The following is a 144,179-nucleotide window of genomic DNA, read 5'->3' on the forward strand; positions in this document are numbered from 1 at the left end:
CCTCCCCCGTTTGTGGCTCATCCGATCCACGTGACATTTGCGCGGGAGGTTCAAACACCATTTGTAACAACATGCTCCGCGGCAGCGAAGCGATGCGAGAAAGCGGCAATGTAGCGCGCGCCGCCGAGCGTGCGCAGCAGCTATGCGCCGTGACCGAGAAGACTGCAGCTCGTGCTGCGCACAAATTTCGCACTAGAGAGTATAGTGATCGTCAGTGCATTTTTGCGTTTTCTAGGGGGTGGGTGTCGTCTTGCAGCTCTTTTACCTTCTTTTTCCAAAACTGACGTATACTATAGGCGAGAAACGAAACGCCGGTGCGGGGAGATTTCAACGCACGGGGAAGACCCTCAGATGGTCTAAATTGATCCGTAGCCCTCAACTACGGCGCGCCTTATTTAGCCACAAGTTGCACCTGCGCTTTTAGGCGCGTCCTAGTAGAGGGCTACGGATTAACTTATACCACCTTCCGCTTGACGCTGTAGGTATAGTGCCTAGAATATACTATACTAGGCACCAGTATATTCTAGGCACTATACTATAGAGATGTGTAACACAAAGACGAGCGTATTCCGGTAGCGACGATAGTAGATTCTGGTAGAAAAGCCACCCTGAGCGCAGCACCGCCCTGCCGGATATTCCGTGCGTTTACCACGACGCTGCGCGATATAGGTGTACGATTTGCTCATTCCTGTTATTCTTTCGTGCTGGCTGAGGCCATGTACAACCGTTTTTCGTGTCTTTCAGATCCCGTATCCCGACAAGCTTCGATGTTTCAGTGGGTTCGCCAACAACGAAGGAGGCCCCCTCTGGACCTTGGGAGAAGTGTTCATGCGCAGTGTGTACACCATCTTCGACCGGGGCAACGACCGCTTGGGATTCGCACAGGCGGCGGCCTAATTTAGACCCCCGGCCTGGACCCGACCATTGTGCGAGTAAAAATTACTTGTGGTGCCCTTATTTGTACGCTTAAAAATATAACGGTACGGAAAGAAGAAAAGGTGGTATATAAAGTGTAATCCGATGGGTGACCATGGATACGAGCAGTCTTATACGTGGGACGGCAATCAGGTGAACTGAATCAGGCAAGGAACGAATTTGCTTACATTTGTTCTACTCCTAACTTTTGTTATCCTGGTGGCATATTACGAAGCTGTCGAAGCTACGGGTCGTAGCAATCAAGCTGACGCTGACGTCATTCAACCGCTTTGGCGTCACAAATGGCAACCCCATGGTGGTCTGCTACAACGATCCTGCAGCCGTTCGCGTCGTAAGTATGCAGCGTGGAAGCAATGCCTCACCTTTTTCAGCTTAAAGGGGCACTGAAGTTATTTGTAAACATTGCGGGATTACTAGCGCAAATTGTAGTCCGTAGTCCATAGGCCATGTTTCGACCACTCTGAGCGCGTTTACGCGAATTTATTTAGTAGAAAAATCAATTCGAAAATGCTGTCCTCCTCTCTGCATCCTCGCCCATTTTCTGTGGCGTTTTCGTGTGACCTCAGGAGGAGATGACTTGGCTTGACTGCGCTACTGCACGGCTCGCCGACCTTCCGTCGTCCCAGCGTTTTGTCCGCCGGCCGCCGACGGGTCGTCGCAATTCGTTCGCTCGGTTGAAACTAAGCCACGACACGTTTGTGAATGGAAGAATGTGCCTTTCTTTAGTTTGTTAGTTTGTACACTGTATCAAGTTCCAAGTTCAGGTCGCACACAAGCGCTGCACAAGCGCACATGCGACGCTTCGCTGACTGGTACGCTAGTAGGGAAATCTAAGGCCATTTGAAGGCGGGAGACGAGTCAGCGAAGGCAATATAGGTACTAAGGAAATAAAATCAACTGAAAATTTTACGTACAGCGTAAAACTAGGGAGCAGGAAGCACTTTTTGCGCTGGGTGAAGAAGCACAGCGGTCAGCAGCACGACCACACATCTGCGAACGCTTTTCCGTCTAACAAATGCAATTGCTAGACGTGAGATATATGCTGTAATTCAATTGCACAAAAAAGTAACGAAGACTGGAGAGAGACGACACGAGACAGAGCGCACTTTCAACAAACTTTATTGAGAAGAAATCACAGATTTATACTGCCCACTCTCTCTCATACACACTCATCCAAAAAAAAAAAACAATAAACAAACACCTCCTCCCCTCTGTGCATTGCCACACTCTTAGGGCACGTACCCTAAGGGCACGATAAATCTTTGTCTCGCCCAAGGAAGTGCATCTCCTTTTTCCGTAAGTGCTAGGGAGGGAGTGCTTACACAGCAGTCCCCAGCACGTGCTATTTCATTGCCCTCAATGATCTCGCGGGTCGTTTGGTTCCTGTTCTTTGCTATAATATAACATTTATCAAACAGGGGGGTACATTTGCAATCCCGACAGTGGATAGCCAAATGACCTGAGTTAGCATTTTTCACATCGTTGGCATGTTCGCGCAGGCGATCATTGATGCACCTCCCCGTTTGCCCCACGTATATCTTTTTGCAGTCTAACGGAGATATATAAAGTGGAAATTTGGGGGACGCTTACTGCACGAGCGCTATACAACAAATAGTCACCTAAGCTGCTTGAAATGCTGAACTAAAAAGTGTAAACCGGTTATACATTATATGACTTATATTTCCAACACCGGCAGCCATAACCCGTGGTCGAGTGGTCTGGAGCGCTCGGTATGTTATTCTGCAAGTCGCAAGTTCGAATCCCCGGACGTATGTTCTTCTTCTTTTGTAAGTTGATTTTTTTCGTTTTAGACCGATGTTTTCGACCGTAACGTTCGCTGCTCTACGAGCGAGTTCGCAGAACGCGCGCAGACTGAGCCCACGTTCACACAGCCGCTTTCCAACCTCTCACGTAACCGTCACGTCACCGTCTTCCGTCATGGGCGACGGTTTCTCGGGCGATTTCTCGCCGAAAACGGTGCGACAGTGACGGGAAGCCGAGCTCTACGTTTCCGTTCTGTCAACGCGACGGGACCACGCTCCGTGGTAAACCAGCCAATCAGAAAACAAGTTTTTACGGCTAAATTTAGCGAAAAGTGAACATGCACAGCGGTCAGCAGCACGACCACACATCTGCGAACGCTTTTCCGTCTAAGAAATTTTAAAAATCTACACGTAAAAATCTAAGCCATTTTCTTTACTTTTCAGGTTAACCAACTGGTCACTTTTCAGTTTGAGCAACTGATTAAGCAACTGATTGAACTGATCACTAGGCAGACGACCCTGTACACTGACGGAGAGCCCCAGTACGAAGTACTACGAACGCTACTCCGTTTACGTCTCCGTCGCTGTTTCTTGACGTGACGGTGCCGTGACGGAGAAGGTGACGGCTGTGTGAATGAGAGCTGACACTGACGCGCTAGCCAGTTCTCGTTGGCGTGATGTTGCCATAAGCATCGACTGCTTGCGGGCAGTGGGCACAAGCCAGAATCAGCAGACCCTTGGCCTGGTGCGAACGCGCTTTTTACGATACAGGCATGAGTGAGGCAAGCTCCAAATATGTGGGAAAAGCGCATGGCATTTGAGCGTCTGCGGTGACGCGGAGGGCGTTCATGCACTGCGTAGGCCTCGGCTAGTGATTGCGATGGTTCCAAGCCTTCCTGGGAGGCTTATCTTAGGCATTTTACAGCCGACAACATCGCAGAAGCGCGGTATGGCGATTAATTGAGATATCGAGAATGGCCATCTAACGATAACGTCGGATGTCAAGTATGTCGTTTTACAAAACCGAAACCTGTTTTAATGCTAATCTTGGACATCGTCCAATCCCGGTGCACCCCCTCCCGACGTCACAGCCTTTAGTTGGTGAGGCCACCGCACACCGCGCATGGTAGTTTTTCTTCTTTCGGGCTTTATAAAATAATTACCGACTTATCGACCGGATAAACGATAAAAAGTGTGTTAATTTGAGTCAGTCTACGCAGTGCAAGCAAAAACGGGAGCTTAATAAATTCACTTCAGTGTCCCTTTAAGACGCGTACGTATTTTTTAAGTCGTTCCATCAGGTGGTCGGTCACCTCCAGCCTCAAAAGATATTCGGGCAAAGTCGCTGTGTGCGCAGATGAAATGTTGAAATGTATTATAGAGGCGGGAGTCTACATCAGGTAATGACCCCCCTCCAATGACAGTTAGGACTAGGTTTCATTGTTTGCTCTACTTCGATCGTATATTTTTTCGCCGTTTATAAGTTCAATGCCTGACAGACGTCGGCATTATGCGGGCGGGGGGGGGGGGGGGACTGCGCACTTATCAGTAAATTTTATTTATTGAAAAAAAAATATTGATATATAATGCAACTGACGTCACAAAACATTTTTTAATATATTAATATATACCGAACTACATTACACACACGCAAAAAAATCAGCCGAATAGCACACAACATCGCAGTTCCTTGAGAACTATACTCGGTTACAACTCAAGAACGGCGCCACCTCATGTAGTGTATCACTCCGCCAAAGCGCCGGACCCGTGACGTCAGTGCGCGCGCGTTTTGAAAGGGGTTTGCTATGAATGCGTGATATCGTCTGCCTTGTCTCACGCAGTTTGTTTGTCGTCACTGGAGTCGTCTATAAGCATATTAAGTCCAAAAAATCACGGGAACGGCTCACGCCATGTTCAAAATATTTCCAGTAACGCCCTACTTGCGCCGCGCAGAGAAACGTCCGGCTGCGGTGATAAGGCACAGCGGCAACTTCTGGTGCCATTCTTAAGTTGTCACCGAGTATAAGAAAGATTGACTTGCATATACGCTGTAGGCATAGCATGCACATAGTGTTTGTCTGCAATACTTTCCGGGGTACATCAGCGCCAGTGAAAGGTAAGGCAAGAGGATAAGAGGACACTTTCGGAGACGGGGAATTATTTGCTGCGAATTCGCCGGAAGCTGCCAAGACATGTGCACACTTCGGCAGCAGGAACCTCATACGGCTAAAATGTTAACACATTTCTTAGTGGATATTTTTTTCACGTGCTCAGGATTGACGAGAAGGATCCGCTGAAAAAGTTTTGCTGTTTCTCAGCCTAACGCCGCGGCACTCCAGTGCCCGCTGCTAAGGTCTTTGCACAAAAAGGCATTCAATTTTCACGAAGCAAGGGTTTTCCCCATCAGGTTGTGGGTTTTTTGGTGGTTACTGGTTCCGAGAAAATTGTCTCCGGGTTTACCTTTCGGTGATTATCAGTACCTCCTGAAGACAGAAGGCGCAAAACACTACGGTTAAATTAACATTGCCTGTAATTACAATATTACTTAAAGATATAAATGGGATGTACCAAGGTATCAAACAGAAGGTTTTGGTGAGGAAAGATATAGAACAACTAATGAACACTATGCTAATTATTCGCGATTAAGTGTGCAGTTAAGCCTAAAAATGACACCCGAAACGTACTTAAGAAGTATCACATTAGAGGCTTCAGGTACAAAAATGCGACACCGTCAATGACGAGACCAAATTATTAGTCGCAGCTGAAGTTCAAAGTAATATCACACTGGCAAATATGGTGCGCATTGAAGGGAATGGACGAAGGCATCCAGGTACAACAAATTACAACGTGTAATAGTGGTGTGCTATGGGCAGTTGAGCGCAGTCGCAGTCCGTTATATAACAGCATGTTTATTTGAAATTGCGGGCTATTCGAACTGTCCGCGGCCTCCACAGACACCCATCGTTCGTACTTTGTAACTATTCGCCTAGTATAACTCTACTTGTGGCTGACTGGAGACACACCTCATTTTTATTGAGTGAGCAATGAATGGGGCACGTCGGTAAAATTTCGGCGTTGATCCGCATCGGTGCCCCAATAGAGTGAACGACAGAGTGTGAGATGGGCAAGAGAGCCCAGCCTGCACCACAGATGTATCGCAGGAAGAGTGAACAACAGTAGGGCGCAGAGAGAGCGTGTCAAGAGAGCACGTCGAGAGAGCATCTTTCGAGAGAGGGGAAAGCTGCCTTCGCAGCGGTGCTGCCGACGTTGCCAGGGTGATGTCAAGTCGAAGCGCGGCTCGTCACACTGCTCTGCGCAGGCCGCAAGACAAGAAGCCGGAGCGTGGCGTGCGCATCAGACCGAACCTTAAGCTCGCGAGAATGAGGGTGAGATGATCCCGCATTCTTAAAGATCCAGCGATGCATTTTCGATTAATTTCGACGGAAGTGCTCTCACGTGCTCCAAACAACAAAGGGTTTTCGCTGAACCAAAAGAAATAAAATTCATAGCAACGTTATTGAAAATTTCTTTAATATTTTTCATTCTAAGTTTTAATTTACCCTTTATTCTTAATGGTCATACGCAGTCTCTTCCCTGTGCGCTTTTTTCCGACACTAACTAGCTGCACTCTGCGATGAGTTTCAACTGGTCGACTCTCTGGTCCAGAAAAACTTTTTATTATTAAAACCTGCGCTTGACGATGCAATTACCACGGATTAATTATTGGTTAAATTTTCTAAAATAAGTGTTCGTTCACTGCAGAGAAGGTGTTTCTTATCAAGTCAGAACAGCGTTTAGAGAAATCTTGCTTTAAAATTTCGTTTGTTTCTCTTGCTCGCCGGCTTGTACTGTGGTGTACGCTTATCTCAATTTGTGCAACGTAATCGATCTCCTCGTTCACGAGTCTCTATGACATGGCCAAAACAGCTTTCCTTCAATCATGCCTCGTAATTTTCCAGCAGTCGCTATGTATTTCTCCAAAACGTAAAGAAAAAGAAAGTACTGTGGATCTTGTACATATAGCTAGCATTTGTGCTACTATAACAGAACAATGGACCTCTTTCCAGTAGCGCTCTGCGCATGCGCTACTCTCGCTACAAGCGACCGATCCGCCATTCTTGGGGGGCAAAATGTAAACAAAACGACGCCATATTCGATTAGCCAGTGGTTGAACGCCGAGCCATCTAAGTGCTGCTCTGTTTTCTGAGCCCTAAAATCGGTAGGTAGGCGCTACGGCTGCCATGGAAAACTTTTTCTGCCACCAAAACCATGCGTGGCGCCTGGGACAGCTTCCTCAGCTGCGCAGTGCAGGAGGCGGAGAGAAAGGGGGCGTGTTCTTGTATAATCCCCCAAGTGTGATTTCGGCGTCCGCCGCAAGAGGGTTACGCTACTGGAAAAAGGTCCATTGGGTTATTTTGTTTTGCATGCAGGTCAGTGCATATATTATTTCTCAAATGGTTTTGACCACTAGCTATGATGAGATTACTAGAGCAACTGCACTGCACGCAAATAGCGCCGGGCTTGCCAAGCTGCTTCTATGCGGCTTGTGTCATCTGCCCTTCTCATGTAAGAAAACAGCCAAATAAAACATATTTGAATTATTCAAGAATGCATTGTGAAATTTCACTCGGTTGTTTGTTCATCACTTACTTTAGCAGCAGATCATTTGTCAGTCAGTGAGCAACGGGCTTTGACCAGGACGAAGCGTTGTGATGTACGTACGGACACAGGGCTTCATGAATGGCACATCGTCTGCTCACGATCAATAATTTCACGGACACTGCTGCCATAGGTGCAATCGAACGTTCCACGCAGCAGTAGAAAATAGCGAATGGCGCTCCATAAGCATACAGCAGCAAAATATAGACTTCCGGAATGAAACTATATTTACCAATGCGTGCCCGCGTTTGGATAGTAAAACTGCAATGACGATTCTTGAAAATTCATATCTCGTACAGAAAAGAACACAGGATTACTTCTTATAGGATTACAAAAGCGGGTACATCATACGTAGGTGTGCCATCGCTTGTCAAATAGAGAGTCACTTTTTTGCGTGACTTCAACATGCATCGGCGATGAGCGCTCATGCACGGGCCCCTCAATTGTAAAACAATGTGTAAGTCAGCGCTGTGTGGTGCCCCTTCTGTCTGCACGCGCTACTAAATTTGGGTGTCTGGTAAGCATCCCTACCCGAGCCATGCCCGTTTCACAACTCGCAGGATGTTTGGATTTTTACTCAACCCACAAAACCGCCTCCATTCACTGACTAGCAAGAGTTACCGTTTTAGTTAGTAATACCTATGTATTATTGCTAATCTAATCGGACGCAACTGTAGCAACGGCCAAGTCTGAGCGAAACCCCACCAAAGCAAGGAGTACTATTACGAGCAATATGAAAGGGAACACAGAAACGCGTGGCAAACAGCCTCGAAACAGGCTCGGAGCGATACGCGGATGGCGCTGTGGAAAACAAAGGGGGAAAGGAGGGTGCTCTTCCTCTAAGTGTTGGCACTCCCACCACGCTAGGATTTCTACAAAGCAGCAGCTTACGTCATTTCATTGATGATATGGTATCGTCCGACAGCGGATAAGACGTACGGCAGGAATGGGAACAGTTGTTAGAACAGCCTCCCCCTTTCCACTTTGTTTTCCACAGCGGCCGCTGCATATCACGCATAGCTGGGTCTGAGGGTGTTTTCTATGCGTTCCTGTGTTCCCTTTCATATTGCTCATAATAGTACATCTGGATGAAGCTCCAACCAATGCAAAAAATAGTACTTAATAATAATAGAGTGAAGTGGATTTGCCAGTTGGGTAAAAATTAGGACAGAGTCCTCCCACCACGAGTTATGGCGCAGGTGTGACACATGATGTGATAACTTCTTCGATTTGTCACTTCATGCTGTCCAGAACTGATCCAAAGCAGCTGCGTATTTTTTTGCTCATTAAGTCTGGCTAAAATGAATTGCGAGATCAGTTCTAGACGGCCTATGAACTGCTCATGACTAGAATTCCCCTATTTCTATCCATGCCCTACCGCAGTGCGCACGCAACTCTATGGCAGACACTATCCATCTTAACTCGCGCTGGTACCCCATATGCCACAGAGCGTGCAGTATTCTTTAATCTGCCATGCAGTATTTGCGCCGGCTTTAGCAAAGTCGCCCAAGCGAAAATGATAGCTGGTCCCAGCTGGTTTATGGTTATACATTCCCCAGCTGGGGCCACTGGGCGATGAAGGTACTTTATTCCATGCCATTGTGTACCGGGACTATTGTAGCACACTATCCATGCAACAGAGTTTCTCCCTAAGCTTTCTCCACGTTCACTAGCTACCAAACTCTCACCAGAAAGTTTCATACGACTGTATGAAACCCTAATCTGTCGTGGGGTACGCCCGTGCGTATATTTTTCCGCGCTCGAACCAGCACCAACCTCTTGGTAATGCCGTCCTTAATTTTCTTTTTTTAGGGGCGAAGCCGGGGCTCGGGCTGTCGGCGTCTCATGTCGCCTTGTATCATGCATACTAAAATACCGAGGCACTCGTTTTCCAATGCCTCGGGCTAGAACGTAACGCGTACTAAAAAAACACACTGGGGGCCGAATTCCGCAGGCCCAGGGTGCCGGAAGGCATCCCGAAGGGCGCCGGAACATATCCGACGGGGTTGATTTCCCGCGGGTTCTACGTGACGCCACCAAATTGTAGCCAAATCCTATTCACGTGACGCAGGCTGGGTGGCGCTTTCGCTCTGCGCCAATCGCGTGTCCCCGTGGGACATCAACCCCACCGGATATCTTCCATCGCCCTTCCGGATGCCTTCCGGCACCTAATAGAATTCGGCCCCGGGACACTCGTTTTCCAACGCCTCGTGCTATACTTCAGGAGAGAGAGAAGTGATCTGCTGGAACAGAGGAAAGGAAAGTGCACTGGGGATATTATTGAGCTCAGCAGGGAGCTCACCTGCATACAACCCAGTGCGGGGGGAGGGGGAAGAGGGATAAAAGACTTGGGAGGAGGTTAGGGGTGAAATAGAAAAGATGTGAAAGAGAAAGAGAGGAAGAAGAGAGAGAGAGAGAGAGAGAGAATAAAGAAAAAAGGGGCATTACATAGGCGACAGCGGCACGAGTGTTCGGCGCGAGTGTTTGTTCAGTAGCCTCAGCTACAGGCGCCGGGTTAGTCCGGTGGCCTCGAGGAATGCCAGGAGGTGGCTGAACACTTGACGACGGGAGCTGGCAGGACCCGTCGGGAACAGCAGGTTCTGCAGGTTGTGTCTGGGCCGCCCGAGACGCTGGAGTGCAGCCTGCAGCACTGCTCTGTGTGCTGCGTGCTGGGGGCAGGACAGGAGCAGGTGCTCCAGCGTCTCGGGTTCGGGGCAGTCGGCACAGGCGGGGGAGGCGCGTCGTCCTTGGTGGTGCAGCAGGGCCGCCACCTCGCAACAGTTGAGGCGCATCCGGAGCAGCAGGCTCCGGACGTCCCTGGTGAGGCGCCCTCGCAGAACAGGCGGGGCCTGGCCAGAAACTACTCAGGGGTCCAGGAGTGTGGCCAGGGCCATTCGGGCCAGGATTTGGCGTGGGGCGTCGAACGCCGTCATGTCCTGGGAGGCGGGGGTCCCTGGTTAGTGGGCGCCCTTGGCAAGGGCGTCGGCCGCCTCACTTCCCGGGATGCCCATGTGGGCCGGCAGCCAGTGTAGCTGCACGGTGCAACCGCAAGAGGCTAACTTACCCAAGCAACCACGGACGTCCTTGGGACGTCCGAAATACAGCCGGAAATCCAAGGCCCAATTTGGACGGCCACTGTACGTCCATGTTTGGACGTACATTTTCGGACGTACGGTGGACATCCAGAAATGGATGTACAAGTCCGAATGACATCCGCCAACGGACGTAAAAGGTTTCAAGTTTCAAGTTTATTCACTTTCCATTTCTGGAAATTGAAGCAAGAGCTAAAGGCTACAGCCTGACAGAGGCTCTTGCTTCACGGCTCTTGCTTCAAGTTACTACGAAGCGTCAAATAATGGAGTAAATTGAATATAAAAGCAAAAACGAACAAGCTACCGTGCTTTTTAATTAAAAAGATTATATTTTTCTAATATTAAGCCTCAGTTTTAAAATTTTTTGGAGCACTTCACTAACTCCAACGATGATGTCTTTGGGGAAGGCTATATAAGAATTCAGAACCTCTAACGAAACATGTGAAGCAAGTTCACTGTGTTCATGTATTGCGCGGTTGTAGGCGCATTAGCTTCTAGTTACGTGATTCTGGAAATTTTTACTGACCATCCAGAATACAGCCAATTGCGGACGTCCGACTGGACGTACGGGAGTGTTAAAACCTGACATTCCACTGCCGTACATGGTACGTCCATCGGCCCTGAAACGGATGTCATACGGGCATCCGCTAGAGCCGGAATGGACATACGGTGGACGGCCGACGGACGTCCGGTGGTTGCTTGGGTAATAAGCACGGCAACGATGAGGATGGCGATCGATAGTGGTATCCCCTTTGTAGCGAGTGATGACGTATCATCTTACCAAAAAAAAAACTGAAAAGAAACTAATATTGGCCGTGAGCGCGACCACGGGCGGCGCTGCGAAGCGCGCCTGCGTGACGTCGGCTTAGGGACTCTCGCGTTTGTCGTCGCTTCACTCGGGCTCGCTCCTCCTGCTGTTTCTTTGCTCTCGGTTGACGTCTGATGCTTGTTCGTGTCAGATTTTGCGTGTGCGTAGCTTTTTATCATAATAAAACACTTTAAATCGCATACAGCAGCTGAAGGCGTTATTTAAAGTATAGTTTTAGATACCGCTCCGGAAGAAATATTGCCGGCGCCGCCCCAGTTTTTGCGAAGCCGACCCTGTGCGGAGCGCGAATTGTCGAAGTAAGCGTCAGCTTCAGTGTTCAGCAATCTTAAGAACAAAGGGAGCCGCCAGCTGCTAATAACCGACAGCAGCGAAAATGCAATACCAAAACAAATTCCAGGCCTTCGCGGCTGTCAGATTTGGCAGAAAGCGTTACGATTCGCGGTAATCATATGTAAGGAAAAACAGTTTTTGCAACCTCGCTGAACGATCGAAAGTATTATATCACATCACTGTACGTCGTAATAGCTTGAAAGTATGCCACATGCACTATCGGCCGCAAAAACTGTAGGTTGAGTTCCAAATAACCGACTGCGTGTATAGGTGCGTGCTGCTTTTATACCAGGCTTCTAACCAGTATGGGGGTTTATTGAGCAAAACGAGTAAGGTCTACGGGAAAGACAGAGTAACACTATGTTTGTTCAGACCTGGAGGAAAATTCGGTACATTTCCCACAGCCTTATCTCCCTTATCTTCAGATATGCGTCATAGGAAAACTGCGCTGAAGAGGAGGAGGGGGAGGAGGAGAAAATTTTATTTATCAGTAAAATCGAACTGATTAATGGGCCGGGTCCTCAGTCCAGGGCAATAGAGTAAGAGTAATTTTATTCGATTCACAGAACGTGATCCCGAGTAGACTAGGATTTGTCCTTTACGCCTGCAAGGGCTGACAACCAATAACCAATACAGAGCTGTTTGGAAATATTAATCGGTTTCGATTCTTGTAATATAGGCACGTATACTTTTTATTGCGTTCGTTAGCTAGTATATCGCACATTCAATACCGTAATAATGTCATAATTGTTATGATAACGATGGTTACGGTAGAAATTCGGAGCACAAAAGCCGCCTTCGAGTACTCTGGACAACGTACGTTGCCTGGAGTGCGATCACGGCGGAGTAGCACACACCTTGTCATTGTATTTGCATGTGAATAGTTAACGCACGCTGCAGACAGTACCTTCGTGCACGCAGCCATAACGAAAACCAATTTGTAAAGCAGGGAATGTATGCCGTACAGCCCGAAGAAAATATCCACACGATCTTTTTAAACCTGCCAAACACCCCCAAACCTACTGATTAGACGTTTGTGACGGTGCGGAAAAATTGATGCGTTGGGCACAGTAAAAACAACCTGATACAAGTCAACAACGAAAGAAAAAGAAGATAGCCGCTTTATTTCCTGCTTGCAATGCGCGTGTACCGTCCCTCTGCTTGACACGTAGCATTAGACTGTTCAGTCTTCATAAGAGTATCCCAAAAATACTGTATAAAAGCCTACGCATTTTGAATACTTGTGAGGAGCTCTGAGCGCTGAACCTCGCGTATAAGCTAGAAAGGACAAGTTACACACGATCTTCTGACCAATGCTCTTACGAAAGTTGTTCTCTCGCTCTCTCCTCGTGTGTTGCAAACTTGTGGTGGATACAGCTTGAAATTATTCAGATGTGTCAGAAGCTAGTAAAAATACCTGAATTACTACAAATACGCTTAGCACCAAAGCGGGCGATTCCTAGCACAGGCGCTGCTGCCCCTCACAAGCGGAGTGTAGCAGACGACAGCGGAGCGAGTCCCTAAGCTGACGTCAGAGCCAGGGGGCGCCACTCAAACATCTCACCGCCAATACCTATGTTTCACTCTTCGTTTAATACTAGCGCTGCTCTTATAGGGGCCCGAACGTGGGACAGGTGGCGCTGCTGCTGATGATGATGATTGCTATTGGTTTCCCCTTTGTAGCGGGGTGATGACATGTCATCTTACCAAAAAGGACTAATATACCCATGTTCCACACTCTTGGTTTAATACTAGCGCTGATTAGGGGCAGGCACAAAAAGCTTATTAGGCACAAAATACTTTTTTTTTTCCTGTTACAGGTGGTAACTGTCCTAAGCAATATTGCCCTCTCTGCTTTTCGTCCACCAGCATTCTAATCTTCTTTTCGTCCCCTCGACAGCCTTGAAGTTAACTTCCTCTGTGATACCCTTAAATCCTAGGGCTTCTGGAAGCCCCATATTCCCTTCATGTAGATTTGGATGGATACCCTCACATTCTAACACTATGTGCCGCATAGTTTCTGTTTCTTTTCCGCAGACCACGCATACCCCATCGTTTTGTGAATACTTCCCCACAAAACTCTTAGTTCCCAAGCAACCTGCTCTAGCCTCAAAAAGCAAAGCACTGCCCTGGGAATTATCGCAGACATTTTCCTTTCTGATGTTTATTTTCTCAGCCCTGTACATCTCTAACGACGTAGCTTCCATTTTTTCCCTCCATTTATTCGTTTCAATCTGCCTTGCCTCTCTTTTGGTTACCTTGGCTGTTTTGGATTCTCCACTGTTCTTACCGTATTTCATCGTTAGCCTTCTAGTCTTTCTTAACCCCTGCGTGTCCACGCTTTGCAAGTATAGGTACCTAAAAACCTTAGCTGCCCACCTTCGTTGGTCCATTGCCCTCAACCTCATCTCAAAGCATATTTTACTCTGAGCTTCTCTAACTTCAAACGACGCCAAGCCCATATCTCCCTGAACTGCTTCGTTAGTTGTTTTTCCATGCGCGCCTAAGGCCAAACGTCCTACCGTTCTCTGGTTTACTTCAAGGCCTGATAGAACGGCTGATTTTAAGCAGAGTACAGCATTCGCAAACGTGAGACCCGAACCATTATTCCTTTCCGCATTCCTCTTACTACTTCATATTTGTTATACCCCCACAAAGCCCTATGCTTCATTATAGCTGCGTTTCGCTTTCCCTTAACCTTAAGTTGCTCCTCGTGAGTTCTTAAGTAGTTATCCCCTTCGTTTATCCACACTCCCAAATATTAATATTCCTTCACTCTAGGTAATTCGCCTTGCTGGATAGACACTACGTCAGTGGTAGCGTCATTGAAAACCATTATTCCTGATTTTTCTGCACTGAAATTTAACCCGAGGTCGGTTGCTTCCTGGCCGCTAATATTTATTAGCCGCTGCATATCGGTTTGGTTATCAGCTAAAAGAACAATGTCGTCTGCGTATAACATTCCCGGAATATGCTGTTGTACCACTTCACTTTGCAGCATATGGGTTAGGCTAAACCCTACTTGACTTTCTTCCAGTTTCTTTTCTAACCCTGCCATGTAAAGCATGAACAGTATTGGGCTCAAAGGGCATCCCTGTTTCCGCCCCCGATTGATGTTCACCTGCTGGGCGCATTTCTGTCCTTCCCATGTATGGTGTACTCTATTGTCTTTATAGATCGCCATAAGGAACTGTATTAACTCGTCATCTAATCCCTGGAGTTTCAGCATTCTCCACAGCCGTTCTCTGTTTACGTTGTCATATGCCCCTTTAATGTCCAAGAACGTAATCCATAGTGGTCTATTCTGTGCTTTCGCAATTTCAATGTATTGCGTTATCACGAACAAATTGTCATCCAGTCGCCTGTATTGTCTAAATCCATTCTGCAGTTCCCCAAGTATTTCATTTTCTTCCATCCATTCTTGAATTTCTGATTTTGTCGCCTGCATTACGAATCTATACACCACTGACGTTACTGTGAGTGGTCTGTATGAATCAATACTGGCTTTGTCTCCTCTGCCTTTATATGTTAAATTCATCCTACTTTCTAGCCAGTCCTCTGGTATTTGTTTGGTTTCTATCACCTTATCTATTGCCCTCATAAACGATTCCTTACTTTTAGGTCCAAGCAGGTTTATCAGTTGCATTGGTATTCCGTCCGGGCCCTCACAAGCCACTAGGGCTTGTGAGGTATCAAATAAAGGTCTCGATGAGGGGAATCATGTGGGAAAAATTAGAAATCGCTTCTTCCTCATAGTCATGATAGTCACGTGAGTCATGGATTGGGTTAAAAGTCAAATTGATGCCACTAGGGCTTCTGAGGTATCAAATGAAAGGTCTCGATGAGGGGAATCACGTGGGAGAAATTAAAAATCGCTTCTTATAGACAGAGATAGTCACATGAGTCATGGATTCGGTTAAAAGTCAAATTGATGCCACTGGGGCTTCTCAGGTATCAAATTAAAGGTCTCGATGAACGGAATCACGCGGGACAAATTAAAAATCGTCTCCTAGTTATAGTCACGGTGATAGTCACGTGAGTTATGGATTCGGTTAAGAGTCAAATTGATGCCACTAGGGCTTCTGAGGTATCAAATTAAAGGCCTCGATGAGGGGAATCACGAGGGACACATTAAAAATCGCTTCCTAGTTATAGTCATGAGATAGTCACGTGAGTCATAGATAGAGTTAAAAGTCAAAATGATGCCACTAGGGCTTGTCAGGTATCAAATTAAAGGTTTCGATGAGGGGAATCACGTGGGACATATTAAAATTGCTTCCTGGTTATAGTCATGAGATAGTCACGTTAGTTATGGATTCGGTTAGTCAAATCGATGTCACTAAGGCTTGTGAGGGATCAAATTAAAGGTCTCGATGAGGGTAATCACGGGGTACAAATTAGAAATCGCTTCCTAGTTATAGTCATGAGATGGTCACGTGAATCATAGGTTGGGTTAAAAGTCATATTGATGTCAATGGGGTTGTGAGGTATTATATTTAAGGTCTTGACGAGGGGAATCCCAAGGGACAAATTAAAAATCGTGTCCTGGTTTAAGTCATGAGATAGTCGCGTGAGTCAGATTGGTTTAAAAGTCAAGGTGATGCCGCTGGGGCTTGTGAGGTATCAAATTAAAGGTCTCAATGAGAGGAATCACGTCGGACAAATTAAAATTGCTTCCTAGTTATATTGATCAAATAGTCACGTGAGTCATTGATTCGGTTAAAAGTCAAATTGATGCCACTGGGACTTGTGAGGTACCAAATTAAAAGTCTCGATGAGGGGAATCACGTGGGCAAATTATAAATCGGTTCCTGGTTATAGTCATGGGATAGTCACGTGAGTCAGAGATTGGGTTAAAAGTCAAACTGAGGGCGGTAAGACTTGGGGGGTATCAAATAAAAGGTCTCGTTGATGGGAATCACGCAGGACAAATTAAAATTTGCTTCCTAGTTATAGTCATGAAATAGTGACGTGAGTCGTAGATTCGGTTAAATGTCAGTGTAGTGCCACTAGGGCTTGGGAGAGATCAAATTAAAGATCTCGATCTAGAACGTTTTCATACAAAATATTTTTGAAAAAATAACAAAGCAAATTTTTAAAATAAATTTAGAAAGATCACCGGTTTAGCTGACATCAGTAGACATTACAAGACGAGACAAGTCCGCGAAAAATCCGTATTAGGTTAGAGCGCACATTGTGGACGAGATTTTCTTTTTAGAAAGTACTTGTTTGTCTTTATTTATTTTAAAAACAATATGAGGGGGAATTATGGTTGCTGACAGTTTTTAGAAACCGTATTCTTTGGTGTATTAGTGAACTTTCTTCACTGTTCATGCGCCACTGCTGTCAAGGCCACTCAATTCGCCGCTGAATGAGCTCCCGAACCCCAGTTATACGCTAAATATCATTCTCCTCTAATGTCCTTCGGTGTTGTCGTGTAGCGCGGAATTATTGACGTCAAGAGCAAATTTCATTCGTTCTAAACATAATGTGATCTGCCGTCTGAGAGTTGTACTAGATATGCTACGCAGTTTCGGTCGTAATATCATATTATTGCTCATAAAATAAAATAATAATGCTAAGATGAAGCATTTCTGGGGCAGCCGCTGGTGTACCTAAGGTAATGCGGCCTTCGCAGAACACTCCGTGTCAATACATGGCTTGCACAACGTTACCGCTGGCCGCTTGCATAATGTGGTTGTCCCACGCGGGACACGATGGTAAAGTAACACAAGGGCGAGGAGGGAACACAGTGAGCCTCACATGTGTTGCTTTCAGTCCACCCTGGAAAATATTTCTATAGGGTTCTTTCTAAATACGGGCTGATTTTTCTCAGCCACTACAAAAAAAGTTAGTCGGGTTTGGATATGTATACTGTAACGGTGGAATGAAGTGAGCCTCAAAGCTAAGGTATCTGACGGGATACAAGATGTCTAGCGGAGCTACAGAAAAACGATCGTCACAATGATAATCATGACCACTTCTTTGTCGACGTCTTGAATTCATACGGTATTGGAATGAAACTGCGCAGATGAGTATTCATGTTCTGGAACCGCGCATGTGGCAATAATTGATCTATTACCTTTGCATAAATGCAAGTAGGGTACCATAAGCCCGCTCTACATGGTGCGAATTTGCGTGCGAATTCGTAGCCGCGGCGCCGCTAGTGCGGCAATATGTCGTTTTGCTGCACAAGCTAAAACAATCCAAGTGATCGATTTCCGTTGCTGCCGAAGCTACAAAATAGGTCGTTTTACTGCTCGAGCAGTGCCCCAAATACGAATTCCGAAGTAAATTCGCACCATGCAGAATGGTCTATATGCTATTAAAATATCATCGAGAAACGCTTAGTAGAGTTCCCATCCATCCGGCATATTGCTACACTCTAAACTTTTTTTCCACCCATATACTCCCTAGAGGTTCTTTTTCGCCTGTCCTCTAGTGATCCTCCTTGTAGGAGTTTTTTTACTACATGGAACAGGGAGGTTTTGTTTACCTCCTCAAAACAGGGTGTTTTTAGGTGATAGAAAGGAGGTAGTTAGGGAGTGTTAAGAAATGTTAGGGAGAATTTAAGGAGATCAAAATGGAGTATTCTTTACTTCCTCAAGGTGTTTTTAAGTGATGTTTATGGACTTTTTAGGCGGTTGGATAGGAGCTTATTATGGCTCCCTTGGGAAGTACTTATGGTATTTTAGGGGCGTTTTGAGGAGGTTCAAGGGAAGCATTCACTTCTTTTGCATGGAGTTTTACGTTTTGTAGGCCTCGCGAGGGGAGTTTTTAGGAGGTTCAAGGGAAGCATATATTTCTTTTGAATGGAGTTTTGCAAAGTTGGGGCGGTTTTGTAGGCCGGCCTTCCGAAAGGAGTTTTTTCAAGGCCACAAGTGAGAGTTTCTAGTTCACTGCGGGAGTACTGATTTCACACGGTTTTGCTCGGTTTCAGATTTATTTCAAACGAACTTTCGCATACAAGTTTACATGGTACATGGTGTACACAAGGAGGCTCCGAAATAAAAACTTAGGGCGACCTCCTATAAGAAAGCAAAAATGGTAAATTGCTAAAAACACGCCAGTTAGGAATGGAAGACAGCAATAGAATGCTTGTTGAACAAACCGTAGAATTAATATTACTACAAGAACTGGAAATACGCGAAAAACAAAGATAGGCGCAAACACAACCACATGGTAAGTGAAATCATTATATCATAATAGCGGATCAAGAACGCGTCAGTACTTATCAGAACTTATCAGAACGCATCAGCACTCAGTACACAAAGTGAAAAAAATGGTTGCAGTAGTTTACAACAACAAAAAAATTTCAGTTGGTGGTGAAATGAGCGATCTGTGTGCTAGTTGAACAAACTGTAGAAACAATATTACTACAAGAACTGGAAATACGCGAAAAACATATAGGCACAAACACAACGGCATGGTAAGTGACATCATTATATAATACTAGAGGATTGAGAACGCGTGAGTACTTATCAGTACGCATCAGTACTCAGTACACGAAGTGAAAAAAATGGTTGCAGTGGTTTACAACAACAAAATTTTTTTTCAATTGGTGGTGAAATGTGCGAGAGCTGTGTAACGATTTGACATTGAAAGGTAACGAGCATTTTGTAGATGGTAAAGGCACAAGAGATAAATGATGTAGGAGACAGACAGCAATGAGATGGCTATGGATAAAGGAGTAATATAAAGAACGAGAAATATGCTGCGGAAAATACCATTGCGTTTTGATAAAGACACAAATGCGCCAAGAAACGTGACCCAGTCTGAGGGGTTAATTGCAAGGATATAGAACAGAATGGGTGGTATCGCGACAGCTTCTTCAGAGTGAGAAGAAAAAGCCATGTAATTCGTGTTTTTCCGATAATTTTGAGTTGATTCATTTGGCACCAGTTGCCAACATTATTTAGATAATTGTTTCAAGTTATATTAGTTGGTTAATATTATTGCTTCACTAAAAGATAGCTGTATTATCAGCATACAGAAGGGCCCATCAAATATCCCCTGTTCAGTAAAAAAAAAAGAAAACGTCAGAAACATAATACGAAATTCTTTAAACTACTATCCAATGATTACAGGATTGAAAACAAATAAAATATTGGTGAGGGATATTGATGCGATAAAAGTTAATTAGTTCTAAATCCTTCACACGTGGTTTGGTGCTGGCAAGGTCCAAAAAGGCATGTTCCACAAACGTTAGATTTGATTGATTGTGGGGTTTAACGCGCCAACGCAGCGCAGGCGATGAGGCGCGCCGTAGTGGAGGGCTCCGGAATAATTTTGACCACCTGGGGATCTTTATCGTGCGCCGAAATCTCGTACACACGGGCGTTTTTGCTTTTCGCCTCCATCAGAAAAGCGCACAAACGTTAGAGCTGTGTGTGCCTTCTTGGGATATTGAATGTTGAAAACCCAGAACGATGCAAACAGACTACACAGTCCTCCCAGTAAAGATGATGCAGTCAAGACACTCTGGCCATCGATGCGGAGGCTAATTTCCCCGTTCGCGGAATGCAGGCAGGGAGTCAAAGGAACATCTACCTGAAAAAGCAAAAAAGAAAAAAAAAATGCCCCACATGTAAAATTCAAAACAGACACTATGGTTAAATGAACTTAATAATTCGGTACAGTAATAAAATTGTTATGCCAGGTTCCCTGCGAAGATTCAGTACTTAAATTAGGAATGCAAAGGCTTCATAAAACCAAGTGCCAGTACATTAACCATGGTGGCTTTTGCAGCAATAAAAAAGATATTACTTCCGCACAATATACTCGAGCACAACTTTAAATGATAGTGAAGTTAAAATGCAAGTCTCTCTAGGTTGATAGATTAGCTCACGGAGAACACTATTATACCCCTCTTACACCTGGCATTTTTTTAAAATAAGGTTGAAACTAGCAAAAACACGTTTTCACCGGAAGGGCTTAAGTGGCCTGACGCGCACAACTTCTTTCTTGGCTGCCGCTGGATGGTGCTACTCGTCCATACTTGGGGTGGCAGTACCGCTTTCCAAGGGAGCATGCGAGCTACGCATGAGAAAATCGTTCGACGCCAAAACTTCCGGGGCCTCAAAAGGCCAATGTTTTTCTTCAGTGAAGCGTAAATACTGATCACAGGTCCAATGGAGAAACATTTTGCTTAGTGGTCTCGAACGGCAAATGACAGGGGAGTTTGGGGAAGCATGAGCGATTTGACCGGAACTGACCAAACTGCTTGGTACGTGGTAATGTTGTATTCAGTTGCTTGTATACTGCTATTAATCACCGCTGCTTCACTTGCTTCCGGTTTATCCTGATGCAAACAGCGACTGCAGTCGTGTTTGCGTCACGCTTGATGAGCAGTTGAACAGCGATTTCTCAGCACTTAAGGCATCTTGTCACTAAATCAATGCTGAAATGGCTATGCGGAGGTCCGACTTCCGTTTCAAATCAACTTGCTGGTTGTCTTCAATGACCCTTTAACAACAAGTTACCCTTATGCCTCATCACTGCAACCGATTGTTCCTCCGTGTGGTGCAAAGTGTGTTAGTGTGTAACGTGAAACGAACCGTTTCTGTGATTTGTAGGACTGATTCTGCTATTAATTACTGCAGTGACAATAAGCTATGAAAGAAAATCCCGCCATCTCCGCGAAGTGAATGATGATGAGAGGGGCGAATCTAAAATGCTTATCAGCAGACAATGTGACGCATTAAGTGCAAGCTGCTTTCATAGTGTGTGCATTGACATTAGGATATGGCCCCCTGGCAGAATGATGCGCTGCGCGAGATTTTGCCGTACCTAAAAGGACAGGCAACTCATTTTTACGGAGTATAGGATCTGTAAAAGGGTTGCGAGTTGGTAATTATGCATTGCGAAAAATAAACTGCGCGCAAATTAACGAGGACAAGAACACATGAAGACGGCACAAGCGCACACTCGCAACTAGTTTATTATTGCATAATTCAAAGCTTTATATGCCCAAGCGCCCAATTGCCGCGCCCCCAATGCGTCACAGTTCTCGGCGCACTCAGCCGAAAATACTAAAAAACCGTAACAACAAAACCACAAAACGAACTTTGAGGCGCACGAAAGGCGAAAATTCAGCAAAGATAACCGCATCATACATGGATTAAGACCCCCTCCCACCCCCAACACGCATTCCCAGAAGCACCGAAATAGCGCTCAATGTGCGTCTAAATATGCGACTTCTCGATTAAGCAGGGCGATAGAGGGATGACTGACACATTCGGAACCAGCTTTTCTGATGTGGCTGGCTTCTACAATTTCTCGCGTTTGCTGGTCCTTATGTCGCAAAAGGATGGCTGTGCGCTCAAACACAGGGACACAATCAGGTCTGCATGCGCGGCAATGAGAAGATAAGTGGCTCAGGTCACGTTGAAAAATGAAAAAAAAAAAAAATATACGGTACTTTTAGACGTCGTACGCTCGAGTTTGTGACAACGTACCCGTGTGCGGCTCTGTCCTGAAGTTCGGAGAAATGCAGGCGGGTTGTGTTATATTTCTCGTCTTGCATTACGCTTTCTTTTATATATTAGCGCCCTCTTCCCCGACCTCTCTACCTTCCTTACCGCTTCCGTCTGACTGCGCTGATTTTCGCCAGCACGAAGTAACCGTCACGTTGCTTTGAAACGACGCCGCGCGCGACACACGATTTTACCTCGAATGCCCTGTTACAAACCAGCCTACAAAAGAATGCGAACGCATACCCCAAAACCCACAAACAAGTAAAATAATACGAGTGTGCGCTTTTTTCTTTGCCCGTGCGCGTACGAGCGGTGAGCGGCACGGGTACACGGGTACTTCGCTGTTAACCCTATCCAAACGTTTGACAAACGCATCGACTGATGAAAGACCACTTACCAGCGAGCTGTCCACACCTGTCGCCGTATCCAAATGCTGTTTGCGGCCGTTCCTCGTGTGACAGGGGCACATGAAAATATTTCCATTAAATGGCACTACTAGTCCTTCACAAATAAGAAAAAACGACGGCCCAAGGCGAGGCTTGAAGCTCCGGCCGCGCCGAGTCACCGGCCGCGCTGCGTTGATAGCATAGACGCACAGAGGTTGTATACATCCGGGCAGCCAGTCGTGCCGCCAGGGCAAGTTGAGTCGCTGCAGTCGGGTGCGTTGGCGCGCTGGCACGGGAATTTAAATCGTCTATGTATGCGCAAGCAAGCGAAGCAGATGAACGTTGCAATTGTTTGCAACGGCGAGAACTGCCTCTTCGTTAGCAGCAGAGTTTGACACCACCTATCACCAAAATAAACAGATTGAGACAACACGGCCGCGCTCTCTGCCTGTGATCGCGCTGGTTGAAGCATCTATACGGGTATACGTACGGTATTGGTTTTGTAGCTGCGTGCAACCGTCGCGTCCTGCTTACTCATTCTAATTAGCATTAGGCCACGGTTGAAGTGCTGGTGCACGGAGACAACGGAAGACTAACATGGCGACCGCCCGCTTGATATGATTACCTCAGATAGGGCGTTTATTGTGGACGTGGTAGTATACAAGTAACCGAACGCCATCTCACAAATGGTGTTAAGTCGTTCTAAATCCTCCCTTTTGCTACCCGGATGGGCAACGGTACTACCGTGGAGGTTCGTCCACTTCTTTAGATCATGCCTAGGGAGTACATTTTTTGCTATAGGTACTTTTCAGGGCACATTACTTGATTAAAACTCCATTTCCGGCTAGTTTGCGTTTACAGTGCACTCTAAACTTTTTTTCCACCCATATACTCCCTAGAGGTTCTTTTTCGCCTGTCCTCTAGTGATCCTCCTTGTAGGAGTTTTTTTACTACATGGAACAGGGAGGTTTTGTTTACCTCCTCAAAACAGGGTGTTTTTAGGTGATAGAAAGGAGGTAGTTAGGGAGTGTTAAGAAATGTTAGGGAGAATTTAAGGAGATCAAAATGGAGTATTCTTTGCTTCCTCAAGGCGTTTTTAAGTGATGTTTATGGAATTTTTAGGCGGTTGAATAGGAGCCTATTATGGCTCCCTTGGGAAGTACTTATGTTATTTTAGGGGCGTTTTGAGGAGGTTCAAGGGAAGCATTTACTTCTTTGGCATGGAGTTTTACGTTTTGTAGGCCTCGCGAGGGGAGTTTTTAGGAGGTTCAAGGGAAGCATATATTTCTTTTGAATGGAGTTTTGCAAAGTTGGGGCGGTTCTGTAGGCCTTCCGAGAGGAGTTTTTTCAAGGCCACAAGGGAGAGTTTCTAGTTCCCTGCGGGAGTACTGATTTCACACGGTTTTTCTCGGTTTCAGGTTTATTTCAAACGAACTTTCGCATACAAGTTTACATGGTACATGGTGTACACAAGGAGGCTCCGCAATAAAAACTTAGGGCGACCTCCTATAAGAAAGCAAAAATGGTAAATTGCTAAAAACACGCCAGTTAGGAATGGAAGACAGCAATATAATGCTAGTTGAACAAACCGTAGAATTGATATTACTACAAGAACTGGAAATACGCGAAAAACAAAGATAGGCGCAAACACAACCACATGGTAAGTGAAATCATTATATAATAATAGCGGATCGAGAACGCGTCAGTACTTATCAGAACTTATCTGAACGCATCAGCACTCAGTACCAGAGGTCGGCAAACTCACTCATGAGTCCACTCACTCAGACTCATTTGGACTCAAACTCACGCGTGAGTTTGAGTTTGAGTGAGCGCGAGGCTAGTGTGGCATGGTGAGTTTGAGCTTGAGTGAGTTTGAGCCGAGTGATCACGACTGAGTTTGAGTCCGATTGAGTTTGAGTCCATTTTGAGTTCTGAGTACATTTTGAGTTTGAGTCCATTTTGAGTTCTGAGTACATTTTGAGTTTGAGTCCATTTTGAGTTCTGAGTACATTTTGAGTTTGAGTCCATTTTGAGTTCTGAGTACAATTTGAGTTTGAGTCCATTTTGAGTTCTGAGTACATTTTGAGTTTGAGTCCATTTTGAGTTCTGAGTACACTTTGAGTTTGAGTCCATTTTGAGTTCTGAGTACATTTTGAGTTTGAGTCCATTTTGAGTTTGAGTTCATTTTGAGTTCTGAGTACAATTTGAGTTCGAGCTCATTTTGAGATCTGAGTACATTTTGAGTTTGAGTCCATTTTGAGTTTGAGTCCATTTTGAGTTCTGAGTACATTTTGAGTTTGAGTCCATTTTGAGTTCTGAGTACATTTTGAGTTTGAGCACATTTTGAGTTTGATTACATATTGAGTTTTGAGTACATTTTGAGTTCTGAGTAAATAGGAGTTTTAAGTCCATTTGGAGTTTGAGTACATATGAGTAGCCTAGCAGGCAGCTATGGTTGGCTGTTAAGTTTCATGCGTCACTGTGGGCTCGGAATTCAAGTTACCTGCGGGTATGGCACCAATCGCGATCTGCATGATCGGTTGGGAGGGAGGTGGTGTCTGATTTTTTTTAGTTTCTTGTTGAATTTTTATGGCCATAAGCCCTTGCTGTATTCCTAATTTTCGCGGCTGGGCGCGTGAGTGATAATTGACTGGTGAGGTCATAAAAAAGGGTTGTCTTAACTTTTCCTCCTGACGGATCCACTAAGAGCGTGGGAAATGGTGGTGGGAAAGCACACGGCGGCGCTGGCGTGCTGGTTGTTCGCCTGCTACTGTTAACGGCTTGATATACTAGCGGTCACAAAGGAAGAGGTGAGAGCCGGGGGGAAATGGGGGCGGGGGCTGTCCTTTCTACTGTTTCAAATGAATTAGCTGAATTGACTGGGCAGCGCCCCTTAAGACAGAATAATGACCACATTAGATTGGGTGAAAAGTGAAACTGATGAGGCTAGGGCGTGTAAGGTATCAAATGAAAGGTCCGGATTAACGGAATCACGCGGGGTAAATAAAAAAATGCTTCCTGATTGTAGTCATCAGGCAGTCATAATGAGTCATAGATTGGGTTAAAATTCAAAATGATGCTGCGAGGGCATGTGGGGAATCAAATTCAAGGTCTCGATGTGGGGAATCATTCGGGACGAACATGAGATATGGATATATCATGACGTAGTCATGGTAAATCAAAGATTCGGTTAAAATTCAGGTTCATGACGCTAGGGCGTATCAAATTAAAGGTCTCGATGAGGGTAATCACGTGCTTCCTGATTATTATCATGACATAGTCAAAATGGGTCATAAATTAGGTTAAAATTCACAATGATGCCACTGGGTGTCCGGGGTATCAAATTGAAGGTTCCGATAAGGAAAATCACGTGGGACAAAAATGTGGTAGGGCTATATCATGAGATAGTCATGGTTAGTCATTGATTGGTTTAACGTTCAAATTGATTCCGCTAGGATGTGATGGGTATCAAATCAATGGTCTTGATGAGCCGAATCACGTGGGAGAAATACAAAAATGCTTCCTGGTTATAACCATTAGATTGTCATGGCGAGTCTTATATTGGGGTAAAATTCGAAGTGACCACCCCAAAAAGGAAGGAAGTGACCCCGCTAGGAAGTGTAGGGTATCAAATTTACGGTCTTGAAGAGGGGAATCACGTGGTACAAATAAAAAAAAAGGCTTCGTAGTTCGAATCATGACATGGTCATTATGAGTCATAGATGGGGTTAAATTCAAGGTGAGGCCGCTGAAGCATGTGGGGCGTCAAATTGAAGGTTCCAGTTAGGGGAATCATGTCGGACACCTAAATAATGCGTCCTGGTTACAGTCATGAGTCATGGTTAGTTTGACTGGTATGAATTCCATATGACCCTGCTAGGGTGTGTGGGGTATCAAATTAAAGGTCTCGTCGAGGGGGTCACGTGGGACAAATATGAAAATGCTTTCTGGTTATAATTATGAGGATATCGCAAAAGGTATACAGAAAAGGTACACACTCTCACTCTCACTCACACTCTCACTCACACTCACACTCACACTCTCACTCTCACTCACACTCACACTCACACTCTCACTCTCACTCACACTCACACTCTCACTCACACTCACACTCACACTCTCACTCTCACTCTCACTCTCACTCACACTCACACTCACACTCTCACTCACTCTCACTCTCACTCACACTCACACTCTCACTCTCACTCACACTCTCACTCTCACTCTCACTCACACTCTCACTCTCACTCACACTCACACTCTCACTCTCACTCACACTCACACTCTCACTCTCACACTCACACTCACACTCACACTCTCACTCTCACTCACACTCACACTCACACTCTCACTCACACTCACACTCTCACTCGCACTCGCACTCACTCTCACTCTCACTCACTCTCACTCACTCTCACTCTCTCTCTCACTCTCTCTCACTCTCTCTCTCACTCGCACTCTCTCACTCTCACTCTCTCACTCACACTCACTCTCACTCTCACACTCACTCTCACACTCACTCTCACTCTCACACTCACTCTCACTCTCACACTCACACTCACACTCACACTCTCACTTTCACTCTCACTCTCACTCTCACTCTCATTCTCACTCTCACTCTCATTCTCATTCTCACTCTCATTCTCACTCTCACTCTCACTCTCATTCTCATTCTCACTCTCACTCACACTCTCACTCAACTCACACTCCCACTCTCACTCACACTCACACTCACTCACACTCACACTCACTCTCACACTCACTCTCACACTCACTCTCACACTCCCACTCACACTCTCACTCACACTCTCACTCACTCACACTCTCACTCTCACTCTCACTCACACTCTCACTCTCACTCTCACTCACACTCCCACTCTGACTCACACACTCACTCACACTCCCACTCACACTCCCACTCACACTCAATCTCACACTCTCAAACTCTCACTCTCACTCTCTGACTGTCTCAATCTCTGTGAGGCCATGTGAGTTCTGAATTCATTTTGAGTTCTCAGCCAATTTTGAGTTCTGAGTTCATTTTGAGTTTTGAGTACATTTTCAGTTTTGAGTCCATTTTGAGTTTTGAGTACATTTTGAGTTTGAGTACATTTTGAGGTTTGAGTACATTTTGAGTTTTGAGTCCATTTTGAGTTTTGAGTTCATTTTGAGTTTGAGTACATTTTGAGTTTTGAGTCCATTTTGAGTTTGAGTTCACTTTGAGTTTGAGTACATTTTGAGTTTTGAGTCCATTTTGAGTTTTGAGTTCATTTTGAGTTTGAGTACATTTTGAGTTTTGAGTCCATTTTGAGTTTGAGTACACTTTGAGTTTGAGTACATTTTGAGTTTTGAGTACATTTTGAGTTTTGAGTCCAAATTGAGTTTGAGTACATTTTGAGTTTGAGTACATTTCGAGTTTTGATTACATTTTGAGTTTGAGTACATTTTGAGTTCTGAGTACATTTTGAGTTTTGAGTCCGAGTGAGTTCTGAGTTTTGAGCTCAATGTGAGTTTGAGTTTGAGTGAGCGCAGATGTGCTGCTCAGCATTGAGTCTGAGTTTGAGTGAGTGGTGATTCGAAAAAAAAATTGTGAGTGAGTTTGAGTGAGCCGCGCCAACTTTGCCGAGGTATGCTCAGTACACAAAGTGAAAAAAATGGTTGCAGTGGTTTACAACAACAAAACATTTTCAGTTGGTGGTGAAATGAGCGATCTGTGTGCTAGTTGAACAAACTGTAGAAACAATATTACTACAAGAACTGGAAATACGCGAAAAACATATAGGCACAAACACAACGGCATGGTAAGTGACATCATTATATAATACTAGAGGATTGAGAACGCGTGAGTACTTATCAGTACGCATCAGTACTCAGTACACAAAGTGAAAAAAATGGTTGCAGTGGTTTAAAACAACAAAAAATGTTTTCAATTGGTGGTGAAATGAGCGAGAGCTCTGTAACGATTTGATATTGAAAGGTAACGAGCATTTTGTAGATGGTAAAGGCACAAGAGATAAATGATGTAGGAGACAGACAGCAACGAGATGGCTATGGATAAATGAAAAATATAAAGAACAAGAAATATGCTGCGGAAAATACCAGTGCGTTTTGATAAAGACACAAATGCGCCAAGAAAAGTGACCCAGTGTGAGGGGTTAATTGCAAGGATATAGAACAGAATGGGTGGTATCGCGACAGCTTCTTCAGAGTGAGAAGAAGCAGCCATGTAATTCGTGTTTTTCCGATAATTTTTAGTTGATTCATTTGGCACCAGTTGCCAACATTAGTTAGATAATTGTTTCAAGTTATATTAGTTGGTTAATATTATTGCTTCACTAAAAGATAGCTGTATTATCAGCATACAGAAGGGCCCATCAAATATCCCCTGTTCAGTAAAAAAAAAGAAAACGTCAGAAACATAATACGAAATTCTTTAAACTACTATCCAATGATTACAGGATTGAAAACAAATAAAATATTGGTGAGGGATATTGATGCGATAAAGGTTAATTAGTTCTAAATCCTTCACACGTGGTTTGGTGCTCGCAAGGTCGAAAAAGACATATTCCACAAACGTTAGAGCTCTGTGTGCCTTCTTGGGATATTGAATGTTGAAAACCCAGAACGATGCAAACAGACTACACAGTCCTCCCAGTAAAGATGATGCAGTCAAGACACTCTGGCCATCGATGCGGAGGCTAATTTCCCCGTTCGCGGAATGCAGGCAGGGAGTCAAAGGAACATCTACCTGAAAAAGCAAAAAAGAAAAAAAAATGCCCCACATGTAAAATTCAAAACAGACACTATGGTTAAATGAACTTAATAATTCGGTACAGTAATAAAATTGTTATGCCAGGTTCCCTGCGAAGATTCAGTACTTAAATTAGGAATGCAAAGGCTTCATAAAACCAAGTGCCAGTACATTAACCATGGTGGCTTTTGCAGCAATAAAAAAGATATTAATTACTTCCGCACAATATACTCGAGCACAACTTTAAATGATAGTGAAGTTAAAATGCAAGTCTCTCTAGGTTGATAGATTAGCTCACGGAGAACACTATTATACCCCTCTTACACCTGGCATTTTTTTAAAATAAGGTTGAAACTAGCAAAAACACGTTTTCACCGGAAGGGCTTAAGTGGCCTGACGCGCACAACTTCTTTCTTGGCTGCCGCTGGATGGTGCTACTCGTCCATACTTGGGGTGGCAGTACCGCTTTCCAAGGGAGCATGCGAGCTACGCATGAGAAAATCGTTCGACGCCAAAACTTCCGGGGCCTCAAAAGGCCAATGTTTTTCTTCAGTGAAGCGTAAATACTGATCACAGGTCCAATGGAGAAACATTTTGCTTAGTGGTCTCGAACGGCAAATGACAGGGGAGTTTGGGGAAGCATGAGCGATTTGACCGGAACTGACCAAACTGCTTGGTACGTGGTAATGTTGTATTCAGTTGCTTGTATACTGCTATTAATCACCGCTGCTTCACTTGCTGCCGGTTTATCCTGATGCAAACAGCGACTGCAGTCGTGTTTGCGTCACGTTTGATGAGCAGTTGAACAGCGATTTCTCAGCACTTAAGGCATCTTGGCACTAAATCAATGCTGAAATGGCTATGCGAAGGTCCGACTTCCGTTTGAAATCAACTTGCTGGTTTTATTCAATGACCCTTTAACAACAAGTTACCCTTATGCCTCATCACTGCAACCGATTGTTCCTCCGTGTGGTGCAAAGTGTGTTACTGTGATTATTTTCAACGTGAAACGAACCGTTTCTGTGATTTGTAGGACTGATTCTGCTATTAATTACTGCAGTGACAACAAGCTATGAAAGAAAATCCCGCCATCTCCACGAAGTGAATGATGATGAGAGGGGCGAATCTAAAATGCTTATCAGCAGACAATGTGACGCATTAAGTGCAAGCTGCTTTCATAGTGTGTGCATTGACATTAGGATATGGCCCCCTGGCAGAATGATGCGCTGCGCGAGATTTTGCCGTACCTAAAAGGACAGGCAACTCATTTTTACGGAGTATAGGATCTGTAAAAGGGTTGCGAGTTGGTAATTATGCATTGCGAAAAATAAACTGCGCGCAAATTAACGAGGACAAGAACACATGAAGACGGCACAAGCGCACACTCGCAACTAGTTTATTATTGCACAATTCAAAGCTTTATATGCCCAAGCGCCCAATTGCCGCGCCCCCAATGCGTCACAGTTCTCGGCGCACTCAGCCGAAAATACTAAAAAACCGTAACAACAAAACCACAAAACGAACTTTGAGGCGTACGAAAGGCGAAAAATCAGCAAAGATAACCGCGTCATACATGGATGAAGACCCCCCTCCCACCCCCAACACGCATTCCCAGAAGAAGCACCGAAATAGCGCTCAATGTGCGTCTAAATATGCGACTTCTCGATTAAGGAGGGCGATAGGGGATGACTGATACATTCGGAACCAGCTCTTCTGATGTGGCTGGCTTCTACAATTTCTCGCGTTTGCTGGTTCTTATGTCGCAAAAGGATGGCTGTGCGCTCAAACACAGGGACACAATCAGGTCTGCATACGCGGTAATAAGAAGATAAGTGGCTCAGGTCACGTTGAAAAATGAAAAAAAAAAAAAAAATATACGGTACTTTTAGACGTCGTACGCTCGAGCTTGTGACAACGTACCCGTGTGCGGCTCTGTCCTGAAGTTCGGAGAAATGCAGGCGGGTTGTGTTATATTTCTCGTCTTGCATTACGCTTTCTTTTATATATTAGCGCCCTCTTTCCCGATCTCTCTACCTTCCTTCCCGCTTCCATCTGACTGCGCTGATTTTCGCCAGCACGAAGTAACCGTCACGTTGCTTTGAAACGACGCCGCGCGCGACAAACGATTTTATCTCGAATGCCCTATTACAAACCGGCCTACAAAAGTATGCGAACGCATACCCCAAAACCCCCAAACAAGTAAAATAATACGAGTGTGCGCTTTTTTTCTTTGCCCGTGCGTGTACGAGCTGTGAGCGGCACGGGTACCCGGGTACTTCGCTGTTAACCCTATCCAAACGTTTGACAAACGCATCGACTGATGAAAGACCACTTACCAGCGAGCTGTCCACACCTGTCGCCGTATCCAAATGCTGTTTGCGGCTGTTCCTCGTGTGACAGGAGCACATGAAAATCTTTCCACCAAATGGCACTACTAGTCCTTCACAAATACGAAAAAACGACGGCCCAAGGCGAGGCTTGAAGCTCCGGCCGCGCCGAGTCACCGGCCGCGCTGCGTTGATACACAGAGGTTGTTTACATCCGGGCAGCCAGTCGTGCCGCCAGGGCAAGTTGAGTCGCTGCAGTCGGGTGCGTTGGTGCGCTGGCACGAGAATTTAAATCGTCTATGTATGCGCAAGCAAGCGAAGCAGATGAACATTGCAATTGTTTGCAACGGCGAGAACTGCCTCTTCGTTAGCAGCAGAGTTTGACAACACCTATCGCCAAAATAAACAGATTGAGACAACGCGGCCGCGCTCTCTGCCTGTGATCGCGCTGGTTGAAGCATCTATACGGGTATACGTACGGTATTGGTTTTGTAGCTGCGTGCAACCGTCGCGTCCTGCTCACTCGTTCTGATTAGCATTAGGCCACGGTTGAAGTGCTGGTGCACGGAGACAACAGAAGACTAACATGGCGACCGCCCGCTTGAGATGATTACCTCAGATAGGGCGTTTATTGTGGACGTGGTAGTATATAAGGAACGGAACGCCATCTCACAAATGGTGTTAAGAAGTTCTAAATCCTCCCTTTTGCTACCTGGATGGGCAACGGTACTATCATGGAGGTTCGTCCACTTCTTTAGATCATGCCTAGGGAGTACATTTTTTGCTATAGGTACTTTTCAGGGCACATTACTTGATTAAAACTCCATTTCCGGCTAGTTTGCGTTTACAGTGTATGCACTACTTTGAAGGAAGCACTGCTTGCTTTCTTGAGGCGCTGTGTTTTGCTTTTTTTCGGGCTGTTAATTCACGACAAAAAGCCATAGGAAAAAGAGCTCTGAACAGATGGAGCGAACGCCGGAAAATCTGATCGTATTGAGCAAGCTACGACTAGATCCATGATGGAGAGGACGAGCGGAGGGTATCAGCGGGGAGGGGGGGGGGGGAGGAAAGGTGGTGTAACAGGCACGGGTGGCAGAAGACTACTGTCTTTCGATTACATTTGCAGCAAAGGAAGCAGATACAGGGCCTTTTTTGCACTATTTCAGTTCAAAATTCAAATTATGGGGGTTTAACTCGCCGCGGCTGTGCACCTGGGCCTTGAGGGCTCTGGATTACTTTTGATCACCTGGGGATCTTTGACGCGCGACAAAATATTGACATACGATCGCCTTATTTTTCTTCTCCATATGGAAAGCAGCCACGCCGCCGGGGTCAAACCCACGTCCTTGGGCTCAGCAGCATAACTGAGCCACTGCAGCGGGTGCTATTTTCAGTTACTGAAGACTGATAGGGGATGTAAAACTGCTTCCGAAGCGCACTGGTTCGTCATGTGTATATTTGTTTACTACCATAAAAACGTAAAGCGCCATGGATATGTTTACCACCCTGGTACAGTCATGGACAATTCAAATACGAACCGCGGAGCGCACTACCGAAGGTACCGGTGCAGTCACCTGGCAGCGGCCGTTGAAAACGCACGGACATGCGCAGTTGAGATGGCGGGAACGAGGCTGCGTGTCCCACTGCGATATGTTGCCCTCTGCTCACTCGCATGCTTGTCTTGTCGCCATGCCGCAAGAGCGCTGCAAGCAGTGAAAGTACTACCGCCGCTGCAGCTGAAGGGGTTGGTCGCGTTGAGAGCAATGCGGCGCGTAACTGCCTGCAGCTGCGGCAAGTGCTTGCGCGGGAACCGCGAGCACGCTCTCGTAAGGCTTACTGCTGAGCTCATCATGCTTTCTTGAAGAAAACCAGCGCACATAAATGGAGACAAAAATAAATGCACGCCGCCTAAATTTTGATGGCCCTGCAATGTTTTGCGTTCGTGAAGAAGTGGCTTGGGAATTGAACAATGAGCTGGCCGCCAAGAATGCGCCTTTGTTTAACGGAGTCATGGCTGAGTCATTTATCGGGTTCGGGGCTTGTAGCAAACGATAGATACATTAACATTAACAATATACATTATTGTTATACATTACATATGCATTACATACATTAACATATACATTAACTGCAAGCATTGTGTGGGCTGGGAAAATTAGTGGCAGAATTCTAATATTAACAAAAATTAAGAAGGTTGGCAGGTCCAACTATTCTAAGGCCAATTGCCCTTGCACAACAATTTGGCGGCCGATTTCTTTATTTTTTTTTTGGTGGGCACCCCAGTGCTTGTAGAAATCTGCGAAGCGGGCAGCACTGAGCATGGTTTGGGCGTGACCCAGGTGTCCATAGTTTTTTTTGCGCAAGTTACTGCACCCCATATGCAAAACTATGTCGGCATTGTGACGCCGGCACACACAGGGAGCAGGCGCTCGTGTCATCTGAGCACACAGTGGCCGCAGATACTATCTCGCACCGCATCGATAACAATTGTTTTCAGCGCTCTTGCGGCATGGCGACAAGGCAAGCATGCGAGCGAGCAGATGGCAACATATCGCAGTGGGACACGCAGCCTCGTTCCCGCCATCTCGACAGCGCATGCCCGTGCGTTTTCGACGGCCGCTGCCAGTGACGGCACCGGTACCTTCGGTCGTGCGCTCCGCGGTTCCTATTTGAATTGTCCATGACTGTACGTTATTGCGTTGGTGCTTCGTTGCTCCACATGTCATATCAGCCACGAGTAAGAAAGTAGCAATAAAGAAGAAAAACAAATGAACGAATTTAATGTCTATATAAAACACAAGCGTTAATTCGAATGGCAAGGAGATGCCACCTCAGTAGAGTTGTAACTCTCCATCAACTAGTGAAGGGCGTGAAAAAAAATTTCCTGTCATGTTTCTTAGAAAAATATCGAAAACTAAAAAAACACGATTCCGAACATATCAAGAGCTCGACATGCTTTTAAATGGAGAGCTTTTCAAAAAATTTGTTGGGGGCATTCTTTTATAGTTTTCGGGACAGTGAATTCAGAAAAAGATGTTTATTTCTTGTGAAAATGTACCCAAACAGCCTTTTTTTTAGTGAAAGCAAACCACCCCTGCCCGGGGTGCGGTCAGGGCACTGAATACCTTTCGCGATCGGGCAGCGGTAGATAACGTCCTATTCGGAAGCCCCGGAGCTGCGGTGACCACCCGGCCCGCAGAGCTCATTCTGTTCCCATTCAGATACGGGCCATAAAGTCCCAAGGAAAATGGAAGACGCAATCTTTCCTTATAATAGGTGAGCTTGAAGGAAGCATAAACTGAACAAGTCTGCTCGTGGCGAGCTTTAAAAAGGAGTTTTCCCCGAGCGACTGATGGCCAACTTTGGATTTTGGGATGCAGAGATTTTGTGCAGATATAGATCGTCGCTTTCACTACCAGCGCGAACACAGCAGCGCAAACACAGATCCCCGTAAAACACAGAGTTCAAGCCAACGTCATCTGTGAGCGTATGGGCCTCAAAAAGTTAGCCAAGACGATCAAAGACTGCAAAGACGAAACTTTGGAACTTTGGAAACCCACACAGCTGACAACCCGTTCCGATCGTCGATGACAAAGGCACATATGGCAACGGACGCTCGCAACCATCCTTCAGGCAAAGCTCTCCTTGCTACCAGTCGACGACCCCTTCCTGATAAGGAACTCTGAAGAAGTGGTAGAATTCCTTAAGGCATGTCCACCTGTGACCTGTGTATCGATCGATATTAAGGATCTGTATTACAGCATACCCCAGAACGAAGCAATCAGCGCCGTCTAAGAAGCGATTGACACATACGGAGCTGTTAAGTTCCAAAATCTGTGTGGGTTTTGCGGTAAGGATTTCTTACGATTGCTCGAGTTACACTTGAATCCGTGTACATCGATTTTGAGGGGGATTTGTATGTGCAAGATGACGGCATTTCCATTGGTTCGTGTCTGGCGTCCGTGTTGTCAGATATTTTTCTGGCTGCAGGGGACCGAGGAATCTGGGCAGAGCTTAGCAACACGAATGTGGTAGCCTTCTTCATATATGTAGATGACTACTTAATATGCCTTAACACAAGGCTCGAACCCCCAGACACCCCCGAGAAATTGATAACCGTTTTCAAGGATGCCTTCGGCATGCTCGAAAAATAGGCATGAAAATAGGCATGACTCACACATGCTGGACGTACAAAACTAGGTCGTAAAAAGGGCTTTTGAGGTACGACTCGGCACATTCAAAAATAGTTAAAAGGGGCATTGAAGTCTCTTGCTTGAGACAGGCCATCAGAAAAACTTGCTACCACCTCACTGAAGACAGCTATGCCTTACAAACTTCTAGGCTCAGGAATCAGGGATACCCAGACAGCCTGCTGGCATCGGTCAGTGAAAAACTGCTCCAGTCTATCACAGGAGGAACTAGGAACAAAGAAAAGGATGTAACAGAGAAAAAGACTCCAGTAGCTATGCCATACATCCATGGAATATCACCCAGGATAAAAAAGCTGGCAGAAAAGAATGATGTCAGAGTGGTTTTCTCTGCGCCTTCAAAGCTAAAAGGCATGTGCGGAAAAGTGAACGGCAGAGGGGAAAGCAAACAAGAATGCGGAGTGAAACACAGGCAGAAATTTTTTGATTGTCAGACGCGTGTAGTATACAAAATACCGCTGGCTTGTGGGAAAGCTTATATCGGACAAAGCGGAAGGTGCGTCAGTGAACGCCTCAGAGAACACCGATTCGCAGGTCAGCAAACACAGGTAACGAGCAACCTGTCACTCCAGTGCAAAACTTGCAAACCGCGCGAGAGCACACGGCAGTTTCAGAACACGCACATTCGAGCAAGCGCTAGACAGGATTACGCGTGGGATCATAGAAGCATATCACATAATCACAGAAGAGGAAGGGTGCGTTAGTACTCCGTCAATACTGCTCACTGGTGAGGAGCGAAGATTCATTCTGAGAGAGCCATCATGATAAGAAAGATAAGATACAGCAAGCAGTCACTCCCACATTTTTCCTGACAGTGTCCTCGTGTATTGTTGTCGCCTGAGTAGATATGTTTCTGCACCTTCATGGTTTGGTTATTGGTTTTATCGGTTTTACTGCGCAAGCGCACAGTGCCGCCCATGTGTGTATATTTATTTTATTTATTTATTTATTTATTGATACTGCAATTCCACATTGAGATTTTGGCAGGAGGGTACAAATGATGAGGAGATCACAAAAAAAGGCAAACAACAAATACACAGGTACATAAGAAAGAATAAATGACATAATTTCAGCACTAAGTTAAAGATGATGTAAACAAGGAAAGTGAAGGCTGTTGTACTTGGGTGCTAGTAAGCTGGTTCCATTCAGTAATAGTCCGCGGAAAGAAGGAATATTTGAAGGTATTGTTGCGTGTACGAAAAGGAGTAATTGTCATTTGATGCCTTTTCCTTGTGGCATACCCGGAGGAGAATGTTATTATGTTGGAGATGTCGAATTTATAATGGCTTTTTACTATTTGATAGAGAAATTTTAGCCTGGCTTAACGGTTTCTTTCAGCTATTTGTGGTAAGTTGGCTCGGGATAACAGGGTTGAAACAGAAGTACGCCCGTACCTGTTATAGATAAATCGGACACCCTTTTTTTGTATCTTTTCAAGCTTGTTAATACTGGTTCGAGTGAAGGGCTGCATAATCTAATGAGGGAAGAATAAGAGCTTTATATGCGGTCATTCGGACGTCAGGAGTGCTGAATTTTAAAGCTCTTCGTAAATAGAAAAGCTTACAGTTGGCATTTCTTGCCACATAATCAATGTGTGACCCCAATTTAAAGTATTTGAAATCCAGAGGCCCAAGTATGTGTACTCAGATACTTCATGAAGGAAATTGTTCGCGGAATACGTATACGCTAAAGGACTCTTCCGGTTAGTAATTCTCATAAATACTGTTTTGTCAAAGTTAATGCACATTTGCCAGTTGTCACACCAGAGAACAATTTTGTTGAGTGTGTCATTTAAAAGAATCTGATCGGCTACACTGTTCACTTCAGGGGACACTGTATTTAGGTGTCCCCCGTTTCTGTCGTCTTTTTAAATAAACAGTTGCACGTTTTCGCCTCGTCCTTGTTCTGTTAGTGTCCTTTTGTCTGTATACTTAGCGCAATTCAACATGAAGCACCACCAACTAGCCCCTTTGAACACATTCCTAGCACGATTTTTCAACACGCCATCAGCCCCTTTCTCGCATGTGTAACTTTTTTTTCACATTCGGGCGGGCGATAATAAGCTCTGGGGCATCACTGACTTTTATCCCAATCGATGACTCACGTCACTATCTTATGACTATAACCAGGAAGCAGCTTTTGATTTGTCCCACGTGATTCCCCACATCGAGACCTTTAATTTGATATGACAGAAGCCCTGCATCACTTTGACTTTAACCGAATCTATGACTCACGCCACTATTTCATGACTGTAACCAGGAAGCAATATTTAATTTCTCTCAAGTGATTCCCCCAACGAGACATTTGATACCTCGGAAGCCCTACTGGCATCACTTTGACTTTTAACCCAATTTGTGAATCACGTGACTATCTCATGACTATAACCAGGAAGGAACTTTTAATTTGTCGTACGGGATTCTCCTCATAGAGACCTTTAATTTGATACCCCACAAGCCCTAGTGGCATCACATCAAATTTTAACCGAATCCATGACTCACCTGACTATCTCATGACTATAACCAGGAAACAATTTTTAATTTGCCTCACGTGATTCTCCCCATCGAGACCTTTAATTTGATACCTCACAAGGCGCAGTGACATCAATTTGACTTTTAACCGAATCCATGACTGATGTAACTATCTCATGACACAAACTAGGAAGCCATTTTTAATTCGTCCCACGGGATTCCCTCATCGAGACCTTCAATTCGATACCTCACAAGCTCTAGTGACATCAATTTGACTTTTCACCGAATCCATGACTAACGTGACTAAATCCTGACTATAACTAGGAAGCCATTTTTAATTTGTCCCTCGTATATCCCCTCATAGGGACCTTTAATTTGATACCTCAGAAGCCCCAGTGGCATCAATTTGACTTTAGCCGAATCCATGACTCACGTGACCATTTCATGACTGTAACCAGGAAGCAATTTTTAATTTGCCTCACGTGATTGCCCTCATCGAGACCTTTAATTTGATACCTGACAAGCCCCAGTGGCATCAATACGACTTTTAACCCAATCTATGACCCACGTGACTATCTCATGACTATAAGTAGGAAGCGATTTTTAATTCGTCCCACGATTCCCCTCATCAAAACCTTTAATTTGATACCTGGCAAGCCCTAGTGGCATCAATTTGACTTTTAACCCAATCTATGACTCGCGTAACTATCTCGTGACAAAAAACTAGGAAGCGATTTTTAATTCGTCCCACGTAATTCCCCTCGTCGAGGCCTTTAATTTGATACATCACAAGCCCTAGCGGCATCACTTTAACAATTTAACTCAATCTATGTCTCACGTGACTATCTCATGACTATAACTAGGAAGCGATTTTTAATTTGTCCCACACGATTCCCCTCATCTAGACCTTTAATTTGATACCTCACAAGCCCTAGTGGGATCAATTTGACTTTTAACCCAATTTATGACTCACGTGACTATCTCATGACTATAACGAGGAAGCGATTTTTAATTTTTTCCACATGATTCCCCTCATTGAGACCTTTAATTTGATACCTCAGAAACCCTAGTGGCATCAATTTCACTTTTAGCGCAACCTATCTCGTTTAGCGCAATCTATCTCATCACGTGACTATCTCATGACTATAACTAAGAAGCGATTTCTAATTGGTCCCACGTCACTTTCCACATCGAGACCTTTAATTTGATACCTCACAAGCTCCACTGGCATCATTTTGACTTCTAACCCCATCTATGACTAATCAATGATTAATTAACATAAATTAGGTAATTAATTTACGTTCGGGCCCTACTGCCCGCGGGAAAACCTCCTTCGCGCCAAAACAAACAAACAAAAAAAAAAGTGCCGTCAGTTGTGGGCGAGACGGCTTCCGTCCACTCGTTTTCCGCCGCTACGGCAAAAAAGTGCCGCTAGTGTCGCGTGGTTATAGGGCAGGCACAAAATACTTCTTTCTGTTACAGGCGGTAGATGTCCTAGGCAATATTCCCCTCTCTGCTTTTCGTCGACCACCATTTTAACCTGTTCGTCAACTTCCTCTGTGCTAAATCCTAAAGCCGAATATTTCTCTCGAGATTGGGATGGATACCGTCGCATTATAACACCATGTGCCGCATAGATTGTTTCTTTTCCGTAGACCAGGCGTACCCCATCATTTTGTGCATACTACTTCCCCATAAAGCTCATAGTTCGCAAGCAACCTGCTCTAGCCTCAAGCAAGGCACTGCCCTTGGAATTATCGTAGAAATTTTCCTGTCTCATGTACAATTTCTCAGCCCTGTACATCTCTAACGAAGTTTTAGCTGCCACTTTTTCTCTCCATTTATTCGTTTCTATCGGCCTTTCCTCTTTTTTGGTTACATTGGCTGTGTTGGATTCTCAAAAGGGGTAAACTTCACTAAGGAAGACGCCACACAGAGAGGTACACAAGGACTGCGCCTGTCCTTGTACCTCTCTCTGTGTGCGTCTTGGCGCAGTATACCAATTTTGAGAATATGCACCAATTCACCCAAGTCCCTCTAAACTGTCTTGGATTCTCCACCGTTCTTTCCGTATTTCATTACTATAGCTTTCTAGTCTTCCTTAGCCACCGCGTGTCCACGCTTTTCATGTATAGGTACCTAAAACTTTAGCTGTCCACCTACGTTCATGCATTGCTCGCAACCTACTCGAAAAAGATATTTTACTCTGCGCTTCTCGAACTTCAAACGACGCCCAACCCATGTGTCCCTGCACTGTTTCATTAGTTGTTTTTCCATGCGCTCCAAAGGTCAAACGGCCTACCGTTCTCTGGTTCACTTCAAGGCCTGCTAAGGCGTCTGATTTTAAGCAGAGTACTGCATTCGCAAATGTGAGATCCGGGACCACTACTCCTTTCCACATTCCTCTTACTACTTCATATTTGTTACACCCCTCAGAGCTCTATGCTTCATTATAGCTGCGTTTTGCTTTCACTTACCCTTAAACGGGCCATGAAGACAAACTACAAGTTTGTTTTATTCGAAAGATTTCGTGTTCTATAGTGCCCCCGTGCTTGTCCGGATGCAAACTATGCTTTATTCACTGCGAAATTAATCAATTTAAAACAAAATTTTGACTCTCATGCCAAAACATGTTTGAACGACGTTTGCAATGACATCATAAGAACAGGTCTTTCAGCTAAACTTAGTGTGGAGCAGAGACTTGCTTAGTGTTAGTCAACCTAGATGGCACCACCACACCGCCGCAAGCAGTTTTCTGCCTTCGGTTTGTTTGTGACCGTATTGAACCCCGGCTTGTTTTTGTTCACGGAGACAATGATCGTTTCGTGAAACATGGTGTTCGCTCAACAAATATGGTCACATAAGACACCGTCGCCTGCGTCAATCGCCCAGTATCGTCTGAGACAACCTCAAAACTCCGCAGTGCTGCACATCTAAACCAAGCATAGTGCGCGCAGTACCAGCAGCAGTACGCATCAGTACTTCTATGTTTACGTGTGCTTTCGTAACTCCCACTGTTTGTCCCACCATTCTCACTGATATAAAAAGAATGCGCCCTAAATTTAGGCGCAAATAGAAGCTTATAAGTTCTGCCTAGTTTGCATTTGCTTTTCTGGCCTCCACCAATCGCAGAGCTGGCTGGTATGACATCATAGGTTCTGTTGCGGGAAATGAGCTAGTGGGTCGATGGCCATTCTATTTTTTCCCAAATATTCAGTTTAGCCGAGTGAAGTTTACATTAAAAATGGTGTCAGCATGAACGAGGAAATCTTTTTTATTCCTCCAGCTTCTCGGCTTTCTCTTCCCCACCGGTTTCGTTGCTTGGCTTGATTCGTCTTATGCTTCATGAGTTAGCTGTTCTCCATCGCAAAAACGGTGTAGGAAGGAGAGGTGACTGATCGCCTCGGAGGCGCAGCAGAGCAGCTCCATGGAGAACTTGTTCGGGTTCGCCTTCTTTCTACCAGAGGGCGCTAGGAGTATCGGGGCCATGGGGGCCATGGGAGCCGCGGACGGTGCGTAAATCCAGTAAAGCTGCTAGGGCGGCTCCGGTCTTTTCCAACGTTTATAGATCTATAAACGTTGGTCTTTTCGGTACGGGGTGTTTCGCTACCGTCTTTTCGGTGCACGGACTTTTCGGGACACGGGCGTTTCGCGACACGGGCGTTTCAGGATACGTGTTTCGGTACAAAGACGAATTTCGGCAAGCGCTTTAGGCGGAGCGCATTGTTTACGGGGTGGTTGCAAGCACGCAATGCGTACCTATTTATTACAGATGTTCTTGTTCGCGATTTTGCGTTATTTTAGGCAAGGCGATGGTTTTATAGCCTTGCTAGAAAAAAAACATCTGTTTATGTATTAAATATTGGCTGAGATGTTTGTAGCACTTAAACAACATAATTATTCATTATTTTGTTTTTTAGCGACTTATCACCAGTATCTTAGGTAACAAATCAGTGACAGTATCATTGTGTTTTTCACTTGTTTTTGACGACTTCTTATCCCCTGTGTTTTCTTCCAAAATGAGTGAGATCAGAAATTTTTTTATCACTTTGCGGAGTCCCTGCTAAACGGCTGCGTAAATGAGTGCCACCGCACGGGGAAAGGAACCTGTGATTTTATAAAGTAATGACGAAGACGTTGCAATTTCTAGGCATTCTGCATTTGTGTGCGTTGCTTTCTTCTGATAACGCAAGTACTTAAGGCATTATTAGGAATGCATTATGGAAGGCACGTATTGCATCTTGCTGCACGCTTCCGTCCCAATTTTCGTATAGTTAGCAAAGACTGCGGTGGGTTTATTGTGTTTATGAATCAAAGGTTCGAAAAGTTGGAAGCGCCCTAAACAGAGTTTGGTGTTTGATGGGCACAAGCGTTCTAAACAGAGTTTGGTGTTTGATGGTGTGTGATTTCCTCAATATTTATTGTTGGGGAAATTTTTGTGTAAAACAGTGCAATAAACATGTATATGTTCGAACGAGCTTATTAGCCATGAGTTATTGTAAAAACATGTTGCAAAAAGTAACAACGCTAAACTAAAATAGACATGTGATTCATGCGTGCCCGAGTTCGGCGAAATTCAAATTCCCTTCGTATGCCGTAGTCACCGTGACCGTAGTGGATAGCACTGGTGCACCGCAACATTTTTTTGCCCATACTGCTGTTTAAATTACTCGCAGAGGTGACTGCGTCTTTGCAAAGAAGTGTTGAAGCTACGGTCGCTGTCGCGTGCCAAATAGCTAGCGTGCATGCGCTTCGGCCTTAAAATTCACATACTAACCCGAGACGTCCCTAAGAACCTCTGTTCTTTCGAAACGGTATTTTCGTTTGAAGCGACCATAAATTCATGCCACTGAAATCCAAGCGCGCGTTCTATACGGCGCAGTACGAGGCGCGTTTCCATGCCCGTGGCTACCGAAAACCCGCAGTACATGGCCCTCGTTCAAACAGCGCCACCTACGAGCGCATACGTCCGCGCCGAACCAAGTTTCGTCGCGCTCGCCCGCCGCGTTGAGTCACCTCCCCTTCCTACACCGTGATCGCAAAACACAACGCAAACCAAAACATTCAAAGTTTGATGGAATAAAAAGGTATTTTTTAGCTACCTTCTTAGCTTGACCATCGGCAATTCGCCGCAGCTGTGCTCCATCGCTCAAACATTCATGCTTGACATTGCTCACTCAAGGAAAACAAACCACGTGCTCACTGTCAGGGGGGCAATCACTTTTTGCTTTAAATTGTACCCTACCCACACATACCAGTTCACATGCTCGCTGCTTGGAGTAGCATTGTACTTGATTGCATGGTGGCCAAATTTTAAAAAATGCAAAGGAGATGTGTCTTATCTGTGAACAAAAAACTTGATGAAGCTTGGGCAGCTCTAGGCCAAGTTCTATTTTTAGGAATGACATTACCCGATTAAATTTTTTGCGCAGTTTATGGTGATCTTTCCCACTGCTTGTTCGCATAATTTTGTCGGGGCACATGAAAGCAGTCGATGCTTAGATCCTGTGCCACCGTTCAACCGCACCCTTAGCCTCCAGTTGCTGGAACTGTCGTGAAACAATGGCTTTATTTAATCAATGAACTCAAACACACTCGGGATGCACAGGAACTGTCCCAAACACACTCGGGATGCACAGGAACTGTCCCAAACACACTCGGGATGCACAGGAACTGTCCAAGGCGACAGAATTCAGGAATTTATACTTTCCCACAAGACAGCATGATGAAACAAAACTTGAGGCGCACTGTTAGGATGTACTATAACACAGAAAATAATTGTTCAATCGGACGCTACCTCCCGCCCAACCGTGGCCGCACACGTTACGAAGACATGACTTCGCCATTTGAGTGCGAAGCAGTGTGCCTCTTGACATGGTCTTTGCGACGAAACCTCTTCCCACACACACTGCAAGTGTACGGCTTGTAACCAACGTGGGATGCGAGGTGCCTCTTCACATGATCGCTTCTAGTGAACTGCTTGCCACACACACTGCAAGGGTACGGCTTGTCTCCTGCATGGGTCGCAAGGTGCTTCTTGACCCCGTCGACACGGCTAAAGTTTTGTTTACAAACCGGGCAGCCATGCACCTTGACATTGGCATGCACCAGTTGCTGGTGTCTCCTTGCGTGGTCCCTCCTGCTAAATCGTGCTCCGCAAACATTGCAGGAGTAAGGCTTGCTCCCTTTATGGCTCTTGACATGCCGCTTGAGGTGGTCAGTCCGGCCAAAGTGCTTGCCACACATGTGGCAGGAGTACAGCTTGTTTTTTGTGCTGTTCACTAGGCTCCGCTTCTTTGTGTTCAGTCGCTGGCCTACCCGGGATTTCTGGGGCCCATTGTGTTGAGCAGAGGGCTGCATACCATTGGTAAAGGCACGAAACAAGCCCTTACCACTACGTGCTCTTCCCAGGACATGGACCGTGCGTTGTTTGTCATTACCAGTCCGACTCGCCCGGCTACTAACACTGCTGGCGATACTACTGCTGTTAACAATCCTATTCATTGCAACGCTATATTTCGGGTCCCGCAGCCTGAGAGAACGAAAATCCACATGTTTGACCACCAGGCTTTTTCGCAGGCCATCACTCTGCACGGCTTGATTGGCACACGTTTTGACTTTACGTCGGGCATTGCCAGCCTTCTCGCATGTCTCGGCAACATCCACTCGGGGTCGTCTACAGTTATTTTCTGCTTTGAAGTCAGGCCTGCTGCCAAGCTTTGGGACTAGCTGCTGTTTTTGAACTCCATCACGTTTAGCAGAGCGCCGCAGGCCATGGTTACGGGCACGAAGCACAGTCTTAGAACTTGGTGACTCCACCGGAGCAGGCACTGCCAAGCAACTTTGCTCATGAGAATCCTCAGTCAGGCGGCACTTTACGTGAACCCTCATGTGGCCATGCAAGCCCTTCCTGGTACTAAAACTTTTGTCACAAGATTTGCAGCTGAAGGCATTCTCATTGACGTAGGCCCCCTCAGGCGTGGCAGCTGCTTCTGACCTGGGTATGCAAATGCAGGCAATGCACGTTAATTCAAACTCAGGGAAGTTGCACTTCCAGATCATTCAAACCAATGTCAAAATACTGCTTGGCTGGTCATGCTTCGGAAATTTTAATTTATTCAGCGTGCACTGAACAAATAGATGCTCCTCAACAAAAGGACACCTGTAGGTCATAACCATATTTTTATAGGCTTTTAGTGCCGATCTTGAATTGGAGTAAAAAATTCGATTTGAAAATTTTGGTTAATATGAACAAAGTTTAAGGTTCCAAGATGAAAATCAACGTGAGACGTTGAAAAACAAAATGACTCAGAATGGCGAAGGTAATGCTAATATGAGGCTAAAGCCACCAAATACACTTGTCGAGAGCATGATATAGCCGCACAATCCCAAATTAGGGGCAGTTTAAATTGATGTTAGCTGCCCCATCAGCTTCTGAGCTAGTTATCGAAGTAACCTAGGCTTAGATGAGCACAATAGCATCACAACTGCTTGATTTAAAGAAGTACTGACATGAAATTTCAAAGCTGAGGTAACTATACAAAGAGCTTAATTTGCATTTTGAGATTTAATTAGAAGAGTAAACGTTTAGTATAACATATTTTAAATGAGTTTGAATCTTTTGACACACGACAAAGCTCAGAACCCCTGCGGCATCGGCATAACGTGTTGAACGCCTCGTCCAAAATAGCCAACGCCAGGGCTTTCGTGATGTAGCCAAGGCGCTGGCTGCTGTTGGCGTGTGCTGCTCTGCCTTATTCACAGAAATCAGTCACATCAGTCAAGAGTCACGTCCCCCCTTAAGGTGCTTCATTTCCAAATGTTTTTTCCTCTGATTACCTGCACTCACTGTCATGGGCCATTGGTTATTTTTATATTTGTAGAAACACTTGTGGTGACTGAGGCACCTTAAGGGAGGACATGGAACTTTTTGGGCGACTTGGTGCACCTTGATTGCGTGCAGGAGATTCCTGCAGGAAGGACAAACACAGCATAGGACGGGAGAAGCGCAAACTCTGAATTAGCTTCCAGCACACTGGCCACACATCAGTAGAAAACGCTCAGAGTATTGAAGGGTTCTTTTCACATCCACAACTATTAATCTGATCCCGCACAGGGCAGTCACAGCAGAGTCTACTATTAAAAGAACGGTTAAGGACAAAAAGAAAAAAGTTTTGCTACTCTTCTTGCCAGCTTTAATTACCAACGGTTCTTTTGGCGCTGTGAGCACAGGGGGTGCAGCAGTTTCGTTGGCAGTCGCAAGCATTCTTGGTGAGGTTGCACAGGCAATCAATAACAATTGAACGATGAACATCTGGGCCTAGAGGCCTGTCAGCTCCATTTCATATGCATTAGTTGATGCATCACATTGACATCATGTCTTGGAAAATTAGTCCCAAGAGGGCACAGCTCCTCTACGAAGTTGAAGCAATCATGCACAACCTAGCGCACATGCTCGCAAAATGCAGGGATAAAATGTAAAAATCCTTTGTAAACATTGTTCCTACGCTGATCAATCATACGACAAATTCATGCAGGAATAAGAAATGGCAACTCCCCTTTCTTCAGCCAGGTACAGATTATGTGATGTGGCGTGTCATTGCAGATTTTGTTTTAGTGTTTTAAAAACCACTGTCTTATGGTTTCCCTGTACACCTGCATGATTACACCGATATTTTGCAGATGGGATAACCGTTATAAACAATCCAATAATCAACCTGGAACAAGCAATCCAAGTGTACGTGATCCTATGTGATGACACGCGCCAGCACTAAGCTGCATACATCGGCACGTCTCATTACCACACACATCATTTGAGATAGATATGTCGCGTTGAAAAGAAGCAAGCCGCTGAAGAAAACGACAAAGGGAGAGCCACAAACGCAGGCCCAATTACAAAAAGGGCTGTGACAGATGAGAACAAAACGAACGCTGGGCACGAGGCGACACTACCAGAGTGCGCAAATGGTTTTCAGGCCACCACTTGCAAAACCATGCTGGGGCAAATTAAAGCATCGGGGCCAGCTGTCAACTGGAGGGGAGTGTCTAAACAAACTGGACAACGTAGTGCAATGAAAAACATCACTGAAAAAGGCTTCATCCAGCAAAACCAGCAGCCTTTCTGGAAGGCATTAAACCGACTCGTGCACCTAGCAGCCAACCAGCCTGGAATATGAAAAAAAAGCACGTGGTTTGTAGGCTGTGAAGGAGCAAAATCATCTGTGTGATGTGGTGAAGTGGTGAACTGTTGGACGGAGTCGAGCTGGTTGAAAAAGGCAAACAATGCTGGTGAAGGCTGCATGCAGCCAAGAATTTGTTTTTTTTTACCTTCACCCACCTGACAGGTCAAGAGACTGTTTGGAAGGATTTTAACAGCAGAGCTGTTTAAGATTCTAGTTCCGCCGTCAAGCGTTACCAGAAAACGTAGCCCAGCCGAGCGCCTGGCATCATCCAGGCTTGCACGTGGGCTTACGCCACGTGAGGAGCTTGCAAGAATACCAGGAAAAATACCGAATGCATGCGAGTGTGCACATCATAAGGAGCGCCCAGTGTCGGCCAGCTCGACTTTCGAGAACACTCTTCCCAGAGTTCGTGGCATGATCTCTTGCATGCTGTTCTCCTCGCCAGTTCACGTGCGTTTGCACCTGAAGTGTGGAGCAGACGCCGAGTTCGTGCTACAGACGCCAAGTTCGCAAAGCCGGTTGCCGCGGGTTCCAATGCGAGCTAATGCGGTCCACTTTCGGAGAGATGGGAAAGCCTGCGAACAGAACCATCCGGCCATGCCAATCATGGAGAACTTTCAGCGGCAAGTTCAGAAATCCATGTGAGGTGCAACAACCGGGTCTCGGACGAAGGGAGAGGGGCCGCCAGCTCTGCTGTTTCGCCAGCTTTGCATCCGTAGTGCAGGCTACCCAATTTTTTTCTTTGTTTTTCATGAAAAAATACCATGCTATATCCACTGAATTTACTTACTTCACTAAAACTGGATTGAAAAGGCATTAGAAATCCAGAAAATATAAAGGGGAATCTTAAAAATGGGAAGCAGGGTCACTTTGTTATAACGAAGATTTGGCTATAAGTGAGTTCGTAAGCGGGCTACCCTGCGCCTTGGTTTTTCCTGGTGCTCCAGCATCCCCTATTTTCCATACGTACGAACCCTCAATCGTGTACTCCACAAGCTTTCTGCACCAGCCAAGTGCCATGCATCAATGTGAGTGTTGGCTATGCCACTTGCGATTATGTCGCGATACCAGTGCAGAAATTTTTCAATGTCTGTACACCAGTCTGCTTGCCCATGAGAAACAATCATGAGAAGTCCACTCTTCCGCATTATCTGATGTCTTGTGGTTTAAAATCTACCTGTTGCTATTTTTGATTGGCTCAGAATCTCCCCCTGCCAGTATAAACGCGGCACACCTAGCTAGTTATCGCACCCCAACATGCTTGTAAAGCACGATATAGATCAAGAATGAGACAATCTTGTACTTTCAGCCAAAGCTAACTAGCCCTGAGTGCAGACAGGTAAACTGAATATTGACTGAATACCACTTCTGCATTCTAATGAGTGCAGTTTTCAAAGTAAATTATTGAACAAAAAACCAATGCAAGCCCACAACTTAGCAAATTCATTTTTCACCTTTCAAGATCTGAAGAGGAGCAGCACTGGTCTCCATTCTCCCGTTCCTCCCTGCATTGGTGGCACTGCCCCTTTGAGCCCAAGCGCAGCTTTTTGCATGTTTCGCAGTGGACGACACCATCGGGGATGACATCGTCCTCTAATTGCAAAAAAAGAAAAAAAAAACACAAAAGCAAGGCACAATCCGTACGAGCAAGTGAAATTTCAAGGTCATTATAGGAAACTGCAATCATCCGTGAAGTGGAGAGATGGAAACTGCTGGGCCAAGCAGTGTGAGGGAAAGTGGCGAGGAGGCAAAGAGTCTATGAGCAGGTGTTAGGAATTTATCGTACTAGCGAACATTAACCCTTTCACTGTCGGATGTTTTTAGCCATGACCAGAGGTCGGCGAACTCACTCATGAGTCCACTCACTCAGACTCATTTGGACTCAAACTCACGCGTGAGTTTGAGTTTGAGTGAGCGCGAGGCTAGTATGGCATGGTGAGTTTAAGCTTGAGTGAGTTTGAGCCGAGTGATCCCGACTGAGTTTGAGTCCGATTGAGTTTGAGTACGCCTGAGACCTAATGAATTCTGAGTCCATTTTGAGTTCTGAGTACATTTTGAGTTTGAGTCCATTTTTGAGTTCTGAGTGCATTTTGAGTTTGAGTCCATTTTGAGTTCTGAGTACACTTTGAGTTTGAGTCCATTTTGAGTTCTGAGTACATTTTGAGTTTGAGTCCATTTTGAGTTTGAGTCCATTTTGAGTTTGAGCCCATTTTGAGTTCTGAGTACAATTTGAGTTTGAGTCCATTTTGAGTTCTGAGTCCATTTTGAGTTTGAGTCCATTTTGAGTTCTGAGTACATTTTGAGTTTGAGTCCATTTTGAGTTTGAGTCCATTTTGAGTTCTGAGTACATTTTGAGTTTGAGTCCATTTTGAGTTCTGAGTACATTTTGAGTTTGAGTACATTTTGAGTTTGATTACATATTGAGTTTTGAGTGCATTTTGAGTTCTGAGTACATAGGAGTTTTGAGTCCATTTTGAGTTTGAGTACATATGAGTAGCCTAGCAGGCAGCTATGGTTGGCTGTTAAGTTTCATACGTCACTGTGGGCTCGGAATTCAGGTTACCTGCGGGTACGGCACCAATCGCGATCTGCATAATCGGTTGGGAGGGAGGGGGTGTCTGATTTTTTTCAGTTTCTTGTTGAATTTTCATGGCCATAAGCACTTGCTGTATACCTAATTTTCGAGGCTGGGCGCGTGAGTGATAATTGACTGGTGAGGTCATAAAAAAGGGTTGTCTTAACTTTTCCTCCTGACGGATCCACTAAGAGCGTGGGAAAGGGTGGTGGGAAAGCACACGGCGGTGCTGGCGTGCTGGTTGTTCGCCTGCTACTGTTAACGGCTTGATATACTAGGGGCCACAAAGGAAGAGGTGAGAGCCGGGGGGAAATGGGGGCGGGGGCTGTCCTTTCTGCTGTTTCAAATGAATTAGCTGAATTGACTGGGCAGCGCCCCTTAAGAGAGAATAATGACCACATTAGATTGGTTGAAAAGTGAAACTGATGAGGCTAAGGCGTGTAAGGTATCAAATGAAAGGTCCGAATTAACGGAATCAAGCGGGGTAAATAAAAAAATGCTTCCTGATTGTAGTCATCAATCAGGCAGTCATAATGAGTCATAGATTTGGTTAAAATTCAAACTGACGCTTCGAGGGCATGTGGGGAATCAAATTGAAGGTCTCGATGTGGGGAATCATTCGGGACGAAAATGCGTTATGGATATATCATGACGTAGTCATGGTAAGTCATAGATTCGAGTAAAATTTAAGTTCATGACGCTAGGGCGTGTGGCATATCAAATTAAAGGTCTCGATGAGGGTAATCACGTACTTCCTGATTATTATCATGACAGCGTCAAAATGGGTCATAAATTAGGTTAAAATTCACAATGATGCTACTGGGTGTCCGGGGCATCAAATTGAAGGTTCCGATAAGGGAAATCACGTGGGACAAAAATGTGGTAGGGCTCTATAATGAGATAGTCATGGTTAGTCATTGATTGGTTTAATTTCAAATTGATTCCGCTAGGATGGGATGGGTATCAAATTAATGGTCTTGATTAGCGGAATCACGTGGGAGAAATACAAAAATGCTTCCTGGTTATAACCATTAGATTGCCATGGCGAGTCTTATATTGGGGTAAAATTCGAAGTGACCCCAATAGGGCGTGTAGGGTATCAAATTTACGGTCTTGACGAGGGGAATCACGTGGTACAAATAAAAAAAGGCTTCGTAGTTCGAATCATGAGATAGTCATTATGAGTCATAGATTGGGTTAAATTCAAACTGAGGCCGCTGAAGCATGTGGGGCGTCAAATTGAAGGTTCCAGTTAGGGGAATCACGTCGGACACCTAAATAATGCGTCCTGGTTACAGTCATGAGAGTCATGGTTATTTTGGCTGGTATGAATTCCATATGACCCTGCTAGGGTGTGTGGGGTATTAAATTAAAGGTCTCGTCGAGAGGGATCACGTGGGACAAATATAAAAATGCTTTCTGGTGATAATTATGAGGATATAGCAAAGGGTATAAGCAAAATGTACACACTCACACGCTCACTCACTCACTCACACTCACTAACTCACTCACACTCACACTCACAATCACTCTCGCTCACACTCTCGCTCTCACTCACACTCCCACTGCCACTCCCACCCTCTCACTCACACTCACAGGCACGCTCATACTCTCACTCCCCTCTCACTCACGCTCAACTCACACCCTCACTCTCACTCTAACTCTCACTCACAGGCACACTCATACTCACTCTCACTCTCACTCACAGGCACACTCATACTCACTCTCACTCACACCCACACTCATTCTCACTCACAGTCACTCTCACTCACACTCTCACTCACTCTCTCACCCACACTCACTCACAGGCACACTCATACTCTCTCTCACTCACGCTCTCACAGTCACACTCATACTCTCACTCACACTCTCACTTACACCCTCACTCTCACTCACCTCTCACTCTCACAATATCACTCACAGGCACACTCATACTCTCACTCTCACTCCACTCACGCTCACACTCTCACTCACACCCACACTCACTCACACTCTCAGTCACACACACTCTCACTCACACTCAGACTCTCGCTCTCACTCTCAGTCACACACACTCTCTCACACTCTCACTCTAACTCTCACTCACTCACACTCACTCTCTCTCACCCTCACACTCTCACTCTCAATCTCACTCTTACTCTCACACTCTCACTGTCTCAATCTCTGTGAGGCCATTTGAGTTCTGAATTCATTTTGAGTTGTCAGCCCATTTTGAGTTTTGAGTACATTTTGAGTTTTGAGTCCATTTTGAGTTTTGAGTACATTTTGAGTTTGAGTACATTTTGAGTTTTGAGTACATTTTGAGTTTTGAGTACATTTTGAGTTTTGAGTACATTTTGAGTTTTGAGTACATTTTGAGTTTTGAGTCCATTTTGAGTTTTGAGTCCATTTTGAGTTTTGAGTCCATTTTGAGTTTGAGGACATTTTGAGTTTTGAGTACATTTTGAGTTTTGAGTCCATATTGAGTTTGAGTACATTTTGAGTTTGAGTACATTTTGAGTTTTGATTACATTTTGAGTTTGAGTACATTTTGAGTTCTGAGTCCGAGTGAGTTCTGAGTTTTGCGCTCAATGTGAGTTTGAGTTTGAGTGAGCGCAGATTTGCTGCTCAGCATTGAGTCTGAGTTTGAGTGAGTGGTGATTCGAAAAAAAAAATTGTGAGTGAGTTTGAGTGAGCCGCGCCAACTTTGCCGAGGTATGGCCATGACACACCCCCAGTGTCGGCTTGGTTTTCGGAATATCAGAGAAGGAGCATAGTGATTTGTTTGACTATGATAGTGTCCGGAATATAATGTCTCGAAGGGAAAGAGTGTGGGTGACAAATCGCCTTTCTTCCAGATATTTTCAGTTTGCCGTGCGCGCTTCCAGGACAACCACCCCACCATTTCAACCTCAGAATCGGACGCTGTGGAACTCGCACCCCTTCCTCGGATGAGAAACTCTCAGAATGCAAATCCAAGCTCGACTTGTATTCGTATCAGAATCAGAAAAACCATCGCTTCTGCCAGCAGTCAAAGGCCCCGTGCGGTCAGCTACCCGAAAGTAACCGCATGCATGGAGGGAGCGCTTTTAGCAGCCGGCTCAACGCACAGAAATGACGCGTTGCAAAATAATGATGGCAGATAGAGATAGAAAGGGGATGTAACATTGATAGAACAACCTCGTTTGCTGCTGACAGCGACAAGTGAGGGCGCGGCGAGCGAGCGAAAACCGCGATGGAGTCATGTTTTCATCTATTGTGTGTAGTACGTCGCCCACCATTGGAGAGAGGGCGCGCCGCCATGAACGAGCGTGCGTGTCTTACGAGTAAATAGACACTTTGGGTCTCGACTTTGCTGCGTGAAGACATCTCTTTCCTGTGTTCGGCTGGCCGGTTGGCTGCCAGTGTATACTATACCTGAAGAACATAACATATTGGGGGGAGGCAACGCCGCGCTGTAGCAGACACGGAAACAGAAAAAAAAAAAACCCCTAGAAACCCGTTGCGGATGGCAAAACAACCCTCGCACCTGTAATCGCACGCGTTCCGCATGGTCACTCATCCCGAATGAGTACAGCGAGCGCGTGGAGCGACCAAGCCCCCCAGCAACGAAGGGTGAGCGCGGTCATTCCGCACTTTTCAATATACCGGTGTTGAGAAAGCTAGCGAGTGAAAATACGAGCTACTAGAAAGATTCAACAGATGGCGCGAACAGTCCAGGCGCGCCAGCTTTGCGCTATGGTGCAAATTTGGAGTGCACAATGGAGAACGTATTGGTACATCAGTGACACTGCGGAGGGGAAATGCGAAAATGTACCGGTACATCAGTGACAGTGAAAGGGTGAACACAGGGACAAAGCTAAATAAGAAACGAAACATCTTTCCTTAGCTTTGTTCCTGTGTTAACGTTTTCTAGTACGATGAATTCCCTAGTTAGTAACCAACTCGCCCAACTTTGCACTTTAGGTGTTGGGAGTGCACGCCTCAAAAAAAAATGTGGTAAAAATACCGGGAATCGAAAATGGGACCTTTACACTGGGAAACCGGCCACCCCAAAAACCCGAGGGGTACAGGGTTAGCAGCGGGGAGAAATAATAACATCTGAAGCAAACTGGAAAGACAAAAACACTTTGGGAAACGATAGCATCTGAAGCCAACCGGAACGACAAAAACACTTCCCGTGGGCAAAATCGAACCTGCGTCCATCGCGTTATGAAACCAGTGTCTGTGCGATTGTGCTATCATCGCTTTCAGGGGCGCACACCATTTCCTTTGGGTTTGTAGTGCGGGCATTGACTTTGGACACTGGCCGAGTTCAAGTGGATTTTGGCTCCAGACGTTGGTAGTTTGGATTTTGGACTTTAGGAGGGTGGATTGTGGTCTTTGATTTAACTCAGTTTGAATGGACACAGCTTCGATTTTTAACTATCTTTCATGGGGCGGACCTAAGAAAAGTCAAGTTAAAGCTAGTGAAGACCACCAGCTCCACTGTTTTCTCAGTCTTCGCATCTCAACTGCGAAGGCGGCCGAATTTTTCTATGACCTTCTATGCCCCGTTCAATTCCAGTGGCCTAGCTCTGCTGCTCACTACGTTCCGGACACCAGAGCTCGCACAAATTAATGTTCACATTTTATGCACTCGGTGACTTTTTTTCCAGGAAAGATAGACAATCACCTTTTTTCACTTAGGAAACACAGACTTGTGCCTTATCCGAGCCTCCAAACTGGGTCTTACCATCGGGCGGGCACTTGTCACCAAGCTGCCAGACAAAAAATCGTCCAGGCTTCCGCACCAGGAGCTCTCCACCAGCGGGAATTTCATACCGCACGCGGTAGTAGATGTGTCCGTCGAAGCCAGTAAAGACAGCAAGGTTCTGCTCGTCCTCGTTTTGTGCAGCTTTGACGTACCGCATCCAGTTTGATTGTCCCAGAGGACGGCCGTCCACGAGGTACGGAATGCCGTCACCCCACCGGCCCACGGGGGGACCTTCGTCTACACGGTAAGGCTTGCCCGTGCCTGGAAGCTGTTGGAAGCAGGTTGACACAAGCCAGGCCTCATCACAAATGGGTAATAAGTGGACTCCTGAATACTTCTCAAGTGAGGCAACTTAATCTACAGAATTTCTAAACTACAGGGCTCAAAATATTCGAGCCGAATGTAGCGGCATATTTGAGAAGCTAGCGAACTTCATTTCATTTCATTTATTATACCGTTTGGGGCCCGGAGGCATTACATAAGGGGGGATAACAGGGTTTGCAGGAGTACTACTGAACGAAACAGAATACCAAAAACAAGAAGGTGAACATGAAAGCCGGAAAATACAAAACAAATACCTTAAATAAAAATTACACAAAAAATGTACAAAGGTAACAGTGAAGTCGCTTGCTTGCTTGAAACTTGCTTGAAAGAACACTGCTTTTTCTTGTGCTTTATTCGAACTAGCGCATCACATTTTCAAACTGAAGGATCAGCTGCCCAAGGTAGTTTTTTTTTGCTGTGCTTGGTAAACAAAGAGTCACTTAAAACACTGCCATGCCTAAGATGCTATATCACCGAATTTAAATTATAGCGGCGAAATTTGCCTTCAGAATAGTAACTGTGGAAAACTTAGTAATGTTAATACATCAAGTGCTCATGGGACAAAAAAAAATGTGCCTCAAGCACTTGATGTATTAATATTACTACGTTTTCCAAAGTTACTATGCGAAGCATTGCTGCCAGGTAGACAGACTCTACTATGCCAGTTTTGTTCATTTCAGGCATCCTTATAGATGGAAGTGAAGATATATATCAGCAGCTGCTGGAGCCCGCTAGATACAACGGGGAAATTCAACCTGGAGTGAAGTCTCCCAGTCACGGAAAGCACTGCAGAGAACAGGTAGCAGTGCAAATTAAAAAACCCAAAAAAGAAAGACAGAATGTTTAGGGTATCGCAGAAAAGGCAAGAGAGTTTTGCCCCACCACCTCCTGTTCCTGCAACTGTTGTCTGCATGCACTCTTGGAATTATTGCACCTCACCCCAGCTGCTTTTCTGCACAACAGTTGTGAGGTGTGTAGCACATGAAAGAGTGAAGGGTCATCTGTACAGCAACCACTTCAAGCTGTACACGCAACATTATGCCTAGTGCAATCTCTGAAAGGAGTAATGACACCAATTTCCGGCGCTAATATTATTGCACAGTCCGCTTCCTTTGCTCAACAGAACAACACCCCGGCTGAAATATGAGCGGCCTCCGACGTGAAGAACATACTTTAATTGGATTTCATTTATCGTGCCGACGGAACAGCACGCAGAGCGGCACTCAGCAAATGGACATCAGCGTGACATCATTCCGTGGCAGCCAAAAGAAGTGACGCGGACAGCGCTCGTCAAAAACTCGTGACGTCACTTTACACGCGTGGCCCAAGGTAAATATAACTGGTAGCGTAGCTTCGGGCGAAAAGCGGTTCAGAACCTATTGCCAGTGACATCAACACGGGGAGCTATGGGAGTGGCGTTTGAAGCGCGACAAGGTGTGGCGGGAACACACACTAATAGCAAAAAACCAAGTTTTATACAATAAAATATTTACATTTTAGGAACGATATTTACTTCTGAATCACATTTATGTAGGCACAGTGTCCAAAGAATTTATGAAAATGTCATTCATTTTCAAAAACCTTTTTTTGTAGCACCCTCTGAAAAATGGCACATGCCATTGCTCTGTGATGCAGTCCTTGTAGTGTTCCGAAAGGCGCGCGTAAAGTTTGTCTGCTAGGAAACGTCCCTCACGTGTTTTGGTGCTGCGCATTTGCATTTGTTTTTCTATTAATTTGGTGTGAACTTAATTTTTGCTGTGCGTGGAGTTGCGAGGTGCATTGTATCGCGGGTGAACACATTTAGTACCACGGTAGGCGCGGAGCGCTTTCCTCGGTACCCACGGAAACGATGGGCTGTACAAGGTTGCAGCAGCAACTCCCGTACGCCTGGCGTTTCACTGCACCAGTTTCCTCTTATTTTCACAAGGTAAGGCAAAACTATAGTACTGTTAATATGTGCACGGAGGGTTGTGTAAGGGGACGTCATTGTGCTTTAAAAAAAGATTATAAAGCTTTATGTTATGTCACAGTTATCGCTTGATTTCACCTGAGGTTTGGCTCGGACCAAGTGGTGTCAGATACTCTGAGACGCCTCAGCGTATTCCAATAGCACAACTATTGTGCGCCACTCGGATTCAAACAATTCGCTTTAATTGTCTATCTCAGTGCCTTCCTTCTCTATTACATTACAATGCTTGTAGTGATCATTGCTTCCCGCGCTTGCATGCTCAAAAAATCTTTCCATCCCAGTGCTGTGTTGTGCTGCTCTGTGCTGCGCTGCTGCCACATCTTTCCTTCTGTGTGTTCTTACTTACTGCCGTCGCTTTCTTTGCATTGATCCATTTTTTCTCTTTTTATTTATCTGTTGCGACACTTGCTTAAACAATGCAACTTGGAATCGCTGGCGTGAATCCTGGGTGAAGTTCTTCGGAAACCCATACGTCTACTTGATAAGGCGCCGGGACAGCTGCGGTTCAGAGGGGTGTGCTCGCTGCACTTTTGTGAATCGGCATCGTGACTAGTAAAGTCAATTTTTTGACGCGTAAAGAAAATCATAATGCTTCTAGTCCCCATGGATATTTCGTACTTATTTTTATTAAGCGCTGATTTTGTACAGTATAATAAAGCTGTTTATGTTTATCCTGGAATAAAATTGAATTGTCATGATTATGGCATAATTAAGCATTATTTCTTTTCTCAGAACTGAAGCCCACAAACCGCGCAAGCATTATTTATACCTTGATCTATACTTAAGGCACGCACGCACACAACCTGCGTATGTGCGACGCAATTAAACAACCAAGCAGTGGCATAGGCAGAAATTTGTATCGGGGGGAGGGGGGGACGTTTTTGATATAAGGGTGGGCCGGGCAGCAGACAACTGTTTTTGTGCTCTGTATTCCATGACAGAAAAAAATTTCGGGTTTGGAGAGGGGGGGGGGGTAAGTGCGCGCGCGGTTTGCCACCCACTGCAATCAAAGTAAATGACTGCTTGCTTTTATACAGCAGTGGATGACATGAATACAGAATAAAGTTTCAGAGAAAATGCAAGATTTTTTCAGCAAAATCGAGGTGAATCATGTTTCTCTATGTCACGAGTCTGTACTAGTTAAGCTGGCGTTGACTTGAAGCACTCGCCAAGGGCTCGCCAACTTGCGTCGGATGCCAATGACATGAACCCTCAGCGATCAGAGGCCTGCTAAAGCTATTTTGAAGTCAAATTTTCCCGTTAGTGCCACCAAGATGACGTCACACTTTTTGACTGGATCTTGCGTCACATCCGGTTTATTTTTTGTTCCGCCGGAGCCACCATAGCCCCATGAGCAGCTTAAGAGCCGCCATTTTCTGAACGTATGGGCTTCTATGGGAGCTTCACTACCAGTTGTATTTACCTTACGCGGCCTCACGAGCGGCGAGTGGGCGCCGGCGTATTCACAAACGGGTGCACGTATCCAGAGCTACAGGCATAAACGCGGCCCAGAAAGGCACTGTTCAAAAATAATGTTCCATATACGGGAAAGGAAGCGATAATAAAGGCTCCATCAGGACTTTTATTGAAAGCGGTCATCGAATTTTTGCCGCAATGGTAGGCCCAGCCCCTTCAGGCAACTCAGCCGTTCAGCTCCAGCTGTGGCCGGTGGCGGCGCGGTCGAAACAACGCCCCCACCGGCCTCCGCAGTGTTTTCATGTCCGCACAAAGCGGTAAGGTCATGCCGGGATTCGGTCCTATGTGCCTTTCGGGCCGAAAGCGCGGGAAATCGAAAAGAACGATTTTCAGGCCGTTAAATGTAACGAATTATCGCGCGCTGAAGTCGTTAAAGTGCTGTGTCGGGTTCGCCAGACCATTACGCATAGATAAAAGCAATAGAAATCGATCATAAAAATTTCGTGTCAGTACCCCTTTAAGGTATTACTAACCATTTGTAGATGACAAAAGCAAAGACCAAGAACTTTAAGCAAGCAACCGTAAAAATAAACAAAAATTTCCTCTTTCAGAACTGTCATGGCTTTAAAAAAATGCAGCCGCACTTCACAAGATTCTGTGCTTATGCCTAAAAAGAAAAACATATCTACCAGAACACATTTGCCCCCACCTGTAAATCCAAACTCTCCACATTGAAACTGCTTCGACCGTGCTGGAATGGTATGCTTCGGCCATACTAATCCTGCCTCAGTGATCATTGTTATTCAATGTGAGAGCATAAGGTTACACGTCTCGCCAATGTGAGGCGCGTATTGATGAACAGTTTGCAGGTACCTCCTCACTAGTGTGACACGGCTGCCACCAACGGCTGACCAAACTACCATATTTTCACGATTCTAACGCGCACCTTTTTTTATGAAAATAGGCGTTCAGAAATACCCATGCGTTACAATCGGACGCAAAACTCAAAAACCTCGAAATTGAAACCGCCAACTCGAAACCAGAATGAAGCGGGTCAATGAAATGAAAGATGAAGGCTTCGTTTAAACGCAAAGTAATCTTCCTGGCAGAAACGGAAGGGAACCGGGCAGTGTCCCGTACATAAGGCGTCCCGGGGTCGTGTGCTCGAAACTGGTGAAAACAAAAAGACCACATTTTTAAGTGCAAAGCTTCACGCAAGGGCTTTAGCTGGCAACAGCGTGTGCTGATTTATGTTCAATTAAATGTTTTCTACACTTATTTCGTGTGCACGGTAGAATCGGTGCAAAGTTATTTTTCTGCTCTCCGGGTGTTGAATTCTGCTGCGCGTTACAATCGGGGGCGCGTTAGAATTGTGCAAAAATGGTACTGGAATGTCGATCGAGTGGGATCATTCTTTAAAACCAAGATACAACCTCTAAGCCTAGCACAAACGGGCGGTGCATTTACTTTGTCCTTGGGCTTAGCCAAAAGTTGGATTTTGTGCACTGCTTTCCTTGCCTTCTATGGTCACTATATGGACATTGCCCCCCTTGTTAAAACTTCCATTACCAAAATTTCACACCATCATCCTGCATCTGACGTCACAACGCATACCTGCCAAGTGTAGGGGCTTGTCTGTGTAGTATCGTCGACACGGACACCTTCATAAGGGCCGAAAACAGTCCTCGCTGGGATGGCCTGAGAGGTGTACACACCAAACGTAGGAGGTGCCCTAGTGGACTGTGCGATGAACAAAAAATTTGGGAGGCTCTTTATAGGGCGCTGCATGTCTCCCAACGGCGCCTGCAGGCAACAGAGGATCAGTGAGATTTTCACTGACAACAGGGTGAACAATTAAGTGCAGCACATGTTGAATGCGGAGCATGCTCACGATTGAAAGGCAGGCTAGCCTCAAGCCCTTAGCTGCTGCCAAAAAACAAACACAGAAACAGATAAGTCACCCGCCTTCGTGTTAGCCTACTTATCCTTCCAAAAGTTCACACTGGAGCTTGAAGGGACCCTGCAACGCATTTTTCAACTTTTTTTTTAGTGTCTTAAATGCTCAGAGAACGTGGTCAACCAACACCAGAGAACGTGGTCAACCAACACATCCAGTTCTTAGATTAGGGGGTCACAAAGTACCTCAGCCAAAAATTACTGCTCTGTGCCAATTAGATAACTTAGAAACATTCTCAAAAGATATTTCTCTCTTTACTTGTCTTGCCGTTCTTCGGCCGCTGGAACTATGTCATTACAGCAGTGGAGCGGTTATTGGCCCGCTTGTCTTGAGTTGCAGCAATGAACACATTTGATTGCCACTTTTAAAAGAAAGCCACAAAAGGAAAACAGAAACGGAAGGTGTATCCACTGCAACGAGCAAATCACGCAGTGCACTCTGTGCTGGCGATAACTGTAGCTTTTGCAGTGCTTTCAGATGCAAAGGAAAGAGTGAAATTGTTTATCAGAAGTGTTTAATGCAGAGTCCCTTTAATTCACTGTAGCTGCACTTGGGCTGCAAGGCGCGCCATAGTATAAGCTTACAGATAAATTTAGATTACCTCGGATATGTGCTGCCTGCATGCGACCAGAATTTTAGATTGAAAAGATGGAACACACTCGGGGGAAAGAAAGAAGTGCAGCCATTGTTTTGCCAAAATAAAACAGCTAAAAAAAGTGCGGTACAATTGTTAATCGAGTCAGACAGCATTAGTGGTGCAGTCCAGTTTTGCAGCCGGTACAGCTGCAGCGTAGTGCGGAAGAATGGTACCTCGTGTAGTGCCGCACCTAAGAGGCTTCTGATGTACAGGCTCATTCCATATGTCAAAAGCAACCCCAAAGAACTGAAAAGAAACCTCCACTTACCACTTACTAGTCACTTTCACTTACCGGTGTGTGCCTGACATGCTCATAGGGGTGTTTCGGGCAAGCACCATTGTAGACCGAATTACAGTCTTCGCACACTGGAAGTGCACCAAACAGAGAAAATAAAACTCATCAGAGGTTACGCAGCAACTCAACTTCTCTGAAGCTTCAAGGGAAACTTCTAAATAACTGACGGCGTGCACCTCATCAGTTCAACCAGATCATGCAAAAGTAGGAAGAGCACAACCAACCCTAGAAGTAAAGCAAGGCAAGCCCATCGAACTCAACCATGAAATAATTTCTTTGCTGCGGCTATCCCTGAAAATGCTTGGGCTCTCGGTAGGAGCAAAATTCAACTTAAGTACAAAGGTGATATTGGGGCACACCTATTAAAGGGACCCTGCAACATTTACCATAGACTTCCCGGAATGTATTTTGGGGTAAAGTCTATTGTTTCAGCAATCTCCTCCCGCAAGAATTATGAATATCCGGCCGCGGCCGCGGCGGTCGCTTTTCTGATGGAGGCGAAAAGCAAAAATGCCCGTGTGAACGAGATTTCGGCGCACGTTAAAGATCCCCAGGTGGTCAAAATTAATCCGGAGCCCTCCAGTACGGCGCCCCTCATCGCCTGCGTTGTGTCGGCGCGTTAAACCCTAAAATCAATCAATCAAGAATTATGAATATCCCTTCACTATCACCGAAACTACGCGCAATGAAAAATCGCGCATAAACGTTCCCTCTCAACTCAACCGCGGACAACGCGACGAAAGCTGCGCGCTCTCTCCCGGAGAGGGGGGCGGCGCGCGGCGTTCTGTTCGGCGGCCTACGATATGTCACAGGCCGGGAAGTTTCGTCCTTTTCCCCGCAACGTAGCGGGTCTATTTCCGGTCTGGTGCCACAAAAGAGCAGGCATGGCTGCTTGCTCCCAAGCAAGCGCTCAGGCTGGTAGGGCGTTTTTGGAGCAATAAAAGTTTGTTGTCGAGTGGGCTCGTTGAAAGTGGAATATTTAGTTCGTCACTCAAACTCCGCGCGCACTCAAAACAAAAGAAACAACAAAAGCATGCGGACAGGTTCAGGCATAGAAGAGAGAGAGAGAGAGAGAGAGAAACAGGCATAGAAGAGGTTCATACACAGCGCCGACGACGGCTGATCGTCACAGGAAATGCCAAAATTTAACTGCGAAGTTGACCAGCGACAGCCAATAGGGCAGCCAGGACAGCCATGGCCCGATTGACGTCACAGAGGCCATGCCAGGGGTGCATAATGAGGAGAATTGAAGAGAGCGCGGTTGGTTTTTCCGCGTCTTTCACGGCGATTTGCGCGCTTACCGCTTCACGTGCACGTGTAATGTTTGGCTCGGTTGTTCCTGGAAGTCTAATCTAAACGTCGCGCAGGTTTACTTGCACTGCACGAAGAGTGTTGCAGGGTCCCTTTAAGCCTGCAGTGCTGCAGTATGAAGGCTTGGCTATTTGTTAGTTTTTGAACAAGTATTGTAGCAGAAATTATTGCAGTGACTACCAACTCTGGTTTAGAAGGTGAGGCATGACATATCTGCAAGCAGCCAATCGCTGATAAGCTTAATTTACATGCGGGTGTAATATATGTGGCATAAGTTTCATCCTGTACTGCCTTCAGTGAAAGCTTTACAACTGCTTGCATGTTAACTGTGCCTGAAAGCATGAATGACAAAGAGTTGGGACAAGCCAGAAGTGTAATGGTGCGAGCATACCAGACCACCAGACTACCAGACTGTGATCTCACCTATCTATTGGTAATGTACTTTTGTTACAGGAGCACTACAGCGTAGCAAAAAGTTGGCCTATATTAGATTACATTGTCATTTATGCAAATATGTCAGCAGTTCCCTGTTAATGCAATAAAATGACAAAAGCATAATAACAGGTATTGCCACACCATACACTTTCAGACATACCATTCTTTTCTGAATAAACATTAGGGCATGTATGTGAAAATAGAAAATAAGTGTATGCAGAAACTTCTACTGAGCACGTCTTTCAAAAAGCGCCCAAACTTTAGCTCCTTTCCATAACTGCTGCTAAGATTTGGTCAAGTTTCCAGTTTGGTCAAATGCCTTGCATAGTCTCGCAAGTACATCAGAAGTCTATTACGAGCGAATGTGAGATTTGCCCTTTTTGACTGCCCGTGTCTATTTACCGCATTTTCTCGCATAATGATCGCCCATTTTCCAGAAAAACTGATGCAAAGTTAGTGGTGCGATCATTGTGCCGGGTAAAATTACGAGGGAACATTTTGGGGTACAGCAAAAAAGAATATAAATATGTTGCATGTCGAAATTCACCAGATGCGTACCGTAACTGGGAAATCAATTTTACGAGTTACTTTTGTAATAAACATACACAATAATTATTTACAAGAATGTCGGTGCCTGCTTATTTCTGAGCAGATGAAGCTCACTCATAGTCCGAATTTAAACTTTCATTACACACTGCCTCGTGCTCCCAACCAAGTTGTCCTCGGTTGTACCGAGCGAGTTTCATATTCCCGTCATCTTTCCAATCTACCACGAGGTCTGCCATCATCTACTCTTTTTCGTGCACGGATGTGAATGCCACGAGAAAATTTCCCTGTTAACAGCAGAGCTGCTGTAGTCTGAGCCTTTTCATCCATCTGCAGTAGGTCGTGCGTCATGCAGGGGTAGGAGCAGGTTCCAGACTTATGAATAATGGTCGCAATGGTCTTGCAGGGGCGGGTCATCTCGCCACTGACGTTAAGCTCCCGATTTCTTAGCGCAAACCGTAGAATTTGTCCGGTGATGGTGCTGCCGTCCTCCGGTGAGCGCCTGTTTGCGTTTGAGCGATACAAGAGAACCACAACTCCGGTGTTTCAGCAGATTTCACGCTAGGTGGAACAGTGTTTAATGTTTTCCTTCAAAAGAGACATCTTATTTTTTAAAAAACCCGCCCGCATCTTCCCACGGGGGGAACTCGAGTAAATGGGTCGCAGAGTGGGGGGGGATATCGCGTGAATATTGCGTAATTGGGCATGGTTTGGGAATGCTTAATTGTTATTTCGTCTTTATTATTCTTATTTATTGAATGAAGGAGAAGCGAAGGCAAGGAGTGTAAAGTTAAAGTTTGTCTTTATTGCTTGGTGCCGTCAAGCAAAGCGTCAAGTCAAGCGAAAGCCAAGCAAGGACGCCCTTGACTGAATTCCGAACCCGCGCTCCGCCGCTTATATACACACCGCCCGCGTTCGAGGGAGAGGAGTACGGGGGAGAGACGCGCATGAGCACACTTTCGTACACAAGCGCGCGAACTTTCCACGCACTCACCACGCCGTTATCACGTGTACACGCCCTGCCGCCGTTACTGTTGAGCGCGACGCAGAGCACGGGCAGCTACGACGCATGCGCGCACAGACGCGCTCCCCCCGCACCGCCGCAGCTGTTGTTGAGAGCGACGGAGCGCACGGGGTACACGCGCTCCTCCCGCACCGCCGCACCTGTTGCTGAGAGCGAGGAGGGTACGGGGGAGAGACGCGCACCGGCGTCTCGACGCGACGCGCATGCGCAGTGAGCGTGTGGACGGCGCCGACAACATCGACGAGGACATCGCGAGCCTAAGAAATGCTCCGCATTTAAAAGTAACAAAGGGTGATTTTCATCCATCCGCCGTCCCAGCCAACATTATGGTACACTGCTGCTTTTTTGCATCCGACATCTTAAAGGGGCCCTGCAACACTCTTTTAGCAGTGCCAGTAAACCTGCGCAACGTTTAGATTACACTGCCAGGAATACCTGAGCCAAATATTCCACGTGCACGTGAAGCGGTGAGCGCGCAAATCGCTGTGAAAGACGTAGAAAAACCAACCATGCTCTCTTCAATTTTCGTTATTATGCACCCCAGGCATGGCATAACGACGTCATTGCGGCCATGGCTGTCCTATTGGCTGTCGCTGGTCAACTTCACGGCTTATTCCTCGCATTTCCTGTGACGATTCGCCGTCGCTGGCACTGTGTACTAACCTCTTCTATGCCTAAACCTGTGCGCACCGTTTTGGCGTTTTTGTGTTTTGAGTATGTGCGGCGAGTGATGAACTCAATACTCCACTTTCAACGAGACCCCTCGACAACAGACGTTTATTGCTTCAAAAACGCCCCACCAGCCTGAGCGTGCGCTTGCAAACAGGCAACAATTGCAATGCCTGCTTTTTTAGGGCACCAGACCAGAAATGGACTCCTCCACATTGTGGAGAAAAGGAGAAAACTCCCTGACCTGTGATATGTCAAAGGCCACCTAAGAGAACGCCAAGAGCCGCCCCCTCTCCGGGAGAGAGTGTGCAGCTTTCGTGGCGTTGTCTGCAGTCGAGTTGGATTGAGAAATTATGTGCGATTTCTCATCGCGCGTAGTTTCAGTGATAGTGAACGGAGTTTCATAATTCTTGCGGGAGGAGATTGCTGGGACAATAGACTTTACCCCAAAATACATTCTGAGGAGTCGATGGTAAGTGCTGCAGGGTCCCTTTAAGGAGGACGCTGTCGTGCTTTGTGGCATGTCAAAGCTCATGGGGATCTGATCACCCTTCTTTACTGTGATAGGAAAGAACTTTTTGTTGGTGGATCTTAATTACAAACAGGTGAAAGTCTACAAATCTGCCCTCATAGGCAAAAGGCAGCTGCCGGCACAATATCGTCTGCCCTCTGATGACATTGGCGTAGTCCAGCCACTGGTTGCCCTGAAGTCTTGCACAGGGATACCCTGCCTCCTGGCTGTTGTGCACGCTCGGTTCTGATCAGTTCCAGATCTGATATGATCCAGAACTGATATGAAGAGCCTTCCTGCACCCAGATGAAAATAGACTGCATATTCCAGCTGGAAGTGAGGCTTTCCAGCCACATTTCCAGCGTAATTTTCCAGCACCAGCTATGAATATCAGTTTCCCACTGTAAACGTAACGATCCCAGCAGGAAATATTGAATTCCAGCCAGAACGCAATTTTTTTTTGTGACTCAGCCGGAAAGATTTCCAGCTGGAAGTGGAAATCCTAATTTTGGCTGAAAAAGATATTTCCAGCCACAGTCCGAGGTGTTCCTGGAAATGACCACTGTAGCACTTTGAGCTTTTACGCATAACAACATAAAAAAGTGTGCTAATCGTTTTACAACGTAAGTAAAACACTTCAAAAATACGATGCCAAACTAAAAAGCAACAATCTCGTCAAATTTTGTTAAACGTGCATGGACTAATTTTCATGCGCCTGTGCCTGGCGCCATTTCACACATTTAAAATGTGTTCGGCTGATCCCGTTGGCTTATGCACAGAGGCCCACACGTGGCTGTCACACATTTTATGTCCTTTTTAGAACGAAAATTTTATGTACCCTTTCGAACACAGAATGTGGTACATGAGGCTTCCAACCCAGAAGACTGCCGGTGGAAAAACCAAAAAGTGGCCTCGAGAACTCTGGTAAACACTTAAAGAGACGGAAATTGTTTGATTGGTAGTTTTGCAAAGCTCACAAGACCAATTGACATCGCAGTTACTCATGATGCCTTATTTTTCATAATCACTGAATCACTGGGAGGACCATTTACCCAAAGAAGGTGGAGATTTCCCTGCGGATGTTCTGGATACAGAAGTGACAAGGCTGAAAATGTGTAATATATGGCATGACAATATAGTTTTAAATTTATAATCTGGCCCCTATGTTGCTGCTTCAGGGCACAAAAGCCCACACAGAAGAGTTCTTTAATTCCGAAATGCTGGTGGTATTTTGGTGTCTGCTGCAAATGACTTCAGGTCAGAATGGTGTACATAAAAATTCCATTTAGTAGTGTGCTACTGCAAACCTTAGCAAAAAAAAGATTTCTGGATGGTAATATAGAAGAATCCAACACGGAAAAAGTGATTTTTGGCTGGAAAGTGGGGGGGAATCCAGCAAGAAAAAACATTTCTGGCTGGGAAGTGGTGCATAATCCAGCAAGAAAACAATCAATTTCCGGCAAGAAGTGGTGTAGAACCAGCAAGAATAAAGCAATTTCCAGCTGGTAAGCTACACCATTCTGGCTGGAAATAACGGTATTTCCTGATAAAAAAGGGGGATTTCCAGTTAGAAGTGGGCATTGTTCCAGATGGGAATGGTGCGATTTCCAGCCAGAAGACGTGTCATTTCCGGCTGGAGACAAGCCTGGAAATTTCGATTTCCAGCCACTGGTTCCGGTTAACACCTCACTCCAGTCCAGGCTGGAAATGATTTCAGGCTGGAACACTGTTTCATAACACAGCCGGGACTAGAAATCACTTCTTGGAGGTGAAATCTTTCATGAAGTTTAGCACCGCCTCTTTAACACGTAGAAATTCGCCACTCTTCAGCCCATGAATGGCCCTGTAGCAGAAGGACGATGCAAGGCAGACCGGGGCCATGCCTGCCCAAAACGGGGATGAAAGCTTTATTTGCAAGGAAATCATTATGATAATGGAGATGGCCGACATATGCATACCCAGCAGTGGGTTTAACATCCTCCCGTGCCCACGTTTGTTACTGCCCTAATTAGGTGCAAACGCTGCACCACATGCCGAACTTGCTGTCTATATATATTCGACATCAAGTTCGGCCGGCGCGGCGTATCGGCATTAGACTATTGCACCTGTTGTTGAGCTTGTTCACTGGGAATAATGAGCCTTGCAGGTCGCCCTACAGTTTGAGTGGTTACTTGGGCTGCTAGCACCGGAACGCGTTGAAGCACCGCTCCTAGCACGCCTTGGACGTCTCCACACTGAGTTACCTAGAATGGCCAGGTTTCGTTCAATAAGTCTCCTTCCGCGGGTCCCTTCTTGCTTCTCAACATTCAGCAAAGTCCATAGCAAGACTTGATAGCCGGTGTACGACGGAAGGGGGGCGTTCCCATTCGCGGTGTGTTGATATCCGCACGCAGCTAATCCTTCTGTTTTCAGTGCGCAGGCAAGCGTAGCTGAATTAATGATGCTGCGTTCTCTGTGGGCCACAGACGGTTTATTTCTTCTTTTAGTCCTCGCGTGAAAACCATTGCGGAGATGAACATTTAGTCCACAATCCTTGAATTTGTCCCCTCTTCCATTCCCATCGGTGCATGCGCCATTGTGCAGCTTTCGGGACAGCCTGGCGTTGCCAAGGCAAAGCAGACGACCGCCAAACTGTGCGCCTAGCTCACTGAAACGTTTTGAGTCCTGTAGGTTTGTAGAAACTGTAGTGAAGGTGGTTTCGGGCAATTCTCAAATTTTTCGTTTGGCGGTAGCCCTTGGGAAGTGAGTCTAGCGGTGTTCCAAGACCCGTCTTGTTGTGCCTGGCTCGGGTGCGTTTTTTAGCAGTTTCTGATTCTGATGAGTTCATTTTCGTGGTGGAGGTCAACCCAAAATATGGCTCTGCTACTTCTCGACCAGTCCTCGCTGCCTCCCCGCATGGGTAAGGAGTGATGAGCAAAGGTTGCTCAGACCTCTGGTACAGGGCGGGGCTGAGCAGCGGAAACAACGGTCAAAATAGCGTGGTTCGGCGAACCTCAAGCCGGAGGGTTTCCCAGCTACGGTGGCCACTTTTCTGATGAAGGCAAAAGGCAAGAACACCCATGTGTTCGAGGTTTCGGGGCACGTTAAAGATCCCCAGGCTGTCAAAATTAATCCGGAGCCCTCCACTACGGCGCGCCTCATTGCCTGTGTACCATCGGCACATCAAACCTCACAATCAATCCAATCAAATCAATCAAGCTGGGGGGAGGGGGGATGTTGGTGGTTTCCTTTGCCGGGTGCAGTCACCGTCGTGGGTTTCGGCGCCAAAATGTAGCGGAAAAATGATGCAAGGCTGACCGGGGCCATGGCTGGCCAAAACGGGGATGAAAGCTCTAATTACAAGGGACTCTCAATGATGATAATCGTGATGATTGACGCATACCCAACAGATATAACAGGCCCAACGCGTCTTATCTGTAGCCTTTAACTTATCGTGCTGGCGTTTGCAGTATAGGAGGCGAATCTCAACCATTCTGAGGTGCTGGCTGGCCGTGTGATTGTCGTGCTCCAAAGAATAGTCTATAGCCTTTAACTAGAACACAGCCATATATAACTCGAACACCTCATTACCAAATGGCAATGAGAGTGACAAAGCCAGCACCATCAAGAAATAGCGATTAAGCTGTTGTTGCGGCTGTCATCACTGCTGTCACCGCTTGCAATTTGCTACACCCCTCTGAGTGCACAACATATGAACAACCCTGCACCGCACTGCAACAAAGCATCAAACATCGTAATATGGATTGACACCTAGCACACCCCTGGAATATGAGGAAAAAACTAACCAAGAGATGGAAGAAGCAAAACAAAACAATACGCTTAAAACTTGGATCTGAACCCAGCAATCTTGCACAAGTCTACGCCATAACGTAAACGCAACGCAACTTTTGTGAATCTCTTAACGGAACATTAGGTACATCAAAAACATGGACACTAATTAAAGGCATGCTAGACCATACAACACCCGCTGAGAAAACAATCACAACCTCCAGAGAGTAGCCCATACCTTCCCACGCTGGGATGAAGAACTGTTACAAGCCTTGAAACAAAAACACTGTGCTCAGGACCCACAAACTACCAGCATTCTTGCCACAAGCAGGGGCAAGAAAAACGAAAACCTAGATCGAGAAATCTCTAGAGCAGAAGTCTACAATGCCTTGACATCGGCAAAGAAAATTAGTGCCCCGTGAAAGCACGGAATAACCATCACCGTGCTGTGCCATATCTAAGCGACGTGCAGGTCGACAAACCTACAACCTATATTAATCCAAGACTATGGCCTCAAGGGGTCGTACCGAAAGAGTGACGTCAGTCGAAGATCATTTCTATTCCGACACCAGGTAAGCCCCTGGGTATAAAAAAAACCTCTGACCAATCTCTTTAAGGGCACAGGGTAAGGCGAAATTTTGAAAAAATGACTTTTTGTTTTTCTTCGCAATTAGGGAAGTTCAATTCCTTGTGTACATTTTCCATATTCACACTTGCCTTAAAAAGTCTTATTTCTCTCTAAAAAGCAGTTTTCCCGTAAGCAAGTAGTAAGTGCCCACATCCTCTTAAGAATGTTCTCAGAATTTATTGTCATTTTTTTCCTCAAAAAACTTCCAGTTTCAGATCAAAATGCTTTTCTGGCACCAGCTGTAGTAAGAAATTGCGTAGCAACCATTGCATAGCTGATTTTTCAATGAGGGCAATCCAAAGACCCTGTTGCACGTTTTTTCCACATTTGCCCTTCGAAGCTGCGCATAAAAAACGTCTTTTTTGGGCTTCACACTCTAGTGATTGCAACATTGGATGCTGTTCTTTCCCTAAATGATGAATCAACGCATGAGCCAGCATTTTAAAATCATTCAGACCTAAACTTAGGCGCAAAACCACCATCAAGTGGCTTAAAGAGGTTGACCACAAGCAAAATACTGTGTGAACAAATCTGTACGATGGTGCACAAAATAGTCAAGGAAGGACAGACGACCGGGTGAAAAGCAAAAAAATGACTTTGACAGTGATTATGAAGTTGGTGCTTTTTAAATAAATGGCTCCATTGGTGTTTTTGGCAAAAAAGTATTGTTTTTCACCTCTTTTTTACTTTAAACTCAATTACCTCAAAACAATGTTTTTTCTTACATAGGTACCATTATTTCCTATATCTTTCAAGACAACGAGCTGATTTTTTTTCCCTGTCAGCTACATAACTTGTCAGACCTGCTGTACTAGAATTGAAAATATGCACGTAAGAGTTTTTTTGGTACACAACTTTTAATGCTAAAATAATGCCAAAATTTAGGTACTAATGGACAAAAAATTATAAAAAACTGAAGTTTTTAAGAATGTTTATAATTCTAGTACAGTTAAAAGAGCACAAAATTTGAAAGAAAATGATATATACGTTATGTAGATACCTTTATTAGATGCCGAGAAAAATGTACCTCAAAATGGCCAAAAATGCATGGGAAGTATAGGGCTTACCCTGTGCCCTTAATGCCTTGTGTAGGCAAAATCTATGAACGGATCATTACGCACCGGTTCACCACCTCCCTTGAGGACAACACTTTTCCGGATAGTATGCCTGGCTTTCTAGTGGGACTGTCAACGTGGGACGGGACGCCTTTCTGCTGGTCAAGGAGGTTCTGGACAAGACACCCCAGGGAAAACACTTCATCCTTGCATTAAACTTTAAAGGTGCATTTGACAACTCCGTGAGGAGATTTTGTAGGCTCTATAGATGAGCTAAATTGCGGGAAACAAATGTTCAACTATGTGGCTGCCTTTCTCGCCAAAAGAACGACAACAGTAGGTGTGAGCGAACTGTGTTCTGATCCCTTCTAGTTAAGTGATGTAGGGACCCCTCAGGGCTCAGTTATTTTCCCACTCTGCTTAATATAACAATTATTAAAATAGCACACAAACTACGTGAGATACCAGACATTGGCCACGTCATTTATGTTACGGGCCACACACAGCTTTATTAAACAGAAAGAACAGAACCCGCAAAATGCCGCAAACTAGGTCCTAATCCTTGCGGCACGTAGCGGCCTACACACTAAACTTTTTTACACCCTTTTAGCCAAAAAGCGTGTACCATAAGTTGAAAAAGGGTGTTGGGAGGCCTTTACGCCCTTTTTCTTGAATCTCAACACCCTTTTCCAAGCTCTACACCCTTTTGTATGAAAAAAGGGTGTTGATCGACTTCAACACCCTTGGTTTTTCTTAGGGTGTTGAAAGGGTGTGGAAAAGGTGTTCAGCTGTTTATTGAATAAGGCCATGTTCGGATGCATAATAGCACTGTAAAGAAGAAGACATCCCCTTATATTTTCAAACACATGCAAAAAAAATAATTGCTCGTATGCAATAATCGCTCGTTTCCATATACCGTGCACCTGATGCCCCAAGTTTATCTTTGGCACGTGAAACACCAATTTGAACCTTCAAAATTGAAAAGACTATATAGTCGTGTGGCGAAAAGAGTGTTTACCGACAGCAACACGCTTTGCTTTCTGTAGGTTGTTGAAATGGTGTGAAATAGGTGTTCAGTTGCAGAAAAAGAACAGCGGAGCTGGGGGTCGACCTAGTTTCTTCCGGTGTTGCTAAGTTTGGTTATGTTTGCTAAGCTTTGCAATGTCCTTGCTAAGCTAGGATGACCGCGAGGGGTGAGGCCAAGTTTAACCGGATTTGACAAGGCTGTTCCAGTGTCCCCCCCCCTCCCCACTGCCACCAGGGGATCAAACGAAACAAGCTCCCCAGCTATGCTGTTTCTCCAGCCTTGCACCACTATTGCAAGCTGCGCCAATTTTTTGCCTTTTAGAATCCAAAAAAGACTAGTACCTTTGAAATGGTACAGTAAGAGGTGCGCATACGCCCCTTGTGCTCACACTCTAACAAGCTCGAAAGCCGACTTCACTGTTATAATACCCTACCTGCGGTGGTGGACCCTTTACAGGTGCCGCAGTTCTTTTTATTTATTTTTTTTTTGCTGGCGCCACCGAAACTAGCTCAAGCTTAAAGAGCTTCACTGGTAATAAATTATGTCAATTCAGATTGCTTTAAACATCGTGAGGTACAAAACACCCCCCGCTTGTAGAAAATGTTCGTCCACCCGTGTAAACAGGTACAAAATGCCTCCAAAGTTGGAGGTCTCTTCACCTTTTTTCTTAATTGGCAGTCTTTTCTTACACCCTTTTTCTTACACCCTTTTTCGTAGTTTCGAACACCCTAATTTTTAGCTTTACACCCTTCTGGGAAAAAGGGCGTTGAAATAAGGAACACCCTCTTTGAAGGGTGTTGAGGTGGCGGGGAGATTTGTTCGGTATTTAATAAAATCCTATCAGTTATGGAACACAAAAACTACCTCGTAATTAAAAAGTTTTTGCAAATCCGCGTGTTGATTTGTATATTCTCATAGTAAAATCCATACTTCCAAAATTAACGCTAAAATATCCGTCCTTTGCGACAAGCCCACCGACTCAATCGGGAGGCTTTCCTCTGCTGGATATAAAAGCAAGAACAGCACATGTATTACTAAGTAAGTATGCACTCCCTGTACCGCTTGCATCCCGTTGGTCTTCTTGCTCAATTCATTTGTGTTCGAACTGTTGCTTGTGCGTATTGACTGTTTGTGTTGAATGCTGCGCGCTCTGCCGATTCACATTGCCACCGTGCATGCCATCACCCAAAAAAAGAGTGTGAGGCTCAACACCCTTTTTTTAGGGTGTTGAGCATCCTCAACACCCTTTTTTAAGGGTTTTGAGCTCAACACCCTATTTTTATCCGTACACCCTTTTTTTGCCAAAACACCTTTTAAGGGTGTTAGCCATGGGACAAGATTTTTACACCCTTTTCGGCCAAAAAGGGTGTAAAAAAGTTTAGTGTGTACGCTGTACGCTGTGCCCCCGAGAAACCTGATACCCTAAGAGTACACCCCTACCTGTAAGGAACAAGACATGTACATTAAAGGGACACTGAAGTGATATGTAAACATTGCGGGATTACTAGCGCAAATTGTAGTCCGGAGTCCCCAGGCCATGTTTCGACCACTCTAGGCGCGTTTACGCGATTTTATTTAGTAGAAAAACTAATTCGAAAACGCTGTCCTCCTCTCTTTACGCTCGCCCATTTTCTGTGGCGTTTTCGTGTGACGTCAGGAGGGGATGAGCTGGCAATTGGCTGCGCCACGGCTGCGCTACTGCACGGCTCCCCGGCCGACAGAGTCAGTCGGCCCAGCGTTTCGTCCGCCGGCCGCCGGCGGGTCGTCGCAATCAAGGAGGTTAAAAAAAAATTGCTTGGTCGCAATTCGTTCGCTTAGTTGAAACAAAGCCAGGACACGTTTGTGAATGGAAGAATGTGCCTTTCTTTACTTGGTTTGTTTGTACACTGTATCTAGCTCCAAGTCAAGGTCGCTTCACACAAGCGCTGCACATGCGACGCTTCGCTGACTGGTACGCCAGTAGGAAAATATAAGGCCTCTTGAAGGCGGGAGAAGAGTCAGCGAAGTCAATATAGGTACTAAGCAAATAAAATCAACTGATATTTTTACCGTACAGCGTAAAACTAGGGCGCGGGAAACACTTTTTTACGCTGGGCGAACAAGCACAACGGTCAGCAGCACGACTACGCATCTGCGAACGCTTTTCCGTCTACGAAATGCAATTGCTAGACGTGAGCTACTGTGGAAACTCGGGCGACGCTTACTGCACGATCGCAGTACAACAAATAGTCACCTAAGCGGCTTGAAATGCCAAAACTAAATAAAAGTGTAAACCGGTTGTACAATATATACCCTATATTAGCAAGGCTTTCGCGTCCCGCTCCGTAGCCTAGCAGTCTGGGGCGCTAGGAATTCACCGTAAATGTTTTGCGAGTCACGAGTTCGAATCCCCGCGGGTACGTGCTTTTTTTTTTTTTTGTAAGTTAACTTTTTTGTTTTCCGCCGATGTTTTCTATATTGAGTTCACCTTTTTTGGGGCCGCAACGTTCATGGCTACACGAACTAGTTCACAAAACGCGCGCAGGCTGGCACTGGCGCGCTAGCGAGTTCTCGTTGGCGTGCTGTTGCCATAAGCACCGACTGCTTGCAGGCAGTGGGCACAGGCCAGAATGAACAGACCCTTGGCCTGGTGCGAACACGCTTTTTACGATACAGGCATGAGGGAGGCAAGCTCCAAATATGGGGTAAAAGCGCATGACATTTGGGCGTCTGCGGGTACGCGGAGGGCGTTCATGCACTGCGTAGGTCTCGGCTGGTGAATGCTACGACTACAAGCCGTCCTGGGAGGCTTATCTTGTGCATTTTACAGCCGACAACATGGCAGAAGCGCGGTACGATGATTACTGAGATATTGAGAATGCCCATCCAACAAAGCCATTGGTTATGTTTTACAGAACCGAAACCGAAACCGAAACTTGTGTGATTGCTAACCTTGGGCATCGTCCAATCACGGCGCCCCTCCTCTCAACGTCACAGCCTTAGTTGGTGCGGCCGCCGCAAACCGCGCATGGTAGTTTTTCTTCTTTCGCGCTTTGTAAAATAATTACCGATTTGTCAACCGGATAAACGATGAAAAGTGTGCTAATTTGAGCCAGTCTACGCAGTGCAAGCAAAAACGGGAGCTTGACAAATTCACTTCAGTGTCCCTTTAAGATCGGTCAAAATACCATCCCGGAGAACAACCACTTCGGAATGTTTGGAACGACCCCACAAAAAAACATACAAGTATTAATACAAAAAAAAAGAAAGAAAAAGAACCAGTTTGTCCAAACGGCAAAACGCCTCACTTGAAAAAGAGAAGGAATGAGGGCGGAAGACACGATTAGACTCATTCAAGTATTAATCAGCACTCTAATATCGTACAGCCTGCCCTATCATTGGCTTGCCCACATGGAAGAGGCCCAAATCAACATCATTATCTGAAGTGCTTATAAAAGCCGCGTTGAATTTCCCCATCTTCACAGCCAATGAAGACTCCTTCGACTACGTTTTTTTTTTGTTGTTGTTGTAGGAGTCTATTTATTTAAGCCAAAAATCATACACATACAATGTACACGGGGACCCAACAATGTACATTCCCTTGCAACTTTGAAGAGGTCCGAGAAGCCGGACCCAAACCTACACAGAAAGAATACGGACCCAAACCTACACAGAAAGAGGAGACAGGCCGGGGTCAAGTTCCATTCTCGACACTTCAATATCATGAAAATACCATGTATACATATGCCCGCATGTACGATGGAACTAAAACGTTGATTGTGGACTACAAAGGCTGTAGGACCTTTCTCCACACTGGAAGAAAGGAGGCAAAGGTCGGGGCAATCCTATTAGCTCTCCGTCTAGGGGAGGCCCCAAACACTGCAGTCTCAAGATTATAGGCGGGCTGCGCGACTCCTGGCCGCAAGAAGAATTCTGGAGGATTTCAGGGAGCTTCTCCCCTCCTCCATGAAAAAGACACATATTACTTGGACCCCGGCTCACGAGGGCCTGTAGGGGAGTGAGGCAGCCGATCAGGCTCTCACACACCGTACTCACACTCACCGTACAATCAGATCTCATACACCGTACTGCTAATGACCACGACTACCACGTTACCCTCCTCACGAGCTTTAAAGAGCGTCTGTTCACCCTATGCTTCGGGCGACATTCTTTCCCTGTGCCTCACAGGAGCTTGAACACCACTGAAGCCACAACACTTAAAAAATCAGCGGAACACTTTTACTCAAAAGTCACAATGGGCACTTATATTTGAAGAAAATCAGCCAACCGTAAATGGAAATTGTTAGCAGTGCGGAGCAGGATCCCCTTTATTTCACGCAACCTGGACTTGTCCTAAAATATGGCCAAAGACACAAACTCCACACACACGACTACAGAAGAGACATGGGAGGCGGTCCTGGCCAGCTCGTCCTCTAACAATCAGCGCTCACTGGTCGAGAGGATGAAGGCACAGGAGCCGTTGCACCTGGAGCCCGGAACCTCAAGTTCCCCCTATAAACTCTCTCGTTCCCCATCCCCATTCCCCCTCTTTCTTTTACTCTCTAATAAACTTTTTCCACCCGTCCATCCATCATCATCAGTCAGAATGAGCAAACAACTCTTCCAGAACAGTACTCACGGCGGCAAGTTCGGGGCACAATCATACACACGAGGGGAAATTCTCTTCTTCACTCAAAAGTTGGGGGCGACCCCATTATGCGAGTGCGATAACTATATGCAAGTAGACACGGTATATACAACAACTAGCAGCAAAATTTCAAGATTAGTGGAGGAATCAACTTAGTGAACTGATTGACCAGCAGCCACCATCTTGGAGGATTGTTCAAATATTTACTACTCCTCCTCCTAGGTGGCAACACCTCTTTTGCTGATTAAATGAATATACACGCACCTTCTTTTCTATGCCTGACATACTGTTCTGCATCATAAAAAAGGGAAACTAAAGAACGAAACGCCTAATTATTTCTACATCAAGCATATATCCTTCACTGCTACACACCACCAAAAAGATCTTAAAGGTGTTATCCTTGATATTATATTTCAGTTAAAATAAATCACGCATTCAGACTTCAGTCTACCTTTCATACTTTTCAGAGCAAGAATGCACGTTTGCAATTCATCTACGTGCCTGCATACTAGCAAGAACTTTCTTTGTTCTAGCTGTAGGAAGTACAAAGTTGTCATATCTTGGGTATTTATTTTCAGCATACGTTAATGACACGGAGCTCATAGCCTGCTCCCTTAACTTCCAACCATTCTCACTGTCCTCTGCAGTGAAAGTAACATCATAGACTCTTTGCCAGCATAGGCAATTAGGTGCCAAACGAGCTGGTGAGCTTGATGTAACCGCAGTAGCTCACCCATTAACGGGATTTCGTCCGGACTGTCAGCGGTCTTGCTTCCCCACGGATCCGGGCTTGTCTCACGCATTGCTGCCATTGTTCACTTGGCTAAAGAAGCGTCGCCGGGGAACAACAAGCAGGGACGTGCGGCGAAGTCCAGCTCTGTGCATGGAATGAGAAATGGACCATCATCACTGGCAGCTACGGCCTATTGACATTCTATACAAGATCAAGACCCCTCTAAGACTTACAAGTGTTCCTATGCCGTATCAGCCAAACCCATTCTCTGCCTTTGAGTTATCTCCTCCCTACGTGAAGTCCACTTGTTGGCCAGACCTGTAAACCTGCCTCTAGCCACATTCTATCACACAGAGGATCCAGTTTGTTGCTCCTCTGCTTCACACCCCAGGTAACTCCATTGTCTTTCTCCTAGAAAATAAATGCCATTTGCAACGATTAAATCTTGGCTTAAACGGACCAGGAAGACAAAATACGTTTGTCTTATTCAAAAAACTTTGTGTTTTATAGTACCCTCAGTACATGTCCGGCAGCAAACGATCCTTTATTCAATGTGAAATTACACAATTTAAGTAAATTCTCCGGCTGCGTAGTATGTTTCGTGACGTCAGCAATGACTCTGTTGGGACAGGTACCTAAAACAGGGCTAGTGTGTTGACTGAGGCTGCCCCTCTCTGCAAAACTCGCCTTTGGTTATCTTGGTCACAGTCCACCTTCCCAATGGCGCAGCTATCGATACCATTCAAGGACCACTGTTCAGTGCGAGAAAGTAGCTGGTGCGTCGCATGTCCATTCTGTTTTCCTCACAAAATAGCGTATTTGAGTGAAATTTACCTTAAAAGTGGTATCAGTGTTATTTTAATGAGGCAATCTTTCGAAGAACCAAACTTCCATTTTGTCTTCATGGCCCGTTTATGACCTAGATACAACCTCCAAGGGGCATTCCCTAGCACCAACAGGCAGTAGCTTTAACTTAACTTTGTACTTTGGCTTAGCCAAAAAGTTGGACTTCGGCCACTGCTTAAAGTTTCTTGCCTTCCAAGTCACTATGAACAATGCCCCCACCTGTTAAACATTCAACAAGCGAAACTTTAAACTGTTATCCAGCATTTGTAGTTGCAACCCATTCCTTCCAGCTAGGTTACGTGACTTCTGTTGCAAGGCTAAACAAGTTTTTTCTTTAACTTTTGTTTTTTCACTGCTTTTATTTTTCCCCTTTGGCACCATTTTCAGCTCAGATAACATCCTTTTCTGTACAGGTAGGTAAAACTGCATCTGGCTTTCCCGCACTGCTTGTTGCAGTGCGGGAAAGCCAACATTACAAAACCCACGTTGCCGTGTAGTGGGCTAGACTGCTTTACACCGATCCCCTTTAAAGTTGGCTTTACTACACTACACATATGCATTGCTGTGAACACATTTCTCTAAAGGCAATATATGGTCATCAAAATATGAAAAGCCTACGGTCTTGTAATAAAGCTAAAGCATTAAAGTGACCATAACTCATGATAACTCTGAAGACACTAAAGTGAATTTGTCAAGCTCTCGTTTTTGCTTGAACTGAGTAGACTGGTTCAAATAAACACACTTTTCACTGTTTATCCGGGCGATAACGCGGTATTTATTTTATAACGTCTAGAAGAAAAAAATACCACGCGCGGTTTGCGGCAGCCGCACCAACTAAACCGCAGTGACGCCAGTAAAACGTGCTACGTGATTGGACAATGTTCACGATTAGCATTCAAACAAGTTTCGGTTCCGGTTCTGGGAAACAACATGCTTGGCATCCGACTTTATCGTTGGATGGGCATTCTCGATATCTCAGTAATCAGCATACCGCGCTTCTGCCATGTTGTCGGCTGTAAAATGCGTCAGGTAAGCCTACCAAAACGGCTTGGAATCGTAGCAATTACTAGTCGAGGCGTACGCAGTGGTTGAACGCCCTCCGCGTCACCGCACGCGCAAATGCGATGCGCTTTTCCCCCATTTTTGGAGCTTGCCTGGCTCATGCCTGTATCGTAAAAAGCGTGTTCGCACCAGGCCAAGGGTCTGCTGATTCGGGACTGTGCCCATTGCCCTCAAACAGTCTTTGCTTATGGCAACAGCACGCCAACGAGAACGCGCGCTATATAGCCCGTCAGTCGAACGTACGCTGCCGTAGGCAAAGCGTTAGTGAACGGACGAAGAAACAGAGTAGACGAGACAGGCGCTATTCTCGTCTGTCTTGTCTACTCTGTTTCTTCGTCTACGTTTTTTGTTGCGCTTCAAATCATGGCAACTATTCACCAACTAGCACAGCAAGAAGCACTACGCATGCGCCGTACGCTAAGCCGGTTCTGCGTTTAGCGGACGGAAGACGAGCGGACGAGATTTCAGCAAATAGCGTGCGTACGCGAGGCCGCTTGCGTTTCCAACATGGCGGCAAGTAGCGCGACTACCATCCACGGTTCCGCTCTTCTGTGGACAGTAGTTTGCTTCCGATGGACCAAGTTCTTTGCTCCTGCGTACGTGTTTAAATACGTCGCGTGGTTAGCACGTCGCCCTCGCGCAGCTCTGTATCGTCGTGACATCGCTGACTGCCCGAACGAAGCTATTCGCGTAGCCAGGCCCGCGACCGAAGCTCTGCGTGTGTGTTGCGGACGCGTTCGATCGCTTCGCGATGAAATGCGACGTTGTGCTTCTGCGAGTGGACAGTGCCTCCCATGCTCGGGATTATCTTTCTCGGGCGACGTACGACTCAACCTCGCATCGGGTATGTAGAGCGTGCGTGGCTAAAACTTGGCTTGCGCGTGCAGAGTTGCTAAAACTGCAAAGCGGGTACCGTCCGCTATAACGCTACGGCGGTGGGTAGCGGGGCCCGACTGGGCAGCTGCACATTCGTTCCGGTAGGGTGGATTAGTTCCGCAGGCCCGCCTTGGCCAAGCCCGCGCATTCGCTCCACTGAGGGGCAGCCTCTTCGCCCTCCCCGCACGCGCCTGCGCAGTCGAGTCCATGTACCCGCCGCCGTAGAACCCTACGGCGGCGGGTACATGGACTCGACTGCGCAGGCGCGTGCGGGGAGGGCGAAGAGGCTGCCCCTCTTGCGGGACGCTACCCGCTATGCTAAAACTAGAGTGTATTAGTACACTCTAGCTAAAACTCATGTCTAGCGACTGCGTTTCTAAAAGCGTTCGCAGATGTGTGGTCGCTCTGCTGACACGTGCTTGTTCACCCAGCTAAAAAAAATGCTTCCTGCGCCCTAGTTTTACGCTGCACGGTAAAAAAAAATCAGTTGATTTTATTTTTTGATTACCTATATTAACGTCGCTAACTCTTCTGCCGCCTTCAATCGACCTTATAGATTTTCCTACTAGCGTACCAGTCAGCGAAGCGTCGCACGTGCGCTTGTGTGAAGCGACCTGGACTTGAAGCCTGATACAGTGCACAAACTAAAAAACTAAAGAAAGGCACATTCTTAAATTCAGAAACGTGTCGTGGCTTAGTTTCAACCGAGCGAACGAATTGCGACGACCCGTCGGCGGCCGGCGGACTAAACGCTGGGCCGACTGACTCTGTCGGGGGGTCGGAGGGCCGCGCAGTAGCGCAGTCAAGCCCAGCCACCTTTTGTAACGTCACACGAAATGCCACAGAAAATGGGCGAGGATTCAGAGAGGGGAACAGCATTTTTTAATTGATTTCTCTAGCGAATAAAGGCGTGTAAACGCAGCGAGAGTGGTCGAAACCACGGTGTAAGATATATTGTGTGGTCGAAACATGGCCTACAGGCTCCAAACACAGTTTGCGCTCGTAATCCCGCAATGTTTACAAATCACTTCAATGTCCCTTTAAGTAGTGCCTACGCAGTCATAATTGTACCATAAGTTTCAGTAGCCATGCATAGTCATAGACTCATTCTTGTCACATAACATCCCATGTTTTCGTATGGTAAAGCAACGCTTCATGATAGAGAAACGTTAGGTTTCCCAAATAGCTCAAGATGCTTACGCACAAGGAGTGATAACTCAATATGAGAACTATGGGTGAGAACTACTAGCCCACACTGAGCTTGTGGCATCATAGGAATAGTTTGTGGTGTTGGCTTATGCCAATAAAATGAAACACAAACAAACTTATTGTGGACATGCATGGACTTCGAAATTACAAACATTACTTTTTATTTTTTTCGTAAAAAAGTTAGGAACAATAGGCTATAGAAAGAAAGTGTACGGGGATTTAAAAAATAATTCCAACGTGTTTAAATACATGCACCCTAGTGTACGGGTCCATCGATATGGCTGCATGCCCAACTGCATCATTTGGTACGTCACGTTATGGTACAGGCAATGGAAGTTCTTTCTTTTACAGACTAATTCCTTGGTGAAGGCAGTGATGTTTCTCATCAAACAAAATTGTAGTGAAGCAGGACCAGCCCAATTTATCAAATCGAGCAGTTCTAACAGCGCAGCTGTTTAAGCTCGAGTTCCATCCGTGCCTGGCGTCGCTCAAAACTCGGCGTAGCAAAGTGGAGAGGAAGAAAACGCTAGGCCAGGTAGTGTCAGGGAGTGTGGCGAGGAGGCAAGGAAACGACGAGCAGGTGTGGGGAGTGCGCGCCTCCAGAAAAAAATTGGCGAAGCTTGCACTAAGTCGCGCAGGGCTTGAACCAAAGCTCGATGATTCCTTTCTATGTAAGCACTGAAGGACACACCCCCACACATTGCCTTAGCTTTTAAATTGTTTATTTACGTGTTCCGTAGTCGCTTTTCCCTGTGCAGCAGTAGCCATCGTCATATCTATCTATGTATGTCGTCATTTTCCTCACCCGGACCATTTTGTCCGCAGGCTTTCACATTTCTCCCAAAGTGGAACGCGTCAGCACGCGCTAGAACCGGCGGCAACCGGCTTCGCAAACTGGGCGTCTATAGCGCGAGCTGTCTTGTGCTCCCCCTTGAGGCGCGGACGCACGTGCACTGTTTTCTTGGTATTTTTTGCGAGCGCCACGCGCAAGCATGGACAACGCCGGACACTCCTTGTGAGGCGCGTGCTCAGCACAGGAAACGGCGGGAGTAACTATGACCCGAGATTTTCTGATGACGCCGCACATACGCCCAGAAACAGCAGTTCTGCTGTGAAAAAACTCTTCCCGTGGCCGAATCGCACCTGGGCCCCTCGCCTTATGAAACCGGTGTCAATCCGACTGCACTATCAATTTTTTTTGCTTTATTGCCGAACAAGAACCTCTGTTACAAACATAAGTCATAGAAGCGTGCGCACAGGGGGAAGGGGGGGGGGGGGGGGGCAGCCGCCCCGGCTAAGCATCTTAGGGGCAGGCCAAACTTTCCCAATTTCTTCACTCAATCGAACCTGTGTAACTATACGCCTGGCGTGGACACCAGGTCACACGGATTTCTGTTCGGGGAACCAAGCAGCACATGATGCTGCCAAGGAGAGCGCTTCATTAGAGAGTTTTAGCATAGCGGCTCCCGTACGCTACGCTAAGGTTAGCGGGTAGCGGGACCGGACTGCGCATGCGCGCGCGGGGAGTGCGAGGAGGTTGCCCCTCAGCGGAGGGAAAGAGCGGGCATGGCGAAGGCAGGCCGCGCGGAACTAATCCACCCGACCGTGACGAATTTGCTCTCCCCAGTCACGCCCCGCTACCCGCCGCCGTAGCGTTAGCGGACGGAGCACGCTATGCTAAAACTCTCTATTACCTCCCTCCCTTCTTCCGTCGTGCCTTGCATGAACCCACGCCTGGAACTGGATGCTAGGCGTGTTCAACGCAAGATTATACTATTACGTCAAACTCCAAAAGGATATCTTCCACAGAACCTTCAAATACCCAGGGTTGCCGAAATATTCATTAACAAAAGCATCGCCAACAGTGCCTACACGCCCTTTGTTACGAGGAAATGGTACCACCCGAATGGGCACCCGCCCCCGTATATTGCCCTTACTGCCAACAAAACGTATCGTCTGACCTCACGTGGGTGTGCACCCATTTCGCGTTTCAAAGACAGGACTTGTTCCGTCACGTCCCTCCAGACACGGACACTCTACACCCTCCAAATCACGACATCGATCGTCTGCTAGCACTAGGCAATTATGGTATACAGAGTGGCCTTGCGAGACTATAGTGTAGCCTGGGGGTGACTACCCATCCTGATAAGAGCCTTATTAGCATCATGGACGCAAAATGAGTGCTCAAAAAAGGGAGATTCAATTGTGCGACGAAGACCTTTGCTACCCCCCATTCCTTTACTTCCCATTCCCCCATGCACGGCCTCCGGACCTCCCCTTTCCTCCAATAAAGGTTTGAATCAATCAATCAATCAATCGAACCTGCCCGGTAGGGTTACGACCACGCGTGTGTTTTCACGATAATGGAAGCTGAAGAAGTCTCACATTACCTTCCAAAAGCTGATTGTTTTCAGCCCCGGAAAGGCGGGGACCAAAAGCGGGCCGCTGTGAGAAACACGTTATACCTACATTTTCATTTTTGCATCTACTGCGGAGTTTGCCCTCTTTCTATTTTTCCTCGTAAATAACGTGCGTAGCACCGAGCAAAACGGCCTCGTAAGAGTGTGTGAATGTTGTGTACGCCTTATATGACCGGTTTCACCGTGTGAAGGTGCGGCTATGCGTTTGCCTTGTTAGTCAACTACACTGTATGAATAGCTGGATCACTTTGAGACAACCTTTTCATTGTTCGGTTTTTATGAAATAAAGCTTTTTCAATTAATAATCAGTTGGAATCGGCGCTTGTCCTGTGCCCCTGCTCTTCGTCCCCGTGTCTCGTCTCGCGCTGTTTATCATCAGTATGAACAACCAACTAACCCAGTCCGCCACCTTACTAAGTTGTCTTTTTTTCTTTTGCAGTTCACAAAAGACACATGTGTCGTATGTTTCTGTGCTTTAGGGAGAATGGAAGTTCTTTCAACAGCGCGTTGTGAAATTGATGCCGCATCCCCATTGGGACTTTGCTCCCCTTGTTACACATAACAGCAAAAACTTCTGCTCAGAAATATGGTGTATGCGTTGCAATTCTATCTCATTTAAAAAAAATATTATAATCATTCCTCGCCTTTGCACTGCGTTACGACCGTTAGGCCTTCAGTGGGAAGAGGTCGGGAATAGTAGGGGGGGGGGGGGGGGGGCGCTGCGGTAAGACTCCCCCCTAATCGAGAACACTGCGCACGCCTATGGCATCAGTAACAAAAAAATACCATGCTAAAAAATAAAATCATTGTACCCACTTCGGGATACAACGCTGGTGGCTAAGAGTTTTCATCTTTGTTAGCGTTTACCCTTATGACGCGCTACCAACTGCGCTATCCCGGCGACGGATACGCACGGCGACAGATATGGACAGAGTGAAGCGGTGGCGTATACGTAGAGCATCCGCCTCGCGTGTAGAAAGACCGTGGTTGGAATCCCGGTGCCACACAGTTCCCACAGGATAAAAAAAAAACCCGCGTGTTGATGGAATTGCAGAAGGAGGCTTGGAGTGCGGCCTGATCCCGCTGACCATTGCCGGTAACGCACTCCCTCACCAGAGCAGGATTGGCCACCCTGGTGTAGTAATTAATGGCCACAACCACGGAGCAAGAACCTCTTATGAATAGGCGCCAATTAACCCTCGGCCCTCAGTCTCCAGTGGCTGCGAAGCAACTGACAACGGCGGCGGTCAGACATGTGCCGCAGCAGACGGTGCTAACAGTACCTGGATCCGGACAGGCCGCCATTGGAGTCCGAACCTAGCAACGTTTCCCACGAGAACTTTATCCCGCGAGGCGAGTCTAGAGGTGTTGTTCGAGGAATTAGAGGGCATTAAATGGGATGTAATAGGGCTTAGCGAGGTTAGGAGGACAGGTGAAGCCTTTACAGTGCTGAAAAATGGACACGTCCTATGTTACCGTGGCCTAGTGGTCAGAAGAGAACTGGGAGTGGTATTTCTAGTCAATAAAAGCATAGCTGGCAACATAGACGAATACTATAGCATAGCGAAAGGGTAGCCGGTCTTTTTATTAGGCTTTATAAGAGGTACAAATTCAAGGTAGCACAGGGCTACGCGCCTACATCCAGCCACGACGACCAGCTAGTTGAACACTTCTAGAATATGTGGAATCGGCAATGGCTAAAGTAAAAACACAGTATAACGCTGTTATGGGAGACTTCAATGCTAAGGTAGGCAAGAAGCAGGCTGGAGACAAGGCAGTTGGGAACTATGGTCTGGGTTGTAAAATTAACAGAGGGGACTTATTAATAGAGCTCGCAGAACGGAATAATCTAAGCACCATGAATACCTCCTTCTGCAAACAGGGGAGCCGCAAGTGGACGCGGAGGAGCCAGAATTGGGAGCATAGAAATGAAATAGGCTTCATACTATGCGAACCCTGGCGTCGTGTATAGGATGTGGAAGTGCTCGGAAGGGTGAGGTGTAGTGACCACCGCGTGGTAAGATCTAGAATTAGGCTAGATTTGAGGAGGGACCATAACAGGCTAGTACAAAAGAAGCAGCTCAATGAGCTAAAAGACGGAAAGTTCAAGAATTCAGGATCGGGCCGCAGAACCGATATTCAGCTCTAACCTAGGAGGAAGAATTTACGACACAGTAAGCCAGCGAAAATCTTACACGCATTATCACGAAGTGTGCTGTAGAAGTCCGAGGTATAATCGCTAGACAGGATTGATTGATTGATTGATTGATTGATTGATTGATTGATTGATTGATTGATTGATTGTAGGGTTTAACGCACCGACGCTATAAAGGCGATGAGGCACGCCGTAGTGGAGGGCTCCGGATTAATTTTGACCAACAGGGGATCTTTAATGTGCGCCGAAATCTCGTACACACGAGCGTTTTTGCTTTTCGCCTCCGTCAGAAAAGCGGCCGCCGCGGCAGGGAATCGAACTCGCGACCTTGGGCTCAGTAGCAATATGCCGTAGCCACTGAGGCATCGCGGCGGGTCGCTAGACAAGATACTGTTAAACTTTCCCGGAAGATAAAATATTTAATTAGGAAACGGCAGAGCAAGACAATCTCCACCCCAGCTGACAGAATAGAACCAGCGGAGCTTTCGAAGCTAATCAATAAGTGTAAGACAACTGACATACGGAAGTATAATAGGGAAAGGTTTGAGCACGCTGTAAAGAACGGAGGCCGCATGAAAGCAGTGAAGAGGCGTCTATATATATAGGCATAGGGAAAAATCAGATGTACGCACGTAAAGACAAGCAATGCAACGTCATCACAAACAGGGATAAAATAGTTATAGTAGCCGAGGTCTGTATAGAGATCTGTATATATGTATAGAGATCTGTATAGCCGCGACATCCATGATAATACCGAAACAGTAACGACAGAAGAAGTAAAGACGACTTTGAAATAAATGCAAGGGGGCAAAGCACCTAGTGATTATCAGATAACAGCACACCTCTTGAAGGATGGCGGGCAAATCGTATGAGAAAAAGAGGCAATCCTGTGGACACAATGCCTAATGACCGCGAGTGTACCGGAATCTTGGAGGAACGCGAACATCATCCTAATCCATAAGAAAGGTGACATGAAGGACTTGAAAAATTACAGGCCGATCAGCTTCTGTCAGTCGTCTACAAGGTACCTACCAAGGTGATCGCCAACTAATTTCTGCCACCTTAGATTTTAGTCAACCTAATGAACAAGCAGGGTTTCGTAAGGGCTATTTAACAATGGACCATATTCACACGATCAATCAGGTGATAGAGAAATTCGCGGAGTACACTCAGCCCCTATAGCCTTCACAGATTAAGAGAAAGCATTTGACTCGGTCGGAACCTCAGCAGTCATTCAGGCATTGCGGAATCATGGGTAGACGAGCATTACGTAAGAATACTAGAGGATATCTACAATGGGTCCACAGCTGCCACCGTCGCCATAAGAAGAGCAGTGAAATGCTTATATGGAAGGGCCTCAGACAGGGACAAGAGGTATTCAGAACAATGGATTGGGAAGAGGTGGCCGTAAGGGTTAATGGAGAATACCTCAGTATAACCTTAACTTCGCTGATGACGCTGCCTTGCTAAGTAACTCGGGGGACGAATTGCGAAGCATGCTTACCGCAGTGGTCAAGCAGAGTAGAATCGTGGACCTAAAAATTAACATGCAGAAAACTAAAGTAATGATCAATAACCTCGGGACAGCACAACAGTTTGGAATAGGGGGCGAGGTAGTGGAAGTGGTAAAAGAATATATCTACTTAGGCCAAGTTGTGACCCCGGATTCCAACCACGAGGCAGAGATAATTAGAAGGATCAGAATGGGGTGGAGTGCGTACGGCAGACATTCTCAGATAATGAATGGCAGCCTACCATTGTCCCTGAAGAAGAAAGTGTATGACAGCTGCATTTTCACGGTACTCACCTACGGGGCAGAAACTTGGAGGCTCACTAAGGGGGTTCAACTTAAATTGAGAACGACTGAGCGGGCAATGGAGCGGAAAATGATAGGTGTAACTTTAAGGAACAAGAAGAAAGCGGAGTGGGTCAGGGAACAAACGCGTGTTGAGGACATATTAGTAGAAATTAAGAAGAAGAAATGGGCGTGGGCAGGGCATGTAATGCGAAGGCAAGATAACCGTTGGTCATTAAGGGTTGATCAAGACATATTGATCAAGGACAGATTGGTCAAGAAGTTTGCGGGAATAAATTAGTCGCAGTTAGCACAGGACCGGGATAATTGGAGATCTATGGGAGAGGCTTTTGCACTGCAGTGGGCGTAGATAGGCTGGTGATGATGACACTTATGACAGCCAGTCTGGAACACGTAGTTGGGCCTAATTTCCACTTGATGAAAAGAGAAAATTGCCTCCTGGAAATACTCCTTTACTGAACACGCATCAATTTCCGAGTGACGGACTGCCACTGACACCTCCCTGTCCTATGCAGGCCTAGTAGTAGCATTAGATCATGGGGAACACCCTCATCATCATGTTCAACAAATACCGAATACCATGGGCATCGATTGGCAAACCTCTTTTAAACGTACCCTGCAGCGCATCCTAGAAGAAAACATTGTACCAACAGTCAATGAAGACATTTTCAATGGTTTCTGGTGTCTTGCGCAACCAACCGTGTTGCCTCCATGGCACAAAGAGGCTCCTTAAAGGAGCCATGAAGAGAAAACAAACGTTTGTTTTTATTCAAAAGATTAGGTGTTTCATAGTACCCTAAGCACTTTCCCGGAAGCAAATGATGCTTTATTCACTGAGAAATAAGGCAATTTAAGCCAAAATTTTAAATCTCTCGCTAAATTGCACATTTCGTGACGTGAACAATGGCGTCATACGAGCCGGTCCATGAAACAGATACTCAGTATGTCGACTCCATATAGCACCTACACGCGGGAATCAAACAGGAACCGGAACTCGTGCCGAAATCGAGACGGCGGCCATTTTAAAAATACTAGTAAAACCTAGTGCACCCGCAGCCCTAGTCATGGAATCGCCTGATCGGGAGAACAAAACTCTCGCCGAGAAGCTCGGGCTTGCATTTAACAACCTCACACCACTCGAACGCTCAATGCTTCTAAGTGCACGAGCGGAAGGAGTTGTGGGATACGCGAATGGACCGGAAAGCGACCATTCCGCGATAGCCAACACAGACGAACGCCCAGCCGTCGGCACCGCTGCCCCGTCAGCCCCGTCGCAACGGACGAATACAGACTGGTACGTATGTGCAGTATTTTTGTTACGGTTAATAATAGTTCAATTTCAGTAGCAGTATCGCTTATGCCAGTTGGCCGGTGTAGTGTATGGAAAGCCGTTCGCGCGAGCTCTCTGCTCTGACCAGAAAGATACGAGCGTCAATACGCGGTGTGTACGGCATTTTTTTCCCCCAAGGTCAGAGCGCTTTGACGGCGATTTGACGAAGTCGGCGACGAGCGCCAGCATGTCCCAGGAGTGAGCTAACGTAAGGGTCCCTGCCGCAAGCACTTCCTCGGAAATGAAGCGAGCACACTCGTACTTCCTTTAGCTCTCTTTCTCCTCCGTTTGCAAAGTTCACAAAACGTAGCCACTTGCTTCGCCGAGGTTCGTCGTTGGGCAGCACATGAAAGGAGATCTCCTCACCGGCGGGGATGTCGCACTCCCTCGACGATTTGCCCGTACTACATGGGCATCTCAAAACGCAGCAACGAAATTTCATTGTAAAGTACTCGAACAAACTGAAGTTTTCAGTGGTTGTAAACTGGAAACGAGCTCCTAACAACAGCAGTAAGCCAACACCATTCCGAAACTTCTGCGACGACTGCCATTATCTCGTCGCTGCTTGCTGTTCCTTACTCCCCTCGTTTCTATTTTAAATGCAGAGCATTTCAGTAACTCACGATGTCACCCGCATTGACGTCCGTCGTAGTCCGCACCGTCGTTGTCCGCACCCCTCCCCTTACACTATATAAAAAAAAATACTATCCGGCGCCTGGTTTCGATCCCTCGACCCTGCGGGCGGAACGCAATGTACATGGTGCTCTTCCCACTGCGCCACAAAACCGACACAGAATGAAAGGCTACGAACGCACCTTATATCCTTGACTCATTCAAACTACGTCAAGAAGCTGCTGATACAACGCATTCACTACCACCAACTCCCCAAACACTAAATGTTAACGCAATACACCCACCCCCTATGCGATGCATTTACTCGAGTCCCCCTCGCGGGGAGATGGGCCCAATTTTTTTACCTTTGCTGGTTGGCGATATGACGGCCAACCTCCTGTGAAGGGATTACGATACCAAGCAAGGTCGCGGCTGTGCGTGCTGGGACGGTTCGTTGGCCCCGAAGAGCCTCGAACCCGAAAATTCGTCTGCGCGACGGCGAGATGTCGAGTTCGGCTGGCGGTAGTTTGGTACGCATTGGCGTACACGCTTGCATGTTTATTCGGAACTTCAACCGTTTACTCCACCGTTCTTAGTGTCATAAAAGGAATGTGCAGTATGTTTAACGGGCATATAGCTCACTATGCAAACTGGTAAGCCCTGCCTAACTTGCGTTTGCTTTTGCCGGCCTCCGCCAATCGCAGAGCATTCTCGTGTGACATCATAGGTTCTGTTGCGGGAAATGAGCTGGTGGGTCGCATGGTCATTCCCTTTTTTCCTAATTATGTAGCTTATTTGAGTGAAGTTTGTGGTAAAAGTGGTGTCAGTATGGTTCTAACAAGGCAATCTTTCGAATGAACCAAACTTTAAAAGAGCCATGAAGACAAAATACAAGTTGGGTTTATTAGAAAGACTGCTTAGTCCCGATAACAATGATAACAATATCATCGCAATCTTCGAACAAATACCGGAGATATTAAAGAAAACGTGTGAAGCAGTCGCGACCCCCCAGCCAATTTCCCTCGACTTTTATATGACGTCACGGAACCTTGTTTGTGCGATTGGCGGCCGCCTAACTGACCAGTCGCGACGAGACATGACTGGACGTCTGTAATGGGGCCTCTAGTTCCATTTGACCGCATCACTTGAACGCTAACGTGCAGTTAACGCACTGAAAATTGTGTTTTATTGTTGGCCGGTATGACGTCATTCTTGCTCATAACACGTTACTGTGGCGCAAAATTTGAAGGTTTTTAAATACTTCTTGCTTTTTTTTCGTTAAAAAAACATCTTTTGTGGCTGTAATGGAGCTGAGTGAGATACGAAATTACTGAAGTGCAGCAAAAGCGGACATTTGATTTGCGGTCTCATTCCCGGCGAGCCTAAGGTGGCCCGGAACCCAGCACACGGTCACTTCGAGGTTTAACGCATATGCTGACATAATTGTTTTATACAGTATAGATTAATAATATGGTTTTTCCAAGACTTCCTGGATGACAATGCACAAAACGCTCAAGGAATCTGTGAAGATGATAGACATGGGAATTTCATGATAGACTATATGTGATTTAAAACAACAAAAACGCTATAGCTTCTGCCGTAAAAATGCTGGTTTTAGAGTTCAGGTCTAAAATAGGGTCCATGCGCAGCACACGACACGGTAAGGGCCGTTTATGACGCGCCACTAAAAAATTCGGCACACTTGTATTTCTCCCGCACAAACATGAAGTGCTGAATGAAGAATCTCAACCGTCGGCGCTTTGTTTTGCCAATTTTCACAAGCGACAACTCGCACGACACGGAGCTGCCATGGCGGTAAAAGATCGGCAATGTCTAAAAATGTCTAAAAAGCAGACATCTGGTTCGGCCGCTTCCTCCCTCACTCTGTGTGAGAATGCAGTAGAAATAAATGGCCGATTTAACAAAAGCTGAGACATGGTTATATCACAGATGATGTACGTTCGCTGGTTATCTTTGGGTCATTTATTGCATTCGACGTATAGGCTCTGAACGGGGCTAGTTCGGAATGCGCCCGACGTGAGGCGAAGCCTTAAGTGCAGCACCGGGTCTAGCATTTCTAGGGCTGTTTTTGTTGCTGACCCATAGACCCCGTACACCCCCATAGTCCAAGCGAGTTCCCACCAAGTAAGAGGAGTTGTTTGGCCGCACCATAAGACTGGTGTGAGAGGATTTGAAGAATGTTGATTGTTTTTAGGCATTTGTCTTTTTTAATGTGAGGAATGAATGTGAGTTTTCCGTCCAGCACCACGCCTAAAAGCTTGTGTTCCTTTTTTTTCAGGAATGAAGTCACCGTGTAATTTAAAGGGGCCTGAAAGAGGTTTTACTGACACATGGGTGCTCACATTTTGAGATAAATCAATGCCCTAGTAATCACCTCCGTCAAGAATTTTGTTAAAGCGACGGGTATTAGTGGAGTTATTGCAAATAAAACAGCATTTTCGCTTTTTTCGCTCGCGCCGCTATGCTATGCTATGAGGTTGTAGGGGCTGGGGGGGGGGGGGGGGGGATGGTGAAATGGGCCCGAAACTCTTCCGTAGGGTGACGACACCGTATCAGGCCAAGGCCTTGATCAGGCCCGCGTCGCGATTCTCTCTTGTTTCGTCCACCTCCTCGCACCGCGCGAGCGTGAAGGCACAGAACAGGGAGGATTGTGAAGGCCCCTGATGTTTCACTTCTCGGAGACGTCTGCACGAACATCCGGCCGGTCGCGGGCGTCGCCTGCTGCTGCGCCGCAGCATCGCTTTTGGACGGGGTCGTCCGACTTTTTGCGTTCAGTTTGAGCCAATTTTTTCTATCATTTTGCTTATGAACACTGCACTCTGCTCACGGCTGGAAAAGCTGATGGAAGGAATGGGGCGGGACTTATACGCTTCCACACCACGCCGAAAGATCACGCGAAAAGAGAACGTCCCTATCACCACGTACACGTACGCGGCGACATGTATTGGTACATATGGGAGTCTAAAATATGTAAGCGAATGACTAAAGTCACATCCAAAATTTGTTAGAGTGAGCACGTACAGTGCTCACGGATTGAAACGCGACACTGCGAGCGCGTGGCCGCCGGTACATGCAGCGCCGCCCGTGAACGCCCGTGAGCGCTAGGTGTTGCGGTGTTGCATTGTGGTATACCGCGAGGATGAGAGCGTGTTGAACGCAGGCTTACTGCTTCCGGTTGCCAATGAGCGGGACTGTGGTTCCCCGCAGCGACAGCGGGGCGCTGCGAGCCTGGAGTGCTGAAACGCGTTTGTGCGCCGACGGTACCCGGCTGTGCGCGCAGCCGATTTCGCGACATCGTGTTCGCGCGCTCTTGTTACGCGTGTCCTTCCGATGCGACACAGTAATGTTCATGTAATGCACGGCCACGCTTATCTGAATAAAACGAGCGTCTGCAGGAAGGAGCAGCAAACTTTATTCCAGGATGTAAACTAAAAAAAGGAAAGACACCTTTGCAGGCACGTCCGCGTGTGGTGCGGTGCATTAGTACTTCGTCGCCTCTCCTCTTTTTTTTAGTTTATATAATGGAATAAAGTTGGCTGTTCCTTCGTGCAGACGCTCGTTTTATTCAGATAAGCGTGACCGTGGCTTGCAGGCACATTATCTGTGTCGCATCGGAAGGGCATGCGTAACAAGAGCGCGCGAGCAGACGATGTCGCGAAATTGGCTGCGCGGACCGCCGGGCGGCTACCACCGGCGCACAAACGTGAGCACTGTACATGCGTGAGCACTGTACAGTGTGAACACTGTACTGCGTGAGCACTGTACTGTACAATCCGTGAGCACTGTACATGCGTTACGAACCGACGTCGGTTGACGTATTGCTTGGACGCTCGTTCGCGCCAACGCGTGTTGCACGCGCGTATGCACGCGCCTACACACGGGCCCGAACATGGGACAGATGGCGCTGCTGGCGCCGTTCAACTAGCGTCACAAAGCGTAGCTTATTCAGTGGCTCTACGTTCAACAGCGCCACCCGCCGAACAAATCGCAAAAATGGTCGAGACATGCCCTGGCGTGTGCATGTGGAGGACGCGTGTTTCCGTTTTTTTTTTTTTTTTCTTTATTGTGTCGTGTTGTTCAAAAGTGCAACCGCTCGTTACCGTGATAATGTTAGTCATATGACAGGTACATTTTTTTTGTCAGAAATTAGGTCCGGGCGACGCGCGTTCATTAAAACTAATTACCTAATTTATGTTAATTAATTATTCATTAGTCATTGATTGAGTTAAAAGACAAATTGATGTCACTAGGACTTGTGAGGTATCAAATTAAAGGTCTCGATAAAGGCAATCACGTGGGACAAATTAAAAAACTTCCTTCCTGGTTACAGTCATGATAGTCACGTGAGTCATAAATTCGGTTAAGTCATGGTGATACCACTAGAGCTTGTGAGGTATCAAAATAAAGGTCTCGATGAGGGGAATCACGTAGGACAAATTGAAAATTGCTTCCTGGTTATAGTCATGAGATAGTCCCGTGAGTCATTGATTCAGTTAACAGTGACAGTGATGCCATCAGGGCTTCTGAGGTATCAAATTAAAGGTCTCGATGAGTGGAATAACATGGTACAAATTAAAAATTGCTTCCTGGTTATAGTCATGAGATAGTCCCGTGACTCATATATTGGGATAGTCAAAGTGAAGCCACTGGGGCTTGGGAGAGATCAAATTAAAGGTCCCGATGTAGAATGTTTTCATACAAACTATTTTTTGAAAAGATAACAAAGGAATATTTTTAAAATAAAAATAAGAAAAATCACCGGTTTAGGTTACATGAAAAGGCAGCACAAGCCGAGACAAGTCCGCGAAAAATCCGTATTCGGGTACAGCGCGCATTGTGGACGATATTTTCTTTTTAGCTAGTACTTGTTTGTCTTTATTTTAAAAACAATATGTGGGGTAAAATATGTTTGCTGACAGTTTTTAGAAACAGTATTTTTTGGTTTATTACTGAACTTTCTCCTCTGGTTTCGCGCCACTGCTGTCGAGGCTGCTCATTTCGCCGCTGAATGAGCTACTGAACCTCAGTTAGCCGCTAAATGTCATTCGCCTCACATGTCCTTCGGTGTTGTCGTGTAGCGCTAGATTAATGACATTTAGAGCAAATGTCATTCGCTCTAAATATCATTTGGTCTCGGTAGCTGTGCGAACGCGCAGCCTAATCCGTTTGCCTTCGTCATGCAGGTACTCACCGTGTCTTCAAAGTTGTTCCTGCTGTTTCTCATGCCTGGCTTCATCGGACCGTCAACAATTCCCGCTCCCTTCCACAACGGCATTTCAAACTTGAATCCCGCTACCATCGCACGGCACCCAGCAACAGCGCCGCCACTGCAAACCTTGACCCTCGACCACACGTGAACTACCCCATCAAGACAGACATCATCTGCAGCTGCGACTACAAAACAACCACCCCTGTCCGCGCCGCATTGTGGGCTCGGTAGCTGTGCGAACGCGCAGCCTAATCCCTTTGCCTTCATCATGCAGGTACTCACCGTGCCTTCAAGGTTGTTCCTGCTGTTTCTCATGCCTGGCTTCATCGGACCGTCAACGATTCCCGCCCCCTTCCACAACGGCATTTCAAACTTGAATCCCGCTACCATCGCACCGCATCCAGCAACAGCGCCGCCACTGCAAACCTTGACCCTCGACCACACGTGGACTACCCCATCAAGACAGACATCTGCAGCTACGACTACAAAACAACCACCCCTGTCCGCGCCGCATTGTGGGCTCGGTAGCTGTGCGAACGCGCAGCCTAATCCGTTTGCCGTCATCATGCAGGTCACTAACAGAAGTGCTTTTCTTGCTAAGAAATCGAGTAATTTTTTAGTTCAGCTGCTGAGCCCACGGTGCTGCGTTGTGATCATTGTCGAGTGTGCGCAGGTCATACGCTCTTTTTTGCTTTTGGCGGGGGATGTCGAAACTAACCCTGGGCCTCCCACTGCTGAAGACTTGCTTACTGAATTGCAAAAGCTGTCTGCCGGACAGAATAAGCTCATTTCCGACATTTAGGATATTAAAAACCAACTAACAACGACGGACGTAACGATAACAGATTTGTGCAAACGCATCACTGACCCTGAAAAACATTGCCCTGCCCTTTCATCCATGCGCACAGAGCTAATGGCCTAAAGACACTCACAATCGAAATGACTGACAAGATCTGTAATCTGGAATCCCGTGTAGACGACAGCGAGAACCGCTCGCGACGAAACAATCTTATATTTTATGGCATTCCGGGCACTACTAAAACTGAAACGTTTTCGGACTCGGAAGAAATAATCATTCGTCACTGCTCCGACACACTCAAACTAACAATTCCTCCCTCAGAAATTGAGTGTGAGCACCGCCTCGGGCGCTTTTCAGAAGAACGCATTCGACCCATAATTGTAAAGTTTCAATCATCGAAGACCAAAGAACTTATCCTTTCCAACAGCGGACTGCTGTCGGACTGCTCCGGGTCCCGACGGCATAACTTACTGTACAAGAACATCGACGACCCAGCCCTCGTGCCGCTTTTGGACTCGGTTAATCAGGTGTGGCTCTCCGGTCAACTACCTGACTCTTGGCTTCGGGCGGATATTGTTCCCATTCCAAAGCCCGGGAAACCACCACATGTACTTCAGAACTTGCGCCCCATCGCCCTGAAATCGACGCTGTGCAAGTTGTTGGAGCGAATTCTTGCAACACGGCTTAGTGGTGGCTTGATACCTTCCAATGGCATCACCCGGCGCAAATTGGATTCAGGCCCTATCTCGGTACCGAGGATGGGTTGGAATACCTCTCATCTATGGTTTTAGTTGGAGGCCGATGCCGCCGCGTGAGATCTGTGCTCGCCATGGACATATGCAAGGCGTATGACAACGTTAGCCACGCTGCCATCCTACAAGTTCTAAATGGCCTCCACCTTCCAGACAAAGTGTGTTATTTTGTCCGATACTTCCTTCAACACCGTTCTTTTCCCATCCGCATCAACGGAGCAAGTTTCGGTCCCTTTACACCAGTCTGAGGCGTACCACAAGGGTCTGTTCTGTCTCCGCTTCTTTTCAACATCGTCATGTTGCCGCTAGCTTGGTACCTTGCTTCAATCCGAGATCTATATTTCCTCACGTACGCGGATGACATTACGGTGTGGTCAGTACATCCAGACCTGTCACGACAAGCCGAGTGCCTCCAGCAAGCACTAACAGACTGCCAGAGATGGTGCGAGTATGCGGGCCTCACTCTCTCGCAAGAGAAGCCTGATTTACTTCCCTTGGCCAACGCTTGGGGCCGCCGCCTCTTTGCAGTGTCTCCCATTTCACTGCAACTGAATGGGAACGACATCCCCACGGTTGACCGTCTTCGGGTCATAGGACTAAAAATATCGTCATCGGGGTCAGCAGCTCAGTGGCTACGATCTGCTCGACAGAAAGCCGTACAGATGCTCCACCTCGTTCACCACAACTCTCAGAAGTCTGGCGGGGCCTGCTGGACGATTGCCCGTCTCCTAGTGCGCGCCGTACTACAGCCACGGCTTGTGTATCAGGCACAGATCCAGCACATGACGCAAGCGGACTGGGCTCGGCTTGAGACCATCAACAGGGCCGCCATGCGCACCATTACTGGCCTCCCTCGCATAACACCAATTCCACCGCTACAAGCCGAAGACCAGCTAAACCCGCTTGATGAATTCATTGATTGATTGATTGATTGTAGGGTTTAACGCGCCGACGCAACGCAGGCGATGAGGCGCGCCGTAGTGGAGGGCTCCGGATTAATTTTGACCACCTGGGGATCTTTAACGTGCGCCGAAATCTCGTACACACGGGCGTTTCTGCTTTTCGCCTCCATCAGAAAAGCGGCCGCCGCGGCCGGGAATCGAACCCGCGACCTCGTGCTCAGCAGCGCAACGCCTTAGCCACTGAGCCACCGCGGCGGGTGCTTGATGAATTCATTCATCGGCGTCGTTCCGCACGCCTGCTGAAACGTGGACTGATTCCAGAGGCATCAGATCTCGCCGCGTACATGGGCCAGCCGCCGAATACGATGCCAGCCTTTTTCCGCCGCAAGGCCGCCCTGGCTCTACCATCGGGTGACGGACAACAAGCCTCTGGCAAGGCTACATGTCCGAACCTCTGGCCTTCATCAACCTCCGGATGCAGCCCTACTTCATGTCGGTCACTTCGCGCGGCCACGAGTCATGCAGGCTTTCGTGGACGCCGGGGCACACGACTCCCTCGTAACCACAGCCTTGACTTGTCCCTCACCCAATCTTAAACCAGAGCTGCGCCTACGGGACCCTCCGCCCTCTACCAAGCCTGTTGGCAGAACTTACTGCTATTCGGGATGGTCTGCAAGCACTTGCATTGACAGTAACTACTGGCGCGAAACTGGAAATTTAAACAGACTCAACGACAGCGATACGTGATCTACGTCGCGTTGCGCGTAGCACCAGCATGTCGGCACGTATTCACGCGATCCTGGACACATACCCATGCCCTGTGCGTGTTTGTGGGTTCGCCGGGAAATGCTTCTTGCCCACATAGCGGCGAATCGCGCCTGCCGCCGTATAGACCTCCACCCTAGAAGAACTGCTGGTGGAAAAGGAGAGCCTCCGCCGCGCCACGCGTGCTTTACTTCCACCGCGTGGAACTGACCTCCCCAGTGGGCTCTCTCGCTGGGAGGAGGTCCTGCTACGGAGGCTTCGAGTTGGGGTGGACTTATCCCCAGCAGTGACCCACGCTTGGCCTCCCCACTATCATTCACCATTTGCAGACACCTGTCCCTTTTGTACGGTCCCTGCGTCCGAAGCCGACACGAGCCACCTTCTATAGACCTGCCCTGCCCTGCAAACCTCTCGCCTGCAACACCTCCGAGGCACAGGGCTCCATCCTGGGAGACCCCCTGATCTACAGCGGTGGATATGGGGCGCTCAGTACCGGTCTCTGCTGACGTTTCTGCGTGAAACAAATGTGATGTTGTATATATAACTGTTATGCCGTGAGGCAAACTCTAGAAAAAAAATCTCGCCAAACGAGCGTCTTTCCTTTTCTCCTCCGTATGAGAAGCAGCCATCGCGGCCGCGATCGAACCCGCGTCCTTGGGCTCACCAGCATAACTGAGACACTGCAGCGGGTGGTATTTTCAGTCACTGTCGTAAGACTGATTGGGGATGTAAAGCTGCTTCCGAAGCGCGCTGGTTCGTCATGTGTATATTTGTTCACTGCCATAAAAACGTAAAGCACCATAAATATGTTTACCATCCTCGTACATTACTGTGTTGGGGCTACGTTGTTCCACATGACATGGCATATCAGCCACGAGTAACAAAATTGCAATAAATAGGCAAAACAAATGAATGAAGTTAATTTATATATAAAGCAAAAGCGGTAATTTGAATTGCAAGGAGATGCCACCTCAGTAGAGATGTAGCTTTCCATGAAAGAGTGAAGGGCGTGAAAAAGTTTTTCATGTTTTTTAGAATAAATATCGATAAAAACACGATTTGCTGCCGAAAAGCTTTCAAAAATAAAATTGTAAGTTTTCTTGACGCTGAATTCGGCAAAGATGTTTATTACGTGTGAAAATACACCCACGCAGACTTTTTTTCGTTAAAGCAAACGACTCCTGTCCGGGTGCGGTCAGAGCCTTAGCTGCCTTTCGCGATCGGGCAGCGGCCGATAACGTTCTATTCGGAAGCCCCGGAGCTGCGGTGACCCTTCAGCCTGAAGAGCTCATTCTGTTCCCATTCAGATACGAGACAGAAAGTCACCAGGAAAATGGAAGACCCGCAAAATATTTCCTTAGAATAGGTGAGCTTGAAGGAAGAATAAACTGAGCAAGTCTGCCCGCGGCGAGCTTTAAAAGGAGTTTTCCCCGAACGACTCATGGCCGACTTTGGATTTTTGGATGCAGGGATCTTGTGCAGATATTGGATCGTCGCTTTCACTACCAGCGCGAACACACATTCCTAGCACAATTTTTCAACACACCATCAGGCCCTTTCTCACAGGTGTAACTTTGTTTTTACATTCGGGCAGGTGGCAACAAGTCCTAGGGCATCACTTTGACTTTTAACGTTATCTATGGCTCACGTGACTATCTCATGACTATAACCAAGAAGCAATTTTTAATTTATAACACGTAATTCCCCTCATCGAGACCTTTAATTTGGTACCTCACAAGCCCTAGTGGCATCAGTTTGACTTTTAACCCAATCTATGACTCACGTGCCTATCTTATGACTACAACCAGCAAGCGATTTTTAATTTGTCCCACGTGATTTCCTTCATCGAGACCTTTATTTTAATACCTCACAAGCCCTAGTGGCATCACTTCGACTTTTAACCCAATCTGTGACGCACGTGTCTATCTCTGACTAACCAGGAAGCGATGTTTAATTTGTCCCACGTGATTCCCCTCATCGAGACCTTTAATTTGATACGTCACAAGCCCTATAGTGGCATCACTTCGACTTTTAACCCAATGTATGACTAATCAAAAATTAACTAATCCTAAATTACGTAATTAATTAAACTAAACGCACCTCGCACGAACTTAATTTCTGATAAAAAAAAGATGTGCGTGTCTGACTACCATCATCTCGGTAACGAGCGGTTGACCTTTTTAACCAAGTCGGAAACACGCGTGCTCCACATGCACCCGCAGAGCAAGTCCCGCCCATTTTTGCGATTTTCTTCCGCGGGTGGCGCTGTTGAACGGCGCCTCTAATCATCATAATCAGCAGCAGCGCCACCTGTCCAACGTTCGCGTCGTACTGCCGGAGGAAAAACTACCGGCTGGCGCAAAAAAAAAAATAAAAGTGCCGCGAGCTGTGGGCGAGACGGATAACTGCCCGTCCATAACTTCCGTTTTCCGCCGCTACGGCAAAAAAGTGGCGCTAGTTTCTCGCGGCAAACTCCAGGTTCCGGTACCTAATGTTATTGTATTGGTTATAATTTAAAACAACAACCAAAAAATTCACAGCATATCCACGGGGTGAATGATGATGAGTGGGCGAAGCTCCTGAGGGGAAATCATCGGTAAAACCGTGACTCTTCAGTGAAAGTTCGCCCACTACATCTGTGTCCGAACGTAACGTCTAGAAAGTCTCGCTTAAACCGCGCGTCGGCACCTTGGGGCTGAGCTCGCCTGATGCGTTTTGCAGACGCCTCACGAGCTCTCACTGCATCGGGGTCTGCCTGCCGATACGCGCGCTTTCTCGCCGCTTCCCGTTCTCTGACGTTTTGGAGACCCTCTTCGCGCCGCAGCCGTGCCGCTTCGGGTACGGCAGGGTCCTCGCGCCGTTGCCGTGACGCTTGGGCCTCTCGTTCTCGAACGCTGGGATCTTGGCGGCGTCGTCGCGCAGCCAGACGACACGCTTCGGCCTCCCGCTCTCGTACGGCAGGATCTTGGCGGCGGCGTCGCGCAGCTTCACGGAGCGCTTCTGCCTCGCGGGCTCGCACATCTGCAGCCTTATCCATAGGGCGACTCCGAGCGCGCGCCAACAGCGAACGGATTTTATTACAACGCTCCCCGCCATCTAGTAAACAATCCAAGAACTAAACTAGAGGTAGCCACGTCATCTAGTAAACAATCCAAGCGCATCTTTTCATCATATACAAGTACCGCCATCTAGTAAACAATCCAAGAACTAGAGGTAGCCACGCCATCTAGTAAACAATCCAAGAACTAAACTAGAGGTGGCTACATACATACGTCGAGGATGGACAGACCGACGCCTTAAGGAGCTTCGCCCCTAAAAAAAATTCCCGCGCCTTCCCGCGAGGGGAACACGAGTAAATGCAGAGCATTGGGGGTCGTTAATCTTCCGTGATGCTGGAGTAGCAGACACGAGTAAACGTGGCAGCGAGCGTCAATCAAGGAAGGAAGGAGCAACGCAGTGACTGAAGCACGAGCGACCGCTAGCCGCTTTATATTTGCAGCGCGCGCAGTAGAGGGAGAGCAGTACGGGGGGGAGAGAGCGCATGCGCAAGCAGCGCGTGCCCTTCCACGCCCCACCGCGCTGCTATCACGCACCTGTTACGCCGACACCGCGACGGAGCGAACGGGCTGACTACGACGCCTGCGCGCTCCAGCTGCTGTTGAGAGAGAGGAGGAAAGGAGTAGAGTTGCACCTGCTGCGGACGCGGAGCTGTGGACGCCGTCCGACGCAGAAAGAGGCGAGGCTAAGAAATGCTCTGCATTTAAAACAGCCGAAGGGTTGCGCGCGGTACTGCACAGGGACTTTTTTAGAGTGCGTTGTGCATTCCATTTGTGCATACCCCCCCCCCGCCAAGCCTACCTTGTGTCTTGGTTTAAGAGGGTGGAACGAAACTACGTCTACTCAAAATAAAGACATACCAATTTTGCAAAACACACGCATTAGTATTTCGTCCTCTGAAAGTACAACTGCCTTTTTATACAGCCTGTATTCAAGAGCGAGGCACCCATGCAGGCAACCATGTGAGTGCGATCTACACTTACGTGGGACTCCGCGGGATGGCAGTATACTTGTCCGTGCTAAGCACATGAATGTCGTCGGACGTTCCAAACTCTACCCTACCGAACGCAAAGTAATGCCCCGACTCCAATGGTAGTGCGATTAATAACTCTTTTGACACCACCGTTGAGAATCGGGTTAAAACGGGGCAGACGACGCACGCCGGTGTTATATTTTTCTTCGGCGTGCGGCCGCAGTGGCACAAGCCGCGCCATGTCCGTGGCGCTTCGGCCATGTCCGTGGCTATTTCAGTGTTGCCAAACGAAGAAATTGACAGCTAAACTTTTCAATGAATACCACCTATACACAAAGCACGAGCTTAAAACTGAACAAATCGTGGGTATGACTTAAACGACGCATTGACGTTTGATATGGTAGTTCCACGGTGCAACCAAAAAGCTTTATTTTCAATTCGCGAATACCATTCGCAAACCATGCCACTTAGAAAGCAGAAAAAAAGAGAAAAAGTCACACCCGGGCGGGATTCGAACCCGCGACTTTGATTGAGCTGGCGCGAGGCTTAGTCCACTCCGCCACGAAATACTGGAGACTTCTTTTTGTGACAATAACTTTATTTACACATAAATATACAGAGGCTTACACACAACTCAGCAGTATCCTTGTTTCTGTATTATTTCAACGAGCCCCTCATTTCCCATTCTGATTCGCTACATGCATAGCGAGGGTCTCCGTTCTGGCAGTCTTGCTGCCATAGGTAGCTAAAGAGGGTTCAACGCCCGTCGACCACTCTCGACATGTCGTAGACGCTCGAGTGACGACCCGGGGGTAAAAAAGAAGGTGCCCTTCCCCCCGAGCAGTCTCCCCGAGTGGCGCTGGCTACCACCCTTAAGCGCAGACAACAAATCCCTTAACATAAATACCCGAGAAAGTGGAGGGGAAAAACAGCCCCGCCGGTAGCATAGAGGTCATCGCACCAGACGCGTATTCTGGAGGTCGTGTGTTCGGATCCCACCCGCCGGGAATTTTTTCTCCCCTTTCTTTCTTCCAAAAATTATCTGTTTCAATGACCTACCGCATCTTCCCCTTTACTTTCCTTGGCATTCTTGACTGTCAATCCTTGTTTCTGTATTATTTCAACGAGCCCCTCATTTCCCATTGTGATTCGCTACTAACATTTTTGGGTAGTGACATGACAGTGAACATAAATCCAGCAGGGAAAACACGAAACAAAGAAGGAAGAACAATGACAAAGGCATCACAGGCTATACCAAAATTCTGTGGGGCGTATATGCCGGCGCTAAACCCTCTTGTAAGAAGTACTGAAAAAGAAGGATTGATTCTATTAGTCAAGGATGCGCTGGCCCGTTGAGTGCTTGAGTTTTTCTCATGGGTTTAGAAGTCACTGTCTGCACCTCTCCTCGTTTGTCTTATAGCGCTTCAGTGCATGGCTGCCTCGGGCGAGCCTTCGTCGCAGTTCCGAGTTCGAGCCTGGTGTCCCGAGAGCGTTAACCACCCATTTCACTTTACGCACAAAATGTCGCCATGCCGGCTGTGGGTGGAGGGCGCGCTCCACTGCCTCTACCCTGGATTTCAAGAGGGAGTGGAGGCCTATGGCGAGGACGCAGCCACGGACGACGGGGTGGGCTCCTCCCACGCATAGAAACTTTAAGGCCAAACCACATGCAGCGTACTTTCCGCGTTTTCACGCGTCGACATCGTCCCGCGTCGACGCGCGTCAGCGCCCGTCGCCAAAAATGCAAGGCGACGCGAGCTGACGCGCGGGCCAGGTGGCGTTCCACGAGGTACGGAAACACGTTTGGATCTCGTCCCAGAAATAAATGGCCGCGTTGCAGTCCATGAAAACACGTTCGGGGGTCTCCCGCTTTCCACATATGAGGCACCCTGCGCCCAAACGGAGGAAGAAGCCCCGCTCCTGCTGACGGGCCATGACTGGCAACACTTCAGCGTGGAAACGAAAGAAAAAGTCCTTTGTTCCGATTGGAATGGACGCTTGCTTAATTCGCTTGAGCACATCGTCTCCACTCTGAGGGACCGTAGGCTGATGGTACAGAGGTGGTGGCAGTGTCTCTGCTACCAAGTCCTAGTACAGCTTTCGCGGCTTTACAGCGAGCAGGTATTCCCATGAAAGCGGCGTCTGCAGTGAAGCCACCACGCTCGCTATCTCCTATCCCGGTGATGCAGGAGCCGTAATCACATAAATTGATGTGGCCAGCCACGGCCTCAAGTGGATTGATTGATTGATTGATTGATTGATTGATTGATTGATTGATTGATTGATTGATTGATTGTAGGGTTTAACGCGCCGACGCAACGCAGGCGATGAGGCGCGCCGTAGTGGAGGGCTCCGGATTAATTTTGACCACCCGGGGATCTTTAACGTGCGCCGAAATCTCGTACACACGGGCGTTTTTGCTTTTCGCCTCCATCAGAAAAGCGGCCGCCACGGTCGGGAATCGAACCCGCGACCTCGTGCTCAGCAGCGCAACGCCTTAGCCACTGAGCCACCGCGGTGGGTCGGCCTCAAGTGGAGGGAGCCTAGACGTTGGATGGCCGCTTGAAGGAACAAGTCAGCCTGGTGGCGGAAATATAAGAAGCGCCGGACTACGAGCTTCAGTCCCACATTTATCAGTCCAATGCCTCCCACTTCGACGCTCCAGAACAGCTTTGTGCGGCGCATTGGTTCGTATTGGGACCGTTAAATAAACACCGCCCACGACCGGTACCGAGCCGGCATCGATAGTGGTAATGCGCGCTGCGTACAGGATCGCGGGGTAAGCCACCATGTTGCACAAAAGGGACCCAGTGTAAATTGATATGTTCCGGTTCCTCCATGGGTGAAGCTTCCATTCTGCCACGTCAACGTTCGGTTTCCACCGAGGCGCCACCGCCTGGCCCACGCCGGACTTTACACCCAGATATCTCACAACGCGGTCAGACCGCCATGTGTTGAAGCACTTGCATGGTTTGCATTCCCCCACCAGGCCCCCTCTGATTTTTCGAGCTTCAGCTCGGCACCGCAGAAAGGGCAGAACTGGTGGGCCAGTTTGAGCCCTTCTCCAGCTTGGGTGGCCGTTGAGCAGACAAAGGCGACGTCATCGGCATATGCGAGAACTCGGGGTTCCCTTCTGCCTATAACAAGACCTTCAAGCAGCCACCATGCGACACACAGGCTCCAGATAAAGGGCAAAAAGCAGTGAAGACATGATAGGACATCCCTGCCGGACCGAGTTTTGTACCATGATGGGGATACTTAATTGCCCATTTAAGAATATGCTCGTCGCGGTTCGAGTGTAGCAAACCTGAATTCACTCCATTGTCTTCTAATCCGCAGTGCCGTAGAAATGTGAACATAAATGACCACTGTACCCTGTCAAACGCCTTCCTGAGGTCGAGTGTGCTTAAGTCGGTCCAACAGTTTGGTGTTGGAGCGATCCGCTTGTAGAAGCATGCCTAAGATTCTCACCTGCTGAGTTGGAACGATAGGGGGGCCATCGACTTCCAGGGAGATGGTAGGCGACCCGGGAGGGAGTTTCTTACGTGGTGAGACGATCAGCTGCTCAGATTTTTGCGGCGCACACGTTAGGCCACATTGTCGTGCGTATTCACTGGCAATGTCGGTCGCCTGTCGTACGTTGGTCTTCGTGTCCCCCACTGACCTATGAGTGGCCCATATAGTGATGTCATCCGCATATAATCCATGGCGTATGCCTGGTATGGCAGCCAGGAGCGGTGAGAGCTAATATAAACAGCAAGGGTGACCGCACCCTGGGGTGTGCCCTTGTTGCTGAAACTTCATTGGACTTTTAAATCTCCTACCTGCAGAATGGCTTTTAGGCCGTCGAGGAAGTCTCGGATGTATTTGTAGGTGCGTCACTCAACTAGAGCCCACACTGTGGCCCCCACCCTGTACCTCTCACAATGCCACTTCTGCGAGGCTCCGGGCACGCTTTACCATATTGTGTGGGGCTGCAATAAAAATCTTAACCTACCCCCCCCCCCCCCTGCCCTTCCCCTCCCCTGAGCACTGGGAGAAAGCACTGTCCAGCTCTGACCCTGACGACCAGATTTGGCTGGTGAAGAGAGCCTAAGAAGCCGGACGGTCTCAAGGGGTCCTGGAATAAGGACTCTTCTTCAAGACTAACTAACATTAATTCCACCTCCTCCTCCTTAATCACAGCCAGCGGAGCTAACCCTAGTTCTCCTGCCTCACATGTGGTTTTTATCCACTCCAGGTTGGAGTTTATCGTTCGGCCTTTAAAGCCGCACGTCTGGTGTGGGCCTACCGCCGCACTAAGGGCTGTTTCGAGTCGTTGAGAGAGTTTCTGAGCCAGGATTTTGTAGTCCGAAGACAGAAGGGAGATCTGGCGGAAATCCGAGGTGCTTGGGGTTGAACCAGATTAGGGTGTTTTCGGCAAGATAACCAAAATGGCTGTTTCGCATGCAAGGGGCAGTAGCTTTCATAGCAGTGTGTCCTCGAAGACTGTAGCGAGGATTGTGCTTTAACGTTTTTGAAACGCCTGATAAAATTCTAAAACAATCCCGTCTGGACCTGGGGACTTGTTTTTGGGAAGTCCTTTTATTGCGGATTCTGCTTTAGCTGCTGCTATTTGAGCTGCGTGGAACTTACTTGTACTACGTTGAGAGGCTGCGACTGCGATTTCGCCCTGCAGGAATAGTGCTCGCCGTGCTTTTGTTTTACGCTTTACGCCAAAAACTTTGGTATATATAAACTTAATAAACCTTCAGTAACTCACCTTCTGCTCTTAACTGAGCTTATATTCTCTGCAAGCGTTGCTGGTCACACACGAATATGCAGTTTACAACTCCGGGAAATTAATTGTCGCCAAAGCAAATGGCCAAAGCGTCGTAAGCCGAAATACGGATCGCATTAGCGCTAGTGTTGGGTTCTATGAACTTCACGGAACTTACTATGGTTATTACACTCTAGGAACTAAGAGAACAGAGCTGCATGCATTACGGCATGAATGTTGTCGGAGCAGAGTTTTAGCTTCTCGAACGATTCCCGACGACCGTCCGGCCGATCGGTATTGTCGGCGTCTACGGTCAGCAAGCCAGTCATACCACGCGGACTTTCAATCGGCCGACGTGCTCGTGTCGCTGTCGGCGTCGTGCACTCTGCCAACGCGGACGTCGGCGTCGTGTCGTCCTAGCCAACGCGCCTTCACGAGAAGCGTGGTAATACAGTAAAAAGATAAATATGCGTGCTGCAGGAAGCGCCGCGACCCATTACGCTGAGCAGACGACGCTTCTCTTCGCCGGAAGTGCGAGAAAAACCCGCCCAATTGCAAGATTTCTGCTTCGTGACGAACGCGGGAGAATCGATGACGCACTTGCAGGAAGATGGGGGACACCAAAAACCCGCTGACTCAGGAAAGGGTGGGAACGCGGCAACAAACTTTGCAACGAAAGTGCAAGCTTTCCGTTGCACATTTTTTTTAACGCAGAGATAACGTTGCAAACCCAACCTAACAATTTAGCTAGTTCATTTAGTGTGCTCAAAACACCTTTCAGGACCCCTTTAACGTGCGCCAAAATCTCGAACACGCGGGCGTTTTTGCTTTTCGACTCCACCAGAGAAGCGGCCGCTACGCAAACGCCCCGGCGGGGCGGGCGGTGGTACGCACGCAACGGCTGGGAACGTATGTTCCGAGGCGCTGCGGACCTGCGGGAAGGCAGCTTGCTTCCAAAATGGCTGCTGCCCCTGCGATTTTGGCGGCAGGAGGCGGAAGTGGTTCCCCGACTGAAAACGCAGACCGTCGCGTGTGTTCAACGTTAAGCGACAACGTTTCAGTTCCAACAGGCACACAGGCCAGAAATGAACGACCAAGGACAACCCGGATGGCTCCCGTAGCGGGTGGCGGTGTTTATGTGCGCGTCGCAGTTGTGGAATGCGCGCAGTGTTGGTGCGGATCGGCGGCCTCCATTTCGGGCATTCAAGAATTTTCACTTGCGCCGTCGTCGCACCCTTGGGTGCGAGCCGAGAACGTTGTGCTACCCGTGTGAAACGTGGAGGATTTCTAGTTGGACTCCACAAATCACAAATAAGAGGAAGTGAGTAATAGGAATGCTTCGTATATATATATTGAGTTGCTACACCCGGGTGATGTGTATATCACTAAACCGCCGAGCCAGCCTACCCGCTGTTTCATTTTGCGCGTCGCATTAGCGCCGCATGCCATGCTCAATTGTATTTGTCGCATGGTCCTGCCATATTTCAGAGCTGAATAAAGTGAGTATCCCAAGCACTGCGTGTTGCTTCAAAACTTTGGCGGTGCGCGGTTGAGCAAAACAATCGCGAAGGGTTATCGTATTTTTCCCTAATACTGAATCAAGGTCAGAGGGTCGTCCAAAACACGGTGGACGAGATCATCGAGGCGCAACTGGAAGCGCAGCGAGAGCGGCTGGCGGAGGCCAAGACGGGCAGAAGCATCCTCGAGACCCTGGGCTACGGCAACCGGGTCACAGGAAGACACCTCCAGGAACTCGACGAGTGTGCGCGAGAACGTGCGGGTGAGCCCCATCCCGAGGGAACGTGCACCCGGAGCACAACCAAGAGAGAAGACGGGCGAGAGCAAAGTTTCTCATCGAACAGTACGGCGGGGACCCGCGGACGGACGAGGTACGTCGACGCGGCGGAGTACGGGCAAGGAAGATACGCGTTGGTGACTGTGAATGCACGCACGGGACGGGTTTCCAAGTCGGCGAGCGCGAAGTGCGAGAACGCCACCGAGGCCTAGGAGATCGCCATAGCCTTGGCGATGTCTGAGGGAGGTTGCGACCCAATCCTGAGCGACTCGCAAGAGGCCGTCCGCAACCTGGAAAGAGGTCGAGTGAGCGGCAAGGCGGCAAGAATTATAGAAAGACCGGGAGTTCGAGACGGAAGACGAGTGGAAGTCAGATGGATCCCTGCGCACGCGGGAAACTGCTCGCCGTACGCGCCGAACCACAACGAGACGGCCCACAGGGAAGCACGCGCTATGACACACCGCGCTCCCAACGTGGGCACTCGTCCCGAATGGGAGTGGTGGACGGAAACCAAAGACAGAGCCAGGGGCTACGGTGAAACACCGAAGACCATACGTCTGGCCAGAAGAACGTACCCGCCGCCCCACCGGGAACTGGGCCGAGAGGAGGCGATACATCTAAGAAGACTCCAAACGGCGTCTACAACGTCGCCGGCCTTCTTACACCGAATGTATCCGGACCAGTACTCGAGTGACCAGTGCAGTGTTTGTAAGAAAGGACCGGCCAACCGGTGGCACATCATGTGGGACTGTGCCGCCGACCCAGACGGCGCGCACTTCGAAGAGTATCCAGCGGAACTCCAGAGAGCCATCGAATCTACAAGCAAGACCGACCAGTCATGGGCCATCCAGCAGGTCTTCGCCGCGCTCGAAAGGCACGGGCTCCGTAAAACGGGCTTGTGACGAGTAGGACCGCAGAAGAACGCGCGACGCCAGGCCACGAAGAGGCGCAGGCGTAACCCGGCTCCTGCCTACTGCAGGAATTATTTCAATAAAGTGCTTTCCAGTACAGGGTCTTCTTTATCATACTTGCAAGATTTTTACAATCGAAACCAGCGTTAACGCATTGAAGAGAAAAAACGCCGTCCAGCTACAGCTTGTCTTGGTTAGCCACGTAAAAAAGGTGAAATTTGGGTACTTCGCATTAGGTTCAACAGGTAGCGCCGCAAGTGTTAGCGCACGCTGCGAAATACGCTGTACTAAGACTATCCATGGGCGCGTCCCGACGAGCGTACGCTCCGCTTTACGCCCAGCAATACGCTAACGCCCAGAACGTATAACTAAATCTGTCTAATGTCGCCAGTGGCCCGGTCGGTGCGAGATCGGCGGAACAGCGCGGCGGTGGCGGATACCATGTATATCAGGTGGGAACTGTTGTTTGCTGAGCGCCGTGAGTGCCTGCCTCCCGTCCGCGATCACGACCCGGGCGGCGTGATTCGTGAACGCCGTCGAGCCTTGTGCTCGCATGCTTTGGGAGTTCCCAAATAAACGGCTGTCCTTCGGCACTACTGTCTATTGTGATCTCGTATCGGCGAACCTCGCTGGGCTGCCGCAGGTTCGGGAGCACGCGTGGTTTACACGCCGGGGGCTAGCGTGGTGGCCTACACCGGAGTACTGCCTAGGTCGCCCCTAATATATATATATATATATATATATATATATATATATATATATATATATATATATATATATATATATATATATATATATATATATATATATATATTGTGGGGATCGCGACTTTCACGCGAACCCCTTTTCTGGCTAGCTTCCCGTTGCGGCCGGCGTGCACACGCGCCTCGCTCACGCGACGGGAACCATACGGGAGGGCGCCAGCGACCGGACGGTTTGTTTCCGCCCTGGTGGAAGCGTTGACCCTTTTCCCCTCTGCCTTACCCGAGAACCAGTTCTTCCTCGATACTAGCGCCACCGTAAGGCGAAGTCTGGTGGGACGTAGCATGACGAGGGGACGCCCTCTTGTCTTGGGGATCCGGTAGCGCGCGGACGTTTCGGCGCGCTGGTGCTGACCTGGGGAACGCGCCACAATGGGACGTGCCCGCACGAGCTGGGAGACTGCACCCGCGCTCGCACTCCGCAGCGCTCCGCTGCTCCGGTATGCCATCGGTGAGTCGAACCATCTCGATCTCTAGCGTTGTTTAATGCCTCGCTCCCAATGTTACCGTTATGGCCTACGATTAGTCTGTATGCAGTGTATTTGATTTGCACTTTGCAATAAATGCTGCCATTGATGTTTTGCCCTCGCCGCCTCCTGCCTTTGTCTGTCTCCGCAAACAACGGACCCGTCCGCAGCCGGCGCTCGCAAGGCATGTTTGCTGAGCGCGGATGGCTGCGGGGTGGGAAATCACTAGTGTGTGAAATGTAGAATCCCACATCTGGCGCCCTAACGTGAGGCCTTGTTTGCGGAGACGAGCAGGAGGCACGGCAGCATCCTTTGTTCTGGCGTCGGACGATCCGAGCACAGACAACAGACTTCAGGCCTAACTGATTGGAGCGAGTTATTAGCAGAGGCGAACTTTCCTGAGAGTGAGGCGAATTATTTATTGCTGCTGCGTTTTTAATTTGTTAAGCGCCGAGTTTGCAGCAATCGTGTATATGGCAGGACATCGCTGCCAGTTAACACGTGGTCGCCGAATTTTTGTCGGGACGTTGTTGTTTATGGAAACGGGGGTTTCCGAGTTTGCATCCACGCGAGGCCGGGAGCCCGCGCCGTTGTGTCAGCCCGAAGTGAGTGTGTACGGAAGCTGCAATTTGGGTCCGAGTTTTGTCGACTCCGGGAGTCGAGGCTCTGGGAGCCGTGTGGCCGGGCCACGTGTGCCGCAAAAGGCTAGCTGGTATTGCAGCCTGGCACGGGCGCTCCGATACCGCTGAATGCGGTAGGCGCCGTTCGCTCATAAGCTGCTTGTCTTGCAGCGAGCGAGTAGGACCCTAACAAAGCAGATGTCTCCTCACGGCTGCACGTACGGGCACGTTCAGGGTTTCTTTCGTTTGGTCAGTTTTATTTTGGTGTGTTGTTGGATGCGGGTCGTTTGCCGAAGTGAGTGACCCGAAGGCTTTCACAGCCGGTCCTCCCGGAGAAGGCACGACCTTGGGAACAATGCGAGGGCGCATGGAGCGCTCCCCCTTTTTTGTTGATCGCCTCGCGCGAGAGAAAGGAATCTCTCCCGCCTCAGGAAAGACTTGCTTTGACCCGTCGCTGCTTGAAAAACTGCTTTCCGCAGCGTAGTTGTTTTTGTTGTCGCGCCACGCGGACGTCGGGACTGAAGGGGGGCCTCATCCCTCTTCCACTGACGGGGAGAATTACGCGAGGCAAACTTTGCGCCCGCTGATTGTAACGTCGCAGGAGCCCTCTTGTTCGGCTCGAGAGACCAAGCTCTGTTCACGTAAACTAAGCGCCAGTGTGTTGAAACGTATTTCAGCATTTTTACGCAAGCGGTGTTCATGTGTGTGAACATAGGCTGTCGTTGGGAGCAAATACTGTTTCCGCGTTCATGTGTATGAATGAAGTGTTACTGATGCGAGCAAATACTGCTTTCGCATTTGTGTGGTTAAGCATCGCGCCGGGCGGTCAATGCGAGCGTGTGTGTTCTTTGTGCCCTGTACCGTATAGGGTTAGAACAGGTTCTAGCTCTGTGGACATTTCCAGAGCGGTTGCATTGCTGAGAAACTTAGCAGCTGAACCATCGGATTGTGTCACGTACGTTATCGATGCAATCGAGTTCGTATTTTCCCTACCCTGCACGCTGCAGGGTTAGGACAATTTGGCGTGCTTTGTTGACGCTAACAAGCTGGTAATTATGCCGAAGCCTTGGCAGTTGTAATGTTCGACATCGAACCACATGATCGATGGGATCAAAGGGCTACTGCAGCCTGTTTTTTCCTGCCCTATACATTGTAGGGTTTTGACTATTTATTGGGCTTTGTTGACATTAACAGAGCGATGGCAATGCTGACAACTCGGCAGTTGTCGTTAGGATCGCGCCACAAAGGCGGTGCAATCGGAGAGCTATTTCTTCTGCCGTACACTGAAGGTGCGGGGAGTTTCTTTGTGCAGCTAAGCCACCCCGGCTTGGACCACATGACGGAGCGTGTTTATGCTGCTGTCTACTGTTCCGGGCGAGCTGCCGAGCCTGCTGAAGGGGTGCGGTGCGGCATGCCGTCACCAGCCTGGCTGAGAGTCGGCAGTCTGGTCGCTCGGCGGCCACGGGCCATCACGGATGTGCCGCCACTTGAGCAACGCTTGCTTGGGTTGGCTGGTGCGATTCTTCCCGGAGCTACCCGCCTGCAGACATCAGCGGGCGACGACCGGGCCTGCTGGTACACTACCAGCGGTGGCATTGGACGAGTGGAAGCCGGCGTTAGGCAACACGATGCAGTGACTAACGATTTAATCGACGAACGAACTTTTCGTCGCCTCTAGTCCTGTAGTCAGCTCTCACCGGCGTACGCAAGGAATTTAGGAGGGAGGGATGTGGGGATCGCGACTTTCACGCGAACCCCTTTTCTGGCTAGCTTCCCGTTGCGGCCGGCGTGCACACGCGCCTCGCTCACGCGACGGGAACCATACGGGAGGGCGCCAGCGACCGGACGGTTTGTTTCCGCCCTGGTGGAAGCGTTGACCCTTTTCCCCTCTGCCTTACCCGAGAACCAGTTCTTCCTCGATACTAGCGCCACCGTAAGGCGAAGTCTGGTGGGACGTAGCATGACGAGGGGACGCCCTCTTGTCTTGGGGATCCGGTAGCGCGCGGACGTTTCGGCGCGCTGGTCCTGACCTGGGTAACGCGCCACAATGGGACGCGTCCGGACGAGCTGGGAGACTGCAACCGCGCTCGCACTCCGCCGCGCTCCGCTGCTCCGGTATGCAATCGGTGAGTCGAACCATCTCGATCTCTAGCGTTGTTTAATGCCTCGCTCCCAATGTTACCGTTATGGCCTACGATTAGTCTGTATGCAGTGTATTTGATTTGCACTTTGCAATAAATGCTGCCATTGATGTTTTGCCCTCGCCGCCTCCTGCCTTTGTCTGTCTCCGCAAACAACGGACCCGTCCGCAGCCGGCGCTCGCAAGGCATGTTTGCTGAGCGCGGATGGCTGCGGGGTGGGAAATCAGTAGTGTGTGAAATGTAGAATCCCACAATATATATATATATATATATATATATATATATATATATATATATATATTCAGATCGTTCGTAGATGCGTTTACTTAGGCGCAAAAAATCGTCGTACGGGTTCGTTCTTCGTTTGCAATTGAGTTCGAAGGTTGGACGCACTTATAGCGAGGGTTTTGACGCACTCTTGACGCAGTTTTAACGTCAGAAGCTTTCGTGCTTCTCTCAACTTTCTTTAGGAAGGGAAAGTTTTGTCACTACCAATAACAAGTGATGAATATGACACAATGTGGGTATAAATGTGTTTCTTCAACGCGATGCACCCAGCCTGGGGATACAAGAGGGACACCATCAAGGGACGCAACCCACACAAAGACGCACTAGAACTAAAACTACGTGCTCATCACGAACCTGACGAACCCGACAAGGATCGGCAGCTGTGTCGCGGGACACCACGCCCGACCTCACGTTCGTGAAGAACGACGCCGGCGGAGCGGTCACCTGGGCCAGAATGGGCGATGACCTCGGCAGCGACCACGCCATCATCATCACGGTACTTACACGTACCGAATCACGCCAAAGAGAACACAAATGGATAGACTGGAACGCCTTCCGAGACCGTCGACTTCACAATCACTGTGAGATCGACAACATTGAGGACTGACCAACGACCTAAACCAAGACGTCCAAAAAGCCGCCAAAACAATAGAGACCTACGAAGACATCGAGGTAATACACAGCAGACTGGCGCACCTACTAGAAACCAAACGGTCCATACTGGCACGCTGGAAAATGCAACGCCTGAACCGACGGCTGCAGAAGAAAGTCGCGGAGCTCAACTGGGAACTCTGCTCGCAAAAATGGAACGAGGTGTGTAACACCGCGGACGGGCAGATGCACTACGGCAAGACCTGGAACCTCCTGCGCCACCTCCTCGACGAAACCCAAACGAAGTCGCATCAGCGGGACAGGCTGACCAGACTTCTACACAGAGTCGTACAGAAACACGGGGAGGAAGCGGTCGCGAAGCTAATCGACAAGTACGTACCGAACACACCCACGGAACAGCACGGCCCATACGTAGACGCCGTCAACGCCACGCTGGGCCGAGACATCGAGGTCGAAGACGTCGGCGTGGCGCTACACGAGATCATCGAAAGATCAGCCGCGGGACCGGACCAGATATCCAACAAGGCACTCCGGAACCTAGACGACGAGTCCATATAACGATTAACCGGATACTTCAAGAAGTGCTGGCAGACAGGCTCCATGCCTCGCCAATAGAAGGCGTCCAAAACCATCCTAATACCCAAGCCGGGGAAGCCGCCGCACACGGACAACTTAAGACCAATCTCCCTCACGTCCTGCGTGGCCAAGGTCTTAGAACACGTTTTCCTAAACCACTGGCAAGAGTACCTTGAAGACAGTGAACTGTACCCACCCACCATCATCGGGTTCTGCCAGCAACTTGGAACGCAAGACGCGATCTTACAGCTGAAAGACGAGATCATAGATTCCGGAGACACATCGAAGGACAAGGCGATCCTGGGGCTCGACCTGCAGAGCGCCTTCGATAAGATCAAACACTCGGCGATTATATCACAAGTATCCAACCTCGGCATGGGCGCGCGAACCTACAACTACATCAGGGACTTCCTGACGGGTCGCACCGCGCAGCTATGCTCCGGAGACCTGCAGTTCAACGAAAAGAGGCTAGGCTGCACAGGGACGCCACAGGGCTCGGTAATCTCGCCGCTGCTCTTCAAGCTAGTGATGATGGGGGTAACCAACAAAATTGCTGAAACGGAAATGTGTCACACGATCTACGCGGACGATATCACCCTGTGGGTGTCGGGGGGCAGCGACGCCTACATCGAAGACCAACTCCAAGAGACCGTGAACGCCATCGAGAATCACCTGAAAGGGTCGGACCTCAAATGCTCGCCCAGCAAGTCAGAGCTCCTGGAACTCCCACCGTGACGCATGCAACAACAAGCATCACCAGTGCGAACACGAAAAGATCAAGATCCTCAAGAAATAGGGACAGACCGTACCCGAAGTGGAATGAATCAGAGTACTGGGCATGATCATCGAGAGACACGTACGAAACCCTGAGACGGTGCTACGTGTAGTCGCGAAGACGGCAAACGCAATGCGACTCATCAAACAGGTCACAACGAGAAAAGCGGCCGTCAAGGAAGACAACCAGATTAGGCTGGGCCAATCCTTCGTGGTTAGCGACATCGCCTCCGTAGCCGCCTACCACGACTGGCTTCCATACGAGCGAAATAAAATCAACGCACTCATACGAAAGACCTACAGGGCAGCCCTCGACCTGTTCGAAACAAGCACGGCGCCCTTCCTCCACCTAGGCGTTCGCAACACGCTCGAGGAAATTGCCGAAGCGCAACGAGCGGCACAGTTAGGACGACTGTCAGACGTGGCGTCGAATTCTGGCCAGCCTAGGTTACAACACCCAAGACAAAGCCGACAACCGAACCGGACATCATCATTATCATCATCATCATCCTATCTACGCCCACTGCAGGGCAAAGGCATCTCCCATTATTCTCCAATTACCTCGGTCCTGTGCCAACTGTGACCAATTTATCCCCGCAAACTTCTTGATCTCATCTGCCCATCTAACTTTCTGCCGCCCCCTGCAACGCTTGCCTTCTCTAGGGATCCACTCTGACCACCGGACATACGACGTCAAATCAAGGTAGACCAGCTACCCGAGAACATGCATACGATCTACAACAAGGAATGCGCTCGGCGAGAGCGAAGGCCCTCGTCACCCGCCACGCAAGCGACAAGCACGTAAGATACGCAGACGCCGCGGAATACCAGCACCAAACCGTCGCGGTAACCATCGTCAGAACCACGGGAGAAAGTACCACGGCAGTGAACACGCGACGCACCAAAGCAGCACACGCGGAGGAGGTTGTCATCGCCCTGGCCATCACCGACGCAGACTGCACGACAGTAATCGGTAGTTCGAAACTTCGCCAAGGGCCGCATCTGCACGGAGGCGGCGCGGTTACTACGTCACTCGCCACCAGCTAGCTCAAATAACATTAAAATCAAATGGATAAGCGCACACGAAGGCGAGAATGTGCCCGGGACGATTACTAACCACAGAGACGGCACACGCGGCCGCGCGAGCACTAACCCACAGCGCCGCCGCCTCTAGCCATTCAGTGGAATTGTTCTGCACCATGGCCTCCGAGATTCAAAACGCGCGTGGGGTGATCGCGGAGGCCATGTCTGCACAAAGGACCGCATGACCGACTATAGTGAAATAACCAAGGCGCGTCGATTGGCCCGCCAGACCTTCTCGTCCCCACTCCCTGGTCTTTGAGTCGAGCAGAAGCCGCTACGCCTACAAACAGGATCGGTACCTACCCCGACACTACTACACCACATGTACATGTACACATGTACCCAGCCGTCGATGCCAAGTCTGTCGCAAGGGAACGGCCAACCTGGCGCACATCCTATGGGAATGTACAAAGCACCCAACGCATCTACATCAGAAGCCATCCAGCCACGACTCGAAGAAGCCAAACGGACCGTGCAACTACGGCCCGTCCGGCAGGTCCTTGGAACGCTCGAAAGGCAGGGGCTCGCGGGCCGGCAACGGCGAGCTTGAGTCCCTAGCCGAGTAGCCACACCAGCCCCAGGACGATGAGAGGCCCACGTCGCGGCGCGTAAAAACGTCGCCTGCCGGTCTCAATAAACGTTCATTCAATCAATCAATTCCTCCATCTCTCTTTGAAGTTCGTCCTGAACCAGTCGCACTGGCATATCTTTGATGCTCTTGGCATTCGCATTCCCAAACTCGTTTAACCGTTACCACTCGTAAGTGCCAAAACTGTGTTCATGAATTGGTGCCCACCAGGACCACGTGCACAGTATCGGTGACGCGTATTTAAAAACCTCGCGTCACCTCCTCATGAACTACTACAAATTTGCTGCAGGCACCACGGTGACTTTTTAGATCTATACAGGCAGTTATGCATGACAACTGCTTTTATAATGACAAAGAGTAACATGCTAAAGCGCTCTAGTTTAACATCAACAAAATATTCACGGTGAACGCAGGCCTATGCTTACCGTTCCATTGAGGTAGATAGGCTTAGCGATTGAACAATATTTACGGTACGGTTGGAGAATATTGTGTCAAATGAGGTCAGAATGCTGCAGCCACAAGGCAGGAAACAGAGCAAACGCGTGGATGTAACCTGTAGTTAGAACAAAATTAACCACACTCAAAGCAAAGCCAAAGCCTGGGCGCGCGAAAGCTAAATGAGCTGACGCCGTTTCGTCAGCGGTCACGGCGGCATAACGGAGAAAAAATGTGTCGCACTCTCTGAACGTTTTTTTTTCCCTACAGTAACTATGATTCACTTCAGCGTACACACGCTGCTTTTACTGTTACGTGCGTAGTCATCTAAAGAGTCAAAGTGCATCATACAACTTACACGACCAAGGGCTTCCCACCTTGCTTGGATCTGAACCGTCGGCAGAAATTTCTTGAACGCAACTTTTAATGAGGCGAGGCGCTCGTTCGGAAGGAACAACGGCGGACCGCGGGTAACGGCGCGAGGGCGCGAGCCTCGAGGTTTGATCATGCCGCCGCTGTCGCCACTGTCGATGTCACTGATAACTATAGATGATGCCAGCGCGTTGTTTAGATTAAATTTTTTCCAAAAAAAAGTTCAGATCGTTTAATCAAAATATTTTCTTCCTTTGTGAAATATTCATCGTTTCCTTTTGTATCTGGGCGTCTGTTGTGTGTGTGCAATATTCCGTTCCCCCGGCACCCGCGGCACTTCCCGGTGCTTCCCGTACGATGCACATTTGAATCGTTTAAACATTAATTAAATGTGTTTATATGGCACGCCCCACTACTAAACCGTCCTAAAAGATACCAAAGCACTTTTCTTTACGAAAATAATGTACAAAATTCAGCTAAGAAATCATTTTAGAATAAATACGATGCGCGGGTCTTGGGAAAAAAACGCTTTATCAGCTGCTGATCGAACCCACGGCGCTTGTTTCAAAACTTGCGATTCCACCCCAAGGCTACAGAGGCTTTTTTTTTATTATTACCTGCTTGGCGATAAAACAAAACGCACTGTACAGTAAACAAATTAAAAGCTCCAGCCTCCAGCCCGCTGAAGTGGGCGGCTTTGAACTTAAACTGCGCTAGTACATCCGGAATGGGTAACCACTCAGGTTCTTTCCTATATAAGAACACTTTTAGTGCAATAATCTCACACTGTATGAGCCATAAACTGTATGGTACGAGCATCTTCGTCTGCATTTTGAACTGCCGTGCGATTTTCCCACATAGAATGCAGACTAAGCGCCATGAACATATAGTGCACGCCCGAGCCCCGTCATTGTCCACTGGCAAAAAAGCGAATGCCGTAAGGAGTTATGGCAGGTATTTTTTCAGGGTTCGTTGGAGGATGTCCCAGCGGAACACCACATCCCATCAGTCCAGGAAGATATGTTCAGTCGTTTCAAGTTTTTTCCACGACTTCGCGCAAGAAACCTCGTACACATACATGGCGAATTTCGGAATTTCGCCAGCTTCGCCAATTTCATTCTCGACTTCACCCGGCGGTGCAGTTAGTGCAGTCATCAGCGATTGATTGATTGATGATCGAAATTATCTTTATTCAAAAGGAAAGGATTGAGGTGGCTATCCAATTTCAGGATTCCACTGGCCTAGGCTCCCGTCGCTATGGCTCTCTCTACCAGCCATCGCTTGCAGGCAGGGTCACCGCTGCGCAGGGTGGCCTCCCACTGCTCCCTTGACGTGTTTGTGAGTGGGTGTACTGTTGGTGTGTACTGGCATGTCCATACTGTCTGGTACGCGTCCGGCCTCTCCCGGCAGTATAACGTGGGGTGCCAGTGTAGTCTAGCCAGTGTGGGTGGTGTGTCTGTATGTAATCTCCTGAGAGTGTGCTCTTTTAGATGCAAAGCATCTCTTGCTCGGGGCTATTATGTCCGTTGTCCTTCCGGCGTCCATCCGCACCACGCCAGCTGTGATAACGCCACTCTCTCCCCTCCTCCCCTCCACACCACCTGTGTGCGCTGCTCCTCCCCTCCCCCTCTCCACGCCAGCTGTGATAACGTCACTCTCTCCTCTCCCCAACAGCTGTGCGCGCTGCTCCTCTCCCCTCCTCGCCACTTCAGATAAGCCAGGTCCGCGCCGCTGCTCCCTCCAGTTGCTGCTTCGGTCTGCGCCGTCCGATGAGCTGGCAATGGACGCCAACGATTCTTGCAGTGATTCGTCGCGGTGGCTCAGTGGCTAAGGCGTTGCGCTGCTGAGCACGAGGTCGCGGGTTCGACTCCCGGCCGCGGCGGCCGCTTTTCTGATGGAGGCGAAAAGCAAAGATGGTGTAATTTTTTTAATTACACCATCTTCCCACGTGCGAACCCTGAGGAGATGCAAAGCCATGCAAACTTGAGATGCTTTGCATCTCCTCAGGGTTCCCACGCGGGAAGATGATGTAATTTCTTTAGCGAGGTTTTTGTCCTGTGGTGGAATGTTCTTCTGTTAAGTCTCAATATGCTTAAATATTCGGTGAAGGTTACGCTCACCATGTCCAAGGTCGGTGATTGGTACAAGGGGACCGGGAAGACCTTGGGCTGTGGCATCGGCAGCCTCGTTCCCCTTTTGACCCGTGTCCTGGCGTCCATTTGATGAGCACATTTTCCGGTGGGTGTTTACGAAGAATTTGGTGAGTGATTTTCAAGACATTGACGTAGGTGTATGAAGTTACTGCAGGCCTCTTGCGAATCAGTTAAAATCATTGCCCTGGGGTTGGAAGCTATGGCGAGGGCAATGGCTGCTTGTTCCCCCTGGGTGGAAATTTTTGTCTTTAGAGTAGCCGAATTTACAACTCTTCCATCCGGGACAAGTCGCTCTGCATGGTGCCGCACTCACTTCTGTTATCACCCACATACCGGCAGAAAAAATTAACTTTAATAAGTTATTGTAGAAACATGACTCGATAACACTTCGCACAACTATAATGCTTTTACATTCCAACCCATAGTCTTAAAGGGGCCATAAAGGCAAAATACAAGTGTTTTGTTCGAAAGATTTGATGTTCTATAGGGCCCCCAGCGTTTGTCCGGCAGCAAACGATGCTTTATTCACTGCGAAATTAAACAATCTAAGGCAAAATTTTAATGATCCTGCTAAATCGTCTAGGATGTCAACGATGACGTATTCAAGGTAGGTACTTGAAACAATTGTTAGTACATTGACTAGGGCGGCAGCAAACGGCCAAACGTGCTTTGTTGCCTTGTTTACCGTTCATCCTTCCAGATGGCGCCACGACACTGCTCCGCTGTCCGCACTCGCTTTTTTTGACCAGATTTGTACCTGGTTCATTTTTGTTACGGTTATCGTATCGTGAAACATTGCATATGCACTACAGTGTCACAGAAGATAATCTCGCTTATGGCAGTTGGCCGTAAGCTCAACGCGTTGGTCGACTGTGCAGCTCTAACCGGCACTGCGCGCAGTACACACTGGTGCTTCTATATGTTTATGTGTGAGTTAGTGATTTCCACTGTTTACCACACCACCTTACTGCTATAAGAAGAGTAGGACTTAAATTTTAACCCGTCGTGGTGGCTCAGTTGCTATGGCGTTGTGCTGCTGAGCCCAAGGATGCGGGTTCGATTCCCGGCCGCTGCGGCCGCTTTTCTGTTGGAGGCGAATAGGGAAAGTGCCCGTGTGTTCGAGGTTTCGGCACACGTCGAAGATCCCCAGGTGGTCAAAATTAATCCGGAGCCCTCCACTACGGCGCGCCTTGTAGCCTAGGTGTAGCCTCGGAGCGTGAATCCTCATAATCAATCAATAATTAACCAAGCATTAAATTTAAGCGAAAATAGCTCGATCGTTCCGAAAGCTAAGCCCTGCCTAACTTGCATGTGCTTTCGACGGCCTCAGCCAATCGCACAGCTGTCCATAATACGTCACAGGTTTTGTAGGGCGGGAATTGAACCATGGCTGGCATGGCCGTTCTCTTTTATCCTAATCATATATCTTATTTGAGTGAAGTTTGCGTTAAAAGTGGTGTCAGCGTTACTTTAACGAGGTAATCTTTCGAATGAACCAGACTTGCATTATGTCTTCATGGCCCCTTTAACATTACAGAATATTATTCTGCCCTTGTCAGAAATTCGAGGGCAAGGTAAAGAGGTTGTTTGAAGGAGTTCTTTAAAGTGAAGTTTTCTGCACCTCACTGATGGAGTCCGGCGCACGGCAAAACGCCCTACAGGAAAGCCAACTTTACACAAGTACCTCAAGAGAAAAAAAAAAGCGCTTCCCGTGGTCGGAATCAAACCTGGCTCCCTCGCGCTATGAAGCCGACGTCTATCCCATTGCGCCATTCTGACATGGTCGGACCAGTTTGGATTTTAAAGCGAAGCTTCCTTTGCCTCACTTGATGGCGACCCCTCAGGAAGGCCAACTTTTTCCGACGACAATGATTGTGGGTGGAGTGAAGGATGGTTGAAACGCAAAGCTTTCTCTGGTCTAAAACCAATGTCTTCAAAGTCCAAAGCCAAAGCTCAAAATACAAATCATTACACCCAAACGCACTGCAGGAAAGCTAACTTACACAATGGGTTTCTACAAAGGCGCATTAGGCGCAGCTGCACAGTCAACACTTTATCCCTGGCCAATCTCCCCGAGTGGGTACGGGCCAAGCATTTCAATGTCATCATAATCATCAAAATCTAAACACTGACGACAATGAACGACTACCTCACGAGATTGGACTTGATTCGATTCTGTGTGCGGTGAAAGAAACCTTCGCGTTGCGACAATCTTTGTCATTAGGCAAAGGGGCTTTGATTTCTTTTTTTAACTGCACATTACAGCTTTCAAGAGTATCGTGAAATGTACAAGCTTATATACAAACAGTACGCTGTTCTAAACACGCCAGAGTCCCCCTCCGGCGCATTATTAATGTGAAACATTTACAGGCCACTTGTGAGGGGAATAATTGATTCAGAGGAATGAGCCGAGGAGAGAAGGATTGAATCGGTTTAGGCTGGCTTCGATTTAGCGGGTCAAATTTTCAAACCAATCCAATACAAATGTCAATTAGCAATTTGTAATGAGCTTAAGTAATGTCAAATTGCCTTCTGGCCACTTGCGTTGCAGGAAAGCATTCAACTGTAAAGCTAAATGAATATAAAACCGCAACCAAACCAGCATTGGGGCCACCATTTCATGAATGTAACACAGTTGTCCAGCAAGCAATTTGACATCGATTCTAGTAACTAAATAATTATTTAGCAATACATACAACGTAACCATCATGAGGGTTACATAAATGCTGGTTGCCATGAGGCATTATTAGCACCCCGAGATTCCACAAGAAAGATTGTGGACACCACAAAGTCAAAGTAGGAAAGGTTACATGCACTGAAAGTGATGTGTTGCACCCACGTTTTGATTTGTGGTAGATGCCGCTTGTTCCCGTGAGCTGTATTCTGAGTTGTGTTTGTTTGTCTGAGTTGAGTCCCTTGTATGTACGAGGACTCAAGGAGGATACCCACAAAGAATCCTTCTCGAGTCCTGGCACAAACAAGAGACTTGGGGAGGGCTGAATAGATCCCTAGGTGCCCTTCCCGCCTTTACATCTATGGCCTCCGCCGCACAATGGCAAGAAACGAGTAAAGGAAAAAAAAAAGCCACTTTATATAACTGCTGCTTGTGGCTGAACACAGTCACTCCTGATGAATTGAGCCAAGTATACACTCCGAAACATTGGCACCCTGTTTTAGTAAAAGCCCTTGGCTGCTTGTGGCTGAACAGTAACTTCTGATAAATCGAGCCGAGTAGGCTCCGAAACATTGGCACCTTGTTTTAATAAAAGCCCTCGTTGGTGTATTTGCCTCTTCCTCAAGTGTAACCCAACCACACAGAGTTCCATCATAGATGTTCACATTCAAGATACAGGACACCTATGCTTGTGGGCATGAGAGTGTGTGGCTATGGGGTGTTGAGCTGGAATGAGAATGCAATAATTTCAACTTAGACGTGTACATTCTGCGAGTATCATGACAGTGATAACACTTGGCCACGTGATGCCATCCATTGTTTGGCAGGCAATTCTTTCAGCGGTGACTGGGCTGCAAAAGATTTGAAAAGTAATTTGCAAATTTGTGTAATTTAACATTATTTACTGGGTATAATATAATTCGTTCTTGCTCATAATCTGTAATTCCATTGGTTTTTGCGAGCCTAGCATAAATTTTGGCCACATTTTGTAGTTAGCTAGGAGGCACAATGTTAGCACCGGCATCAGTTCTAGTGGAAGAGGTGCTTTGGTTGATGGCGTCAGTTTGAGGCACGGCTGGCGATCATGTCTGCTGAGGCCCATGTGAGCCCCGGCAAGGGGAGAACAAAATTCACTGCACAGCTGCAGCGCTTGCTCAAATAATGTATCTTTTCTTTCTTCGCTGTAGTATCATTGTCAGCGAGCCTACTGGCATGCCTCCTCCTTTACACACTCCAGTTGTTGCTGCGCCTGATCCCAGATTCAGGTGGGTGCTCAGTTCTGGATGCCACGTCTTCGTTTCCGATTGATCGTGATGACGTCTTTCCGCGGACACCTGATGAACACAGCTAATAACCACGGCAGCTGCGGACGGCTGGCACCCAAAAAAATGCTCAATGATCTAAGTAATACCCTCGTGTTAAAAAATAAAGGGGAGACACACACCTTCCGGTATAAAAATTATTCTTTGTTGTATTGCTTCTGTACATCATACGTCTTTTGTGAAAAACAGCTCTATGCCTGGTATCACCAAACACTTTGCAGATCAGACAAAGGTGGGCTCTTTAAGAAATTCCAGGCTGTACTTTGTGGCTTTGTCAATCATCGCAGAAGCAAACACATTTAACAGCAGCAAATGTGTTGTGGAATGGATGCTTATGAATTGCACATCTCACACACGCCTGGTAATAAAACCATCACATTCATTTCTTTGTGAAACTGTGGCAGTGATACAAAAGTTGTATGATGAGATCTCTATTCAAAGAGGCACATGAAACTGGTAGCTGCATGCATATTCCAAGCTGGGCAACACATAAGATGTGCGATTTGCTTTCCTTGACTAAACAGAGTCAGTAGCGTAGTAATGCGGAAACAGTATGCTGCAATTTCGTGTTTTCCTGAAGGCTGAATTTTTGAAAACCACTGGCATGTATTGCTGGTGAAATACCCACCCCTACCAGTCTGTATTTTGTAACGGGAACATTTGCTTCCACCAAAGGTAATGATAAAAATGCTCCTTGGCCACTGCCCATGGAGACACGGGCATCAGGCAGACCAGCCTTCGGGAGCAGAAGCCAGTGTTTGAATCGCCAATCTTTCTCTGGGACCCTACTTATTGTTTTCAGCCACCGGACCTTGCGATTCCTTTCACGCAGCAACATTTTCTTAGAAAGGGGCCCATTGACATGATACATCTTGGTACCAATCTGTCAGAGGGATCAGTCAATAAATTCTTTAGTAAGCGCCAATAAGTTTTTAAATGCGCTTAAAACAGACTTTACAGGAAATACCCCTATTCAGGACAAGCCATTATATTGTACAGGATATACTGTACCATTACCAACATCCATGATTTGAAGAAAAGCTGCATGACATACAACATGTTTAAAACTGTAACATGTCTGTGACCCGCATAAAACTTGCTCAGCATCAACTGCAACCTGCATTCAGGTTGTCACTGGGAAAAGGGAAGAAAAATCACTATGCACCAACACACGTACCACTGTACACAGCATGATTCAGGCACAAATGCAAGCATAAAAAATAAGGGTGTGCAAACACCTGAAGGCCTTCATGTGATGTGGCACGGAATGTTTATCTTGAAAAGCACGAGAACGGGTGTAAAGCAGATGACCTACAACACTCGCTCGCGCAAAGAGAGCGAAGTGATTGAGCTGGAGTCAATGACCATGATGACCATATTTGATGCTGACACCACCACTTTGACGTTTACGTAAAAAAATTAACACTGCCATTTATTACCACAGTATTTATTATTACGTATTAGGTCAGTGTTAAGTTCAAACACTTACATCAGCATATGCCAGGGGGCTTTCCCACATTACGAAAAAAACTTCAATTTTGTGGGGCCCTACCTCTTCAGGACAGTGAAGGTGCCACGGCAGTTTATGCACTGATTAACAGAAGTCTCAAGGTAATTGACTCATGATGAAAATTCCTTTCCACCAGTGACTTCAAGCCCATTTCAAGAGTGGCGCACCCTTCACTGAGGATTGAGGAGACACCTAAGTGCACTTATGTGTGAGGATGCCATATGTTTTCTGTGCGGTGTTTGTGAGACTCGGTTGCAATTTGACCATACACATTCGGGCCATACTGCCTAGATATGATAAAGTTCAACTATTGTTTAGGCAACGCATTCCTCAAAGTCCAGCAAGAGGTCACTATCAGCCTAACGTCAGGGCGGCGCATACCTAAGTCTTCCCCTCCCACTGCACTGCCAGCTGACTCTTTAACAACAATGTCATCGTTTCTACAGAGCCACATGACACATCACTGCCAATGGTGACGCCTGACTGGCACATACTCGCGTTCACAGACAATGGGGATTTTTCTTGCCACCTAGGCCGTTTCTTCACTCTGTCAGCCACCTATGCTTTTGTGTAAGAAAAGGCATGAATCTATTTCTTTTTGTAGTCCCCCCAGATTAATTAAGCATGCACAAACCGATAGCATAAAAAAGAAAGAAGGTTGCGATGCTAGGGATTTGAATATATACACTTGAAATTTGGAAAAGTGCCTCCTTCTGTATTTGTCAGGAATCTTGTTCATATATAAAGTGGTCTACAATGTTTGCCAATCAATGGGTGTCAGGTGCCCACAACATCGCTTGCCAAGCCAGTAATGTCATGTATGTTGTGGGAATTGCGGAGCTCCGACATCTTTCCTATTCCTCTCGGCCCGCCGCGGAGATGAGAGGGGTGGTACCTCTCTCTCCGCGGTCGCGCGGTTCCCCCTCCGGGAGGATGCCCGTGAGAGCGGGGGGCGCTGCCGAACCCCTCACGTGACAGGTTTTGCCCGGAAGTTACGGCGGCCTGGTCCGGGACGGGCGACAAAGAGGTAGGCCTGCTTTGGACACGAACCATCGTCGGGAGCGGCCGTAAGTACGACTCGCTCCTTTTTGGCCTGCCTTTGTCCGCCCTCGTGCCTGTCTCTCCCGCCCTGGCTAAGGTGGTCTTGGCGGTGTAGAACGACGTGCCCGACGTCTCCTTTATTGCATTGCAATAAACGTCGGAGTGGGCGAATTCTGTGTCCTGTGTTCCTTGCTGTTCGCTGCCGATACGCCAAGTTGGTGATCCGTGGCGGTGTTCAGTGGAGCTAGCCTTGCGGCCGGATCTCGAGGATCGAGCTAGGCCGCCGTCAGAACCCTGGTCCCCACAATGTTTAATGTGTAAGCATTCTTAGCCAAGTAACCCCATGTGCACGGTGTAATGCCTTGTTTTCCGCACAAAAATGTGTAATTAGTGAAGCTAGGACACTCAGTCACTACAACAAGAACGCAGATCATTGCAAAAAAAAAAAAAAAGGACCTACTAGCAAACACAACAAAAAGTCACCCAATCTGGCTATTGATAGCCAAATACGACAACCCTCACGCCTCGCAGAAAACTAAAAAGAAAAAAAAATTCAAAATGCCGAAATCAGATCGCAAGGTCTACCAAATGCAGCGCCCTCATGTGATTAAGCAAAAAAAAAGGAGACAAACAAAAAATGAAAAATGAAAATGAACAGACGAAATCACAAAGGTGTAACTAGTCCAATGCCCTCATGCAATTATCTCAGAAAAGGAAAACAAAAATAAAAAATACACTATTGGCCATGGGTTGTCATGTTCCTTCTAAGGCACCAAGGAAACAAAGGTTGGTGAAACGGAGAAGCATCGAGAGAATGCTCACACATTAGTAGACATGTTTTGGTAGTTAATTGTCACTCCAACACTTCATCGGAGATTAAATTCATTAGCTGCCAAGTAACTTTCCAAGAAAAATATAGGGTGCTCTTTTGTGACATGATGTCTTTGACGATTTCTGCTCATTCACAACCTTTTCTCTTATCATGGCCTCTTGTATGCCTAGTGTGGTTCAAGCTTCCCTCTGTGGCATGCAAGCTCTCAGTTACGAGCAATCTTGTATTAGTTGTGGCTCAGATTCAAGCGTGAACTGTCAGTGTATGGTGTCTGAATGGCAGCTCTTATGCACTGACTGTACCACTTGTTCAACAAAAATGAGATTTATCGAGGTCAAATAAATGTTTCAACAAGCCCTCCACGTGCCACTGTCAATGGCTGCCAACCGTATTTGCACACTCTTGGTGAAAATGACTTCGCGCGGACAATTGAAACACCACTTGTTAAAAACTCATTGCAAGAACAAACACAACAAAACAGAAAAAAAAAAAAAATTATCTAGAAGAGAAGGCACAGTAATTACAGAGACTTGCATTTCCTAACACCCGAAACGACCACATCCACTCTGTATTGTTTTGGGCTGTCAAAACCCATCTCCAGTGACCTTCACCAACACCATGTGCACTAACTGCCTCTACTGAATACTGCTGCACTTGGATTTACCCATTCACAAGCCCGCTCTGGCGTTTATGCACTACCAATGTATCTGTGACAAGGCATTGGCACCATTCGAGGCAACGCCTCTGGAATCTTGTCCAGTGCAAATCCTGGCAGGTTTTGCGAGTACAACCTGAATGATGTCTACGTGCGCCGTGGATGGACAGAAAAAGTCGAGAATGTGTGTTTAGTACGGAAGAAAATGAATGGTGGCAACAAACCAACATTAAGAACAGGACCTTAAAAGTGACAAACGCTGATACTCACAAGGCACTCACCAAGCAGCATAGCTGCTTAACATGCTAGCTAGCACTATGAACTCAAGAGGCTGTACACTACCACCTTACCCTGCACCAGCAAACACTCCGCACTGGTGGCAATTCCCAGCCCTTTCTGCATGCCGTGCTAAAGTCAGGTTCCATGTTCTGCACTCGAACAAAGATCTCTCATGTTCCGCATTTCCCCCATGGAAAGTGTGCCCTTTAAACATGAGCATTGCTCACCACTGTTGCCCCACTGCAGCATTGGCCACTACAGATTTAAAGAAGCGCAAAACAGCTGCATGGCCGTTCTATCTGAAGACCATATGCTCTACCGACTTGGAGGGGTTGCTCACCAGCGTTGCGTTTTGAGTGCCTTCGAATGCCTGATTATCAATGCACACTGCCCGTTACTTCGTTTCCTCATGTGTTTCGAAAGAGGCCTGCAAACCTGCGAATGTCACATTATACGGTTCCGCCCTTTTTATTATATTGTTCAAGAGGTTACAGAAAACTTCAGAACAAGTGCCACAAAAGTATCTGAGACTTTGGCAGTAAGTACTACAGCTGTTCTAACAACTTGGGCTTTGTAGATATTTTATTATGGTCACAATAACGCGAGTGCCTCATACATTATTGCACGTTCTAAGAAAAAGAACATATTTTCATAGCCCACAAAACCCTTAAGTAGCAAATGTGATTTCTTTTCGTTTTTTTTTGGCAACAGGAAGTGTCTTTTTGAGCACAGCATTTCACCTAGCACCTTTCTTCATATACCTTATTGCCTTCTGGCAAGCAAGTACTGTTCACTTTGAAAAACACTGTTACTATATGAAAGCAGCAAGCTTGCCATGACACATTCCTATGCAGTGATTGTAAGGTTGGACTGGGTGTACAGTCTACAACTCAGCAATCAATATCATCACAACATATCACAACTCAGAAACCAATAAAAGCACAATGAATATTTTCTTCAATCACTCAGCTGGTTTGAAACAACACATGTAAGGGCATGTTACTGCAGGTAACTCCCACTAAAATTCTTGTGTTCTTCCTCCATTATTGTGCAGAACATGCCCTTTTAAGATATTCTTTTTACATTTAGTAGTACTCTGTACTTCGCAAATATTCAACAGTTTTTCAGCAACTTACACCAATAAAAAACGAGATTGGATGCGCTGCAAGCATAGCGGCATAATGGCCAAGACGCGAGCCTAAACTCCACCGCACGAATCATGTCTGACACTTCACAATATTCAGGGCTTCTGCAATCACAACTTAATAATGCCTTGGGCAAATAAAATTCACTCTTCACTGCGCATGCCAAACAGGCCGGCGGGACCACACAAAATAAAAGTACGTCTTAAATGTAACTTAACCCACATGTGCTAGAAATGTATAAGTCCACGACTTAAACGGTGCAGCAATCACTCAAACAACTCACACACGTTGCGAACGGTTCACACATGAAACATCAGCAGTTATTCCGAGCGCACAATTCCCGGCCGAGGAGAGCTCCTGCTACGAGCAGCAGTGCCCAGCTCAGTGCAGGGACGCTCGCTGCACTGAAATGTGGGCAGTACGGGCACTGGTAGGAACCACACACCTCACAGATGCTCAGCACGTAAAGGTCGTAGTTCTCCCATATTTTCTCCTTGTAGTTCTCTGCAAAGAACAATGACTAAGGGTCAGCTAACGTGGGGCTGGTTTCGCAGGCATGAAAACCAGTGTGTCAAACTGAAAAAAAATACGGGTGCGGTTACTGTTCCGGTGAATTCATTTCGTTTCTGTTCAGTTCCGGTTCAACTAAACCGCGTAACAAACCGGTTCGCAAACCAGTTTGAAAGCTTTGAACCGGTTCACGAACTGGTTTGATGACTTGAATTATCGGCAAAGTAAGAAAACAATGTCTGGTAGTTTAACGCAACTGTACAAACAAAATACAACAAAAAACACAAAATACTGCTTTTTACCAATAATAGTGGTGGAATTTCGAAGACAGCTCTAAGCAACTGGGCCAGATATTATTGAACAGCAATGAAGTAATGACGATTCCCCAGCCACTTTCTCCCCCAGCCCTCATGTCGTCCTAGGGACTAAGCGGGGGTTCTCACGAGAGATATCACAGGTGTGTCCGGTCGACCTAATTATTTTGGACGAAAAATTTATATATATATATGTATAAGTAAAAGACAGCTGGTGCCGTTAGAAAAAGTAGACTGGTTGGTAGCTTCAAATCAGGCACATATCTACGCGGAGATTGGACAACAGGTTTCCTACCAAACTAGTCGGAATGCATGCACGACCTTCTTTTTTTCTTTTGGCCATGTGTCAAATAAACACCTCAAGTTCGATGGGACTGTTCGATGGGTTCTGGACTCTGGTCTTTTCGTAAAAGTTTGGTGCCGAAACCTGGGACGACACAAAAGGCAGCCGGTCCAATCTGCTCCTTGCCGCAACGAGAAGTCATCCGCAACGACAGGGAAACAACGAAGACTTGAATTGTCTTCGATGCGTCATCTAGTTCACCTGGAAAGCTGTCACTGGATGACGTGTTACACTTTGATCTGAACCTGAATCTGTCGGTACTTTCCCGGCTCCTGAAGTTTAGGATGTACAGAGTCACCGTACCAGCCGACGTAGAAAAAGCATTCTTGCAAATTTTGCAGTCGGAGAATGACCATTGACGCACGTCGGTACTTTTGGTATGAACACCCTCCGGCTCCTGGACAGACCTTGCCGACGCAACTTGTGTGGAGAATGAACCGTGTTCCCTTCGGTGCTACCTCAAGTCCCTTTCTACTGAGTGCCACGCTACAATACAGTTTTGAAACTTCGACAGGTCGCCATGATGTACTTACAAAGGCCATGAAAGATCAATTTTAAGTTGATGATTTTGTGACAGGCGCCGAGACTCTACCGAGGTCTTCTTGTTATGGGACAATGCAGCCAAAGCCATTAGCAAAGCAGGCATGCACCTTAGAAAATGGATGACTAATGAACCGCAGCTGAAGAGCACTGCTGAAGGGGACAACACCGTTAACTCTGATGTTGAGTTCACGATCCCTCTAAGGAAGAAAGTTTTAGGTGTGTTATGGCACCCGAACGAGGATACCTACGGGTTCCACACGTCTGAAATTATGCAACTGGTAGCCTCAATTCCGAGCACGAAGAGGAATATGCTGAAAATCACAGCCAAAATATACGTTCCATACGGCTTTATTACTCCGTACACAGTGAAGGCCAAGGCACTCTTTCAGAGGGCTTGGAAGAGGAAGCTGAACTGAGACGAAAGTTTGCCAGAAGACTTAAAAAACAAATGGGACAAGTGGTGTGAAGACCTTCGTCTTCTTAATGTGATACAAGTACCACGGTTTGAGCTGTCAAGTGAATCCAGCAAAACAACCTTCCACGTGTTCTCTGATGCAACCACCTCAGCTTATGGATCTGCAGTCTACATGCGAGTCGAAACTACCAGTAACATGAAGACTAGACTGCTCATCGCCAAAACAAGAGTCGCCCCCGTGAAAACACAGACCTACCAAGGCTGAAACTTCTTGGGGCTCTAACAGCAGTTCGGTTGATGTCAACAGTACAGAAGGAGTATGGTACCCGCTGCCAAGTTTCGTTTTGGACAGACTCGTCTGCGGTTCTAGGAGGGTTGAACTCGAGCCCAGGAGAGTGGAATACCTTCGGAGCAAACAGAGTGAGTGAGATCCATTCCCTAACCGGTATTGAGCAATGGCGTTACTGCCTGACAGATCAGAACCCTGCATATTTATTAACGCGGGGAATACCTGCTAAAAAATAGGAAGAAAGCAAACTTTGGTGGGAAGGGCCCGACTGGCTCCTCAAAGGAAACGACAAATGGCCAAACAGAACATTTCGCTGCGAACAGTATGCAGAAACCGTAGAATAACGGACATAAGTTTTACCCGTAACTGAAAGGAAGGGTTCCGCGCTTTTTGACCTTGCATGGATCAATAACATGACAAAGGTTTTGAACATCACTGCTTGGATAATGCGGTTTGTCCGCAATTCTCGTAACCCTCGCAGAAAAATAACTGGACCCCTACTCACTTGCGAAACTGAAAACGCAAAGGAATTTTAGATTTACTAAGCTCAAGAGCGGGCATTTCATCCTCAATATTTGAAGCATCCAGTGATCAGCAAATTTTTGCCCTACCGTGATGAGGATCATTTGATTAGAGTGGGAGGACGGCTACAGAATTCCGACTTCACGACCAGTGAGCAACATACAATCGTACTTTCTCCGGACGACGAATTTACAATATTAATAATTGAAAACGAGCACCGACGACTTTTTCATGCAGGCGTTCGGGATACGTTGGTGCAGTTACGTGAACGCTATTGGATTATCAGAGGTCGTCAAATGGTTAAACAAGTGATCAGTCAGGGTTGTACATGCAAGAGATTTTCAGCGAATCTAATGAGCGAGCCATTCGCCTCTCTCCCAAGGGATAGAGTCACTAAATGCGAGACGTTCAGTATCCTTGGAGTTGACTTTACTGGACCACTGTACCATCGAGAAGGAGACGGAGCCAAGAAATGTTACATTGTCGTCTTTACTTGTGCCGTCGTGCGAGCAGTACACATTGAGCTTGTTCGAAGTCTCAACACGCAAGACAGATGCATTCCGTTGTTTTACAGCCAGAAGAGGAATTTGCAAGACAGTATGTTCAGACAACAGCCTCACTTTCAAAAGAGCTTCGAAAGATATGAAAACGATTTGGAGGACGATATGAAATGAGCAAATATTGAAATACTTTAGAGAAAACCAAATCCACTGGAAATTCATAGCCGAACGAGCTCCCTGGTGGGGCGGATTTTGGGAATGACTTATAAGAACGATCAAGGAATCACTGAGAAAAGTTTTGAAAGCCAACTGTTTTGGCTATGATGAACTGTACGCTTTACTTATAGAAGTTGAAGCCATTGTAAACTTGCGGCCACTGACTACCCTTTCAGCATCCCTAGAGGAGGAACCCTTAACTCCTGCAAATGTTTTGATCAGCAGAAGACTGCTGTCTGTACCCAAAGGTGGAATCTTAGAGATCCAGAAGAAGTCATCAGAAGAAGAATTTGGCAGTCATGATGGTAGTCACAATGCGGCAATGCTGCTTGACATGATTCCCCCCCCCCACCCCTCACCCCCATTTAACGGCGCCGTTAAGGCACTTTTATGGGAGGTTTATGACCGTTCCCGTACCTGTTGGAGGATAGGAAAAAATCGTGAGTATCCCGGGCAAATCAGGAGAGTTGGCAGGTATGTATCGCCAGCAGAATGCTGAAAGTGTGTCATTTCTTTCTCTCAGCCTTGCAGTCTCAAGCAGCATCATACCATTACAACATTTGGGTGCATACCTACCCACATGTTGCAACTATGTACAAACCGCTGATAGTTTTGTGATTGCTCTGAAGGGGAATAGTATGTGAGAGGTTATTAAATTGATCTTGCGTGAAGGAGAAATTTCCGAATGATATTGACTGCTCATTATCAACAACAGATGGTCAAACCGCTTCGTTAAGAACCGGTAACCCTTATTTATTTTTTCAGTTCAGTTCCAGTTTGGGGTCAGCAAGCTGGAAAAATAACGGTTCGGGTACAGTTTCACCAAAAATACTGGTTCAGTTCTGGTTCAACACCCTGGAGAAAATGATACAAGTTTCTTTCATTTGGCTCTTTTCTTGACTTACCCTAATCTTGTGCAGTAACTTCTAGAGAAGGGTTTACTGATGAGCAAGCTGGCATGACTTACTTCAAAGAAACAAGGAGCGAGGATAAAACACATGAGGGATTCACACTACACAAGTGCCGAACTCAAGGTTGAACTCACACTACTCAGAACTTCTGAAGTGTGAATTCCTTCTTTTGCCTCGTCTTTGTGCTGTTTTCCTTCGCAGTAAGATTCATTCTACAGCATATGATGTGCAATCACAAAGCAAGCTTTGTCAGCATCAGTGTAACAGGTTGAAGGAACATTGTTTACGAAAGACAGGTTGGCCTTTATAGACAAATTTTAACATGCTGAAGTTAGAAATTACAAAAAAACCACATGACGATTACTATCTCCTTAATGTGAAACTTGCCCGCAGCACGAACTGCAGTCTTCTCGGTCACGGCGCTTATCTGCTGCATCTCAGCAAATGATCGTGTGATCAGCTAACACACAGCGGCGCGCGCTACTCTGCCATTATCTCGCAGCTCTTCATTGCCGCCGAGTATGTTGTTGCAAATTTGAACCTCCCGCGCAAATGTCACGTGGTTCAGATGGGCCACATACGAAGGAGCAGCGTCCAGCGAAAGTGTGAGGGGGAAAGCACCCCTCAGCGGCGACGCATGGCAAAAGTGTGAAGGGGAGGCAGTGAGACATACTAAGCTGTGGCGACATGCTGGAAGATGACGCCTTAACATGTACGGCCCTCCCCCTCACCAGACGCTGCTGCTCCATTTTCTTTCTGCCTGAAGCGCATCGTTTGCTCGCTCAGTTGCGCAGACACCACCACTTTCGCAGCCGTGAAACCCCTGTACCGAGCGCCAAAGCGCGGCGTGCTAAAAAATTTAAGCTTCAATTAGAAATACTTCAATAGTGCATAAGCATCTGGCCGCATCTGTCACACTTGCACAGGCTTCCTTACATGGCTTATTTACTGTTGAGAGACTTCACTGCAATACACCCAAGTAATATGGGAAGTCAACATCACAAAGACAAGGCCACTGTATGGTAAGCTTGACTACTACAATATACCCAGCCCTTTTACAGTCGGCTTCACTACAGCCCACAAATTCATTGCTGAGAAGATATTTTTCAAGGGGTGATAATACCAGTCCTACATTACAATACGAAGGCTGTAGAGCATTTTATTAAGAACCTCAGTAAGAGCACAAGTATCCCAACGAAGCCCCTTTTGCTATAAAGGCCCTTCACAGTCATGTTCATTATTACAGACAAACACCTGGCTGAAAAGACATTTTTCTAGGCGCAATATGAACAGTCATATAAAAACATGAATGCCCTAGGGTCTTTTATTCAAACCCTCCATAGGAACCCTCGTATCCCTACGAAAGAGAATGCATTACGTTACCCAAGTACAATTTTATTTCGGGGATAGCCCTATTATGCGTACACGGTAATAGCAGGGTCAGCCTCTGCAGGGTCAGCCTCTGCATTTATAAACAAATAAAAAAGAAACATACAGGTGCACATCCTAGCAGGCTGATTTCTGCAGAGATTTTTGGTCTCGCAAATTGTTCCATTCAAATTAGCGCCATTTATTTTAATGAAGTTCATGAATTTAAATCAGTGAAGCTGACGTTCAAATATGTTGGAACTCTGCATGCTGCACATAACAACCCGATCGACCTTTTTACAAGTTTAAATTCCACCGATACTACCAACTTCATGTCGGAACCTGCTTACCCTGTACAGCCAATGTCTGAGAGGCAGATACAATGCGTCTTGCGTGGGCATGCTTATGTCTACATGAAGCCTGCCGTTTGGGGCAGCGGCCTGAATATCAGGTATAGCACCCCTTGTTCTCCAGCGATACCCCTGGGGCCCATGCTCTCTCTAAGTACTTGTATCTTTGACTTTACCCGTCCTATTTGTCAAATAGAAGTTCTAGCGTGTGAAAGACACGGACCCATTTGAAATTCAGAAAGGCTCGTTGACCTTTTTAACAACCGTACTTACCCGGGCTGTTGTACTCGAACACCTTGGCTTTGAGGTACCGCGTTGAGTTGGCGACTGGGTACCACCGTTGGATGAGAAAATTGACGCAAGTCCATTCACTCGTAAGCTGCAAGAACACACGTCAAGGCACACTATGGTTATACTTCAGGTCACCACCACATGCATTTTAGGCTTTCTTGAACACATCATGCGATTTTTAAAGCTCGCTTCAACCCTCCAGTCGACTCGCAGCTGCTCATCCCACATTTCAATAGACCAGTGGCATCTGAACTAGAGACAGGTGAAAGAATAATCACCTCGCCAGGTGTTGTCTTTTTATTCTTTTGGAATGACCACTCAGTGCTCGGTTTCGTCCCTTGCTATTCATGCTCCCGCCTTCCCCCACCGTCTTCAAAACATTTCCGCTGCCACAAACACTTACATATTCAAACATGAAGACCGCTGTCCTTGGAAGAACCTTAGCCATGCTCAGCCGGGGTACCTCGCCCGACCTGACGTAGTTGTCCAGCTGTGGTCGGTAGTTGGCATATCCCGTAGGAATGACCAACTCTAGAACAGCCGCTCCACTGGTAGCACTCATGTTTGTCATTGTCCACCTAGGGAAAAAATACACATATATATAAAGCTCTGTTGTATGAAGTCTATGTAATGGAACCAGGTAGGAAGTTTTAATACCTCCAGGCATTTTACAACACCTTTAAAGCATAAGACAAAACCGGAGCCAGGCTTTTTGTTGCTGCTGTGAATACTATATTAAGCCACAGTGAACTTTTATAGTTTCTCAATTTAAAGCCATTAAGATTATTGCCTCTGTCACACAGGTAGCTTCAATGGTTGCCGAGTCTGTGCTGGGTGATCCCAATGCTGATTGGGAACTTTCACATGGCCACTTTTCAGTGCAACAGAGTCAGATTCTTCCGCTTGACTCAACGCTGATTTCAAAGCACAATGGGTATTTTCAAGCCCCAGGCATGAACCGTTACCTGAAAACCAAGAACTACAATAAAGTCATAAATATTGCATACTTTAATTACTAGTTCACCGTACTATAATGAAAGCTTTATTTGCCTAGATATGCCCGGGACAATTTAAACAATATTGACAACTCCAACTTCCTGCTGTGGGCACATCTGGTGGCACCTGAACCTCAAAGGGTAGCACACGAGTGCAGCACCATGCATAAAGGAAGATGAAGGAGCTAGGAAAAAGGCAGAAATGTCAACCAGGCTGTTTGCCATCCAGTCCCATAGAAACCAGGAAGAGAGGGTAAGAAGCAGGAAGAGAAAACAACATACATAGCCAAATCAAAGGTAGCATGCAGAACTCCACTAGTACAAGTCAATGAGCGATGGCTCAAAAGATTAAAGGTACTTGAACACCAGTGGAATTTCTCGCAGCAAATGCACTGGAGCAAGTATATCAGCTTTACAATTCATAATGCAGTCACAAATGCATAGAGTATTATGCAGTACTCCAACCTACATTTCATCACTCAAAGATAAGATCTCTGTGAATGATTAGTCCTCATCGTGCCTAAAGCATTGGCTTCAAAAGTGATTTCAGTTGCTGCTCTATGAGTGCTTGGCAGATCTGATTTCTTGTTTTCCTAATTACACCTATAAAATTGTAAACCAGGGCCTACATTTCCCAATTACTGACCATAGTTGTCAAATCTGCCCTATAATAACATTCTCACAAATAAATTTCAAGTGTTGCCAGAAATGAAAATCTTCAAATTAGTTCGGTAGTGGATACATTTAAGGCTACTGAGCTATAAATGTTTTTGCGGACCACATACTGTCATTCATGCATGAGTCACACATTATTATGAATTTAGATGAGCTCGAATTAGTATGCTCATAGTGAGAGTGCAAACCCATGTGAATTGTGCCTATGCATCTTTTTTAATAAGATGCTCTGAACTTGGTAAGGAATATTTTTCAGAGCCTTTACTGCTGTGAAACGCAGCTCTACATGCTAAAACAAGATTGGGTATAGCGAACATAAAAGAGCTCAAATTCCTATTCGTATGCTCACCGAACACAGCTGCGGATGTTGATGTGCGACCTGTTCCTTCCCGAGAAGCGCGGTTCCAGGGTAAGATCAAAGGCTTCATAGGCCGGGGGCACAAGCAAGAAATCACGGTCAACGTTGTAGCTGACATCCAGCTGGATCAGAGACAGGCCGGACCCTTGGGCGAGCACATCACAGTGGCCCCACACGTTTGGTTGCACCTGCACACCGGCCATTGAAAAATCAATTTTTATTGAGTTACGCTGTAAGCAACGCCAAAATGCAGACGAAAGATATTAGTGGCGCGGCCCAGCTGTGAAAACAGAAAGCTGCGACAAGGTATAACATGTGTTCGAGAGTGCCCGTCACTGCTGCCGCGCGAGCTGGTTGGTTTCGTCTACTATGCTACTGAGCAACTTTCACGCAAGTGTTTTCTGCTATCTATCTTACCTGAAAACATGTTGTTGCATTTCACCATAATAACAAAGGAAATCAGGGCTTACAAAGTATAAAACAAAAAGCTGTTCACAAAAATACAGTTCATTTCATCACTCAAAGTGCCGCCGATCCAGTGAATCACTTGCAAATGCAAGCGGGTTCCTAGAACTCATTTCCAGATAACCGAAATCAGGCGAAACACGCATGTGCTAGCAGAAGGATTCATTGTGCAGCAGATGACACGGGCCGACTCGCACGGAAGCAGCGAAGGGCACTCTCGAACACATTTTGTCTCGTCGCAGCTTTCCACTCTTGCGGTTTGGCCACGCCAACAGGGTCTGTCATCTGCTCTTATTTGGTTCCAGTATAGGCTGTCCTTGACTGTACGTACGCATCCCCAGCAGGCACCAATGTACATACCCAATGAGAACATCTGCGGAATGCTTCAAGAAGCACCCGCCACTGTGACCACGTGGATGCACATATGCCACACGATTCTCAACTAGCAGGCTTCAAGAACCTTAAAACTTCCGCCCCCCCTCCGCACATGGCGGCGTGCTGGCAATTGCGCTGTTCAGCCTGGCAACCTGCACGGTGTGCATGGGCCACTCAGCCGGCGACAACGAGCAATGGTTGCCCACATATGTGCCCCGCCAGTGAATACAACCTATACTTTATATTTCCGCCCCTGACAGCACTCGCTTTTGGCCAAGTGATCTCAAGCTCTAGGTATATTGTTTTGCAATTCGCAAATTCGAATCCCCGATAGTGCATGTTCTCTTTTCTCTTCTTTTTTTTTGAAGTTGATTTATTTGCTTTCGGGCAATGTTTTCTATACTGAATTCACCAATTTTGCACCATTTTGCGTTCATTGCTCCACAAGTGAGTTCGCAGAACGCGTGCAGACTGACACTGACACGCTGGCGAGTTCTCATTGGCGCGGTGTTCTCATAAGCACTGACTGCTTGCGGGCACAGTCCCAAATCAGCCAACCCTTGGCTTGGTGCAAATACGCTTCTTACGATACAGGCATAAACCAGGGAAGCTCCAAATTGGAGGAAAACCACATTGCATTTGAGCATCTGTGGTGACGCAGAGGGCCTTCATCCACTGTGTACGCCTCGGCTAGTGATTGTTACGATTCCAAGCCATCTTCGTAGGCTTATCTGACGCATTTTACAGCTGACAACAAGGCAGAAGCACGGTGTGCCAATTACTGAGACATCGAGAGTGCCCAGCCAACGATATCGCCAGATACGAAGCATGTTGTTTTACAGAACAGAAACCGAAACTGGTTTGAATTCTAATCTTGGATATTGTCCAATCACAGTATATCTTGTATGGACGTCACTGCTTTAGCTGGTGCGGCTGCCACAGACCGTAAATGGTAGTTTTTCTTCTTTCAAGCTTTATAAAATAAATACCGCCTTATCGACTGGAAAAACTATGAGAAGTGTGTTTATTTTAGCCAGTCCACGCAGTGCAAGCAAAAACATGAGCTTGACAAATTCACTTCAGTGTCCCTTTAAAGGTGCATTATAAATGTGGTCTAACTACCTTACCCCAATAACGCTATGTAAACAATAATGTTTACGCTATGGTTCTGAGTTTGTTTAGACCACTCTACAGCGCACATTTCCTAGCGAGAAAAGTCTGTTCGAAAGCGCTGTGTTCCTCGCACTATCCTTCCCCGGTGGTTTGATGATGTCACCTATGGCAGTACACTGGCAAGTCTGCATGGCTAAATTTAGCAAATTTATAGCGTGTTTAACGTGTACTACAACATATGCAGGAACCAAAGCAAAGCCGATATTAGCGGTAAAATGGGTGAGCACAACAATGTCAAGGTTATGAAACCGCACTGCAAATCTGTATGACATCATTACAATAGGTGCAGAGCCGCAAATGGGGCATGGTGTTTGCCTCTCTACCACATACCACAAACAAAATAAGGCTCTAAACTTTGACTGGATAGTCAAATAACAGTCAATAACAATCAAATGGGAGACTTCGACAGATTCACATAAGCGTCCCTTAAACAATTATGTGCCTGCATACACCCATCATTTCACGGCAGTAAGTACCCCAGTTTCACTGCCTCTATGTAGTCAGCCCATTACTTAGGCCCCTCCTCAAAATGTGTGCGGGCATTTCAATAGCACATAAAACAAGCAGAATAACAAGAATTGGTACGCAGTGAAGCTATATACCTGAGCTATGAGGTGCACCATAATGTATGGCTAAGGTTTAATTTACACCAGTTGGGATCTTTAAAGGGGCCATGCAGACAAAACACAAGTTTGGTTCATGCGAAAGATTGCCTCGTTAGAATCATACTGACACCACTTTTAATGTAAACTTCGCTCAAATAAGCTATATAATTAGGAAAAAAGAGAATGGCCCCGCGACTCACTCGCTCATTTCCCCCACTAAAACATATGACATCATATGCACAGCCGCGTGATTGCCTGAGGCCGGCAAAATCAAACGCGAGTTAGGCAGGGCTTATAACTTATAAGCTTGCAGAACAAGCTATTTTCACTTAAAGGGACCCTGCAACACTTGCCATCGACTACTAGTACTGTATTTTGGGATAAAGTCTATTGTCCCAGAAATCTCCTCCTGCAAGAATTATGAAAATCCGTTCACAATTAACGAAACTACGCGCGATGAGAAATCGCGCATAATCGTTCCCTCTCAACTCGAACGCGGACAAGGCGACGAAAGCTGCGCGCTCTCTCCCGGAGAGGGGGGCGGCTCGCGGCGTTCTCTTTGGCGGCCTACGATATATCACATGCCGGGTAGTTTTCTCCTTTTCTCCGCAACGCGGAGGGGCCCACTTCCGGTCTGATGCCACAAAAAAGCAGGCATGGATGCCTGCTCGCAAGTGCGCGCTCGGGCTGGTAGGGCGTTTTTGAAGCAATAAACGTTTGTAGTCGAGTGGTCCCGTTGAAAGGGAAGTATTGAGCTCATCACTCAAACTCCGCGCGCACTCAAAACACAAAAGAAACGGCAAAACTGTGCCTACAGGTTCAAGCATAGAAGAGGTTCGTACACAGCGATGACGACGACGGAAATGGGAGAATCTAGCCGCGAAGTTGACCAGTGACAGCCGATCGGGCAGCCATGGCCTATGTGACGTCCCTTAGGCCATGCATAATGAGGACAACTGAAGAGAGAGCGGTTGGTTTTTCCGCGTCTTTCACATCGATTTGCGCGCTCACCGCTTCACGTGCACGTGTAATATTTGGCTCAGGTATTCCTGGCAGTGAAATCTAAACGTCGCGCAGGTTTACTGGCATTGCTCAAAGAGTGTTGCAGGGTCCCTTTAAAGGGGTCGTGAAGAGAAAATGAATTTGTCTTTGCTTAATTTTGCCTGCTTGTACGACCTTTTAAGAACATAAATCCCAAAAATTTTCACAATTCATTGCTTCTGGAATTTAGGAGGCGCCGTTGAAATTCTCGTTTTGCGACCCATCGCAAGCGACCATGCGCGCACCGTTGGTGGGCAGCGCAACTAGAATGACGTCACGTCAAGTACATTCGAGAGTTCAACGTGGTTCAATGTTCTTTGTGTATAATGTTCTGCAAAGCTGCAAACCCGATATTTTAAAAATAATGCATCCTTTATTCGTTGCCAAAAAACAGTTTTCTATCCGCGAGAGCGGTGCCGTGACAGCTTCAGTTGTCTGGCAACCATTGCAGCAGAACTCAGACCTACTGGGTGTTTGTACAGTTTGTAGCCAGTTTCCCTGCCGAATTTCACGTTCTTTTGCTGAATTCTCTTCGGAATCTCATCTTTTTTGTATGAAATGGCCTAAGACCGCTCAAGCAAAAAAAAAAAAAAAAAAAAGTGCCCCATGCGCGATTCGAACTTGCGGCCTCCGGGCCAGCCTGACGTGACGGCCAACCTAGTCGGACACTTTATCCACTACACTATCGACGTGAGAAGCGCGTGCGGCGAAAAACTACGGCATAAAAGCCTCTTCGCATTTGTAACTCAGAAGTCTGACGTGTTTCCATAAATTGTGATCAACCCAGAGCTTTAACCGCCAACTTACTGTTGACCGCTTCTGCAGTAAGCCAAAGCGGAGCGTATACAATCAACAAAACAGCCTTAACAGCATTGTTATTGCAGGAAACAGGAAAGCAATCGTCGAACTGCGTGATGTTGGGACTCGGCGACTCGGCGCTGTATCGCTGCTTCTCACCAGTTATTTTTGCGCTTGATGAATGAATGATGGATTGGTTTTAAGTTCCGACTATTCGAAGTTCCTTCGATAAACGTGGTTATGTAATAAACTCTCCTTTTAAGCGTTCGGTCATGCATCTCGTCAGGTCAGAAGTTTCACGTTCGCGCAACTCATATTACAGGCTACGTGAGACAGACGACGGCAAACTTGTGCCAGAATATCGGCTAGCAAAACGACAGTTTAGACTCGTGAAAAACAGCGTAAACAGTTTACGAATGCCCAGTTTAGATTAAACGTGGTTACTTCTGCCTGCGCCACTCGCCGGCCGTGTTGTTGACTGATCAGTCGTATCAGAGATCAGACGTCTCCCGTTCAGTTGCAGGGCGAGTTTCATCACGGCGCCGATGTTGTAGCTTTATCTGACCCTTTGCAAGCCCGCTCTATGCCGACATATTGTGCAGACGAGGGAGAACTATGATTGGCTTCTTACTGACTTACTGAAACGTCACTTCACGAGTTGAGGAGGAAAGCCACGCTGAAACCGTAACTGCATTTATTTACCTATTTGCCGATATCGGACGACGAAATGGGTATGCATTGTTTGTTTATCAAGGTTCCACGATTATAAGCGCACGCACAACACAGTTTTTTTTGAAAATCTTTTCACAACCCCTTTAAGGGGTGACACTGCCCTTAAAACAACTCCTTTTTTAAGTAAACTCTGTGAAACTTGCC

General features: G+C 47.1%; 3 protein-coding genes, 1 long non-coding RNA gene and 1 pseudogene across 7 annotated transcripts in view; 2 read left to right on the forward strand and 3 right to left on the reverse strand.

Annotated features, from left to right (window-relative positions):
• Positions 1-957, forward strand: part of LOC144150021 (lysosomal aspartic protease-like) — a 14,108-nt gene extending 13,151 nt beyond the window's left edge. Inside the window, exon 7 of the mRNA XM_077681805.1 lies at positions 745-957. Within this exon, the coding sequence (XP_077537931.1) occupies positions 745-897 (153 nt within the window). The 3' untranslated portion in view covers positions 898-957. The remainder of the gene's footprint in view (positions 1-744) is intronic.
• Positions 958-28,972: 28,015 nt separating this feature from the next.
• LOC144170234 (uncharacterized) lies at positions 28,973-31,793 on the reverse strand. The gene is made up of 2 exons (XR_013322580.1): positions 31,558-31,793; positions 28,973-29,218 (listed from the first exon to the last, which is right to left on the reverse strand). It is a non-coding gene; the product is annotated as an uncharacterized LOC144170234 (long non-coding RNA).
• Positions 31,794-43,772: 11,979 nt separating this feature from the next.
• LOC144170239 (uncharacterized) lies at positions 43,773-118,763 on the reverse strand. 4 transcript variants are annotated; one of them, XM_077699907.1, is made up of 7 exons: positions 118,622-118,763; positions 77,649-77,792; positions 61,312-61,385; positions 60,040-60,228; positions 54,696-54,984; positions 48,861-48,999; positions 43,773-45,221 (listed from the first exon to the last, which is right to left on the reverse strand). In XM_077699907.1, the coding sequence occupies exons 2-7, from the start codon at positions 77,725-77,727 to the stop codon at positions 44,048-44,050; spliced, it is 1,944 nt and encodes a 647-aa protein (XP_077556033.1). In that variant the 5' UTR covers positions 77,728-77,792; positions 118,622-118,763; the 3' UTR covers positions 43,773-44,047. The 4 variants fall into 4 exon arrangements, with proteins under 4 accessions (XP_077556033.1, XP_077556050.1, XP_077556023.1 ...); XM_077699924.1 differs by lacking the exon at positions 118,622-118,763 and adding an exon at positions 95,487-95,616 and having other exon boundaries at positions 60,040-60,165; XM_077699897.1 differs by lacking the exon at positions 118,622-118,763 and adding an exon at positions 95,487-95,616.
• LOC144159451 (uncharacterized) lies at positions 95,473-114,801 on the forward strand (annotated as a pseudogene).
• Positions 118,764-124,907: 6,144 nt separating the features above from the next.
• LOC144150028 (CD109 antigen-like) overlaps positions 124,908-144,179 on the reverse strand; it is a 167,765-nt gene continuing 148,493 nt past the window's right edge. The window contains exons 29-32 of the mRNA XM_077681819.1: positions 138,838-139,034; positions 137,222-137,396; positions 136,801-136,906; positions 124,908-130,750 (exon numbers count right to left, since the gene is read on the reverse strand). Coding sequence (XP_077537945.1) covers positions 130,560-130,750; positions 136,801-136,906; positions 137,222-137,396; positions 138,838-139,034 — 669 coding nt within the window. The 3' untranslated portion in view covers positions 124,908-130,559. The remainder of the gene's footprint in view (positions 130,751-136,800; positions 136,907-137,221; positions 137,397-138,837; positions 139,035-144,179) is intronic.

The sequence above is a fragment of the Haemaphysalis longicornis genome, unplaced genomic scaffold (genome assembly GCF_048455015.1).
Source record: "Haemaphysalis longicornis isolate Haplotype H1 unplaced genomic scaffold, Haemaphysalis longicornis Haplotype H1 scaffold_1, whole genome shotgun sequence".
NCBI lineage: Eukaryota > Metazoa > Arthropoda > Arachnida > Ixodida > Ixodidae > Haemaphysalis > Haemaphysalis longicornis.

Coding starts and splice junctions, on each gene's coding strand:
- LOC144170239 (XM_077699907.1), bottom strand. CDS start 77,727: ATGGCAGCAATGCGTGAGACAAGCCCGGATCCGTGGGGAAGCAAGACC. Junction 61,386..77,648: donor GGACGAAATCCCGTTAATGG/GTGAGCTACTGC, acceptor GTGCACTTCCAG/TGTGCGAAGACTGTAATTCG. Junction 60,229..61,311: donor AGCATGTCAGGCACACACCG/GTAAGTGAAAGT, acceptor TGTTGCCTGCAG/GCGCCGTTGGGAGACATGCA.